General features: G+C 42.4%; 1 protein-coding gene and 1 pseudogene across 2 annotated transcripts; both read right to left on the bottom strand.

The window, feature by feature from the left end:
- Positions 1-4680: 4680 nt before the first annotated feature.
- Positions 4681-45982, bottom strand: ALG6 (ALG6 alpha-1,3-glucosyltransferase). Its single transcript, XM_084784529.1, has 15 exons — positions 45887-45982; positions 41538-41742; positions 31858-31942; positions 28154-28243; positions 27069-27157; positions 25293-25375; positions 24498-24562; positions 22255-22446; positions 21598-21733; positions 19675-19760; positions 18382-18466; positions 16519-16589; positions 14051-14119; positions 13737-13935; positions 4681-4891 (listed from the first exon to the last, which is right to left on the bottom strand). Exons 2-15 carry the CDS (start codon positions 41617-41619, stop codon positions 4694-4696), a joined length of 1530 nt encoding a protein of 509 aa, XP_084640655.1. The 5' UTR covers positions 41620-41742; positions 45887-45982; the 3' UTR covers positions 4681-4693.
- An 8164-nt stretch (positions 45983-54146) lies between these two features.
- Positions 54147-89967, bottom strand: LOC311599671 (small ribosomal subunit protein eS6-like; annotated as a pseudogene). The gene is made up of 2 exons: positions 89883-89967; positions 54147-54944 (listed from the first exon to the last, which is right to left on the bottom strand). The product of its transcript is annotated as a small ribosomal subunit protein eS6-like (transcript).
- Between the last annotated feature and the right edge of the window lie 11343 nt (positions 89968-101310).

Below are 101310 nucleotides of genomic sequence, written 5' to 3'. Positions count from 1 at the left end.
AGCATGTAGACAAAGGCATCTAAATTGTGTTGTAGTGGGTCATGCTGGAGTATCAAAATTCTCTGAAAAGTATTTCTCATATTTCTTCATGCAAAGTAAAGAATGCTGTCAGAATAGCCAAACTAATTTGTGAGGGTGAATCTTGCTCAAAAGATTCAAAAATAAGCAAATGAGAGCGTATGAGTGTCTAAAGTAGGCACCAAATTACATGGTAAATGGTTTTAAATCATTTAAGTGATGTATGAAATGTATGTTAATTTGGAACCTAATTGGTGATGATGTAATAACCACCTTCTATATCCCAGAGGCACTTAGAAGAAACACTCTCACTGTGAAGTGTCCGCATCTGCCTGGTCATATTTAAAGGCACAGAAGAAACGTGTGTAATTAATCTGCCCAGTAAATACCAACTTGTAGCACTAGGCAGGTGCAAGTCTAGATAAAATTTCTTGCAGCTAATTTAAACTTTGTACACACACCAGAAGATAATCCCAATGTAAATAATACATTTCTTCTTGACCCTTTAATGTAAGTCCAGGAGAGCCTTGAAGTGCACAGTGGACCGTGTATGCTTCTACGGATAGCCTATGGCTAGAATTATGGCTCTGCCTTTGTAAGGTAGCATACTTTACTGGAACTCACAACATAGCAGGTGAGACAGGAACCAGCTTTCCCATGTACAGCCCCAGACAGTACCAATTTACAGGTTATGTTTATTGAAAATTTAGAACTGTTGAGGAACTGATATCTTGGATGTATATTGCTCCACATTACGGACCATTGTCTATGCTTACAGAGAAAACTACTGTGAATGTTTTAAGATTTCATACATTTAGAAAACACTGGAATGAATTTTCAGTATAGAAACATTTAAATATTAAGTTGGTTTTGAAGTAAACTCAAAGTCCAGTGAATATAAAGAAAAGACCTTGACTATAGGACAGTTAGTATACCATCACTTCTGGATTACTTGAAGCATTAGCTTAGATGTGTGATTCTGTGATGTTTGTGCTACAATCTGTTTGTGCTGTCAGGATAAGAGCTGACGGGGAATCATCTCTGTAACATGGTTTCTAAAACTCACATGCTTGGCCTGTGCTGCAAAGATATGCTATGCTTTTGGTACTTACCCTAAGTTCTGACAAAATTAGTCTAAGATGTTACTTGATTTAATATGTTTTGAAAATATAAGTCCTGTATGGAAATGTGAAACAAAAATCAAGGTTAAAAAGAACTAATTTTCCACTTAGAAACATTTCAGATTGGTATCTTTTTGGTTTTTTGAGACAGGGTTTCTCTGTGTAGCCCTGGCTATCCTGGACTCACTTTGTAGACCAGGCTGGCCTCGAACTCACAGCAATCTGCCTGTCTTTGCCTCCCTAGTGCTAGGATTACAGGCGTGTGCCACCATGCCCAGCCAGATTGATACCTTAAAGTGTTCTTTAAAAAAAAAAAAAATTAAAATTGCTATAAATGACATAGGTACTAAGTAGTATTCAATCAACTGTTCTAGGTTTCCTGGAACTATTTAAGCAAATTTTTTTGTAGACCTGTCTGCTAAATATCGAAACTTTTTAATATAATCCTTCAAATATGTTAACAAAAATATACTAATATAGATTGTTCTAATGTTGTAAACTAGGGTACAAGCCAGAACATCTTATACAATACCCTGAATTAGCTAGAAAGCAGAGGGTTAAGGAGTAGATTGGTTTCCCTGTAATGAGTTATGTAGGTATGTGCTTAAGGCAGTGACTGTGTGTTTGACCTCTTGATATACTGAGCATTTGCCTTTCAGAACAGCTGGGTCTGCTGAGAATCATTTCCCAGTTCTCTTCATCGTAGATCAGATGACTCTCGCTTTATCACCCTTAGAGGCCACATGAAGGACAAAGCAGAAAGATCCACACACAAAACTAATGTTTATATGGAGGGAGGGACAGGGATGTACCTGGCCATGACCCTCCAATGAACAGAAACCCAGCTAAGAACCACTGTGCCTCCAGCTGCTGTTAGCTGTGATCTGCCGTCTGCTCCTTCCTGTAAACAGCAGGCTGTTTAGCTGCCTTACCTCTTAGGTGTTTTGCTCACTCACTGTGGTCTATGATTTGGACAGACTTTCAACCCTCTCTAGGCCTCGAAGGATCATGATTCTGGTAAGCTTCATATAGTACGTGAACCCACGCCGTCTTCTCATATTGCTTTAAGAAGTAAACCCAAGTATGTTAGCAGTGGACAAACCTGCACGTCCCAAAAATGCCTCTTCACTCTAAAATATATCTGAAAAGAACACAGAACTCTTCAGTTTTCGGCAGGTAAGAAAAGGAGGCTTCCTATCTTTACTTAGTAATTTCTTATATACCTCATGCCCTGAGGCCAGCTGAGAAACTGAGGAACTCTCGCGGGAGGGTCTGGTGGGTCTGCTGCAAGCATAAGGCACTTTGTCTAACTTTGTATTTTAAAACAGGATTTCATGTAGCTCAGGCTAGTCTCAAACTCATCATCCTCCTGCTTGTAGCTCGCAAGATTACCATTGTGCTCCAGCAGGCCCACATCTAAGTGGATTCTAACTGGTTTCTAACGGACATGAGAGTGACAGACATATATTGTTCATCATAACTCTCTTTTAAAGCTAATGGGAACGCAGCATGTTTAGACTAAATCATCTGAAAAATGTGTTTGTACTGACACATGTGTTTATATCGTACATAGTGACTTAAGGCGGTTGCTGTGTGTTTGAATTCTTAATATACTAAGCTAATAATGTTGTTCTAACTGCATTTCTGAAAAGTTGTAACTCCATTAATGGAAGTCAGCATTTCTGAGTTAAACTCAAATACATTATTATTAAGGAAAAAGAAAATGTTAAAGCAGTGAAGCTGGGCCTGTCAGCTGGGCCCAGTGATTATAAGTGGTGCCCAGGGCAGCGATGCACCTGGCTCCTTCTCTGTGCTGACCTTGGCCCTGGAGTCGGCACTCACATTTGCCTTGTGTAGACCCACTTCTATGGCCAGACTGAGAAGAATATTTTCTTGCATCACACTAGCCATGTCCAGAACCAATTCTTTATACCACTTTAGAATATACCATTTAATGACTTAATGCTTTCATGGTTATATTATGAAAGAAATACACTCAAAACAGGCTAGTTAGTGGTAAAAATGACTTTTAATTTTTATCAGAGACTTTTAAAAAACTATTTTTTCCTATTTTTTCCTGAGAAAGTAAAACATAATACAAGATTTTTACCAGTTGATACCAGAGCAAGCATAGGCGAATAAGGGTAACATAGGTGGACACAGCCGACATGAGCACAGTTTGAATACACACGTCAATGGAAACCTTAAGCAAGGTAAGAGAAAGGGAGACAGGAGCCATGATAAGGTAGTTTGCCTTAGAATGAGACTAGAAATTTTGAACTAATGACCATGAGTAACTAAAATATTTCAAACTCTTAGTTTTATATTCAGTAAAAGTTCATTTGTTTGTTTGTTTTGTTTTGTTTTGTTTTTTGAGACATGGTTTCTCTGTGTAGCCTTGGCTGTCCTGGACTCACTTTGTAGACCAGGCTGGCCTCGAACTCACAGAGATCCGCCTGCCTCTGCCTCCCAAGTGCTGGGATTAAAGGCGTGTGCCACCACGCCCAGCCTTAAAAGTTCTTTTTGAAAAAATGGAATGAAATGATTCTACATTCTTGGAAACAAGAATACCACTTAATCTATTAGCATCCAATTTTGCATACGCAATAATGAATATTGAAACATCATAATGTACCCTCTCAGTAATTTTTTAAGTTAATTCCCTGAGATAAAACTTCCAAATGAGATGTGTATTACTTGTATGCTAAAGCTCAAACACGACAGGAGCTTAATTCTTCCAATAAACTCACTATACTTGCAGTTTTTAAAAATTATAAATTTTAAAGTACATTCCATTGTTAAATATTGTCATTAAGGACATTTTTTTCTCTTCCCTTTTTGTTGGACAAGGGTCTCACATAGCCCAGGCTAGCCTCAAACTTGCTATGTAACGCAGGATGACCTTGATCTCTAGGTCCTTCTGTCTCACATAGCCCAGGCTAGCCTCAAACTTGCTATGTAACGCAGGATGGCCTTGATCTCTAGGTCCTCCTGTCTCACATAGCCCAGGCTAGCCTCAAACTTGCTATGTAACGCAGGATGGCCTTGATCTCTAGGTCCTCCTGTCTCACATAGCCCAGGCTAGCCTCAAACCTGCTATGTAACGCAGGATGGCCTTGATCTCTAGGTCCTCCTGTCTCACATAGCCCAGGCTAGCCTCAAACTTGCTATGTAACGCAGGATGACCTTGATCTCTAGGTCCTCCTGTCTCACATAGCCCAGGCTAGCCTCAAACTTGCTATGTAACGCAGGGTGACCTTGATCTCTAGGTCCTCCTGTCTCACCTCCTGATACTGAGATTGCAGGTGTGAACTACTACAACCAGTTAGGACATTTTTTTTTCCTCTGATTTTACCATTTAAAATCTGTGATTACCAAAATTATAATATGCTGTACCAAAAAATACTTAGAAAACAAATGCTTTGGTCCCCATATACATTTTGTGTAAATAACAATGCCTTTTCACTATTTCTTTTCCTATAATTCTATGATTCCAAAGGGGATATGTTCACTTATACATAACAAAAAGATTGTGTGTATGTTTAGGAATATAGCTAGTTTATTTTCTTCCGATCTCTTCCATTTTTGGAATCCCACATGATTACAATGTTAAAGTATACCAAGAAGAATACGAAGTTTATACAGGACACAAAACACACAAGTACTGGAAACAAGTCTGGTAATTTCTGAGGAGGGTTCAATGTGACGCTCAAAATCGTCAGAAGGACCATGGTGATGACTGAAGAAAGAAACTGTAAGGCAAGAGAAATAATATTATTACTGAATAGTATAGAAGGCCATGCTGGTGTGCTGGCTGCTTTTCTGGTAAACTGGGAGAAAGGGAACCTCAACTGAGAAAAATGCCTCCATCAGCCTGGCCTGTGGGCAAGTCTGTGATGCATTTTCTTGATTAATGACTGATGTGGGAGGTTGTGGCACACTAGCGGGTGGTGTCACTCCAGGCAGGTGATCCCGGGTGTGTAAGAAAGCAGGATGCCAAGTCATGAGGAGCAAGCCAGTAAACAGCACTTCTCCATGGCCTCCGCCTCGGTACCTTCCCCCAGGTTCCTGCCCTGAGTTCGTTCCCTCAGTGTACTGTAACGCAGACACATGTAAGCCAAGCCCTTTCCTCCCTGAGTTGTTTTTATCTGGTCTTTATCACTGCAATAGAAAGCAGACAGCTGGTAACGCCAGTGTGTAGCTGTTACAGTAGCGGAACTGCAGGTGAAAGCTGAAGAGTTGTACAATCCATCCTGTAAGTGGAGCTCAGCTTCAGCTTTCAGCTTTGACAGACTGTTAAAAACCTCCATACGTACGCCACATGCCAAGCAAATTAAAACTTTAAGGATAAGCCTTACCTATAAATACCTGTTGTTAAAGCTCTCCAGAGGCTTCTCATATGAAACTAAGCTTTCAGCCTTTGTCTTTTTGTTTTATAGTGTTTGCAGGAAATGGGAGGGGAATACACTAACGCCGTGTGTGTGTGTGTGTGTGTGTGTGTGTGTGTGTGTGTGTGTGTGTGTGTGTGTGATGTGTATGCGTAAGTCAGAGGGTAATTTGCTACAGTTAGTGTTCTCATTCCACCATACAGGTTCTTGGAGGTTAAACTCAAATTGTCAGGTTTTATGACAAGTGTCTTTATCTGCTGAGCCATCTTACTGGTCCCAGAACCTGTCTTTTTAAATATGTAGTAGATAATGTTTATGCACATACATGTGTACCTGTACGGGCACATACAGGTTGCCAAGTAACTAATTGCATGGATTTATAAGCATAATTTTAGAAGTTACTTAATTAGTCTTACTTAAAATTGATTTTAGGGGAGGCATATTTATTTACACTATTAGACATGCACATGAGGGCCCAAGGTTGGCATCAGCTGTCATCTGTCACTCTCGTATCTCTTGCAGAACTTCAAACTCAACCAGTTCACACTAGTCTGGTGAGCCAACTTCCTCCAGGGATTCCCTATTTCCACCCCTCACCAGGCTCACCCAGCATTCACAAGTTCTGAGGATCTGGTCTTCAACCTTCTCCTCAGCCCAATACCCAAGTCATCAAGTCACCATCCTATAGGACATGTGTATCTCACAAGGTATTAGGAAGAAGCTGGTAGCAGCAATAAATACAGGATATATCCTTCATGCTCTTGTCCATCATGGCCTCACGCTAAATGAATCTGACTCCAGCCTGCTTGGATTTAGTTTAGAATAGAAAGTTCAGTACTAGTATAATAGGAGCATTGAGGCTACGGACTGTTACTGTCCCAAGTGCCACACAACACTAAAACTTCATCTTCCAACAAGTATGGCTTTGTCCTTGTTTTACCTATGCAGCGTGCTGCCTAATTCTTTACTCCCAAATATTTGAGTTGCCAAGTAACTAATTGCATGTATTTATAAGCATAATTTTAGAAGTTACTTAATTAGTCTTACTTAAAATTGATTTTAGGGGAGGCATATTTATTTACACTATTAGACAACATTCCAAAAGCCGATTTCCCTTCAACAACCATCGAATAGATAATGAAATTTTGGCACACAAACACTACGAAATACTATTTATCTGTTGAAAGAAGGAAAGAAAGAAAAGAAAGAAGGAAAAGAAAGAAAGAAAATAAGTTTGCAGGTAAATGGAAAGAAGTTTAAAAAAAAATACCATAAACTCAGACCCTAAAAAACTAAATGTCACAAGTTCTCTCTCATATGAGACTCCTGGCTCCAAACTTCAGATGTGACTTATAGTCTAGAGGAACTGCAAAAGCCAGGAAAATAAAGGGGGATAAGGCCAGGTTGGGGCTGTGGGGGGCAACAGAGGATGGCAGAGGAAGGTGGGAAAATGCAGGGGGTGGGGCTCTATTTAGAGAAGAGGAAGGGAGATAAGTACACAAGGAAAGAGGAAGGTGAAATAACAGGGTACATGAAAGTCTTAAGGAATCACACTGTTAACAACCAAAGACAAAAACAACTTATTATACATAGTATAAGTGAAAATTTCCTATCTGGGCTGGTAAGGCTACCCCCAAGAGCCAAAGACCATCTAACAAAAACCGCAACATTAGGTTTGAGAAGCCCTCTTTTGAATCAGTGAGGGGTTGTGCAAGAGACCTCCCCCTCAAAAAAATTACATGTTACAGCTGTTAACCCGTGATTGCCCCTCAGAGGCGGAAGGCAAGTCCTCATTGCTGAAGACACCATGTTCTTCAGGCACAGTGCCCAAAGGCCCCTGAGCCTTTGAAAGTCTCCTCTGTGAAGACTATTTTCACCATTCAGAAGGTGCCATGCAAGCCTCCAAAGGGGGGAGGAAACCAACATTCCTACCCAGCTATGACACTTACAAACTGAACAAAAACCAGCATGGCACTATGCCTTAAGGGTGCAGTCGTGGCACACATACCCTGGTGGTAAACAATCGCTCTAGTTGGACTGTCTCAACAGGAGAGCTACTATGCCTGGTACTGGAAACCCAGCCAGCTACTCAGGGCTAGTGAAGTCATGGGTCTTGGACAAGAACCTACAACTACTACTCTACTAAACCAGCATGGTCCCTAACTACGTTCCAAATATTTATCCTTAAACCCACAGGTAAAGGAAGTCCTCATCCCTCATCAAGAAAACGTGTCTTTGAAGCAAAAAGAAGTTGTTACAGAAAACCACAACTAATCATAAGCTTAGTTGTAGAGCCCAGTCCTAATGGATAAATCTATAAAAACAACTCCCATACTTAAGGCTCAAGGATCATTGCAAAAGCGGATGCAAAGAGCCAAAGGATCAGAAGTTTGCTGGTGAGACTATGTTTCCTAGGAATGTCAGAAGCTACACCCATAGTCTCACCAACATCACAACCTAAACATGAGCTATACAAGGGCCACTATGGTTGGAAAAGTCCAAAAGGTCAACCCTACAGGCAGAAAGAACGACAGACAACTGAGGAACACTGAGAATGGGAGAAGCATTCTTGCCCAGGGAAGATCACACCTGGTTGTCCAATACCAAACGGCCTTGAAAACAGGCGAGTAGGTTGTGTTTGCGTGTTTAGTAATATCCACGTATACATGTATGTGAATGTAACAACTCATGAAAAAATGAGGCCATGAATTTGAAAAACAACAAGGAGGGCATACAGCAGGGTTTGGAGAAAGAAGAGGTAAAGAGGAAATTATAAAATTATTTTTAAAAATAAAAGTTTTAAAGGTAGCTTTAAAAAACTAGTCAAAGTGACTCAGTTGGTTGTATAGTTATCAAAAATTCAAAGAAGTCGTGAGTGGTGGTGCATGCCGTTAATCCCAGCACTCAGGAGGCAGAGGCAAGTAGATCTCTGTGAGTTTGAGGCCAGCCTGGTCTACAAAGTGAGTCTAGGACAGCCAAGGCTACACAGAGAAACCCTGTCTCAAAAAAAAAAAAAAAGAAGAAGAAGAAGAAGAAAGAAAAAAAAAGGAAAAGAAAAAATATTCAGTAGATGTCTAACAGTTACTACACAGAGCACTGAAATATAGAAGCAACTCCTCGAAGTGTACATTTTGAGGAGAATACTGTTTTGAGGACCACTTTCTTGTATATTTCCAAATTATTACTTTGGCAAAAAAAAAAATCCATCATTAGAGTCACACAACTCAGTTTCAATGTAAAGAATTTCAAAACAACAAGGACATTAAAGCAGTTGCTGTCTCTTGTCCTCTCTCCTCCTACAATACCCCTGAAGATGGTTTGTCTGGAGAAAAAAGTTACTGAACAGAAAATAGAACCAATGCTTAGATATGACATAAATATGCCTTCATTCATGAACCTATGCAACTATTATATAATATTCTTTTATTTTTAAATTATTTCTCGTAAACTTTAGTCTGCAGAATTCTCTGCGTCAGACTATGTATGGGCACACTTTACCACTGCTCACTGGATGTAATGAAGATGATACATTCTGACTGGAAACTAGAATTTGAGTATTTACAACTAAAGCTAAAGAGCTTTGGCAAAAACTGAACAAAGAATAGCAAATATTGAAGTCAAAACCTACTTAGGAAAATTCTGAGTGGGTGTGAGATAGGTCTCTGGCCGCCATTGGTGCCAATCACTGGCTCTGATACAGCTCTGCTGTGGGAGCCCGCACAGCTGTTCCAGCGCCATCACCTACACAGCAGCACCCTGACTGGGAACAGCTAGCCCTGTTTGCAGCCCGAGAAGACTCTGGCTTGGTGTGAGATGCCGCAGTACAGAGGGCTCAGCAGACGGCTGCCACGAGCGGTCATGGATCACCTTCCTGTCCTGCTCTGAGTTTCCTCCAGGACATCAGTACTCAGCTGAAAAAAGTCAGGATCTAGCAAAGTCATCTGATGGCTTTCTGGCAAGCACGATTTACTCTAAGGCTGAAAAAAAACATCATAGGAGGACATGTCTCTTAAACCTATGCAACTGCAAGGGCATCTCCTTTGTGGACACCAACCAAGGCAAGACCAGTGCTGTCTGGGGAGGCGCTGCCTCCAAAAGATTCAAAAAAGTCTTTGGGAAGGAGCTGGCTGCCGGAGCCCTGGGTTCCCCTTTCCTGAAGCCATGGTTTTGGCCGAAGCTCAGAACCTCTATCCACCACACTCCATGCCACAGAGGCACTGAAGAACAATGCCCTGACTAGGAGCAGCTGTATCACTAGAGTAATAATTGCATCCCTTCACCTAGTCCCAGTGGAATATAAACTCTAAGCTAATCAGGCAAAAGCACCTGAAAACTTTTTCCATGATCAATAGAATCATTCACTGAACACCTTCGATGAGCTAATGCTATGGTAAAGCACAGTGACAGAAGATGTGGTTCTCTGGCCTTGAAGAGTTAGAGGCACATTAAAATCACAAGGTCTTATTTAATTAAATGTCAAAATCGGTAGTAAAAGTATACACTTCTGGTAACCGTTCCACTTCTGCGCTCTCTAGTCCAGGAGCTACTAGCACATGAACTGCCATGCATCAGAAATGTGCCTCGTGTGGCTGAGGAACCACAATTTAATTTCATTAAGTTTCTGTCTCCACGTGTGACTAGTAGACGCTATACTGACTAGTTTAGCTCACGTGAGCTCCCTTAAGACGTAGATTAACCAGGCCATACTCACTGTGTCCCTAGCACAACAGATACGCATAGCTGGGTAAGGAAATGGAAAAAGCAAGCAAAGCAGCAGTGACTTTCTCCCGAAGGAGGCAGAACACACATGCAGAGTGGAAAGTAGTGTTTCGTGCATACCAGATGGACAGTGGGCAGAGTAGGTAGGACCCAGGCTCAGAAGAGTTAGGTTAAGGATTCTCTCAAGGAGGGTAGAAGGGTGTGAAGTTTTCTGAAATGAGGTCACAATTTTTTTTTATTTTAAAACATAATTTTAAATATTTGAAAATATTTTGGGGCTGGAGAGATGGCTCAAAGGTTAAGAGCACTGACTGCTCTTCCAGAGGTCCTGAGTTCAATTCCCAGCAGCCACATGGTGGCTCACAACCATCTATAATGAGATCTGGCGCCCTCTGCTGGCCTTTAGGTGTACATTCATAAAAAGAAAATATTCAAAGTAGTTGAAATACCATGACTTTGAACTAGTTAACCAAGAATGTTTTGGGGCTGGAGAGATAGTTCAGTGGTTAAGAGCACATCCTGCTTTTGCAGGGGATGAGAGTTTGACTGCCAACACCAATGCCAGGCAGCTCACAAGCTCCTCTACCTCCCGCTCCAGGGGAGCCAGTGTCCTCCTCTGCCCTCTGCAGGCACAGCACTCACATGTACAAAGCCACACACACACACACACACACACACACACACACACACGTACATATCATTTTTAATCCTGTTTAAAAAAAAAAGCAAGCATGCTGAGATTTCTCCAACTTTAGGAAAAAATGCTTCTTGCAGCGCTTGCTCTATTTTTGTACTAATAATTACAGCACCGCTTCAGAAAGTGCCTGTAGCATAAGACTGTGTCAGTTCTTCCAGCACTAGTGAATCCGTATCACCTGGCTAACAGCTATGGTCATCTGTCCACAGCCTCCACTAGGCCTTATCCGAGGCTCTAAAGATAGTCTCGTTCCCTTGCGCATCCTCACAGCCATGGCATTTACAGGAGAGGAAAACTAAACCTGACTGGCAGATATTTTCTCTCCCATGTCCACATCCCTGAACGTGTCCTCTGCAATGGCAATATGTATTCTTAACTGTTGAGACATGTCTCCCACCCAGTCAAAAATACACATTTTAAATAATGTGCAAAGGACTTGTGCAACTCAAAAATAAAACACACAACTGAACTTAAAATGGGCAAAAGTAGCTGACGCTTATTGTCATCATTGAGAGGTTGCCCTGGAATGTGCAAATTTGAGTACCAGCTGATGGGACAAAGAAGAAGAACAACGATTTAAGTAATTTCCCCCCAAAAGAGATATACAGATGATCAGTAAGGAAATGAAAATATAGCCAACATCTTTCATTAGAAAACTGCCGAATGCCTCTAGGTGAGAGAAGTATCGGAGAATGGGGAAACAGAAGGATCCAGAGAGTTCTAGAAACCTACAAGAAGAATATCATGACGGGAGGATCTGGACCCACGGGGGTCTACTGCACCAACCAAGGACAGACAATACGTGCAGTAAACATTGAACTCCTATTCAAATCTAGCCAATGGACAGGACATTCTCCACAGTTGTGTGGAGAGTGGGGACTGACTCTGACATGAACTCTGGTGCCCCATATTTGACCACTTCCCCTTGGTGGGGAGGCCTGGTGGCACTCAGGTATCAGGATGAGACTTGGTAAGCTGTGACCATATGGTGGGGGAGGAGATCCTCTTCTGTCATAGACCTAGGGGCGGGGAATAGGGTGAAAGAGGGAGGAATGGGAGGATACAAGTGAGGGGATAACAATTGAGAAGTAATCTGAATAAATTAATTAAATTAAAAAAAATTTTTTTAACTGCAAAATGCTACCAGGACGTGGTGACGCACGCCTTTAATCCCAGCACTTGGGAAGCAAAGATAGGCAGATTGCTGTGAGTTCGAGGCCAGCCTGGTCTACAAAGCAAGTCCAGGACAGCCAAGGCTATACAGAGAAACCCTGTCTCAAAAAAAAAAAGGAAAACTGCAAAATGAAATTTAATGACACTGCATAGCTAGTAGGATAAAAAGAGAGCAACAGTGCTGTCAAGGACATAGAAACCAGACCCTTTCTCAGACATTCATGGCAATGCAGAAAACAGGCAATTTCTGAAATACCAGGCACTGAACTACCATGAAGTCCAGCAAGCTACTCCAAGCCATACTTTCCAGGAAATGAAAGCAGGAGATTCAGTGTTTTGTACACAGATATTCCTAACAGTATTATTCACAATGCCAAAACCAACCTAATGCCCAATAAGTGATGGGGAAAACTGTAAAATATTAATGCTATATGATTTGGCAAGAAAAAGAAATCTAAGTAGTGATATATATAGTACAGCATGAATGACTGCCAAAGAAACCAGTCAGGAAGACCAGATTTTATGGCACCATGTCATGGACTCAACTGTGTCCCACCAGCTAGATAAGTCACCAGGTACAGGTGCTCTGTCTAACCTGACAACGCCACTTCTACCCTGAATCCCACATGGTGAAAGGACTGAACTGACTCCTACAAGTGGCTGTCTGAACTCAACACATGTGCCATGGTACAAGCACACATATATACACACAAGCACACATGCATGCACACATGCACGCACTCACACCAATACGTTCAAAACAAAGAATTCACACACTGAAGCCTGAACATGTCAATGTGACTTTATTTGGACACTGGCCTTTAGAAAGGCAATTATGACTATAAACCAAGTAATATATCTCTTCATACTAAAGGGAGATATCAGACAAGGTAGAGGCTGTGCGAGGACAAGCAAAACAGAGCTATGGCAGAAACAGCAGACTCACAAGAAACCAACTGTGATGATGGTTGGTGCCTCCAGCCCCAGAACTGGGAGCAAGGATTCCAGTGTTGCTTAAGCATCCAGTCAGTCTCTGTTAAAGCAGCCTGAGTAGACTATGACATTCCCAAAATACACAACATCCAGAATAGGCAAGTTTGGAGACAGAAAGCAGACCAGTGGCTGTCCAAGGCTGGGGTTAGCAATGATGGTGTAGTGGGAAATAATTGCTCCTGGGTGGGGAAATTCTTTAAGGAGGGCGATAGTTATACACATCTGTGTACTTAACCCACTAAAATGCATGCCTTACATGGGTGGATTATAGAACGCTGTCTCAAAAGCTGTAAAAGGCATTTCAGGCTAGATGTCTGCAATCCTAACACTTGACAGGCTAAGATGGGAAGAGCAAAGTTCAAATCCGGCATGTGCTATACACAGTGGGTTCCAGGCTAGCCTGGCCTACATGATGAGTGTGACCCAGTCTCAACAACAAAAAGTCAGTAATTTGAAAAGAATAGTGATACACTTCTTAAAAATTGAACAGGTCAGTAAGATGGCTCAGGAGGCAGATAAATCGTAGAACCACATGGTGGATGGAAACAACCAACCCCCAAAGCTACCCACTGGCCTGAGGGCACACATACACAAAGTGAATGTTAAAAGCGAAGCTGCCTGACTTACCAAATACTGTATAATTCTGGGAAGAAATGTAAATCCTGGAAGGCGCCTCCTCACAGCAACAGCAAAGGACTTCAGCTGCAGCTGTTCTTCAGAGGTGTGTTCAAATATTGGGAAGAAAGTGGCACAAGCTACTAAGAATGCCATCGTTGTCACAACTGAGGGCATTAGGAGTCCATCCTTTAATAAAAGAGGCAGCATGCTGTAAAGAAAAAAATTTTAAAGCAAAAACCATCAATAAATGCTTTGTGATTTTTTTTTCAACGACTCCGCAAGAACCGTACTGGAAATACTGTATGGAAATTTGTTTGACTCACCTAAATGTTGACACTAGTAAAAACCAAGTTGACATGAAAGGAACTTCATGTAAAACTAAGCAAACTGGCCTAAAATGACAAGAAAAGGCATTTTAATGATACAAAATATATAGTTTTACCTCTAGCCTGTAAAAATATAGATATACTCTACATGTCTGATTTTTCAATGATAGTTTAAAAGACTGAGCAGCTCTCCAAGTGACTTCTCAGAAAGTGTCAGCCTCTCAACACTGCCGCCTAGGTCGTCAGCGAGCACTCCTTTGTGTGCCACACGAGGGGAAGACCAGAGCAAGAACCGCTGGCCCCTCCTCCTGCTTTCAAACACAAAGTGCATCTCACGGCAGTTGCTTTCAAACTTCTTCCATGTGACAACTTAGGTTATGGCAAACAGGACTGCCCCATCAGTGAAGAAAGAACGACAGAGTGAATTACATGACAACAGGCTAAAAATGTAAAACGCAAAGACAGATGAAACTGTTAGAGGCAACATGGGAAGGGCAAGAACACAGGAACTAGAAACGTGGTGCTGAAAACGGGGCCGCCGCCTAGCTGGTGTCTACGGTCATCTACCACAGCCTGCCTGATGCTTTCTGCATTTGACTGTATCCATGCTGTGGGCAACAGGCTAGTTAGGAGCCCCAAGTCCTCCTGGTCAGTCCTAGTCCCACCGCTGACACTTACTGTGTGACTCAGGCTGTGACTAACTCCACTGGTCTCTCCAAGTGTCGCCTAGTATTTGCTTTTAGCAATACCAAATAAGCTTGCTAAGAATGACAGCTGTTGAATTACTGTTGCCATTACTATCAGTCTCTCTCCCCTTATGTTTAAAAAGATTCCAAAAGGCTTGAGCATTGCCCCCTCAGTGAATGAGAAATGTCCTCCATAAGCTCAGATGTTTGAATACTTGCCCCTACTTGGTTGTGCATTTTGAGTAGTTTAGGAGGTGTGTGTAGCCTTGCTGGTGGAAGTAAGTCATTGAGATGAGCACTGAAGTTGAAATGTGTCATTCAAGTTTGCTCTCTCTGCTTCAGAATTATTAAGCTGTGAGCTTCCGGCTTGTTGCTCTAGCACCGTGCCTGCCTTCTGCCATGCTTCCCCACCATGATGGTGAGAGATGCTCATGCCCCTGGGACCATAAGCCCAATAACCCCTCCCTTCCATAGGTTGCCTTGTTCACAGTGTTTTATTACAGCAGCAGAAAGGGAGCTAATGCATGCCCCTTTGTAAAGGAATGTTTTGCCTCCATATCAACCGGCATATACGATTTAAGGTTGGCATTGAAAACCACCGTTTCCTATTAAGAAATCACACCAGAGGGTGCCAGGACAAAGAAAGAAAGTACTTAATAAATAAGGTTTTCTGAATCTTCTTTCCCATTTACTCTTTCATTACCAAATCAAGCACCAATAAAACTGTACTATACATAGGCACAGCCCTAACAATAATAAAGACTGACACCACTGAACCATTAACCTAAGATATATCTAAGTAACACGGCCCCAATGTCCTCAGGGCCTCGCTCTCTCTCCCCCACTTCATGTGTAGAAACCATGTCTGGCTTCCATTCCCTCAGAATAAAAGCAAAAGTTTCTAGTAGCCCTTAAAAGGTCTTACATGACCTGGACTACTGTTCCATTTTAAGTGGTAAGTCCTAATCCACGCGTGGGCGTCAGGAGCTAACATGAACACCCATCGGCAAGGAGGACCGTGTGCAGCAGCTGCGTGCCAAGGTGCCTTCCCCAAAGCCAGCATGGCGCTGTCAGCCCAGAGCTCCACCTAAGAAAAGCAGCACCACTTCCCTCATCTCGCTGGTCATTCTGCATCAGTTTCCTCCAGGAGAGCACTGAGAGCACCAGCTGGAGCATGGCAGAAGGCAGCAGGCAGTGGGACTGACCTGGAGGATTCAAGTGTCCATGAATTCCAGGCTTATACTATTTTTATATTAGGATAACAGAGCCCCAGTAGTCACCCAGTTTTTTCTCTGAAGAATGGAAAACTTTAATGTTCTTAGATAAAGCAGTCTCTTTAAGGACTGCCAAGAGGGACTGAAGCCTTCATCTACAGGTTGTGATGTAGGGAGCAGGGGACAAAAACAAAGCCCAGCATATAAAAGACATTAATGGAGGTACCTGGAGAGAGAGTCTGGCTATCACTAGATGTGGGAATGAATGGAATAAAAAGGCAAAGGGAAGAAACAGCAAAGCCACGTTGGGAGATTTATTTAACTAGTACAGACAAAATATAAAAAATGGGAAGACATGAGAATATGTCAATAATAATTGTATCAACTTTTGAGTTAAAATGTATTTTATAAAGTAAAATAAAGTATTATCTTTCTGAGAATGACTAAAATAATTATATGTAAAATATTTTTGTGACCTTATATTGCATGTAAATTAACATTTTTATAAACTTTCTTATATAATAAACATTATTAGTAAGTGTATACTTCAAAGATTTCTACTTACAATGATACCAAGAGAATGGACTTCTCATGTACTTGGAAAGAAAACAGAAAGAATGATAGCGCACAGCTAACCTTTAAGAAAAAAGAAGAGCGTGAAACATGACTTAATAAACCTGAAAAATGCATCAAATTACAAATTACAATTTGTAATTACAAATCTGAATAAAAACATCCATTTGAATATTATAGTTATTACCTTGAGGTAAAAATCAAACACAGAATATGCATACTATTTAACCAGTTTTATGTATGTAAAATTTTAAAACTAGTAGTAATTATTGGGCTGGTGAGATGTTGCAGTGAGGATACAGTGCTTGTCGCAAAGCCTGACGACCAGAGTTCAATCCCCAGGACCCACATGCTGGAAGGAGAGAACTGGGTCCCACAACTTGTCCTCTGAAGTGCTGTGGCACAAGACTCCCACCCAAATAATAATAATTAACTAAATAACTGGTTTTTTAAAACTATATAAAAGTCTATATACAACCATCTAAAATGATTCTGAAACTCAGCTACTAAGAAGCAAAACTACCACGTATGGAAATAATACAGCAATCAACCCCCCATCATGCCTTGGAACCTGGCAAGATATTTAAAAATTACAGGGCCAGCAAGATGGCTCAGCCTGTGAAAGTCCTTGCTGCCCAGGCTGATGACAAGGAACCATCTCCAGGACCCACCTGGTAGAAAAGGAGAACCAATTCCCGTAAGCTGTCCTCTGCTTTATACGTGCATGCCATGGTGCACACGTACATGTGCATGCGGACACGCAGGTGCACACGGACGGACACACACACACATACACACGCACACATACACACAAGTAAAACCACTAAATGTAAAGTACTAACTATGAAAGGCAAAAAGGTCAATATGTAAAACTGAAAACAAAACAGATATATTGCAGTGTTGTTTTTAAAGTGTATGTGTCCAATGAGACCAATAACTTTCATGAAGTTGTGTGTGTGTGTGTGTGTGTGTGTGTGTGTGTGTGTGTGTGTGTGTGTATCCAGCTGCTCAAGCACAACTGCTGACTGACTGCGCCCCACACATCCACTCTGTAACTGCGCTGACACCTCCTACATACAGCAGCCACCCGCTTTGCTCCCTTGTGCTCTCACTGTTGCAGAGCAACCTACATGCCACCTGGCCCAGCACAGTGACCCAACTGGCAGCAGGCCTGCCTCTCACCGTAACCTGCACACAGGTGTGTCAGGTCACATAATGCCTGCTCCAAACACCCACTGGCTTCACCCTGTGAAATCTGCCTTTCCTAGTCCACCAGTCATTGTCTCCTTCGCTCAGTTGCAACTCAACTATGTTTCTCTTCTCTCCTCTTCCCAAATCCGTACACATTTTGCTTACCATCCATTCCCACCCTGCTCTCTGTCCCTCCCTTGCTCAAGCTTCTGCCTTGAGTTTCTTTTCTGCTGTCCAGGAGCTCCAAACCTTGTCCAGCCTGCCAAGCCTGGCTGAAATCCCACTTGTTCAGCAACAGTGTAGAATCCTCCAACACCTCTCTCTTCCCCACCACCACAGACTTGATCTGTATCTGACACTGCATAATGCCACCTGCTCAACAGCATCAGCTAAGCATTCTTCCTCGGCACCTTTGTTTCCCCTCATTAATCAATCAATGCAAAGCAGAAACACAACAGTTCTGAGGTAAACTAAAGATTCTGATTGCTCAGCCTAATGCTTAATCCAGCACCTGCCCAAGGATGGTGTTTAGTGTCTATCAAAGAACCGAGTGTTTTATTTTGCAGCCCAGTCAATCTTACCCCAAACAAGAATATAATTAGTGATTTTTTAAAATGTCAGTCACAGCATGAACTAAATACCTTAAGAAAAGTGAGAAACTTACCAAAGTAAATCTGAATGCTTTAGAGGAGGGCTCAAGTGTCAATTTTATACATGCAGGCAGCAAGCTCAAAAATGTACAGCAAAAGCTAAAAAGCAATAGAATGTGTTTTCTGTGTTAGAGATCTAACTAAAACAATTACTTTTAAAATAGAAGGATTATAAGTTGATCTCAAATTAAACTTTATTTACTAAATTTTAAACTATTAAATAAAACATACACATTGAAGTACGTATACACTTTCGTACATTTTTCTGATATAACAGAAGATCAAACAACACTAAGTACTGCCTATGTCATTCAGCATTTTATACCATGTATAAAGATATAGGCACACAGCTGCAGGCCAATTACCAGAAAGAGCCAGTGATAAGGGTGTGAGCTGTATAGCTTCTCTTAGTGATGCTCCCAGAGCCTCAGGACAGGGATAAGTCTACACAGAGCCTCACTCCCTCAGTTTGGGTGGCTCGGTAACTGATGAGCGGAGGAGACTGAACTCAAGTCCCCAACCTCCCTTCTGTACATCTCCTGGGGTGTGTGGGGGGGGGGGCTACAAGGTCTACTCTGAGAGTTGGAGCCCATGAGAAAGACAACAGCCATCTGCTAATTTAAGTCGAGCAAAGGGGAGCCTGTCCGGGAGGCATGGCAATCAGTGGGAAGCCCTCCTAAAACAACTTAGGCCCACGAATAGCCACTGCAGTCAGTTGCATTTCCTTCCCAAGACATTGCTGATGCCTGCCCTGTGGACTTCAGGTTTGCTTAGCCAGACCCCACAAACTGCCCACAACTGCATTGGCCAATTCCTATGAGAAGCTCGAACACACAGTAATCTCCAACTTGCTCTATTTTTCTAGCTGAAGCTGGCTGCACACCTGTGAAAACCATGACTCTTCAAGATAATGTTATATCATATTTACTGTGTGTTCTACTTAAAGGGGAAAAATTAGGACAAATGTCCACATAAAATAATTCAAACTGGGGACGGGAAAAGGGAGAGAGGAGAAGGAGAAGCTGGGCATGGTGGTGCACACCTTTAATCTGAGCTGAGGCAGGCTGAGGCAGGAAGGTGGGTGGAGCTCTGAGGCCAGCATGGTCTTCAGAGAAATTTCCCAGAATGCCAGGGCTACACAGAAAAACCCTGTTTCAGGGGGCGGGGGCAGGGGTGGTGACGACAGCAGAATTTTACTGAATTAAGTGGGACGTCACTAATGAGCAGCTCAGATAAACAGCATACTACTGTAATAATAGCTGTGAAGAGTGGCTTATAAAGCACTGTATATAAACTTCATTAGTTACCTGATTGCTATCTGGATGTGACGAGGCAAAATGTCCTTAATCTTCAGAAAAACATTAATGCTGCACCAAATATTGGCTACTTTATCCTTAAAAAAGATTTGTTAGTTTTACATTTTGGTATAATTGAAAGAAATATTAAACCCCATGAAGTAAGCCTATAATATCCAGGTAATAAATGTTTGAAACATGAAACTTTCATTCACATTTATAACAAAGTAGATTAAACTCTTCAAGCAATAAAAGTATATACACTCATAGCCTCAAGCAAAATTTTTCTTTTTTAAAATACAGATTATGTAAAACATTAGTCAACTATAATCTACATTCTAGTAAACACTTAGTATTTTTTAAAAAGCAGTATACTAAGCAAAACTCTTCCAAAATTTGTAAAATAAATATTAATTACATTTGCTCCTTTTATTACAAATTTAACTTTATGTCACATAATCTAATCGGTACTAGAAATGACAAGACTAATTGCTAATAAATCTAGATATTTTAAAGCATTAGCAATTGTGCTAGCTCACTCAAGATGAAATTTGCTACTTCAGCTCCCCAGCTAATACAATATCTCCCCTACACAGCTGCAAGTCTCACAGCTGTACAGGCACGACACCAATAGAGTGATGGCCTCTAACAACTGTCCCAGCCACTTCCTGTTCTGGGCTTCTATGGTTGACAAGCAGTGGGGGACTAGTGACAGACTAGGGATATGCCTGACACTGTGCCACACTTACCATCATAGACACTTTCTGAAATGGAAGATACAACAAATAGCAGGCAGCTTTTATATATTTAAAGAAAGAAGAAGAAATCAAGCTTTTCTTTGCCGTTAAGGTTGTCACAACTTGACATCACAGCTCCGCCACATAGCAGGTGTATGAGGGAGACCTCAGTTTCCTACACAGACAACAGGGACAACAGCCATCTTAGGGCTGTATGGAGCATGAGGCATTCTGTGAAGGGACCAGCACCTACGGGATGGTGGGAGCCACCATGGGGATGTTCACCAATATCTGTCACCAGACACTGTCACGTGCCCATTACCTTCATGACAAAGAATGCACTGCCTAGTCTCTTTCAAGTTCTTAATCCCATCCTCCTGTAAATCCACTGAAAAATATTTTATAGAAACTATCTATTCAAGACTTAGCAATGCTTTCTAATCCTTTTCAAAAGAAATGTTATTCAAAAGCAATTTATCTATAAATATGTTGTCTCTAAGTTTATTAAAAGACCTTTTGTTCCAGAAATAAATGGTTTGTTTAACTTAATTACTAAATCTAAATGATCAAATTATTCATGCAATAAAAGTTTAACAAGAGTGATTAAACTAGAATTAAATGAAAGATTCTCATTAAAAATTACTATGGATGAAGGTTATATATTTCATAAGGAATTATGAGCTCTTTCTAAAGCAAACAGGATGATCATCTTAACAAATAATTGTGGCAAACTAAGAAGAGAACGTGACACGCAATGGCAGGCTTGTGACCTCAGTGGCTTCAGCATCCAATGCTCTTTTATTATAGACCAATCTAACTAGAAAAATGCATAATTGAATTATGGATCTAATTACGGCAAAAATATTACTTATTCATATAAGGCACTAAAAAACGAGAATTAAGCAACGGGTGCTGCACTGGACTAGACAGCTGACAAGGGTGACTAGAGGAGGAAGCAGAGGTTAGTGTTTCTGGCTCTCTGCTCCATGAGCTCCCTGAGGTTACAGGGGAGGTGCAGCAGTAGCATAGGAAGGGTCTTATTTTTTTGAGACTGTGTAGCCTTGGCTGTGCTGGACTCACTTTGTAGACCAGGCTGGCCTCAAACTCACAGCGTTCCCCCTTCCTCTGCCTCCCTGAGTGCTGAGATTACAGGTGTGCAGCACCATGCCTCGCTGGATGGGTCTATTTTTAATCTTACCTCAAACAATCCACGATCGACAGGGAAGAGTCTCCTTAGAACCTGCAGAGCATGTTCCCTTTCCGTGAAGAATGGCAACCAACACAGAAGGAAGGAAGCCACGACAGTACAGCCTATCCTAATAAACAACTCAACCCTAGGACAAAGAGCAAAGAGAGGAACAGTAAGACAGACAAAGGTGAAGGCTTCTTGAAAAGTGATGTCAACATCTAATACAGTAATCGCAAATGTGACATTTAAAATGGGATTCCACTCGCAACACAGCTGAAAATTTCACAGCTGTTAAAAGACTCATTTCTCCAGCCAAGGGCCCACCAGCAACCTAATTAGCATTTATCTGGGATGCCACTGCTACAGGCATGAAGGGATGCAGCCATGTCAGGCGGGAGGGAGTACTTCTAGGGGGTGGACAGCATGCTAAGCCCCGATGGTGGCACTCTACAGGCACACCGGCCCACACTGCCCCGGAGTGTACACTGATCAAGAGTCCTGTAGCTGTGAAGGCTTACAAGAGCACAGCTCAACAGCTTCCTTCCCATCCACCCATGGCTAACGCATTTCTGAGAAACCACCAAAGCCAAAGACCACTTTCCTCAAGATAAGTATGCAAATAAATTCTCTGAACATACTGAATTCTGTACTTTAAAAGTCACTTACCCCTTTCCTTTGAGGCCTTTTTTAAAACACTTGCCAAGTAAGAAGCAAAAAAATGGTAGGGAGTGGTACAGTTCCATCTGTTTATAATTTAGAGCTAAGCAAAATGCCAATGACCCTAGCAGGTCCCAGTCACAAGATACTCCAAGAACACCCCACAAAGCAAAGCCAAGACTCACAGAATTATATATGTTCCTGTGTCAAGGAAATTAGCGCAATAATTAAGAGGTAGAGCTTGCATTTTATAGAACATATTTCTTGTGTGATTTGAAAATAATGTGTACAATGAAACCTTCTGAATATTAACTGAAAGCATTAAAGTGATAAGAAATGTATGCAAAGAAGCCTCAAATATACTAAGCCTGTTGCTAAACAGCAACTGATATATTAAGGTTTAAGAGTTATAAATACAGACAGCATAGCTTGGTTTCTGTTAAACTACTTCACAACAGTCCTATAGTAATATGCCAAATCTAGAGAATAAAGCTGTTCTGGCAAGAAGCTTAGTTACACCAACAACAAAACTGCTGTTGCCACTCTAGGCTTCTTTTATAGCAGATGTCAAACAGATAAGGAATCAAAAGAAAAAGAGGAAGAAGAGAAAGAAAGTTTTAATTAGAAATTCAAAATATGCCTAAGAAGACAAATGAAATTTAACAAGAGCTGTTAATGGTAAAGGCAGGGTAATTTTCTATAAAAAATAAAACAAAGATGTAGAAGAAGGAAAATCAAAACAATCTAATGACTAGCTTGTAAGCTCAGAAAGAAGATAAACAAAAAAGTTATTAAGAAATTAAAGAATATGAGGCTTAAAAAAAAAAAAGAATGGATCACACAGCATCCAAAACAACTGGGAAGAACACCTAACCATGCCTAAGTGAATCACTGCACAGTTTTAGAGCCTACAAGGTAAATAACAAAACAGTAATTAGGGCCAGTGAGATGGCTTGGTGGGTAAAGGTGCCTGCACCAGGCCTGATGATCTGAGTTTGATGCCTGGAATCCCCATGGTGGAAGGAGAAAACCAACTCCCACAAACTGCCCCCTGATCGTCACATGCACGTACTCACACATATACATAAAATAAATGAAAAAAAAAAAGACAATAATTATACTAGTAGCGATAAATACCTATACAATGTTCAGCATCTCCAAAGAATTATTATAAGTATGTTACTTATTGTAATTCATTTAATTCTCAATGCAAGCTCACCAAGTAAGGGTTACTGTTATTCACATTTAAAAATGAGGGAACGGAGGCTGGCCATGGTGGCATGCACCTTTAATCCCAAACTCGAGATGCAGAGGCAGGCAGATCTCTGTGAGTTTGAGGCTAGCCTGGTCTACAGAGTGATTACCAGGGCAGCCAGAGCTACACAGAGAAACCTGTCTCAGAGAAGAAAATTTAAAAAACAAAACAAAAGCAAAAAACTTTTTGGACTGGAGAGATGGCTTAGCAGCTAAGAGTACTGATTGCTCTTTCAGAGGACCTGGATTCAATACCCAGCTACCTGTGGTAGCTCACACCTGTCTGAAACTCCAGTTCCAGGGGATCTGACACCCTCACACAGACATACTTGGAGACAAAACACCAATGTATATAAAATAAAAACAAATAAGTTATAAAAAACAAGTAAGGGAAAAATTCTGGGTGTGGTGACACACATCTTTAACACTAGGACTGGGAGAGTCAGAGGCAGGTGGATCTCTGTGAGTTGAAGCTAGTCTGGTCGATACAGCAAGTTCCAGCATAGCCAGGACTACACAGAGAGACTCTGTCTCAAAAAACAAACAATCAAACAAACAAAAATTAGTGAATAAAATTAAGATTAAACATAAGGAAAAAATATATAATCATTTTAAAAATTGTCCCCACTTGGGGGCTGAAGAGATGGCTCAGAGGCTAAGAGTTCTTCCAAAGGTCCTGAGTTCAATTCCCAGCAACCACATGGTGGCTCACAACCATCTATAATGAGATCTGGTGCCCTCTTTCTGGTGTTCAGGTGTACGTGCAGGCAAAACACTGTATACTTAATAAGTAAATAAATAAATAAATCTTTTTTTAAAAATGTCCCCACAAAAATTATAGAAATCAAAAGCTTAAAATTGTAATTCACCACACCTGGCTTTTTTCAACCATTTATATCAAGTGAAGAGTGCATGTAAGTGTACTAGTGTATATAACAAGAGTTGACAGCAATACTGTATGCAGTTAGCCTAGGTCATAATACATAAATAAAGGATACTGAAAATGTCCATAGTCGATAAGAATAAGGCCAGGATACAGCAATATGCATAAGGCGCTAGCAATCTGTAAAGAAAAGTATGGTGGATAAAGAGATCATTACTACAGCAGAGTGATGTCACTGCATACCTAGCAAGGTAGATACATCCCATCTTCCTGAGATGCTGTCTTTCCTTAATCAAAATACTCCATTTTCACAAGACACCAACGTTTTCATGAAGCAACAGAAAATACTTTAAGAAAATGTAAAATTACGGAAAGGAATTTTTTTGTCCGTTTCTCGAGTCACATTAGGTAGCTCTGGCTTGGAACTCACTATGTAGGCCAGGCTGGCCTCAAACTCACAGAAATGCACCTGCTTCTGCCTCCCACAAAGCTGGAATTAAAGATGCCCTCACCACCACACCCAGAAAGATATTTTAAATCCAATGACTGGCTATCTAATCACACAATGTAAAACTCTCAAGAAAGGGTACTTGATAGTGATGTGAACTCACAAACTTTGCAAAACGCCTCCTAGTTGAGCCCTTATCATAAGCCAACTCAAAATTCTGATTTATGAGCTTAGCAGTAGGTCTAGCACAGCATGGGTCAACAGTGTGGTACATCTAAGTTCAGTATGTTTTGTTATTACTGGAGAGCATTTAAAGTAATTATTGTAAGTTAAACTGTTGTTTTCCAAATGAAAATTAATCAACAGAAGATAAAATATTCATTATCCTATTTACTCCCAAGGAGCAGGCTAGTGATAACATAACATTGCAGAAATGAAATGTCGGGAAGCCTTGAAACTTACCTTTCGCTTAGGTGAGGCTTCTTCTGAGGAGTAACAGTACAGAAGCACCGCTGGTATGTAAATGAGCAGATCAGCAACCAAAACTACAACACAAGGAAATAAGATGAGTCCCCAGGCTCTCCAAGGACCCGCACCGCCTTCCTCCCACAGCCCTGACTGAGATCGGTACTGACACTGCCTAGCCCTTTCCACTCGCTCTGCTTATGCTTGATTATAATGAACGCTGCATCACTAGACGCTTCTCTTACTTTTTTCTCTAACAAAGTCATATGTTTAATCAATGAGACAATGACGAAGTCACTGTCTTGCTGCTCTGACCTGAGCTTCAAATGAATGCTCAAAGCACAGCAAATAGCATATTCTCTCACGTCTGTACACTCAAAATGTTCTACTCAGAAACAACAACTCGAAGAAAAATCTGTAGTGCTACTATTTATAAAACTAGATAAACTTTTACTAGTTAATGCATAGAAAGAAATCGGAGAGAGCCTAGCATGGTGTCCCGTGAACATTATTTTACCAATCAGCAGGATGAAGCCTGGAGCTTCATAATGCGTTCCATACCAGCCATGAGACAATAAGACAAGACAAGACCCTGTCACCTTGTCTCACAAACAAACAAAATAAAATAAACAGCTTGAGAAGCCTGGGCAAGGAAGAAACTGGGAATATACACGAAGGGACGGGATCCTGGGGGACAAAAGAACAGGGACAGGGACAAATCAAAAAGAGAAAGAAACAGCAGTTTATAATTGCTTATTGTGCAGTCGCTTTAGAACAAAGAACAGCACTGCTATCCAAGAAGTCTACTATCCTGAAAGGAAGAAGTTTTTAATGCCTAGTGCTCTCTGAAATTAGAACGGGGTGCCTTAAAAGCTGTGACTCTGAAAATGCAGGAATCAGGGTACATTCTGAGAATGAGGTCAGGAAAGGTTCAGTGGAGGGGCAGAGATGTGGAAGAGGGCAGACAGACTACACAGGCTACCTCCTGGGCCCGAGATTCTGTAACAAGGAAAGGTGCAGGCTAGAGTAAATGCTTGGTTGTGTCATGCTTTTAGAGAAATCAAAACTTACTACTTTCAGCCTCCTAGAGAAGTGCACCACGATGCTCAGTACACATTGTTGGCAGGCTGGGATGTAGCTCAGTGGTAGGGGCTTGACTAACACTTTAAGGTCCTTTGCTTAATCCCCAGCACCACTCAGGGAGGAGCGGGTGTTTGAGTGGACTGTTTAACGTGCAAACAGTACAATGTATGAAGCACCCTGAAAGGACTGCCTAAGAAAGAGTGAAGGAACCTGGGATCAGGAACGGAAGCAACAGCATGAACGGGCGCAGCTTCAGCTTCTTACTATCTCACCTAAGGCAAGTTTTTGGCCTCATGCAACTGCCAGTTTAAAATAAGAGAGGGTGAGATACTCATTTCACTTGGGTGCTCACAGGATCAAGTGATAAATGAAAATGAAATGCACAGAAACATTCCTTTACTCTTGGTTTAAAGCCTACATATGTATATACACATGCATAACTGAAAAATTTCAAAGCCGCTAGAACAGCAGCTGGGCGTGGTCGTGCACGCCTTTAATCTCAGCATTTAGGAGGCAGAGGCTGGTGGACCTCTGTGGGCTCAAGGCCAGCCTGGTCTACATAGTGAGTTCTAGGACAGCCTGAGCTAAGTGGTGAGACACTGTCTCAAAAACAAACAACTTTTATCAATTTGCTCAAGTTGTTTTTTTTTTAAAACTTGATTTTTGACCCAATGCCACGTACTAGTTTACCTGTGGTACGCATGAAGAGCTTGTGTGCCTGACTCTCATAGCCACGTGACGTGTGGAGAGCAACCCAGTCCGGATTTATAAACTCTGCCCTGCCAATCAAAACAGACACACACACACGTTATTCCTCTGAGCTTTAGTAACTAGGACATCTGAGAACACACAGCACTTTAAGAACTGTCTGCTGCCTTTTAAGAATTAAATATTGAAGCTTTGCTCCTTGTATTTATTCGTGTAACATTCACTGAGGATATGGGACAGCATCTCATTTGCCTTGCTCATCTTCCAATAAAACCATGTAGTATGCAGATGTCTGACCCTCACCATCCTAGAGTAAACGAGAATCTGATGTCACATTTCCAAAACATACTTTGTTTACAAACTCTTCAGTTACTATAACGGCTTTAATAAACATATCAATCATAAATTTTACATAAAATTAAACCATTACTAGTGATAAATGAAGATGTCAATCGTATAATACCCTTAGATTATCTGGCCATTGTGATGTTTAGGTGCTTACTTTCAACTCACGAAGAGTTACTTTATAAAACATGAAACAGTTAAACTATGAAATAATAAATCATGACAAAGTGAAGAAGTTCCCCAAATTTTTGCTGACACACTTCAAGTCTAAGAGAAATTGTGCTACAGAGGTAAACGGGGTCCTCACCAAACAGAAGTCCTCACCTATAAACTACGTCATTAATTTAAAAAAAAAATTTTTTTTAAAGGAGCAGCACCAATTCTCAATCAGTAAATCACAAGTTCTACCTCAGCAGGCCAGTTAAGAAGCCATTTGGCGCTAGTTCTCACTCACTCGGCTACTCCAGGGAAAGGAAAGCTGTCTTGTATAAACATTGCCCAGCAGTCCATGTGCAGTCACTGGTAATATCTCTACTCCACAGCAAATCTGTCTTGCAATCTTTCCTGCCTGTCCACCACAAGCAGTACAGAGATGTTCAAATCCTGTTAGTGGTTCTTAAACTTGTAATATGATCGAAGCTACAAGCAATCACTCTTAAATAAATCACATCATGCTGTGTCTTAGGGTATAAGTATTAAGTTATATTAAGAAAAGAACTCACACATATGCACATAGGAGACTGTGATAGGCCGTAAGAGGTGGGTAATCCAATCCCCAGTACTGTAAATTGTTATCACTACTGTTAAAATACCTGGAAAAATAAAAAGCACGATTCCATTATCAATATTCAAGATATAACATCTCATGGCATTTAATTAAAATTAAGCTTAATGGTTTAACTAATTAAGATATCAATAATCCCTTTATGGCATCGAATACAAACAGGGCTGCCCCAGGTGCCTGCAACTTATTGTTACTTTATTCTTAGTAGACTTAGTAAATTAATTATACTCATGCAACAAAATACATGCAGCAAAGACAATTTGTATCTGACACTGTAACAAATTAGAATAGCACTTTTAATGCATAATTTTAAAAATACAAAGAGAGTTTCAAAGAAGAGGTAAAGATATGGCTCACAGAAAGAGGAAGACTTCATGGAACGAGCAGGTTGACAAAAACGTTGAAAATAACTCAGCTAGCATGTACAACTCAGTGCTACTATAGGAAAGGGTCTGTGAGCCAGCGGGGAAAACCTGGTCTACAGTCCATAAAGGTGCTTGGTTCCTCCAGTTAGAGAGGTGAAGGAATTAAAACAAACAAACAAACCACTGCGTCTCTAAAAGGGAAATTCAGCCTACATAAATGCATTTCTTAGTTGTGTTCTCTGTAGCTAAGCAACTTCTTCCATCCACTTTACTCTCAGGCACGGGAGCGATTTACGGTAATGCAGGCCAAACTATATATTGCCCGCAAATAATCACTTATAATCTTGCTTCAAATGGGTCGCAAGCCTTCAGTTCTCCAACTTAAACACTTGAGTTAGCACTCAACAAGATTCTCGTCAAGGGGAAGGCTCTATCCCGCTTGCCTGCGTTGAGGAGCCATCGGCAGTTAGTCGATGGCTGCAAGGGCAGGGAGGGAAAGTTGTCTGGATACCTACGCTCAGTGGGACCCCGCCCCAAACACATGCTGGCAGCATAAGTGGACTTGGTTACAAAACATATGAAGATGGGGGAGACTGAGGAAGGGGAGCATCAGGAGAGGCTAGGGTAGGGGGAAGCAAATACAACAAACTAAAATGCATCTTTTAAAGAGATCTCCATCAAGCAATCTATTTTTTTATACCCAGATTTGCCCTTCTTTAAATGTAGGTATGTACAGAGCTGAGGACTAGTAAAATGCTCAAAGCATACTGGGGAGCCAAGCGATCCGGGTACGGGCAATGTGGTGTGGTATAGCTGGACGCAGCTATATGCTCCAGCAGAAACATCCACATCTCCTTCCTGAGTCCTGTGTGTGGCCTGCACTAGAAACTAAAAAGCAATGTCTTTTCTGAGTGAGCTGCAGGCTGGTATAGAGCAAGTATCAGGTAAAGAAAAGCTTAGACCCAGGTGTGACAGTACATGCCTTTAATCCCAAACAAAGGTAAAGTTAGTTTGTAGATGGAAGCAATCAAGTTTGAAAGTGATGTCTAATTAAGTGGCAGAGATTACAATCAGAGAAGACTTGACAGAACAGGATACACCTAACTCACAAGAAGAGAGTGAAAAGAAAGCTACTTAAGAGGCAGTTTTTCAGAGAGAAGAGACTGTTTTACCAGGACAGTAATAGAGAGATGGGTTGCAGAGAGAGAACTCAGATGAAGACAGAAGATTAGAGCAGATTGTTGAGTTAATTTGAGACCAAGCTGAGCAATTCTGGGTGGAGAGAGAAGCCAGATTGAATACGTCAGCTAGGAGAGGAGTTTGAGCCAGAACAGCAGAGTTGAAGCAGCCAGCCCAGAGCTCAGAAAGAACACATAAGAGTGAGCTTATTAAGTCTCAGAGGCTAAACATTTTAGGCTTAGATTGTGCGTTGGCTAGACGCCTCCAGGACTGGGCCTAAGTTAGCAGAAGGAGGCAGTAAGCCTCCTAGACAACAACTGACCCAGGAGAATGAGAGTTGCTTTTACACTATCTAAAAGGGAGTAAAGAAAAAGAAAGCCTGAAAGAAGACAGCTATGTAGCTTGGTGGTAGAGTCCTTGCTAGTATGTACAGTGCAGTGGTTCGAGTAAGAATGGCTCCCCCAGGCTCATATAGTTCAATGCTTAGTCATCAGGAAATGGACTCTGGTAAGATTAGAAGGACTGAGTATGGCGCTGTTGGAGGACATGTGTTGCTAGGGATAGGGCTTTTAGGTTTCAAAAGCCCAAGCTAAGCCTAGTTCTTTTTCTCTGCCTGCAGATCAGGTTGTGGCTCTCAGCTGCTGCTCCATCTTCTCCCATACGTGGGTTCTAAATTTATATATATTTATATATATATAAAGGTGTAGGTCACAGAACTAGAAAGGGGACACAAAAGGAGGAAAGCTCTTAAAGGGAGAGAAGAGAGAAAGGAGGGATCATGGAGGTGGGGCTGGAGGCGGGGCTCATTGGCTAAGAAACATGAAAGGCATGAAAGCAGAAAGGGACTCTTGGTTGTCTTTTGGAGTAAAGAGAGGGAAGTGGTGAGGACTCTTAAGAAGGAAAAACGTGTAAAAATGCCTTATAAATCCTTGCTGACCCAATGAAATATGCAGGCGGTTACTTCCATTCTGCAAGTGATCAAACTGGAAGAGAAAGTTAAATAATCTTCCAAGGTCACAGCAACAAAGAACAGAGCTAGGATCTGACCTCTGGTCACACTCTTGACATTACATCTCTAGGATTTCTAAGAGACCCTCGGTGAAACTTCCAGAGAGATGTGTAGATGAAACTAAGGTTAGTTACCATTGTCTCAGTGGTTGAGAATAATAACAATTTCTACAGTGTTCTAAGTTCTACAAAACAGAAGACCATATAAACCATACCATGAAACCACTGACAGGTAGGGTGACTTTTCCTTACACTACGGAGAGGACAAATGAATACTCCCCCTGCAAGAGATGTTCAAGAGGGGTCTGCAGCGTGCCAGGACCCACACTAGATGCAGCGTACTCAGAGGTGGCCAAAGGAACAGAAGTAAATTTTTCAGTTGAAAACAAATTCCAATCTCCTTTTTTCCTTTTCAGCTCCACACAAATAGCCAGCTACTATCGCCAAGACCTTTCTGTTTCAACCTAGAGCTGATGTCACAATAAGCTGATGTCACAGTAAGCTGATGATGCCACAGTAAGCTGATGATGTCACAGTAAGCTGATGATATCACAGTATGCTGATGATGTTACAGTAAGTTGATGTCACAGTAATCTTTAGTGAAGAAAGTATAGATAAAGGAAAAGGGTAAAAACACTGTCCACTCATGATGCTACTCATGGGTATCCATCCAGAGAGGTTTCCAGAATATATAGTGTTCTTACATCAGACTTCTAGTTTAGGGCTGACAAGATGGCTCCGAGGGTAAAGGTGCCTTATACAAAGCCTGACAACCTAAGTTAGATTTCTGGGAACTGTGTAAATGTGGAAAGAGAAAACCAACTCCACAGAGCTGTCCTCCAACCACCACAGAAACACTGTAGCATGAGTCCAACCCCCTGTTCTAGATTAGTAGCATACCCCAGCTAACTGGGTGTGTGTATGGATAATTTTCAGGGCTATAAAACTTCAAAGATGAGATCTGATATACAAGACTATATATAAAGTATCATAGCAAGAGGTGAAAAAAATGGTGTTTTTCTTTTAAATACCATCGTATAATCTATATTAGCTATGATAAACAATAAAACCAAGACAAAACTATCTGTACCATTGTTTGATTGGTAAATTAAGAGTAATTTCTTGCCAGTGTCTCTGAGCTTCATAATCACCAAACATAGGTGGTTTTCCAGCACCTAGAATGAAAAACAAAAAGAAGTTAATAATGAACTTTTGGCATACTAGTATGGATTTCTCCCCCTATAAAAATGTCCTATATTACATGGGCAATGCAAGCTAAGGAAAGAATGCAGGAGTTACCAAAACCAGAGATGAGGTCTAAACCCCTACTGCGAGTCACCATGTGACCACATGATGGATAAATTCCTTACCCTCCCTAAGCTCAGGAGCCACAGTCTACTCAGAGACCTGCTACAGCAAGTATCCGATAGATGTATACACCCAATACAGCACCTAGCACATCAGACACTCAGTAAGAAGGGCCACTGCAGCACCACTCGGTTTGTTGTTAGTACAGGGCATGTATGATTGATGCTTTGCTTTGTTTTTTCAGTTTTCATTTGCTAGCTGTGGTTGCGCACGCCTTTAATCCCAGCACTGGGGAGGAAGAGGCAAGATGATCTCTTTGAATTCATGGCCATCCAGGTCTACAGAGCAAGTTCCAGGACAGCCAAGAATACATAGTGAGACTGTTTCAAACAAACAAATAAATACACAAAACCAAAACCAACAACATTTGGAGTGTGTGTGTGTGTGTGTGTGTGTGTGTGTGTGTGTGTGTGTGTGTGTGTATGTAAAACATGTAGAAATCAGAGGAGAACTCTCAAGAGGGGGTCTCTCCTGCCACCTTGCAGGATCCGGAGACGAAACCCGAGTTGTCTAGCAGGTATGCAAGCACCTCTACTCAGAGATTCATCTTGCCAGCCACCATGTTTACTTTTTCTTGACGAGAAAAGCTGCCCCCAACACTGTGGTCTGAATATGAGATGTCCCCTATAGGCTCATGGTTGAGCACCTGGTCCACAGCTGGAGGAGCTGTTCTGCAAGGCTGTGGGAGCTTTCAGAGCTGGAGCCGTGAAGGAGTGGGTCAGGGCCCTGACTTGCTATCCAGAGCCCCCTCCAGTCCTCTCCTCTCCCCACTGAGATTCAGCATGAGCAGCCTTTACCCACTCTTTGACACTGTGCCTTCCCCACAGCGTCTGGCCAGGCCCTCAAACTGGGGGGCAGATAAATTCTCGGTGTAGTTTCTTGTCAGGCATTTGGTCCCAGCAATAAGAACAGTAACAATGCAAATACTTGGCAAAAGTACCATAAATTAACTACCATCATCTGCATGTATAAACTGAAAATAAAAAACTTAAGGTCGAACACAGAATTAAACAAAGGCTATGTACTGATAAGGGTCAGGCTACTATTAAATGATTTATATAAAACCTCAAAGCCCAGTGAGATGTCTCAGCAGCTAAGTGAATTTGTCGCCACACCTGAGGTCAACCCCTAGAACCCACACAGTGGAAGTAAGAACCAATTACGAAGCCGTCCTGACGTAACACGCCAAGTAATGCACACACGATAAAGAAGTAAATAGATGTTTATTTAAACAAAAAAAAAGCTTGTATTTTTTTCTTCAAAGCTCTAATTAAGGGCTACTAAACCTTTAATAACTAAAGATTATTAGAGGATGTATGCCTAGTGTATGTCTAGTGCTACATAAAATAATCCTATAAACAAAGTATTATTATTTCCCTACTTTAAGGCTGGGAAAAGAGAAAATAATCATTCAAGAAGTAAAAGCAGACTCTAGATCTAAACCCAGCAAGTTGGCTCTAGACGCTTTTTTTTAAATCTTTTTTTAAAAAGAGTAAGTTTTTCTTAATGGTTTATTTTTATTTTATGTACACTGATGTTCTGCCTGAACGTATGTCTGTGTGAGGGTGTCGGATCGCCTGAAACCAGACTCACAGGCAGTTGTGAGCTGCCATGTGGGTCCTGGGAATTGAACCCAGGTCCTCTGGAAGAGCAAGCCAGTGTTCTTAACCACTGAGCCATCTCTCCAGCCTCTAAAACCCATTCTTAACTCCTTCCCTGTCATGCCCACATTGATGACAAATCTCCATCTATCAAATAGTAAGCACCTATTTAACAAGCAGTTGTCTACTAAACTGTGAGAAAGCCCAGCAGAGTACAACAGTCACAGGATTTTAAGTCAACAAATTAGGGAGAAATCTAAATAGTCATACAGAGTTCTAACCTAGCCAAAAGGTGCACCACACTGCAGACCCTGCTCACTGAAATCTAATCCAGATTTTCTCCAAATTTAATAAAGCTGTTTTCATCTGTTAGCTCTGTTCTACTAGTGTTCTTTGAATGCTAGAATTTCTAAGAAGACAATCTGTAATAACAAGAAATATATATACATACAGCTCTATACACTGTATATACATGTACGCTGAGTAACGGGCACAAGAAATGACCCACAGTACAAACACACTTGCACATGTGCAACTCCCCTGCCTCTCAGAATGAGCCATGCTGACTCATCTTTCTCTCCTCGGGATGTGTTCACCTAGTGCCTCCCAACAGCAGCTGACAGAGTCCCAGTGAAAAGACGCTGAGGTAGCTAATGTGACACCACAAGGCTTTTAATTCAAAGAATGTGTGTCCTTCATTTCCGACTTAATGCATGCTCACCATCCATTTGCAATGACAGGCTAATTAGGCCAAGGCTGTCTGAATACTGCTTCTGCTTCTTGTCTGCCCCCCAAACATCTTTACTGTATGTGGCACTTCAAACTTCTGTTTTTTCTGTTTACTGACTATTCTATACATATCTTATACCAAGTCATGTATGCTGTCTTTAAGAATCACCTCAGGGGACCACAGAGGGCTCTGCAGGTAAAGTGCTTGCCACTAAACCACGCTGGTCCAAATTCCATCCCTAGAACCCATATGAAAAGCTGACTGTGGTAGCACACACACATCTGTAATCCCAGGGTCTCTAAAGCAAGAGAGGAGGCAGAGACAGAATCATCCAGAAGCTTGTAAGCCAGCTATCCTGAAACAATAAGAGCAATTCTCCCTCAAAAAGGCAGTAAGAGAAAACACACCCTTGGAAGTGGTCCTCACACCTCCACTTACACATACTAAAAAAAAAAAAAAAAAATTAATCACCTCAGAGTTACAGATATCTTAGTGACAGAATGTGCCTAGCATGTGCAAGGCTAACACCAAAACAAAGAAACAAAATGTTGAGTTGAGTGTAGTATAAGACCCACTTCAAAGGTTAGGAATGGTAGCACACTCGGGAGGAACATCTCTGTGAGTTCAAAGCCAGCCTGGTCTACTTCAGACCAGCCAGGGCTACATAGAGAGACCCTGACACAAAACAAATTAGGCACAGTGGTGCATGCCTGCAATCCCAACACTCAGGAGTAGAGAGGCAGGAAGATCACAAATTCAAAGCCATTCTTGGCAGCCTAGACTATACAAACCCTGCCTTGAAAGTGCAATCAAAATCATTTCAAATCCCAAATCCCCCATGAGCCTCTCCTTACCAACTAAAATATAAATGGTTAATTACTGACTTCTCATACATGTATACTTTTACTACCATGTTTGTCGTATGGCAATACTACTTCCTAATAGAAACAGAAAAAAATTGTTTTCCATAAATTAAAGTAAGCATCATGTTAGGCATGTAGTCATTTTAAAATGTACTCAATCAAACTCAACAGGAGGAGAGAAATAGTTTCTTCTAATAATTTCTTAAAGGAAAAAAATTCTTCAATGTGTTATTTACATTTTTACATGTGTGAATCTAGCTCAATGAATACAAGCACTGAATATATAAAGGTTCTTTGGGAAGACAAAAGGAGTTAATTTTTTTTCTTTTTTCAGTACCATTGGGATAATAAAGTCAGACAGGATTTCAGGAAATGTCCTATACCTAAAAAAAAGAAATGAGCAAACCATCTAGATTTCCTGAAACTGCCCCGGAAGCCGGGTGGTGGACGCGGAGGGATTTATGCCGCTCTCTAACAAACAGAAGAATGGGTAACGACTCTCTTCAGGGATGGGAAACAAGTTCTTACCCAGCGTCTGCCTACTTCAATAAATCCAGCTGACACTGGCTATGAAATTAGTACTTAAGTTTTTAAAACTGCTAAAGTGCCCTCAAAGCAACCCAGAAGGACAGCCCAACTGTGCCTGTGGGAGCTTCACTCACAAGGGCAAAAGGATACCTTCCACAGTGAGTAATTCTGCAAGCTTACCCACAGGAGATTCAGAACTGTGCAAAGAAAACACACCAGCGTACATTTACAGAGCCTCAACTGTGTCGCATTACCAGGAAAATGGGATTGCGCAGCACTGAAAATGTTCACTAATTGCTAAATTGTTCAACATGGCATTTAAATGGAAATAATAAGCAGTCTGTCGACAGGGCAACTTTATAGTCAGGCCTCAAACACCCTAAGAGAAGAGCTGACTTCCCCCCCCCACACACACACCCCTCTCTCCTCTTGTTTTTGATGAATAGTAACGGTTAAGCCAAATAAAACCAACCAATTAAATCTCATGTTGTCATGCTTCCTAATCAGTATTTTGCAAAAGCTGATCTTTTAAATGACTTGGGGTGGGGGAGATAACAAATACAAAGTAGCCTTCCTCAATTCCAGGGTTCTTCTAATACTTTTGTTAAAATGTAAGAGGCTTTGTAAATCTTTGTAAGAATGACAAACTTGCATTAAATAACAACCTGCCTATTCCGCATAGATTGTTCAATGCAACAGTCTCTTAGTCCTGTGAAAAAGCAACACTAGAAACACAATGGGAATACAGTTCAGAAAAAGATAAATTATAATAATGTATTTAAGTAAATTAAAATATAATAATGTATATAAATACTTAAGTATTTAATGCCTAACTGGTATACACATTTCAAAGGAAGAATAACTCAATAAAACTAAAGCAAGCTAACCTGAATTCCTGTACATCAGTGTGACGGGAATATGAACATGCTACCCAAAGTTCAGCCCCGTGACACAACGCAGAGGTGAAGCTGATGGAATCTGAGAAATGGCAGGCTCAGACAGGGCTCTCTGACCTCTCCCTGAAGTAGGTCACAAGACCATCAAGCAAGAAGTACTCTGGAAGCCAGGCGGTGGTGGCCCATGCCTTTAATCCCAGCACTCGGGAGGCAGAGAGAGGCGGATCACCTGGTCTACAAAGCGAGTCCAAGATAGCCTAGGCTACACAGAGAAACCCTGTCTCGAAAAACCAAAAATAAAAAAAATAAAAAATAAAAAAATAAAAAACCAGAAGTGCTCTGGAGTATCCTTACCCAAACTGGAAGGCCAGGCCCAAAGAACCTCCCTTCTGACTTTTCGTGTGGTGGTGGTGAGGTTGAGACAGCATCTTGGGTAGTTCATGTTTTAAACTCTCTGTGTAACCAAGGATGACCTTGAACTCCCGATGCCCCTGCTTCCTCCTCCCCAGAGCCAAGACAATTGTTATGTATCAACACACCTAGGTTAGGTGGCACCAAGGATTGAACCTGCCCAGTCTTATCAGACCCAGAGCAAAGCTGTCAGGTTTACCTGTTTCTTTGATTTTGCACTTCCTTATGAAGGCTCCCATTTCACAGAATGCTTATACCAAACAAATCTGTTAACTTGTCTTTTGTTACGGGTGCTCTAACAGGAAACATAGAAGGAAGGAAAACTTATTTTACCTCTCCAACAGCTCCTTCCCAATTACACTCTTAAAAGAAAATAAACTAAAAGGAAACTAAAATACATCTATTTAAAATTTTAAAACCATTTTTTTGTTGTTTGTTTTTTTCAAGACAGGGTTTCTCTGTGTAACAGAGCCCTGGCTGTCCTAGACTCACTTTGTAAACCAGGCTGGCCTCTAACTCACAGCAAATAGCCTGCCTCTGCCTCCCGCTGGGATTAAAGGCCTGCACAGCCACCACCATGCCCAGCAACAAAAACTGTTTTAAAGATTAATTTATTATTATATGTGTGTGTGCACACCTTGAGTGTGTGTGTATATATATGAATGTGTGTATGTGCCATGTGCATGTAGGTGCCTTTGGAGGCCAGAAGAGGGCGTGAGATCTCCTGGAACTGGACTTACAGGCAGTTGTGAGCTGCCCAAAATGGGTGCTGGAAACTAAGCCCAAGTTCTCTGCAAGAGCAGCAAGTGCTCCTGATTCCTGAGACATCCCCATGGGTTAATTCTCTTAGCTTCCTTCCTGTCACAGCTCTTCAATGCGGGCCTGGAGATGGATGGTGACACTGTACAGGTCTAGCATGTGTGAGACCCTGGGTTCCATCTCCAGCATTGAAAAAAAAAAAAGGTTCTGGGCTGAGGAGAAGGCTTGGTTGGCCAAGTGCTTACTGCACAAGCAAGAGGACCTGAGTTCGGATCCCCAGCGCATACGCAGAAAGCACAGCAGTTAGCACAAGCCTTCCATTCACTAACTTACAGAAGCTGCTAAGTTCTGTTGCTATGAATGGGCACCTAGGAGTCTTACGTGGCTCCTATGAAGGCCTCCTTCGTTCTCCTATGCTTGCCTGGTGGTTGGCCTGAACCACATAACCAGCTGCATGAAGCAATATAAATTTGGTAAGCGTGCAGTAGCCACCGCACATACAGAATCCCACTTGCCCCTCCTCACCCTATTCCAAATTCCAGGATGCTTCTAGAACTAGCTCTTAAAACCAAGTATGATCTTAGGCTAGCTGTCAGCCTGAATCATTTGTCTATGCACACGCTCTGTAGTCTTCCACCCCTCAAAAAAAAGCCTCAGCTTTGCGTCATGTTTTCTTGTACCAGAATGTTCTTCTCAACCATTCTTTGCCTAGTAAAATCTTTTAGAATCTACTTAAATATTACACACCAAGATTTTTCTCATATGAATTAGAAAATATCAAGTGTTCCAAGTGTAGTCATTTTATTTTCATTTAAATATGATATATATTTGTTTACCTATCTTGCCCACCAAGCTGTTATTTTCTCTAGGGAAGATAGCATTTATCATTCTTTATTATTATTAAAGCCTTAATAATTACCAAGGCTGGGGGGAGGGGGCACAACTTTAATCCCAGAACTCAGGAGGCAGAGGCAGGCAAATCTCTGTGAGTTCAAAACCAGCCTGGCCTACAGAGTGAGTTCCAGGATAGCCAGGGCTACATAGAGAAACCTTGTCTCAAAAGAACAAAACCAAATCAGACAACAAAAATTTTACTAAGACATCCCTTTGGCTACACAGCAAACAATGACATTTTGGGGGGTTTAATTTTTGTTGTTGTTGTTGTTGTTTGTTTTGTTTTAGACAAGCTCTCATATAAACCTGAATTCCTGACCCTCCTGCTTTTACCTCCTGAGTGCTGGGATTGGAGCTAAATAATCTAATGTGATAATCAACGGAGGTGAGGCATGGCCATGTGCCGGTTCTACTCCTACATTAAAAAAGCACAGTTCATATGTTATTATTTGAACTAACAACCCCTTAAGCAATCTGCTGACGCATGTATTGGCATTCCTACCTTACATAAAAGCTCAGGGAAATAACTTCCCCAAGATTAGGCAACTAATAGATAAGATACCTAAGATTTGAGCCCACATCTTACTGCAGGACAGTCAAGTGACTTTTAACTTCCCCACCAGTACAAACTCATCTGAGGGACAGTGGCAGAAGAAAAGTTGTGCATGTACGGAACCATGACAATGGCTCATTAGTTGTACCATCATAATACAAATCCACCTGTTAGCTGTCTTGGTCAGGTCCTCTTCTTTCTCAGAAGCCTCAGAACAGTCACAAAAGCACTGACTGGAATCAAGACAGCACACGTGAACCCGGCCATCATTTACTAGTTGTCTCGTTTTTTTTTTAAATTTTTGTTATGTGTACAAGTGTTTCGCCTGCTTGTGCTTATCTGTTTACTGCATGTACACGGTGACCATGGAAACCAGGAGAGGACGCTGGACCCTTTGGAAATGGAGCTCCAGCCTGGCACCAAGTGGCTGCCAGGAACTAAACCCAGACTGCTTGAGCCATCTCATCAGCCTACTTTGTTTCTTATTCCAAATGATGTTTAGATTTATTAGGACAGGCAAATGATAATTCTAGGCTAAGAAGAAATGGTCCAGTATCAAACTACTCACTCTTCAGGACTGTCTCCTTCTGAGTTTGCAGAGACAGCACCCTATCTTCAGTGGTTACTGTAAACACTAGAGAAAGCAGCACCAAGCATCAGTAAACGCTTGGAATACACTCTCACTGCTACTAGGGCTATTCTGTCTCTTTACCGCCGATCTGTTTCCTACAGTCTTTTTTATTACCAGGTAAGTCTTATATAACCCAATTTGCCTAGATATGTATAACCAAAACTTAAGTCATTTCCAAAAAATGGCTATGCTGAGCTACATCGTGGTTGTTTGTTTGGGTTTTTGTTTGTTTGTTTGTTTTGTTTGGTTTGGTTTGGGACTTTTTTTTTTTTCTCCCTAGGCTATTTCTCCACAGACACGATCAATTTTCATTGGTTATTTTTCCCCTCCCAATTTTATTCCTTTTGATGCCATTTTTAATCATAATCATGTTTTAGTTTTTTAGGTCACTGTAGCACTACATACTGATGACTGTATTTTCTTATGTTTCTGTGCATGCCTGCACTCTCTAGAACACTGTACCTGTTCCATTTGCCTAGCAAATTCTGGTTGATCCCTCGAACCCTTAAATCAGACATACTACCTGAAGTCCGTTCTGGTGCACTTTCATCAGTCATTCAGTTACTCCTGCACCTCAAACATAAGTAAATCTTAATTGTGAGACCTTACAAAGGCTTCTTGTCTATCTGAAACTGTGCTGTGACATCAATATTCACTTCGTACTTCTCGCTCCTAGCATGTGTGGTAGCTGCAACAATGCACTGAACACACGCCGCCTGCAGAGTTAAATCTGATCCCATCACTGGGTTCAGCCTTAGTCTTCTCCACCGCTCTTTTCTCTCTTGATCTAGCACTGTGTGTGCCTCTCTACCATAAACATCAACAAGCGAAAACCTCTGGCTCCAAGGCCATCTGCAAGGACTAGCTCAAGACATAATCACATCTCATCCAAATTAGAGTACATTTTTTTGTTTTATCATATCACAAAGTATATATACTTTTAAAGATTTATTTATTCTGCCTGTATGTGTGCCCGCAGGCCAGAAGAGGGCACCAGATCTCAGTATAGATGGTTGTGAGCTGTGATGTGGTTGCTGGGAACAGAACTCAGGATCTTTGGAAGAACTAACAGCGCTCTTAACCTCTGAGCCATCTCTCTAGCCCTACAAAGTATATTTACTTCTTACACTTTTTATTATAATTAGATACATGTATTTTCTTGATGGCTGTTTTTCTTTTTTCTTTTCTTTTGGGTTTTTGTTTTTTGTTCTTTTTTTTTTCTTTCTTTTTTTTTTTTGTTTGTTTGTTTGTTTGTTTTTTGAGACAGGGTTTCTCTGTGTGGCCTTGGCTGTCCTGGACTCACTTTGTAGACCAGGATGGTCTCACATTCACAGAGATCCACCTGCCTCTGCATCTTGGAGTGAGGGGATTACAGGCATGCACCACCTCGCCTGGCTACATGTATTTTCTTAATCATAACAATAAAAACTCAAATTCTTCTACTTCAGTCAAAACCTATGAACCGTCATCAAAACAAGCAAAAGCGAGCTGCTCAGAGGAACATTCACCAGTCTTCACACAGGAGAAGTGCACTACCTGAGTACGGATGAAGAGAAACCGACCACCGCACTGTGAGTCCCATGAGGACCACAACTGTCATCCAGGACCAGCTCTCCATAGTTCTTCTAATTTGGGGGCTGGGGACAAAGGCCAGGGCCGGAATGCTCCCTCCTCTGAAGTCAGTCACTTGTCTCCTCCTTCAGAGCAACGTCACCATCTCTGGGTGGAAAACTGATTGTGTCTGTGGCGAGTAGAAAGAAAAGAGAAGCAACACTTAAAACAGCACTGGAGCAATGAACTCATGAAGCCACTCAGAAAAGTGGGAGGTTTGCGGGGTGGGGGACTAGGAGAGCTACAGAGGGCTCCTTACCCGCAGGATTGAAAATAAACTGCAAAAGGCGGTTCTCTGTGAAACCAGATGCTATGTGTCTAAAGATAAGATAGGCTAAGGCCTGTCCGAACAGCGCGGATACCACGATCCATCGTCAGCATGTCCACCTACAAGCACACACCTACAATTCAACTCCAGCACTTGGGAGGCTAAGACATGAGTTCAAGGCTAGCCTGGATAGCATACTGAGACTGTACCTCAAGAGCAAAGAGACCACAAAGCAGGGGGAAGGGGTAAATTGTCTCTGGTAAAAAGAAAAAAAGAAATTCTGTCTTTGCATTTAGTTTTATTTTTACTTCCTTCTCTCAAGCCATCTGTACACTAACCATACACAGCAACTCTTTATGGGAGGGAAACAAATTTTTAAAGGCAAATTAATAAGAACAACCCAAATCTTAGAAAAGAAACATCGTCATCATCATAATAATAATAATGATGATAAGTGATAATAAATATTTACCACCTAGAAAGTTCTTTCTTCATCCTTTCTATTTTTTTCTTCAGGTTGAATAGTGTGTTGTATTTTATTGTCCCTGTGTCCTAGGGATAGAACCCAGAGTCTCTCAGACAGTAGAAGAGGTAAGTGCTCACAGAGCCATATCCCAAGCCAGACTGGAAACCGGAAAAAAAAAAAAAAAGACAAAAATGAACTTTCCTCTGGAAAATTATGGACCATTTTCAGAAAAAAATATCAGTATTCAAAACAAATATAAATAAGTCAGCTGAGAGCTTCTGAAGAAGATTGGGCCGATCTGTCTCTTAGGCTTAAGTTACTCTCTCTGCAGTTCGGTGTGCGGGATGCTCCTGGAGAGGGGCACAGTTCATTCCCTCTGTGGATCTGACACCCTCTTCTGGCTTCTGTGTGCACTGGCCTACTTGGCATACACTTGCACAGCCACAGACACACACATATAAATAAAATGAAACTATTAAAATCTATATTGGAAAACATTTCAATGATTTTTTTTAAATATCAAAAGCAATGCCAGAACTAATGGAGCCCAGGTAGAATGACTCTAAGCACTGAGTGGGGCTACAGACTTCACCTTTATGGCTTGAATGACACAATCAATCTCTCCCTCTGTCTCTCCCCCCACTCCCCCCCCACCCTCTCTTTCTCTCTCTCTGGTTTTTCGAGACACAGTTTCTCTATGTAGCCTTGGCTGTTCTGGACTCACTTTGTAGACCCGTCTGGCCTTGAACTAACAAGAGATCCACCTGCCTCTCTGTCCTAAATGCTGGGATTAAAGATGTGCCTAGCTCCTTTCTCTCTCTCTCTTCACTGCATTGCTCCTCTGGTCCTTTGACTGCTCCTCAACCTGCCATCTCAGAGGCAAGATAAAGAGAAAATTAAAGTTAAATCACTTCCCAATGCTGACTCTGCATGTGGCACAAGTTAGAGACCACTATAAACCACTCAGATACTTTTTTAGTCTGTACTAAAGTCTCTTCTATCAGCATGCTGCATTATAGTCAGACTTGCAACGTTATAATCTATTTCTACTAGGACATTTAAAATTTACAATTCAGCCAAGCATGGTGGCGCATGCCTTTAGTCCCAGCACTCAGGAGGCAGAGACGGGTGGATCTCTGTGAGTTGGAGGGCAGCCTGATCTACATACAAAGTGAGTCCAGGACAACCAGGGCTACACAGAGAAACCCTGTCTCGAAAAACCAATTTAAAAAGGAAAAAACCTTTCTAATTGAAATGTTAATTCCTGGGTAGCTTAAATACATTGTGTGTGGTGTGTGTGTGTGTGTGTGTGTGTGTGTGTGTGTGTGTGTGTGTGTGTTGTGTTGTATATGCATATGTCCACAAGAGTACAGGTGTCCTCAGAGGCCAGAGGTGCTGGATCTCCTGGAGCCAGAATTACAGGCAGTTGTGAGCAGCCTGACACAGGTGCTGGAGATCAAACTCAGGTCCTCTACAACAGAAGTAAGCACTCAACGGTTGAGCCATCTCCCCAGCCCCACAGATACTTTTAAGAGTTAGAATAAATGACTAGTTTCTATAGTGTCTTCCAAATCTTACTCAGGGTCTCCCAAGCACTAAGACGTATCGGCACTTTTGCAGAGCCTCTCTGATGAATGAAATGGATGGGCCTTCAGGCCATAAACATGGAAAAAAAAACATCAAAATCATCTTTCTTACAGCTACACACTTAAAATCAATACACCCTAGACATAGGCCTTCTATGATCAAACCGCTGGCTGCACCTCCTGCCACTCCTTCTGCCACACCATCTTTCTTCTGGGATAACCTGTGAAGGTCATTCAAGCTCAGTTTCTTTTCAGTCCTTCAAACTCAGCTCCTTGCTAACTTTCCACCATGAAGCTATCCCTCGGAAAGACCACCCCTCCCAAACTAAAATTCCCTCCCAGTTTGCGCCATCGCCGTCTCTCATTTTCTTCCTAGTGTCTTTTGCCATCAGAACTGTATTTTCACAACATAGAACATTCTCACACATAATTTTGAGTTAAAGATTATGAGGCTCCAGGGTTTCTACACTGTGATAAACACCATGACCATGTGAGGAAAGGGCTCCTTTCATTCCCATTTCCAGGTTCAGTCCAACATGAAGGGAAGGTAGGCAGGAACTCCAACAAAGCAGGAAGCTGGAGGCAGGAACTGGAGCGGAGGCCATGAAGGTGTTGCTACTTACTGGCTTGCTCCTCATGGCTTGCTCAGCCTGCTTTCTTACACTAGTAAGGGCTACTTGCCCAGGGGTGGCACTGCCCACAGTAACGTAGGCCCTCTTTCATCAATCAAAAAATGCAGCCAAGTACAGTGGCGCAAGCCTTTGATTCCAGCACATTAGAGGCAGAGGCAGGCGAATCTCTGAATTCTAAGCCAGCCTGGTCTACAGAGCGAGCTCCAAGACAGCCAGGGCTACACAGAAAAATCCTATCTTTAAAAAAAAAAAAAAATGTTGTTTTGTTTTAAGAGAAAGAAAGAAAATGTGCCACAGGCTTGCTTGCTCACAAGCCAGTCCGGAAAGGGCATTTTCTTAACTGAAACTACCTCTTCCCAAATGAGTAGATTTTTGTCGCGTAGACAATAAACTGGCCCACACACTTGTATGGTGTTACAAATGAAGAAAAAAAATTATTACGGGGATTCAGGGAAGGGCTGATGAGGAGGGGCCCTCTCTGGAGAGGTATTGTAAGATGCTATGAATGTTGTTGTTATTTGAACTGAGTAACACTAAAAAGATGTGTTCAGTAGGTGACAAACAGGCAAGCAACAATTTCCAGTACAGTTATGGTCATTACGATTCTGCAAGCAAGTTATTCCAACAAAATAGTTTAGGAGAAAGTGACATTCACTTGTCACTGCCAGCAAACATGCCAAACAAGCAAAGATTATCCCCAGTCATTTCAATGTCCTGCCACACTTAGACTTGGGTTGGCAGAAAAGCAGGAACCCACCGGACCTGGAAGAGCAGGGATGGAGGGAGGGGGGTAGGAAAAGGGAGGCTAGAGAAAGGGAGAGTAACTTTCCTGAGTCCTATGTGGTTATCCACTGAAACACAAGGTCTTACTTTGCTCTAACTAGCCTAGAGCTCGCTTCTGTAGACCAGGCTGGTCTGGAACTCCCAGAGATCCGCCTGGTCTGCCGCCCAGTGCCACGACACCCGGCTATTTCCCCCTTTAACTGTGACTGCTGTGCCACCTGCAAGTGCAGCTCAGCAACTTTCTCAGGAGGCCACGCGCAGGTAGCAGGCACATCCCGACGAGTCCCAGGCTGCTACCTTTTCGCTGCCCAGGGCCCCGAGAGACTCCCGCCTCCTGGATGGACAGACTCGAGGGCGGTGAGGACAGGGTCTCCGGGACCGCTCCCGCCAGGCCGCGTCACCACTGCAGGGCGGCCGCACGCTGAGGGTCCCGCGGCTGGGCGAGGCCTCACGGCGAGTCCCCACGTCGCCTGCTCGTGCCGGCTGCCGGGACCTCCCCAAGCCTGCCGGTCCTGACCTCAGCAACCCCAAGCTCTTACCAGCCGCCGGACCCCGGAATCGGCGCCCGCGCACACACACCGCCCGCGGAGCACGCGCGCCTCCCGCGTCCCTCACGGGAGCGAGCCCGTAAGGCGAAGGGGCGGGGATATGGGCGTGGTCAGATGGAGGGGCGGGGCGTGGAAGGCGGGGCTGCCGCCTTCAGAGAGGCGGGGAGCAAGCCCTGGAACCCGAGAAGCCTGGCCGGGGTTAGGTCAGGGGCAGGTGGAAAGCCCCTTGCTCCTCTTTCCTGGGATCGCGGCCAAGGCCCGAGCGGCTGCTTAGCTCTCGGATTCCTGTGAGGGGCGGCTCCTCCCCGCTTCGCAGTGGCGAGCCCTTAGCTAGCCCGCACCCCGGGGCGGCCGGTCTTCCCCTGGGCCAGTGCCCTTCAGCAAGCCACCAAGCCCGCCAACTTTCTTGGAGCTAAGCAAAGTAAAGCTGGGAAGTCGCTTCTATTGAGAAAACATTTCTAGAGCCTCAGGATTGAGCCTATGCCTCAAGTGATGACTATCTCAGCCCTACAGAAGGAAGCTGAGGCGATGGGGAGTTAGAGGTCAGTCTGAGCTACATAGCAAGACCCTGTCCCTGACCCGCCAAAAAACAGCTCAGTCCCAGAATAGACACTGCATGCCCCATCAGGCAACTTGAATCGCCTGTTCCCACGTTTGCCAAAAATAATATTCCTCTCCTTCCCGCACACCCTTCTTCTGAAGTGTGTCATTCTGTAGACCCCAAAGCCGATGTAAGAAAAGACAAATATTTGACTATTGTTAGGACTGCTTTGTGTGTGTGTGTGTGTGCAATTGTTACCTATGTGTTACCTGTGTGTACCTGAAGAGGCCAAAAGCCAATGCTAGTGTCTTCCTCTATCCATCCCCACCTTATTTTTTGAGACAAAGTCTCTCACACAACCTGGAGCTCACTTGTTTGACTACACTGTCTTGCCAGTGAACTCCCAGTATGTCTATCTGTCTTTGCAACATAAGTTGACTTGCCTACATAAGATCCTATCTCAAAGGGGGAAAAAGTCCCTGGAGGGCTGGAGAGATGGCTCAGTGGTTAAGAGCACTGGTTGTTCTTGCAGAGGTCCTGAGTTCAATTCCCAGCAACCACATGATGGTTCATGACCATCTAGAATGGGATCTGATGGCCTTTTCTGTCATTTGGGCCTAAATGCAAATACAGCACGCATATACATACATTAATAAGCCTTTTTTAAAAATGACCATGGAAAGCTGGGCATGGTGGGGCACGTCTTTAATCCCAGCACTCAAGGCAGAGGCAGGTGGATCACTGTGAGTTTGAGGCCAACCTGGTCTACAAAGCAAGTCTAGGACAGTCAAGGCTACACAGAGAAACCCTGTCTCGGAAAAACAACAACAACAAATGACCATGGAAATATGACAAGCTATAACCTAGTCTCTGCTCTCACAAAATTTAACTCTCTTGAAAGAGCATTTGTCATGAAAAATACAAAATAGAAAAGAGTAAAAGGAATTGAGTACACACTACTGCCCACCAGAGTTGAGACAAGACTTGGGCCCCATGTAAACTATCAACTACCAGGAAATGCTTCTTCCTGGATGAGGCATCTTAGCTTTGAAAGGAAAATTGGACACAGGCAGATAAAACCAAGAGCATGGGGGATCTGAACCTAGACAATAGAAATGGTTGACATGCAAACTGTGGCAGCTGAAAAAGTGCAGAACAGTTCCCACAGCTTACATGACGGCTAATGAAAGAGGAAAGGTAGCATTGTGAGGGACTCTGAGCTCCAGGCTGTGGTGTTAGAGTCATTCCGTGATCAGTGAGGGCTCACTAAGTGACATTTAGCAGGGAGTCAAGTGTATACAGTGCTGGGCTAGAGAAAACTTACATTGGTGACAAAGGGCTACCTGAGTCAGAGGGAAAGGTGGAGATCGCACGGTTAGACAACAGTGAGAACTAGGAAAGGCCAATGCAAGAGGGGATGTGTACAGGTCTTTGTAAGGTAAGTTTGCAGGAAAAGTGAAGCGAAAAGGAAAAAAAAAAGTCATGCAATGGTTCCCAAGGTTTTGAGTTGGGAAGCTTGGAGTTGACTTGAAAGATGTTCCTACACTGTCATGAACGGTGCAACATCAATACAACGGAATAGTAATACTTGAATGCCACTTGTGGGTCAGAACCTAGGAAGACACTGGAGCTAAAGCTAGGTGAAATGTCTGTATTTGCTGAAGAAGGAGAGAGCGAATGGAGAAGGAAAATAGAAAGCTGAAGTTGAGTGAATACGTGTTTAACCCACGAGGAGAAAGATGAGCTGAGGAAGTCTGTAGCATGCTTACACGTATTGTGCATAGTCCAGCACATTGCAGGTTCATATGAAACATCTTGGGAATACGAGCCATGCATGATGCACCAAAAGTCATGTTTTGCTGAATTTCACCTTCTTCCAAAAGAAAAATGAAGCACCACTGTGTTATATCCCACTGAGACCAGAAGAAGAAAAAAACAAGCTGCCATTTAAACAAGTAACGATTATAAAATATATAATTCAGAAATGTGAGTATGAAATGTATGATTTCAAAGTGATAAAAAGTTATTAATGCCCTCTTACTAACTCTCAAGCCAAATAGTTTCTAACCTAGTATTTAATATGATGTTGGTAAACTGTTTATTGAAGTAATAGTGTAAGGAATGTCAAATCCTTTAATTTGTAGCTGCATTGCCCCACCACTGCCACCTACATACTTGCCTCTGCTCTTATCGAGTAGGTACTATCTTTCCACTCTGAATGTTCCATGCCTATAAATAACAGAGACCAAATAAATCTATTTTGAATGATAATTTTACCATCAGCAAAAAAAAAAAAAAAAAAGATAAGATATGGCAAACTTGTTGAGCAAATCCAGTTTATAGACATGTAAGTCTTGTAACCTTGCCTAAGAAATGATTCCTGATTGGCTGATTAAAAGGCCTAAACCTCAGCATGGCAGAATGGGGTGGGTGTGGCCAAAGTTTGTGGGCTTTGAGAGAGAAGGATCTTGGAAAGGAGAAGCAGACAGCTACCAGAGGAGGAAAACAGAGGAAGAGAATCACCAGGGGATAAGAAAGAGCCACATGGGCCAGAGGAGAAACTCTGAAGTTCCACATGGAAAGAAATGGCCTGGATGAACAACTTAGCAAGTATTTTGAGATTGTGGATGGGAGGTAGTCCAAATAGAAATTATTAGAAGAAAATGGCTTGGGATGGAGGCTGGGATATGATGGAAGGTAGCTTAGGAGTCAATATCTGTCATGTCCCAAGTGATAAGGCTATTCTAAAATATATCAGGTGCCTGTGTCTTTATTGACTATGAAAGCAGGTTAAATAATAACACTGTAATAACTATAAGCCTAATAATAAACATTTATTAGGCCATACTTTTAAATTAACAGCAAAATAAGACAGTAGTTAGGAACTGCTATCTAGGGGCTGGATAGATGGCTCAGTAGTTAAGAAGAGCACATGTTCCTGCAGAGGACCTGGGTTCAGTTCCTAGCTCTCACATGGTGGCTTAGAACACAAACATGAAGACATGGGTTCAGCTCCTCCACGCCCACATAAAAAGCCAGGGCTGGCCCTACAGCTTGGGAGGGGGTATATAGAGCCAGGGAATTCCTGGGACTTGCTAGCATGGCCCTCAGGCTAGCTAAAATACAGTCCGAGATTCAGTGAGAGAGCTTGCCTCACGGGAGTAAGATGGAAGGAATAGAGGAGGACACTCAAGGCTTAGATCAAGGCTGACTGTCTTATTATCTGCCCCTTGACAAAGAAGATGGGGCCACCCACCCCTTTCCCTCCTAAGTCGCACACGTCCTGAGCTCTCAGCATGTCAGCATGTCCAACTCTCCCTCAAGCAATGCCTGCTTCTTGCAGCCACCATCTCTCCACTCTGGAGGTGTAGCAGTTGACTACAGGCTCCCTACCTTGTTTGTTCCATGTTATCAGGCCCTTGGGATAGCTCAGTCTTAATCAATAGGTTCCCTTTCAAATTGGTTCCCTTGCACAGGCCTCGAAGACAGAAGTGACTAAATAGACCTCCTCTACTGACAGCAGCCAAAAGAGTCGCCGTGTCACAAGAACCACAAAGGCATTTGACACTTGCAAGAACTGTGGACTTGACCTGTGGATAGGCCTGCCAGACTCTCACCACGGCCATCTGGTTTACCTTTGGGATGAGGTTTCTACTTCCTTGCCTCAGCTGCAAGCCCAGCTCTGTGCTGCTTTCTGATTATTGCACGGTTGACTTTATATTTCCTTTCACTATTCAACTGTCTTATCACACACTTAATGGGCTATGTGTGAGTATGTGTGAATGTCGGGGGGTGAGTGGGCGGGTGATGTGTGTGTACATGGGAAGGGGTGAGTGGAGTGAGTGTTATTATATGTGTGGAGTGTGGGTGTGAGCATGTGCGTATGTGTTGGGTGTACTTGACTGTGTATATGTACGTGTGAAGTATGTGTGTATGAGTGGGAGTGTGTGAATGTGTGTATATGTGTACATGTGTGGGGTATGAGTATGGGGGTGAGTGTGTGTACATGTGTGGAGTGTGGGAGGGAGGAGTGTGTGTGTGAAGGAAGAAAGAAGTTGCTCTAATACGTTGCTTAGTGATTGTTACTGGATAGTTGGTTGGTTTGCGGGATTTTGTTTGTCTTTTTTGCTCCTGTGTTTGTATGTTTTCCTTGTTACTATATTCTTCCTATTATTTTTTAAACAAGTTTCACTTTTAATAACTGGAAACAATAAAAAAAAAAAGATCAACATGTGAGTGAATAAATTAGGTTGTACTCAGAGTTCTACTTAGCAAAATAAGTCAGTAACACACAATCCAGGTTAGGGTCACAATGATAATTTCTGGTGAAAAAAAATCCACACACACACACACAAAGTATTGTAGAAATTCATTTACATTTGTAGAAGTGACACCACACTTAATGGCAAGATCAGTGCTTCCGTGGGCTTTGGAGAGGCCATGGGAAGGGTGAAAAGAGACCAAGTTAGTGAGCACAAGCAAACAGTTGTGAGTGGCCCATGTGTACACTTTCTGATAAGAGGGTGTTAGCAATCTGCTTACAGAAATTATTATCAAATTGTGCGTTTGAAGTATTATGCAGTTCACTGCATGTCAATTATATTTTAATGAAACCACTGAAAAATTCAGGCCCAGGAACTGTGATCCTAAATTGAGAAGTCTAGACCAGCATAGTGTCTACTAAAACATTATATTCTCTGAGTCAGAAGCAAGTCTGGGTTAGCAGATAGCCGTCAAGATACTATTACTGCTTACATGATTGAGCAGGAGGAGTGAAGAAGAAACATAAACTAAGACAGATTTTAAAAATAACCAGGTTTTTTATACATACCTGTTTGAGAGGGGAGTGTTGAGGCAATAGTGAGGGTAGAAGGGAGGGGGGAGCATCTACCTAGAGCAGGGGTAGCCTGCCAGGTACAGTGATGAAGATGGTGGCCTTGTTGGAACGATGGCAGTATCCGTATCCTTGAGTTCAGCAGCAGGACAGGATGATACAATGCAAAGGTGATGCTTGCTATCAAAGCTGGGAGTAGAGGATGCAGACCACAAGGACTCAAGCTAAGGAACTCTCAAAGGAGTGGTTTCTGCTTTCCATCAAAACCTCAGCTATGGGTGGGGATGGAGAGATGGTTGAACAGAGAAGGCTCTGTCATCAAGCCTGACTGCCTGACTTCAATCCCTGGTACCCATGAGGTGGAAGGAAAGACCTGACTTCTAAAAGCCATCCTCTGCACAAACATACACACACACACACACACACACACACACACACACACACACACACACACACGGTAGATGGCTAAGTAGCAGATAGGTAGATAGATAGATAGATAGATAGATAGATAGATAGATATAGATAAAATAAATAGGTAGATAGAATAAATACATTTTAAAAAGCCCCAGATATCCACCTAGAAATGGTGTCTAATGAAAAAGAATGAACAAATTGAGACTGGGATGAGGCTAAGTGTTCTGAATGTAAGTGAGCTAATGAGGAGTATTAGCATTTAGAGTGTGCCTCTGCTGCATGATGTTGAGGCCTGCTCCTTTTGGCCTAACTATAGTCATTTTGTTTCAAGCCTACCAGCCACATCATCTCAGCTTGTTTCTGATGTAAAAAAAAAAATCTCTGTGCAAGGTCAAGTTGAACTATGTTTATGTTCAATGAGAAACTCGATGGTCTTGTTGTTCCTGGAAATTCTCCAACCATGAGCACAGCTGGCCCCAGCTGCCAGGCACGGTTTTGAGGTTAGCTAGAGCTGCTTGTCTAGTTAACAAAAATAACTTGAGTCAGAGCCGACCACCACGTTCCACTGTCTGTCCCCCCCACCCCCACCCCCACCCCCGTATGAGCTAATTGTGGGGTTTGCCTTTATAAGCTAACTCTGAGAAGCACTCGGTGTTGTAGGTCCAGCTCCCGAGTCTGGACTATGCCCCGGATCACAACTGGGGCATGTGTTCAATAAACCGTCTGTATCTGACTGAGATTGTTGTCTGAGTGGTCTATGTGGCTTTTTCTGAACCCCAACACATGGGAGAATGGGAAAGAGCTCCTGCTGCAGCCTGGAAGAGATCTTAAAACAGCAACCTCAGGAGAGACACCAGGTCTGCAGACAGTACCATGGCTGCCACCACATGTATTTTAGGCCTGAGATTCCTTCTTTATAATCCTAGATCTTACTATTATGACTGGGTGCTGCTCAAGGTGACCAAGTCAGTGCAGGGAAGCTTTGGTGGCAGCTACAGCTCACCAAGACCTCCAGTGTAGTTGCAGTAACAGCAGTGGAGGTGGCTAGCATAGCACTTGTCTGGCCTCCACACATGTACAGACACACACCTGCACACAGATGTGTTCATATACACATATGGGACATACATACACACACACACACACTTGTCTGTCTATCTGTAATCTGTTCTTTCAAGTGGATTTTTCAAAGCTCTTATCCAATTTACATTTTTTTAAGTACTCATTATAATAGCACATTCTGCTCTTACAGAGGACTCGAGGTTGGCTCCCAGCACCCAAGTTGGGTGCCTCACAACCAACTGTAACTTTACGTCCAGAAGATTTGATACCTCTGACCTCTGAAGATACCTACACACACACACACACACACACACACACACACACACACACACACACACGAAAAACTTAACTACATCTTTAAAAAAATAATAAAGCTAGGCTGGAGAGATGGCTCAGGGTGTTCTTCCAAAGGTCCTGAGTTCAATTCCCCACAACCACATGGCAGCTCACAACCATCTGTAGTGAGAGCTGGTGCCCTCTTCTGGTGTGCAGGTTCACATGCAGGCAGAACACTGTATAAATAATAAATAAATCTTTAAAATAAATAAATAAAGCCAAGTTGTTGCTGCCTACTCAGTCTGCTTGGCCAATAATCATGTTCAGCTCTGTGCTTTAAAAACCTAGTTATTTTTACTCTGGACATAACTTGCCTGGGTAGCACGGTCGAGCTAGCCCAGATTTTTCAGGGTTCACTAGGGAGCCAGCTCTGAGGGCCTGAGAGCAGGAGAGCCAGAGAGCTGGCCAGTTCAGATACTGCTCAGGCCCAGACCCAGGCCCACACCAACATCTACCCCATCAATGGACTGCTGGAGTACATGAACGGGCCAGTCATACATATCCAAAACCACAGGCTCCCCATGACACAGGGTAACAACAAGATATCCGAGAGGAATCCCAGAGAGGTTCCAGTGTTAATAGAGTAGCAGATGACAGAGGCCTCGTGGAAGACCAATAGATGATTGCAATGAACACTTGCAAGCTAAGAAGTATGGACAAAAAGCTATACTGCGGGACACACTGTGACACACTATCGTTTCCGTAGTGATATTTGTTGTTGTTGTTGTTGTTGCAGGGAAGGTTGTAAGGGTGGAAGGCAGGAATGAGGGGAGGAGAGATGAGTGGGATTGGGGTGCATGATATGAAATCCACAAAGAACCAATAAAAAGTTGTAGGGTTTTTTTTTTAAATCGAGTTAGCTGGGTATGGTGACACACACCTTTAATCTCAGCACTCGGAGAGGCAGAGGCAGGTGGATTCTTTGAGTTTGAGGTCAGCCTGGTCTATGAGTACAGGACAGCCAAGGATACTCAGAGAAACCCTGTCTGGAAAAAAAATCACAAACAAGTTATATCTTTAAAGTTTAGCTTTTAGATTAAGGATCTCTCTCTTTCTCTTTGAGATTCAAGGCATGATCATTTATTTGTTACTCTTAAAGACTTAGTTTTGACCTGACTCAGACTTAGAAGTAGAAGCTCTCAGCAAGGGTAGCCTATGTCTCTTGGCAATGTGTTCCTGCCACTTTTCTTTGGCCTCTTTCCTTCTCCTGGCCAAAAGTTTAGTGAATTCTGCAGCCCTCTCCGTATTTTTTTCTTAGCACATTGTTTCTTTGGACCTATATGTCAGCATTTGTGCTATAGGACACATGGAGTGACAAGATGCTGAGTCTTGGGTGCTTTGGTCCTGGGCTTCTTAAGTTCTTTGTTTAAGGATTTTTTGACAACATGTTTGCGGGTATTGACGTCATCTTTAGAGAGACTAAAGAACTTTCCGATTCTACTAGTTCTTTTAGGTCCCAGCCTATAACGTGCAATAGTATCTGTCAGTCAGGAACATCCTTCTCTCCTTTTTTTACAATAACCAAGTTGAGAACGCTCAGATTGGCATCTATAATGCATCCACAGACAGACTTGCACTTCCTCTCTCCAGTTCTCCTTGGTCTATAACAAGAATGCCCCTTACTGAACAGCAGGTACAGTCTGCCATGGGTCAAAATTAATTGCTTCATGGGAAAACCCTGTTTGTCATTCCCACCACTGGTCCGGACCACATAACCTTCCACTCTTCACCCTGAATATCAGCAGCTACTTCTGTGGCCATGTGCTTCTCACGGAACGTTCAAAGCTTGCTTTCATCGTCCACTTCGGTGACTTGCTGACAGAGAAGGAGATGATTCAGCTTTGCCTGACACCATGGACCACCTAGGAGGCACCACGAAAAAGAGCAGATTAAAGATTTCTTCATGCTTTAAACTATCAGATAAACAGTCTACTTGTAAGACTGAAAAATGACAGTAAATGTTATAAGATTCTTGGTATATTTTTAAATTCTATTCATAAACCTCTGAGCATTAAAAAGGCTGTTGCCCTCAGGGACTCACAGCACATATGGTTGCTGGCACAAGACCTAAACAAGATCAAGCAATCAACACTCCAGCATGAAGAGCAAGGGGTTCGTGAGGTCCCACTCATAGCTGCGGAGCTATTGTCAGTTGGTGGCTGCTAAGGGGAGTGAAAGTCCATATTCTTCAGTGGTGTGGCCCATGGTAAGTTGTCCATGTTCCAACATCTATACACAAAAGCACAGCTCTAACTGGACTCAATGGGTTATAGAAGACTGAAGAAAGGGGAAATTGAGAGGGAGATGTTGAGCAGTGTACAAGAGGACTTATGGTAAGGACCCGGGGGATGGATATGATCTAAATTCATTGTATTAGTATATGAGATTACCAAAGAATAATTTCTTAAAAATCAATGTGAAAACAAAAACATCTATACTTATGTATGCCTATGTATATTTATGCTGTCTACATGTGCCTGTGGTTTAATAATATCTGCTTATTACCAAACTGCTTATAAGCAAATGGTCAAATAAATTATAAATTGAAATGTTAAGTCAGCCAAAAAAATTTTTAGTTCGTAGTTTATAAAACAAAGAGTTGGAGAAATGGTTCGGTGGTTAAGAGCACTGTCTGCTCTTCCAGAGGTCCTGAGTTCAATTCCCAGCAACCACATGGTGGCTCACAGCCATCTATACTGAAGTCTAATGCCCTCTTCTAGCATGCAGATGTACATGCAGACAGGGTACTCATATACATAAAATAAATAAATAAAACTTTAAAGAATAAATAGGTAAATAAACTTGAAAAAAATTGATTATCTCAGATCATATCCTACTCCCCCACATTGCATTTGGTCAGTGTTTTGTCACACTAACAGAAAAATCAAGTTAGAGCATTTATTAATTTTCCTTTTCTCCTTATTCTTTCCTTTTACTTTTCACCATCCTAAAATCATAACTTTGCTTGGTTTGCTCAGACTTCTGAGAGATGAGCTAGTCTGGTTATCTGATGCCTTTACCTTTCTCTTCTTAGTCCACTTTCCACCAAAACTGTTTGTGTTTCTGCCCCTCTAGTTTTACTGTCTTCTAAAATATCTGTGTCACATCTATATTGTGTGTTTGTGTATGCATGCACGTGCAGGCACACATATGTCAGGGGACAACTTGTGAAAGTCAGTTCTCTCCTTCTATCTTAGGAGTCCCAGGGACTAAGCTCAGGTCAGCAGCCTTGGCAGTATTAGTAACTACCTTTACCACTGAGCAATCTTGCCAGCCACAAGCTGCCTTCTAAATACACACAGTTGTATCTATAGATTAATGTCACTCTCAGTCTCTGTCAGAGACACTTTTATTGCAGCTGCTGGTGGTTAATACAGAGAGAGACCTATGACTGGTCAAAATGCCTGCAATAAATGATGGTGGAGTGCTTGACTCTCCGTGGGGTATCTATATCAGTCCCTCCAAGTTTCATGAAACATGAAAGAGAGGGCACACAAAAAAATCTAAGAGCTGGAGGATGTGGAAGTGTGCCACAGAAAGATGTCTTCTGGACATGACACAGCTGTGGCAATAGGAAGTCGCTACAGCTGTGGTCACCTAAACAAGACTGAGCACATCAGACATTTCATCATAAAAAGATAGGGGGATTCATGAGGCTTCACGCTTCCCTAAGTGACAATTGCTGGATCATGGTTGCTAGGGGAGGTGATATCATCTTCTATGGTGATGTATCCACTGGTTGGTTGCCTAGAATATAACACCTATACTCACGCAAGCATCCTTCATGACACTCAGTGGGCCACTCACACAAGATGCAAGGAAGTGGGAAGAGGCTTGCTTAGAAGAAGGAGAGTTCCAGCAGGAGAGTGAGAGGCATGAGAAGAGCAATGGAGAGTGAAAATGACTAATCTCCATTATACACATGTATGGAACTGTCAAGGAATTTTTAAAAGTTTTGTGTTTGCGTTCTAGGGTACATGGCAATTTTATGCAGAACATGAATTCATTCACCCAACGCTTACTACAGAAAATCCAAAGCTTTCTCTCTAACCAATAGATAAAGAAGGAAAAGTCTTTGAACCCCTCATATCCAGGGACCACACTGTCAGCATGGACATCACTACATAAGACTGATTGGCCAAGGTCCTTTTCCTTCCCCCAGAATGCTCTGGGAACCACAGCTCTCAGAGGAGAGCTATGACTTGAGAACTGGGGCTGGAACCTGAAGAGTCAAGATTAACCTTGAAGATGTCAGTTGGCGACAGGAAACTTTCACCTCCAGGGTATGCCTGCAAACAGCACACTGGAGAAAGCCGTGATATACAAGCCTAAGAGAGGCAGGTCCCATGTATGTGACCCATAAAAAGGTCCTGAATCTTGTGCCCTGATGCCCTTTGAGCTCATCCTTTTTTCCCAGCGCACCAATTCGCAGTAAATAAACTGTCTCTTAGGGCCAATGTTTTTTAAGGCATTTGCCACCAAGCCTGCAGACCTGATTTTCATCTCCAGAACCCACATGATGGGAGAAGATTGACTCCTGAAAGTTGTCCTCTGGCCTCTACATGCATGTGTGAACACACGCACACACACACACACACACACACACACACACACACACATACACACTGGGCATATATATATATACTAGGTAAATAAATAATAAATGTTTTGGTTTTTTAAGATAAACTTTCTATTTCTAACCACATGTTCCTCATCCAGTTCTTGGCCTAGTGACACAAGAGCCTGGGAAACTCCAGAGGTGGCCTACAGACTCAGACTTACACCTCTAACAAGAGAAGACTGATGACCTCATGGCAAATGGGAAATAAGAGAGAAAGAGGAGGCCAGGTCTCAATAACCTCCTAAAGCGCATCCCCATAACTTTCTTCCACTAGGCCCTATCTCCTAAATGCTTTACCACCTCCAAGTATGAGAGACATTTCAAATTCAAAATACAGACGCAATGTACTTACAGGAATAGGAAAGTCAGGGGCTGGCAAGGAGGGGTAACCAGTAAGATCGCTTGGCCAACAAACCTGTTGGATTTAGTTTAATCCCACATAAAGATGGAAAGAGGGAACTGACTCCACAAAGCTGTACTCTGACCTCTGTAGGCAAGTCTCACACACACCACACACACACACACACACACACACACACACACACACACACACACCACACAAACACCACACACGCACACTCACACACCATGGTTACTCTTCTGTTACTGTGATAATAAACCATGAGCAAAAGAAACTTATGGAAGAATTTTGACTTACAGCTCCAAGCATAGCGAAAAGAGTAAGAAGCTTGTTTACCGCAACACAAACAGAGAGAATGAACTGGAGATACCACAAGGCGGTAAACTTTTTTTTTTCTCAGACAGGGTTTCACTACACAGCTGTGGGTGTCCTGGACTTGCTCTGTAGACCAGACTGGCCTTGAACTCACAGAGACCTGCCTTGTCTCCCAGGCAGAGTCCAGGACAGCCAGAGTTACACAAAGAAACCCTGCCTCAAAAACAAAACAAAACAAACAAAAGAGTTCAAGGTCAACCTGGTTTTTCGAATTTGAGGCAGTTATTCAAATTCGAGGCTAGCTTGGGCTACTTGAGACTCTGTCTAAAAGTTGAAAGAAAGGAGGAAGATGGGAATGTATGAATGAATGGATGGATGGATGGATGGATGAATTATAAACCCTGCAGACACTTTAAAGTGGAATCTCAGTTTTCCAGAGCTCTTCTGATACTTTTGAAGCACAGTTCCAAGGTCCAGGGTATACCACAAGTCTAGTTCCATGTTCTAGAATCTTGAGGAAATACAATTCTGGTATTTACACCCCATAGCAGGTGATATTTTGTCACCTAACACCATAGCTAATACATATCTTATTGAAATTAATGATTTATTTATTTTTTATTTTGTGTGTGTTGGTGTTTTGCTGGCATGTATGTCTGTGTGAGTGTGTTGGATCCCCAGGAGCTGGAGTTATAGACAGTTGTGAGCTACCATGTGGGTGCTGAGAATTGAACCTGGGTCCTCTGAAAGAACAGCCAGTGATGCTCCCCACCACTGAGCTGTCTTTCCAGACCTCAATGATTAAAACAAACTTCGTCACACAAATCTTCTTCTTCTTCTTCTTCTTCTTCTTCTTCTTCTTCTTCTTCTTCTTCTTCTTCTTCTTCTTCTTCTTCTTCTTCTTCTCCTTCTTCTTCTTCTTTGAGTCAGGGCCTCACAGGGCACAGGCTGGCCTAAGTCTTCATTAAGTCTTCATATGGAATCCAGGGTAATTTGAACTTCAGCTCTCCTCCTCCTCCTCCCTCTCCTAAGTTCTGGGAATTTTGGTGTACTACCATGTCTAAATACAAATCATACTTTCAAAGTAGTGTTTAGTCTCTCCTAGACACTTCTATTCACTAAGAAAACAAGCCCTTTACTGTCCAGATCCCAGACATCCTGATGTTAGTGAAAACCATTTATCTGCTCACAGTTGCCCCTTGAAATAGATTCTCTTTTCCTGTCAGTAGCACTTCCTCAGTTGACCTTTGCTTGCCATTGTCCATTCTTCTGAAATGGTCATGTCTCAGCACACCCTTGCCCCCTCAGGGCATAAGTCACCTAAATGGTGTGGAGTAAGAATTAATCACATCCTCAAGTACCAGACAGGCATTGACAAAAGTCTTTTGTGCACCATTCACTTGACCTTCAAAGTGGCTTTCAAAGAATGGTAAATAGGAACTATTAACCCCTTCCTACTTGAAAACTTGAAGCCAATTTTTACTAAAGTATGGTCCATAAAAACTCTCACTTTGTGTAGCTGAGCCCACTAGAAACACAAATCTTCCTTATCTTTGGTCCTGGGGAATGTACCTAAGACCCCTGCCTTCTAGAGAAGCACTCTGCCACTGAGCTATGTTCCAGCCCATCAAACCAATGCTCTTTATTCTCATTTTGTTTTTTGAACTTGGGTTCTTAAGTCTAGTTTTATTTTTTAATTAAATCAATTTGTATGTTTCATATCCTTAATACTTTTGTATAGATCTGAAAGTCAATAAGGCTCATTGAAATCCCTGGGGTTGTTCTTGTTGTTGTTGTGGAGACTGAGTTAAGGGCCTCCCGCATGATAGAAAAGTGTTTTTTATAATTGTTATATTCCCAAGCCCTTTTTCATTTTAATTAATTTTAAGACAAGGTCTCACTATCTCTGGCTGACTTGGAACTCACTCTGTAGACCATGATGACCTTGACCAGTGGTCCACCTGCCTCTGCTTCCTGAGTGCTGGGATTAGCCACCACATGTACCACACTGTCTAGCTTTTCTTTTCTCTCTCTCTCTCTCTCTCTCTCTCTCTCTCTCTCTCTCTCTCTCTCTTTCTCATCTTGGTGTGTACTTCAGGCAGACTTGAATTTGCTATGTAACTCGACAGGCTTTGAACTCATAACTCTCTTGGCTTAGAGTTCCAAGTCGCTTTGATTACAGATATATGCTAATATGCGGACATCACTGGCATATCCATGTTTCTTCCTGTCCCTCAGCCCAGGCTGGGAATCCAACTGATATTAAACATACTATTCAGGCATGCTATCATTGAGCCATACCCTCAACTTCTAGGCATTTGTGTTTTGTAAGTTTGAAAATATTTTATTTTTATTTATATATGTGCCTTGCACATCTGTATTGCAAGTACAGGTGCTCAATGAGGCCAGAAGAAGGCATTGCATCACGTGGTACTGGTTTCACCAGTTGGGTTTAGCCAACGATACCCTCAACAATGACTAATTGCAATAAAGAGTACCTCAGTCTCTACTCATTTCCTGTCCCAGTCTCATACATGGCTACTAAGCAGGGCAACATGACAATGATATAAACATGTTAGGTCTGGAGGGGAGATGGCCACTGCATCAGTCTTCCCTCCTCTTCAACCTTCACTGTCATATTAAGAGGTACATCTCCTAGGTCATGCTCAATCCAGTAAAGCTGGCAATGAAGATTAGCCACCCCAGCTCCACCACTTGTCAACTGACACACAATCAAATTTTGGGTTTTTGTTTTTGTTTTTGTTTTTTTTGAGATAAGGTTTCTCTGTGTTGCCCTGGCTGACCTGTAATCACTTTGTAGACCAGGCTAGCCATGCAACTGCCTCCCTGAGTGCTGGGATCACAGGTGTGTACCACCTTGCCCAGTCAATCAAATCATTTTAAAACAAAACTTCCTTCCTAGCCTTTGAAGTACTGTGTTCATCTCATTATGCAAATTTCCATTTAGTCCATTTCTAAAAGGTCCCAAAGTCTTATCAGTTCTAGTGCTGCTCAAAAGCCCACAATCCAATCTTTTCTAAAATTCTACATAATTTATTAACTGTGAGCCCCTATAAAATAAAAAAAAGCAAGATACATACTTCCAATATAAAACAGCATAAGGGAAACATGCCCGCTACAAGTGGGTAAGAATGGGAACAGAGCAAGGAAAGATCAGATCAAAATAAGATTAAAACTCAGCAGGGAAAACACATCATGCAGTTCCATGTTCAGCATCTGGGACTCTTGGCGGCAGCATCTGGTTTTTGACAGCCTTGAGTAGACCTTTCCTTCCAGTTCTTTCTGCAGTGCACGTAGCTTCTGTCTTCAGCCAGCACTATTTCATGTCCATAGCTTTCCAAAGTGCGTGGCCCACAGCTCCAGCATCTGGAATATCCTAGAGTCTCTATTGTGACATAAGCTTTACCTTCCAAGCCTCACTCAGTGAACTCTCACAATATCCCTTCACAGTCTCTGACCTTGCCAAATGTAGCCTTGCCTGAGCAGTTTTCTGGAATGCCCATGGTCCTATAACTCTTGTATTTGGCAAGCCTGCAAAATTAACACCATGTAGATGATCTGTCCAGTTCTGCTGGCAGCTAAAGATGTATTCTATCCCTTTCACTACAGCCTCAGCACCCTCATGTGCCTTGCTGGATAGACCTTGGAAAACACCTCCCTAGGTGACTGTTTTTCCAGGAGGAACTCCTTTGGGGGACTGCTCAGTTCAGTCTCTCTCCTTTCAGGGGAATTTACATGTTTACAATCTTCAATAAGTGAAGTATCACCCTCGTGGCAAAATTCAATGTTCCTCTTTAATTATATTATTATATTTAACAATGACAGAAGTTGAATTTTGCCTCACTCAACTTGTCAGGGCATGAGCAAATGCAGCCAAGTTCATTGCCAACGTATAACAGGATCCCAAATCCATTTTCCACAAGTCCTTGCTCCCTTCTGAAACCTCATGAAACTAGCCTCCACTACTTGGTTTTTCTTGGAATCTTCATCTTCTGAGCTCAAGTCATAATGGTACATTCCATGTATAACATTCTAGGACTTCTCTAGCCTGAAATTTCAACCTTTTCCCCATTGCTCCCACAAATGAAGAACCTGGTGATCAAATTCATCACAGTAACGATGCCACCCCATGGTACTGATTTCCTGTATTAGTTACTTTATAATTACTGTGACAAGAGAAAATTAAGGAAGGATTTGTTTTGGCTCATGGTTTGAGCCATGGTAACAGGGAAATCATAGCAGCCAAAGAACTTGCAGATGTGGCATGGGAGGCTGCTCACATCTGCAGATCAGGAAGCAGAGGAAGGGCAATGTCTGTGCTCTGCTGGCTTTCTGTTTTCTCGAATACCCAGCCCTTGGGATGATGCTGCATACATTCTGAGGGGGTCTTCCCTCCACAAACTGGAGGTAAGACTCCTATGTAGTTCTTAATTAAGTCTACTGTCTAATCAGGTAGACAATGACTATCTAAAGTCACAATGTCTCAATGGAAAAAAATGATCTATTAAAATATATAAAATAACGTTTGTTGGTATCTGTGTGGTTGATTGGAATTGCTATTCTGAAGTTAATGTATGTGTAAAGCACGAAAAAAAAATTATACTATTTCTATGGTATGTAAATTCTATTACTGATGATTTTAGATTATACCCCATCCCCACCCCCACCCTCTTTGAGTTTTTGGGACAAGGTATTTTATAGCCTAAGTTAACTTAAAACTCTCCATACAGCCAAGGCTTGTCTTGAGCTCCTGATTCTCATGCCTCCACCTCTCAAGTGTGGGCATTGCAGACCTTCACTACTATGCCTGGCTGAAGACAATGATTCTTAGCTGAAAAAAAATGAGGTAAGAGGTAAAGATGTTCATGAAGTTTAATATCAATATGAGTACAGTATATTCTTTATTGAATCTGAAAGAAAGAAAAGAAGAAAGGCAGAAGGGGAAGGAGAAAGGAAGGGAGAGAGGAAAGGAGAAAATAAAAAAGAAAACATACTTTTTGTTTGTTTGTTTTATTGGTTAGTTTTTTGAGACAAGGTTTCTCTGTGTAGCCTTGGCTGTCCTGGACTCAGTTTGTAGACCAGGCTGGTGTCAGGCTGCCTCTGCCTCCCAACTGCTGGAATTAAAGGGGTGCACCACCACAGCCGGCCTGAAAATATACTTCTTGATGTATGGTTTGAATCTGGTTTCGGTGCATTCCCAATGGAATTTTAGATTGTAATTTAGTCATCATTGTGCATACTAAAGGGATGGAAACTTAATCCCATTATGATGTTGAGAAGTGAAGCTGCTGGGGTGAAGAGTAGATGGCTCAGCAATTAAGAGCAGCTGCAGCTCTTGGAGAGGACTTGAGTTCAGTTCCCAGCACCCACATCAGGCAGCTCACAACCACCTGTAACTTTAGTTCCAGGGAATCTGACCTTCTTCTGGCCTTCTCGGATATCCACACACAATTGCGCGCGCGCACACACACACACACACACACACACACACACACACACACACTCGCTTAAATAAATAAAATGAATATTTAAAAATATGGAAGTGACTAGGGTTAAATAAGTTCATCAGAATAAAGCCTGAATGGTAAATGTCTAAAGAGAAAGAAGACCAGTAAAGAACACACACACACACACACACACACACACACACACACACACACACACAACTATCTCTTGTCATTCAGTGTCCTGCATTTCCTCAGGACTCTGCTGGCCCTGCTATACATATCATCAGACAAAATCTTAGACCTCTAGAATCATGAGCTATAATAAATCTTTTTTTTCCTATAACTTTTCTTTGTACTAGCCTATGATATCATGTAATTAGAAACAGAAAATTTCAACATACCAGCAGACAACTACGTCACATCCTCTATGTGCTTAAAGTGATACTGATGCTTTTTTTTTTTTTAAATTAGCACCTGAGCTGGAAAGAGAGATAGGTTGATCATTAGGAGTTCTCTGCTCTTTTAGAAGACTTGAGTTTGGTTCCTAGCTCCTCTGGCAGGTGGCTCACAACTACATGTAACTGCAGCTCCAGGGGACTCAGTGCCCTCTTATGGCCTCTGTGGGCACCTGCACTCACATGCATATACACACAAACATACACATAATTTAAAAGAAAAGTTGTTGGGTTTTTTTTTTTTTAGGAAAATAAAAGGTGAACACATATGGAAGAAAAACAAACTCATTATTTTGAAACCTGGTAAATAATGAAATGAAGCAGTTATTCTATCTTGTCTAAATGACTGCACTGGATTAGAAATAATACGTCATTCACAGAAAACTGTGGGAATATTCAAAGAGGTGGCAGTGAGGGAAATACGTTAAAGATCAAAATGAGGATGTGCACAGATGGAGAGATGGCTCAGCAGGTAAGATTGGCTCTGACTCACCGAGAGCTGGGGTTCAGTTTCCAGCATCCACATGAAACCTCACACCTATCTTTAACTCCAGATTCAGGGGATCTGAGTATGTGGGCCCCACAAGCACTAGGCATGCACATGTGTGCGTATGTGAGTGCGCACACGTGTGTGTGTGTGCGCGCGCGCGCGCACACACACACACGCACACATGCAAAACACATACAATAAATTTTTTTTAACTAGGATTGTTGGCTGGAGAGGTGGCTCAGTGGTTAAGAGCCTGCTTTACTCTTTTCAAGGAGCCTAGTTCATTTCTCAGCACCCACTTCATGGCTTACAACCATCTGTAACTTCTTCTAAACTCCAAGGCACCAGGCATCCATGTGGTACACATACATACATGTAAGAAAAACACATGTACACATAAAATAAGATAAATTTTTTTAAACCCTAAGGACCATTGTTTCAGATATTTTGAAACAATAATCTTGGCCACGATGACTGGCAACAAGGGTGATGTCATCTGACACTGCAGAGTTTCGGGCCAAGGGTCTTTGTAGAAGTGCACAGAGAGTGGGCCTGTGGAATGGCTCAGCCAAGCAATGCATATGCCACCCAAACCTGACAACCTGACTTTGATCTGCAAAACTCATTTGGTGGAAGGAAAGACTGGTTCCTGGTAGTCATCTCCACATGTGCTCTGTAGTATGTCCACTCCCACACACAAAAAAGTAAGTAAATAAGTAAGTAAGTAAATGTTTAAAACAGATTTCTGAGAGAGGAAAAGAAAAGAATTTTTGTTTTGTTTTGTTTTTGTTTTTCAAGACAGGATTTCTCTGTGTAGCCTTGGTTGTCCTGGACTTGTTTTGTAGACCAGGCTGGCCTCGAATTCACAGCAATACACCTGCCTCTGCCTCCCGAGTGTTGGGATTAAAGGTGTGTGCCACCACCACCCAGCCAGAGGAAAATTTTAAATAAGTTGTGGTGACCTCTGGTGTGCTCATGGTCTGGAAGACTTCTGGTCCTATGAGGGTTTTGTTAGTTTGGTTGGTTGGCTTGAGATGGGTTTTCATTGAGACAACAGTTTCTCTGTTTAGCGCTGGCTGGCCTGGAACTGTCTCTGTAGACCAGGCTGGCCTTGAACGCACAGAGATTTGCCTGTCTCTGCCTCCCGAGTGCTGGGATTAAAGGCATTGTATCTGATATTTAGAAACAATAATATAGGCCACAATGACTGGCGATGAAATTGATAGCAGTCTGATCACAATGGCCCAGACTGTTCCTTTGGTTTTGATCAAGCAATCACATATCGATACCTTTTCCATAGCCTCACTGTTCTGTTTCCCCTCCTTGGTAAAAGGTAACTCAAATAATTTCCATGTTAATATGACAGTTTTCACATTTCTTTCGCTTTTCAAATCTTTCCTCTTTCACTTTCCTTCTCTCCCTCTCCATTCTCCCTCTTTCTTTTTTTCACCCACAAACATACAACACACATGCATACACAGAGTCACCCTTTTTCCAAGCCAGTGGAAAGACTTTCTTTAGGAAGTTCAGAAAGTAATTTTATATCTGCATAAACAGAGTGTCAACCTGAAAGTGAATTTGTGTCTAGCATGAGTAGAGTGAGTTTGGTTTCCTTGTTGCTGAACAAAGATATAAAGTTAACTTACAGTTGTTTGTGGATGTACAGATTTTCAACAAGTATTTATTGAATTAATGTCCTGCCTTAGTATACAGACCAAAATATAAACACTCCAGAAGGACATAATCACTATTTATTTCCTTGTCAACTTCTGATAGAATTGGGATTATTCTTTTATATAACTAGACACTTCAAATGCATCTATGTATATAATTTTGCATGTAAGAATACTTTTGCATGAGAATGAAGAGATGGTTTGTTGATTAAAAGCAAGAACTACGCTTGCAGAGGGCTCAGGTTCCATCCAAGCGCCCATATTAGGTGGCTCACAACCACTTGGGAACTCAAGCTCCAAGAGATCTGACACCCTCTTCTGGTCTCCAAGGGCACTTAACTCATGTGTGCATACCTATATACAAATAACTTAAAAGTAAGGCAAATATTAAGAAAAAGGCATAAAAATATGAACTATAAAAGGAACAATGTGTATATATAATATAGGAATGATGCTGAGGACATTTGTTTATATTTGTTCATTGATATTTCAAAATATATAAATAAGATAGAAAACTATAAAACTATAAAGAACAATTATATAGAAATCTAAGTTTAATAGAATCCTAAAACTTCACTATTTTTGTTCAGTTTTGGAGGCATTCTCATTATGTAGCCTGTAGGGGTAGAACTTACTATGTAGACTAGGCTGGCCTTGAACTCGCAGATCTCTTCCTTCCTCTGCCTCTTGAGTGCTGAGATTAAAGGTGTGCATCACCATGCCCAGCCTACACATCTGGCATATTACTCTGCTTTCTTAAGTTCTTTAAAAAGATAGGATGGTGCTTATATCTTTACAAAAAGACAGAGTTCTTTAATGTGGAAATATAATGTATTCACTGGTTCATGGGCCCCAAGCCTCCAAGAGTGTCACAAATCTGTACCTCTCTCTGCCCAGGATTTTGGATTTAAATATATGATATATAACTCAGCCCAAGCTAGTTTTGGAGAACTATAAACATCTATAATTTCTTATATAAGTTTCAGGGTCTGGTCAGTGTTCAGATGGGCGTGTAAAGACAATGTGATAACACAGATGCTGTTTTATGACTTCAGCTCCAATGTCTTTCACAACTGACTGAATTGTCACACTCTATTATGTGACACACAGATCCAGATTCACTGGCTTACACTTGTCATGGTGCTTGTCTAAAATTGTCTTTGAAAATGAAAATTTGGACTAAATTTAAAGGAGGCAACCTGTCAGTAAGAACTATTCAACCCAAAATTTCCCTGAAGGGGATAAGTAAGCACTCCATTTTAAAATTATTTAAATCAAAAGGGTAGGAGGTCCCAATTTGTAAAATTTATAGTAAATACAACAAGATTTAAAGATAGGAGTTTTTTTAGTTTACATTTATTTATTAGTTGTGTATTTGTTCATATGTGTGTTTGTAGACAGATCACAGCATTTGCATGGATGTCAGAGGGTAACTGGCACCCATTATCTGTGGAATCAGTTCTCTCCTTCCAACATGAGGATTCTGGAGATCACTCAAGTTATCAATGTTGGCAGAAAATTCTCTTACCCACTAATCTATTCCACTAGTTCATATAGTCAGATTTTGATGTGAAATTCCCACAAAAAAGGTGGAAAGAGAGAACTGATGAATCACCCTGCCTCCATCTTGAGCTTGAAAGCCATCTTCTACTAAAGACAATGTAGGTTCATTTCTGTTTATCAATAAGCCTCAGTTTCTCAAGGACTGGGCTATGACCCATTTGTAGCCTTAACTGCAAATGGTTCTGTGGTCCCTGCTCCAGGACACAGCAATCACATTTGTGTCTCAAAGAATTGTTATGACCATCTTGCAACCCTACCTTTGTTTCATAACGTTACTATAACCACCTGTTGTTATGACTACCTTGTTATGACCACCCTGTTACATTGCTCATATAACCCTGACCTCTTGTCTGCTAAATCTTCCATTTAGAAACTCCCTACCCCTGAACTATATAAAAACAAACAAACATTATCTTGCCCATGTCCAGGCATGATCTCTTGAACCCTGCCTTCAGCTCATGTACACAAGTGAAAAATCTTGCTTTAATGAATTGCTTGCTTTAATTTGGCCATGATGATTTGGGTCTGTGGTCTTTCTTCTCGTATCTTTGGGATTTATAGAACCACTGTACTGCCTTGCATACTTTGAGCAGAATGCCAGGGTAGGGCCACAGAATACTAAATCCCACTCAAAAAAAAAAAAAAAAGACAAAGTTTAATAAAGAGAAGTGGATCAGTTAGTTGTTCTCCAAAACAGAACCCTGTGAAATGCAATTCTGATTCATGACATATTCTGCTTTTCTTCTCCGGTGAACTCTGCAGAACACTATGCTTTCCATGAAACACACTATGGCAGCTGGTTGCATTAGGCAATTTGAGCCTTCATACTAAACATACACCTGTAATCCCATCATTTGGGAGGCCAAGGCACAGAGGATCATCTCCACCTCAAGGTCAACCTCAGTTCCTGGCCTGTCTGGATAACAGAGGCCCTGGCTCAAACAAGTGAGCAAACAAACAAGCAAATCCAGGGCTCAGTAAAGTCCTTGGTATCTTCACTGTGAGTACACTTCTCAAAAGGTGTTTCCTAGAAGCATCGGGGTGTGGAAAACCTTTCTGGAATGTCACACACACACACACACACACACACACACACACACACACACACACACACACACACACCATCCTTCTTTCTCTTCTTCCTTTCCTTTTTTTCTTCCCTCCTTCCTTTTTTTGGGAGGAGGGGGCTCTTTTGAGACAAAATCTGGCACTCTGAGCCTATTGCTTCTGCTCCTAAGTGCAGAGGGGGCAGGCATGGGCCAGCACACAGGAGTACCTTCTCTCTTTTTTGCTTCCTAACTTTTGTGAAATCCTCAGGTCTTTTCAGCTATTTCCCTATTGAGGTTTAATTACATTCTAGATTGCTTTTCCTCTGGTCCTTCTTTTGTTTGAATTCATCACACACACACACACACACACACACACACACAGACACACACATGCACACACACAGACACACACACACACACACACACACACACACACACACACACACACACACCAGATACGCACACACAGACACACGCACACACACACACACACACACACATACACACACACACACACAGACATTTTCTTTGAACCTGGAGATCTAAGATATTCAAACTACATTTTGGGAGATCTCGTGTTTCTAATAAAGTTCTCCACCTTTTCCCAGCACGTTTGTCTTACTTTGAACTAATAAAGTTTTGGTAGTTGTTTAAATAGACTAAATGTCACACTTTAACTAGAAAGAGAAGGCTCTACCTGACTGACCTATTTTTCATCTGTGGTTTGGAAAAAGGCAAGATTAGCATGGATATTGCATTTTCAAGGACCTCACCACTATTAAATAGACTGTTAAGTGCATTTTATGGCTGGAGAGTCTGTTCCCAGTTCAGTCTCCAAGACATGTTAAGTTCATCTCTACCTGCTACATTGAACACTCACTGACTAAAACCCTGGCTGCAGTGGAATATCCATGCTCTGTATCTTTTAAGTACATAACTCTTAAATATTTTAGGGTGAGTAAATGCTACTCAATAAAAGTCCCAAGAATGTGTTGTCCCTCCAGAAAGACACACTGTGCTGGCGTTCCTCAGAGCTGCGCATCCTTTGCTCCATTAGCTCCTGTGTCTTAAGTTCCAGATGCTGGAAAAACAACACAGTCACTCATAAAGTGAGATTACAAATCCTACTTAAACCAAAGAAAGCAACACTGGCTGGTACAAGCTCCATCCCCCATATCAATTCAGTTTGTTCTCAGGTGCGGGAACCGTGACAGCAGTTAATGGGCCAGCGCTCCAAACAGAGTTGATGTTCTACTGTGCATTCTCACAAAAAAATTCAGGTTGACTGGTTTAAAAGAAAAAACAAGAAACATACTCTGAGCCCGATTTGGTGGTACAGGCAATCTCAACTCCTGGGAAGTAGAGGCAAAGCCCCATGCAAATTTGAGGCCAACCAGAACTGCATAGTGAGACTCTTTCTTTAAAATAGAGAAATAAAGCAAAGCAATAAATAAATAAATAAATTAATTAATTAATTTTAAAAATCCCTCAAAACTAAAAAGCAAGCAACCACCCAGAGGACCATTCACCTAACCATTTGTAGCTTTGTTTATTTGTTTGAAATAGGGTCTCACTTTGTAATTCAGCTTGAATTTAAACTTCCTTTAAAGTCCAAGCTTATCTCAAACTTACAGTGATCCTCCTGTCTCAGCCTCATGGCCTCATTTTGCCTTTAAAAAAATTATTTAGGTAGCTTTGAATACAAAAGAGCCATCAATAGACGAGTCCAAAAGTAAAAAGTAAAGCTGCTTGTTAACATTTTTCTGTCTCCTCCCACCACAGAAGTAACTCTTGTTAGAGAGCTTTCTTGGGGGACTACTTCCTTGTCTACTTTTAATTCATTTGGCATGCCAGAACTTTGATGTGCTGGCATCTCCATCTATCTCAGTGTAACAATAGGGGACCAACAGGGGAAAGGGGAGGGCCCAGGGTCCCTTCACCCAAGCCAGCATTCATTTAGAGGACTTTCAGCCTTGACTTCTCCCATCCCAAACATATGAAACTGTTCCTTTCTCTTTCTCCATGGTTTGGTTTTCTGTCTTTCCTGGTCATCAATTCTTTGTTAATTGTGCCAGGGAATGACACACTGGACAATCCCTTGGACAACCACTGCCATGCTACCTTGTTTTATTTCTTGAGATCTCTCATCAGGGATTTGAGAAGACCTCTATTCAAAGGCACATGACTGACTGAAAAGAGAAGAGAAAGTCAGAAGTGACTGTGACCCATCCTGTACTCCAAGGGCCCCTTCTAATTGATGGGGGCATCCTTACCATGGCTAGCATGGTGGGAACCTAATCAATCCCCACATCCAGTCCCCAGGCTTCTTTACCTGGACTGTGGGGTGGATGACACTTCTGACTTGCAAATGTCCTATCTACGCATGCCCCTTCCCCTAGCCCAGGCTCTCCAGCCACCATGTTGTGTTGTAGACTCCCCTGTTGGCCTTGCAGGGGACAATGGGTTCTAGAGATGCCTAGAATGAGAAAGCTAAAAAGGAAATGGCCAGAGCACTGGCTGTAGGGTTATCAGTGGGGCTGTGGATGGGGCACAGAGATAGAAAGTTTTCTTAAAGACAGAAAAGGCCCTGGATTTCATTCCCCATACAGAATTTGCAGCCATCCAGAGCCAGGCGCTAGATAAACTGCTGCCAGTAAAATCTCGAGGCAAAGGTCAGCTTGCTTAGGTGCTGCAGACTAGGGCCCCACTGGGTCTCAATGCCTGTTCTTTTTGCTCAGCACCTCCCAGGCTGTTTTTCTCTATTCTCTCCTCCTTGATATCTACTTTTGTTTCTACCCCATCATACTTTTGTTTTCACTTTCAAGTTGCTATGACTCAAAGGCTAAGGAAAAACAGCATTTCATATTCTGTAGATTATGGGTAAATGATTCACTCTGGTTGTTTATCGTTCTTGCTTATAGATTGTAAGTTTGATGTATAAAAGGTCAAAGGTAGCGTCTACTTTCTTTTTTGAATAATGGATCTTATAAGAGTAGGAATTCATTAAGGTCACAGGATGTTATAGAGTCACATCTTATATCAATAAGATGATGTGATCTTAGTGATCTGAACAGGATCTACCTTCTTTTATGGTCACTAATGAGAAATAAATTTGTAGGTACCCATGCCCTTCGCAGTAACCTCTCCAGAGGATGCTCTGGGGAGAGAGACAAAGAAGATCTGGAAGGTGTTTCCATACAGCTCTGTTTGACTTACAATGGATAGTCATCAAAAGCTCCCAATACTGTTCCCTTACCCAGGGGGATCTCTTTAGCTCATAAGCCATAAGAAAGGGCCACATATTTTTCTACTCACTTGCCTGGCCTAAGTAAGTCTCCACAGATGTGAACAGATTCTGGCACAGATTGAGAAACTGTTGACGCAGGTTCTTATGTTGCCTAAGAGCTTCACAGTTTCTTATGAGTGTTGTCAATAAAGGAAGCACTCTCCGGGGAGCCCTAAAAGCAGCAGAACTGTGCAAAAGGTGTAGCAGGCACCTCTCACTGCTGTAGAGTCAGAACAAGAAGGGTCATGAAGTCAGACTGACCTGCTCTGAGCACCTGGGTGATTCTCCTTCTAGGTTCTGGCTTCCCATAGTTAAAGGGGGAGGGTGGAGGTGGTTTCTAGTTTGGTTGCTTCTGGTGCTGCCTGTCTACTTCAGGCCCTACCCCTCTGGGCCTGGTCATGATGGCCAGCCAAGTCATATCTGGAGGATGGAGGATGCTGTTATCCTAGTGGCCAAGAGCGTTCTTACAGGTGTCCACTGGACATACCACAAACCCTTCAGTCCTAATGATCTCGAGGACTATAATCACTTTTCCTTTCACTTACATACCCTTTGCCCTACCAGGAATGGCTTTAAACCTCTCCCTATTAAGGATCCTTCCACTCTGTGCCTGAGCAATATCTTGAAAATGCTGCAAACTTGAATCTTTGGCCTCACGGTTGTGTAGTGAGATATAATAGGGAAAGTGGATATGAAAAGCCAGTTTCTTTTGAAAAATGGGTGTGAATGCAGTCCCAGCAAACATATGAAATCTTGTTGGCTGAGTCTAAAAAGATCCCCATGAGTTGTATGTAACTTGTTTCTATTTGGTGACACTAAACTCTGGACCAAGTCACAGATATGAAGCCTGGATAGGAATAAGTCATCTTCCACAAAGGCCTCCAGCCTGATCTCTGGGTACTGCATAGGAATTTGATGGGCACTAGAGGCAAACTTTTGAGGGAAGACTAATCCTGTCTATCAGATGTGACTAATAATGGGCTAGTAGGCCTGGGTTTGTGAAAGTTCAGAAGGAAGTGTAAGAGTCCATTAAAGAATTTATCAGAATGGTTCTTATGGTCTGTGGTTATCTGGGGCTAAAGAGTCATCTGTGGTTAACAAAAGATAAGAACCACTGCTGTGAAACCCTTGCTTTACTGGAACAATTAACACTGGTTAGCTAGGTATGCTCGGTAGTTTTGTTTTGTTTTGTTTTTGTTAATTTGACACAAACTAGAGATATCTGGCAAGTGGAGTCTCAAATAAGAAAATGACACCACCACCACCACACTCCCTACACACACCAGACTAGCCCATGGGCACATCTATGGGCATTTTCTTGACTGATGATTGATGTGGGAGGGTCCAGATCACTGTAGGCAGTGCCACTCCTGGGCTGGTGGTCCTGAGCACTATAAGAAAGTAGGCCGAGCAAGCCAAAAGGAACAAGCCAGTAAGCAGCATTCCACCACGACTTCTGTATCAGTTCCTGCCTCCAGGTTCCTGTCTTGAATTCCTTCAGTGACAGTGACCTGAGAAGTGTAAGATGAAATAAACCTGTTCCTCCCTGTGTTTCTTCCCTATGTCTTATGACAGCAATAAAAACTCTAAGGCATTGGGGCTGAGAGATAGTCTCTGATTAAGAAGGGGCCAGCATCACTGAGGTGGCTCTTCTGGCACATATTTCCTCAAGGTCAGCCCACAGACACTGTAGTCCAGTGAGGGCAAAAATTGCATCTCATGCTGGCAGCTGAACTTGGTAACGCATAAGGGTCTCACTTGATGGCATAAAAGCTGCAGGAAATGCCAGAACAGGGAGATAACCACCAAGGACAGTAGCAGCTGTAGAGTGGACCCAAGCAGAGTCTATAAGATAAGCTAACTATTTGTGCTCTGGAGGGCAAAAGCAGGGAAGTGGCGCTGTCCAGACCCTTTGGACTCCAGAAGATCATAAGTGAGTCCCATATGTTGGACACAGAGTTCTGATTATAACTGTGCCCACTTCTTCACTCTTAGAAGCATTCTAATTGTTTCCCTAAGATTTTTTGCAAAGAACTAACACTTGGAGGACTTCTAGATAGGTGATTGATAGGTCCTAGAATGAAGAAGATAAATCCTGGCTCCTTGGCTTCCCCTAGCATAGCCCCTGGCAATTTGTACAATAAGCTAAGGATCTGGAGCCTGCTTGCCTCTGTCTCCAGCTCTGTGTCTGATCACTAGGTCATGTGAGACTGAAGCAGAGCAGTGCTCATGACATAGCATGTGCTCAATGAACTTGATAAATGCCACTTCTGGTGTCTCTCAGAGCTTGTGTGTTATCAAATACTAGAGGAGGAAACTGGGAGATGTCAGGAGACTGTGCCACGAATAGGTTCAGAAAGCACAACTTAGTCTGACCTCTTCCTGAGCTAGCTGCTCCCTGATGACAGAGTAGAAATATCCATCTAGGTAGACTGGGGAATAATGGTAGAGAAAGGGCAACCTTGTCCCAGGACTCCTCCATCTTCCTCCATCTCACTTCAGATGGGATGAAGTACTTCCAAGATTCCTCAAGAATCATCACTCAGCTGTCTGAGAACACTAGGTAGAACTATGTCCTCAGACTCTTGAAAAGACAAAAACTAGAAACATGATTTGTCAGAAAGGCATAGCTCCAACATCCAATGGAATGTTTTCTTTTAGGAATTCAAACCCACTTTCATTCGCAGAATCAACTTCTTAACAGAGCCTAATGAAAAAGAGAGGACATTAGGTTTCTCCATTTGCAGGTGCACACACAAGCTAATTGGAGACACAAGTGTCCGAGCTCTTGGTCAACCCAAGTATAGACAGGGTTTTGTGCTGGACATTGGTAAAGGCAGATTCTTCTGCCTGTTTGATCATAGTTGCTCATTGCCACTCACTGACTAACATAAAGTTTAAAGTCTAAAAGAAAAGATTGTTAGTGCCTGTTCCTAATGAATAAGACTCACCTGGACAGTTATAAGGAGTGTAGGTACTTCGAGTTTTGTAAGTCATCGCTGGACTCAACAGTGAGTCTCCCATTTAGCATAGCCCACTAGCATCGGCTTTATAGAGGAATAACGTCATTTGTGGATATATTACATTCTCATGCTGTTTGAGATCCCTGAGAAGTTGACTCTGAAGGCATGGTTAATATGAAAGTAAATTCCAACTATTCAATTTTACCAATGATGACTCAAGAGCCAGATGCTGGGATGAAAACCTACAAGCTCAGAGAGGCAGAGAAAGCACCCTGCTTAGCTGACACCCCAAGGGGAAAAGGCAAAAAGCCAAAAGCCCAAGGCCAAAGGCTTGCTAGCTCATCTGACAGCCCAGGAGGGAAAAGCCAAAAGCTAAACGCCAAAGAGCTAAAGAGCTCCTTCTTCTCCACGCTGTCTTAAATACTTTCTCATCCCTCCTATCTACTTAATCTCAGTCAGCTGATTTCTTGCTCCACCTCTTGACCTATAGTTAATTTTATTAAATCCTGTTACAGAAAACTCTTGGATTAAAGGTCTGTGCTAGGGCTGAGCCACACCATAATCACCTGCTTGCAAAAACAGAAAATTCTTGGATTAAAGTGGGTGTTAGGGCTGAAACAAAGCAAACAAGCAACAAGTTCTTACAGTTCCCAGTCTCAGAGTTCACAATGGGATCAAATATCCTGCAACAATTTGGCCTTCCTACTTCAGACCTAAGCATGTTTTGTCTTGAAATGTTCTCCAAAGTCCTCTTTCCTGAATCAGGCTGGGCCCCTGGCTCTGTGACTTGGAGAAAGGAGAACAACTGAATGGCCAGTCGGTTAAGGCCTATGACTACTACTTTTCTGTAGGGGACGGGCTATATGGCCAATGTTCTTCCATCTTGTCAGAGCCTAGGTTCCTATTTCTCCAGCAGTCTGCCATTTATCAGAAGCCAGCGGACCCTGTCGTGGTTCGGCAGTTAGACTAAAGACAAGATTTAGACAGAGCCACCCTGTTGTAGTTTAACAGTTAGATTAGATAAAGATGGCAAAATATTTGGTGTGGCAGAAGGTTGTGACCTGCTTGGAATTCCTCGCATCTTGAGATAGCCTACAGCTGGGTTGCCATAGCAATATGCTTCTCTGTCCCCTGCCTTATAAAAGCTCTGAAATTTCTCAATAAAAGGGGTTTGATCAGAATCCAGACTTGCCCCCTTCTTTGTGTCTTGTGTTCTGTCCCTATACAGGAAAATTCTCTTCCCGAGTGTTAGTCGAACCCCGGTGGGCCGGGGCAGTTTGGCGCCCAACGTGGGACTCGGGAACAGAGAATTCACCTGTCCGTTGCCTTTCTGGACCGGCCGGTCACCCTGGATGGCCACAGACTTCACGCCCTTGAGACAGATCGGCACAGATCGCCGCAGACTTCATGTTCGTGAGTCAGATCAACTTGGATCGCCGCGATTTTCCCAATCGTGAGACAAATCGATTAAGGTAAGACACGGCGACACACACACACACATATGGGACAGGCATTAAGTAAACATTAGCTTTTCTTACAGGAATTCAAACAGTCCCTCAAGACACAGGGAACTCGGGTATTGCTTTATAATCATCATGCCAAATTTTATGTTTATGTGTATGTCTGTAAATTTGTTTAATTTTTAAAATATTGTTTCATTTTTTTCTATGTCTTGAGAGAGGGTCAAGCTTTACTCCCTGGCCAATTTTCTAAAACAGTGCAGCCCAACATGGCACACACAGCTCATGAGGCAGTAAGAGTATTGCCTCCACGGCAGGAGCAGGCCTTCCCAGGGCCTGGACCCAGGCACAGTGGCTGCCTGTGAGACTTGACTCTTACAGAACAGGCATGGCTATGAATACGTGGCCCGTTGGAAAAGTGCGGTCTAAGGAATAGAGTTTATTGCCTAAAACTTAGAGTTTTCTTGCTTAATTTTTTGCTTGTAAGAGACTAACAGTTTTCCAAACTGGTCTAAGAAATGGAGTTAATTCCAAACTCCTTAGCTACAAGGTATTTATAATTCTCTCGTTTCTTTCCTTAATGTTTACTTGAGATATTTCTAAAATTTTAGATTCTCAAAAAAGAGATAAACTAGTTTTGTCCTTGGAAACAGACATTTACAGCTGGGAGTTTCCAGCTTAGATCCAACTAGCTGAACAAGTCCAGGGCTAGAATTTCCTTGGGCCAGATAATTTTACGGACACTGCTCCTAGTTATCTGTGGGCTTGACTCCTACAGAGCAGAGATGGCTACAGACACGTGGCCAGTTGGAGAGGGAGAACTAGGAGGCTTATAGATTTCTAAACTAGGCTAGGGAATGTAGTTAACTACCTAGATCTTAAAATTTTCTTGTTTCCCTGATTAATTTTCGTTTGAGATATTTAAAGATGTTTTTACTAGAATTGGAATGAAACAAACAAGTCACAAGTCACGGTGGCACATGTCTTTAATCCCAACACTGGGAGGGGGGGCAGAGACAGGTAGATCTCTGCAACAGGGCATGGTGAGTCCCGACACTTGAGGATTAACGCAGGCGGAACTCTTGAGTTCCAACCTGATCTCCACAGGACGTAATCTACTTATAAGCTAAGTTACTTATAGAGATGTAAGTTTTTTTTAACTTACTTGAGACTTGGAACTTATGGGAACATTACAGCCAAGACTTCCCTCTTCTGTGACTGTTCCCAAAAATACTTTCAAAATTGTCATAGACCTTAAAAATTGTTTTTTCATTGTTCCCTTACATCCAAAAGATTGCCATAGCTTTGCTTTCAGTAGGCATTCTGTGAATGCCAGAGAACCAATGAAAAGATATTATTGACAGGTTTTGCCTCAGGGAATGGCTAACAGTCCCACCCTATGTCAAAAACTTGTAGCTACAGCTTTACAAAAGGTTAGAAAAAAATATACCAATTTATATATCATTCATTACATGGATGATATACTTATTGCTGAAAAGAATAGACAACAAGTGCTTTTGTGTTATGCTTTTATGGAAACCCAATTATCTCCGTCTGGTTTACAAATAGCTCCTAAAATATGAGTCCAAAAAGTTGATCCCTATTTGTATTTGGGATTCCAGCTTTTCCTTCTCAGGTAAAACACCAAAAAATAACATTGAGAGTAAATCATTTAAAGACTTTAAATGATTTTCAATAGTTGCTTGGTGATATAAATTGACTTAGACCTCATTTAAAATTAACAACTAGAGATTTATTGCCCTTATTCAAACTCTCACAAGGAGATTCCTCTCTAAACTCACCCCAGGAGCTTACAGCTGAAGTTAAGAAAGCCTTGACATTAGTGGAAGAGGCTATCTCCAATCAATTCATAATCTATATAGATTATGATAAGCCTCTAGGGTATGTCAACAAAACTTTTCAAAAACTTTTGTGACTCTTTTTCCATAAAGCATGTTACAGGTATTCCTTATAATCCTCAAGGACAAGGTATGGTGGAACGAGCTCATTCTATTATAAAAACATATTTACAAAAAGTAAAGAGGGGAAACTTTACCCCCAATCACCTAAAAATGCTTTGAGTCATGTTCTCTTTATTTTAAATTTTTTACTGCTTGATTCCAAAAGAAATTCCGAAGCCGATCGATTCTGGCACACTAAAAGTCATCCTTCCCTAGAGTGACATGGAAAGATCCTTTAACTGGACAGTGGAATGGACCCGGCCCTGTATTAATAGGGGGTAGAGGCTCTGATTGTGTTTTCTCGCAGGAACTTGATGCTGCACGCTGGCTGCCTGAGAGACTTGTGTGTCAAGTGGATGCTGGCATGGATAAGCTTGCTGATGATCTTGAGGTTGGAGGAGAAGTGCTATTTCTATGCTAACAACTCTGGGATCATTCAAGATAAGATTAAAAGGCTACTACTACAAAAAAAAAAAAAAAAAAAACCTGGAAAAGCACCAAAAAGAGCTCCTCCACAATCCCTTTGGAATGGGCTCCATGGGTTCCTCCCATATCTTTTCCCTTTTAGGTAGGTCCTTTGCTTGGCTTATTAATATTACTATCACTAGGACCCTTTCTCTTTAACAAACTCATAGCCTTTGTCAAACAGCAAGTGGATGCCATATGGGCAAAACCTATACAGGTCCATGTTCACAGGCTGGAGCTTACGGACTAAGGCTATTCAGATGAATAGCAGGCCACACCTTAGGCTTTTAGATGCCTTACCAGCTTTATAAAACAGCAGCTAGATGCTCAAGATCCTTGGGCAATACAGGTGCATTATCATAGACTTGACTTGGCGGACCAAGGCCATGATGAGCTTGAACACTAATGTGCTTCCTTTCCTCCTTTCTTGACATGGTGAGAATGGCATATACTCAGATATTGCCTGCCATGAGGCATGGGCACCTGCAAGGGGTATAGGACAAGGTACCAAAGGGGAAGGACCCCATCGTCAGACTCTGAGTCCCCTGAGAAGTAAAACCTGACTGCATAGAGGTTAATGTCAAAAACTGTCTTGTTGGGACTGCCCACAGAGAGCAGACCAGGACCTCCCTCTCCTCCTCAAAAAGACATCTTGACAGGCCAATCTGGCCCTAGGAGGATCAGGTCAATGCTTCCCCTCTCTGGTTAATGCCCGCTCCCTCCGGGGACCAAAGCTCACCCATATATGATGGATCCATCTACCTCCCCTTTCAATAAAGAGAAGGAGGACTTGTATCCTGATCTAAAGCTCTATCTGTATCTGCCTATTGTAGTCCTTCAAAACCAAAGCCTAGTTATATCAAGCCACTCTGTGCTGTGCAAAGACTGTCTTGTGTTCTCTATGACGTTTTCCAGGGAATCTACCAAGTCTGGTAGTTTGACAGGGAGTATTAACTTCTTATGCATCCAGTTTTATTAAGCTGTTGTTACTCAGCACTATCTTCCAAGCCAGACCACTGTACTAGCCTGGAGAAGATCATCGTTGGCCAGGCTTGTTGATTCTTGTTTGCCGATGCTATTATATATCTCATAATGAATGCTTGTCGAGGATGGAAAGGGAAACTGGAAAGCTTAAGGAAGTTATAAGGGCCTGAGCAAGTATGGAGAACATCAAAGTCCAATATATTGATGTCAAACCTCTGCCTAAATCAATGATTATTGATTTTTTTATCTGTTCTCCGTGACAAGGACTGACCTAAAGAACAGAAATGTACATCTAATAAAAATGTGTTTTGGGTTTGCTCACATTTTACCTAAATATTTGCACAGTAGTGAAAGTAATTGGCCAGTGTAACTGACCTTCTGGGTGTTCTGTAACTATACTTAAAGGCTACACTAATGTGGCTAGAGGGATTAAAAAGAAAAATACTTCTCTTCCTTGTCCTCCAAGGTCAAGTAGGGCTCAAGAGACTGTGGGACATCTCTCAGATGTGCTGTAACTGTGGAGAGCCACCTGTTCTCTTGTGGGGGAGGTCATGGAGAATCTGTCTGGTGAGCTTTAGCCAGTGTCCAGTTCATAAAGAGGAGGGTCTGTGCAGAGGAAAAATTTCCTCCAGGCTTCCAAGTGAAGCCATGGCCAAGCAAGGCATTTGTCTTATCCTCACGTAGGTGGAGCAACTAAAACAGGAAGACTATAAGGGCCTGACATCCTTCTCAAGCCCAAGTGACCCTCGAGGGCCAGATCCACAGCTGGCCTTGAAACTAAAAAATAAAAGTGATTAATTTTGGCTACCTCCTTGGGCTTAAACACATACCAGAAATATACAATTGAAGAATAAAACAACCGCCTGTTACTTTAACAGCTTAAGGGATCATACTATTCTGGCATTAGACTTAAAATGATATGAGATATTGTTTAGACAACTATTTCACTAATTGTTTCCTTCTTGATAAGAACAATGCTGTTCAGATATATTGGCTAGTCCCTCCTGTCACCACAAAACGCAGGCCCACTATTGTCTCTAAATGATGGTTAGGTTTTTTTTTTTCTCTTCCCCTCTCAGGGTGTTAGAGTGGATGAAGCTATGGTTCTCAACCTTCCGAACACGGTAATCCTTTAATATAGTTCCTCATGCTGTGGTAAACCCAATCATAAAATTATTTTCATTGCTACTTTATAACTGCAATTTTGCTACTGTTATGAATTGTAATGTAAATGTCTGTGTTTTCCAATGGTCTTGGGTGACCCCTGTAAAAGAATTGTTTGACCCCCAAAAGGGGTTGTATTACAGATGGTTGTGAGCCACCACTTGGGTGCTGGGAATCAAAACTGATTCCTTTGGAAGAGCACCAAAGCGCTTTTAACCTCTGAGTCATCTCCCAAGCCCTGTGCTTTTTATTTAGAGATGTCTCACTAAACGAGTTGCCCAGGCTGTCCTGGAATTTACTCTGTAGTCCAGGCAGGTCCAATTCTGCCACTTTTTATAAACGTTGGAATCAAGCCCAGGGCCTCCCGATGCTAACCGTTCTGTCTCCAACTCAAGCAGATTTTAAGCTCCTTTTCAGTGTTGTTGTTGTTGTTGTTGTTGTTGTTTGAGACAGGGTTTTTTGGTGTAGCTGGACTCAAACTCATAGAGACTCACCTGCCTTTGCCTCCCTGAGTTCTGGGATCACCAGGGAGGCACCCTCACTCCCAGCTTTCGTTTCAATATTTTAATAAAAACAGAATTTTAAAAAATTTTCAGCACTGTGTTCCAAACCAAAGGTTCACGATAAATAATAGTTGAACTAAATTAAAACTTTATTGATGTGGGACCTTTGGAAGACCAGCAAATGCTTTTATCCACACAGAGCCATATCTTTAGCCTTCTTGCCTCATTTTCAAAGCTAGTTGCATATTATCCCCATTCCTTTGCTCCAGCGGCTGTTACTACAGCTCCTCTGGCTCGAGGCACATTGCCATGATTCTAAGGATTCTTGTCCTTATGTTGGACCCATCTAACAAGCCAGGATTATCTCCTTTTCTCAGGGTCCTTCATTAAACCCTTCCTAGAAAGTCCTTTCGCTAAGGCAGGGGATGTGGCTCATTTGGTATACGGCTTAGGATGCAGGAGGCCCTGGGTATGACCCCTGCAGCACCACATAAATGGGATCTACTGGAAGATCTGAGCACTCCAAAGGTGGAAACAGGAAGATCAGGGGTTCAAGGGCACCTTTGACTACACAGCTAGTTCAAGGTTGGGGTACGGACTACGTGAGGCGATGTCTAATAAAAACAAAGAAGAGCAAAGCGCTTTTTGTCGTGTAGCATGTTTGTAAGTTCTGATAATTAGGCCATGAACACCTGTAAGAGCCTGTTACCCTAGCTTCCACTTTTAAAAAAATATGCATAATGGGGCTGGTGTAGTGTAGTGTAGTGCATTAAAGTGATTGTGTAGTGATTAAAAGACCCGAGCTCAATTCCCAAAGCTGACATCAGGTGGCTCACAAACACTTGTAACTCCAGCTTCAGAGGATCCATCGCCTCCTCAGGCATCTGCACACACACACACACACACACACACACACACACACACACACACACTTTAAAGACTATAAAAGTGTATCTTTAGAAGATGTGTATAATAAGAAAATCTGTGCCAGCAAGATGGCTGAGTGAGTCAAAGTATTTCCTGGAACCCACAAAGTGACAGGTGAAAGTCTTCTTCCTGAGATTGTACTCTGACCTCCACATGTAAACCATGGTATGCTTTTGCATGCATACATGCACAGATAAAAACACCAGAGAGGCACTGCGTACATAATTAAATACACACAGACAAACACACACAGGCACACTGAATGCACTCACCCTGAATGCACACATATACACTCACACATACACACAAACACATTGACACATATGCACACACACATACACTCATATACACATACTGAATACACACACTCTCGTAAAAACTTTTTTTGTTTGTTTTTTGTTTTTCAAACAAAGTTTCTTTGTGTAGCCTTGCCTGTCCTGGACTCGCTTGGTAGACCAGGCTGGCCTCGAACTCATGGAGATCCACCAGCCTCTGCCTCCCAAGTGTTGGGATTAAAGGCGTGTGCCACCACTGCCCGGCATAAGGTAAAAACTTTTAAAGGATTTCTATAATACAGGGGCTGGAAGATGGCTCAGCAATTAAAGGTGCTTGTGGCCACACCTGACGACGTGGGTTCCATCTCCAGAATCTACACAATGGAAAGAAAAGACTGACACCTAAAAGTTGACTTCTGACCTCCACATGTGCATGTACACACACACACACAAAGTGCACATACATACACACATACACAAAGTATGCATGCACAACTACACATACACACAAACAAACAAACAAATAAAAACAACTTAAAAATTAAAATGGAAAAGGAATGGAAGCCTGAAGGTGGTGAGATAGAAAGATGGGAAGAGATCAGAATCTAACAGCTCTGGCCCCTGCTCTGCAAGGTCTACTCCCACACAACTAAAAGTTGTCATTGCTGGAGGAACAATGAACTAGACTGCCATTACCCACAGCTAAACAATTCTGGAATATTCCTTTTGTTGTCGGTGGTGGTTGTTTTTTGTTTTCTCAAAACAGGGTTTCTCTGTGTAGCCCTGGCTGTCTGGAGCTCACTCTGTAGATCAGGATGGCCTCAAACTCAGAGATCCGCTTGCCTCTGTGCTGGGATTAAAGGAGTGTGCCACTACTGCCTAGCTTCTGGCATATTTCATTGTCTGAGATGTTAACGTTGTGTGTCACCTTCGATCTCCTGGCTAGCTCCTGCACATCACTTCCAAGTATGTTCATGCGCCTCTCCTTGCCTTCCTGAGTCCTCCTCTGCTTACATGTCCTGTTAGCCCTCTGCCTGCCTATAGTCTCAGTGATGACAGATGCCACACCTGCCTTTCTCTTCGCTGAAACCCATGCTGCATACAGGACGCTGGCAGAAAACGGCCTCCCCGTGCTCAGGTCACCTTTCTTTCTCTTGGCTTTTTTATCCCGGGCAGATTCTTCCCTCATGGGAAGCAGATGGCTACCAGTAGCTTCAGGCTCACCTTTAACCAACTTGGCAACATTGATGGAAAGAGTGTCCCTCTTACATTTGGTCCATAAAAAGACCTGGCCTGATCTCATTGGCCTAAGCTGAGCTAGGCATGGGCTCCACAGCAACTTCTTCTTCTTCTTCTTCTTCTTCTTCTTCTTCTTCTTCTTCTTCTTCTTCTTCTTCTTCTTCTTCTTCTTCTTCTTCTTCTTTGAGACAGGGTCTTGTTAAGTAACCCAGGCTGACTAGTGCTCGATCACTATTAAGCTTCCAACTCCTGACAGTCCATCTACATCCTGAGTACAGGACTGTGCCAGTTCAACATTTTATTTTCCTTTCTAGTACTGGGAATTGAATCCAAGGCCTCATGAATGTGCTCTACAACTGAGCTAGAGCCGCAGCCTTACCTCCAGTAGTGACTTCTAGAACACAGATGGAGGGTCAGCCTTGCAAGTAGCACTTGGGATGCAGAAGGGAAGTGTTTGCAAGAAAACTGAAGCTTTGAAAGTAGAAAGTGGAAAACAGATTCTAGACAGTAAAGTAATGCTGATCTTGACATCAGAGATCGAGGGACACACAGAATCTTCTGTTTTCAGGCAGTGTCTTACATGGTCAGCAGTTACTTTTCTGTCCTACCTGGACAACAGAAAAAGTCCAAGGCCTGCTGTGTCTCAAAATAAGAGCTATAAAATGCACCAGGATACAACAGCAACTGCCCATCATGCACCAGTCCTTATTGCAGCAAACTGAAACAGGTTCCTGGAAGGCACTGGAAGGGGAAAGGCTGATCTGTGGGTATTAAATTACAATTGGGTAGGACTAAGAAGTTTGATGCAGTCAGTAGGGCGACAACAGATGATGATCACATGCTATAACCTCAGCAAGGTAAGGAAAGGCATTTGAATGCTTTCACCACATAGAAATGTGTTTGAGGAGATAGCTATGTTTAACCTGACCAACACTACATGCATCAAAACATCACATGGCACTCCTCTCAATATGTATGATTTTATGTTTCCACGTACCAATTAAAAATGAATCTAATTTTAAAGACTACTATATGCTAGGCTTAAGAACAAGAAAGATGCCCTGCCCTGAGGACACAGGAGTGTGAGATCGGGCCCTGCCCTGAGGACAAGGGAACAGGTCCTGATCCAGGGCTCTGAGTGGACCTTACCCCAACATCTATGTATGACCTGCTGGAACACATGAAGGGGCTGGACCTGCAGGTTCAAGGATTAAGAATCTCCTTGACATATAGCAACAACAGGATATCCAACTGCAGTCCTAGTGAGGATAGTGTAGGCCTCAAACCAGATCCATGACTTGTAGCAATGAGCATTTGAAAGTAAGCATATGTGGACAAAAGTCTATACTGCGTGATATACTACAGCTTCTGTGACAAGACTTTTTTGTTTGTGTGTTTGTTTTATTTTACTGTGGGGAGGAGAGGGATTTTGGTGTATGACGTGTAAATCATAGACATTCAATAAAAGTAAAAAAAAAAACAAAAACAAAAAACAAAAAGAACAAGAAAGATATGGTAAGAGGAGATAGGATTGATCCTAGAGGCCTGATGAGCCAGGGCTATTCCCAAAGGATGCTGAAGACCCAGGCTGGGTATTTTAAATCAAGTTAAAATGGATATCAAGGATAGATAAAGATATATGTTTGAGAAAGAAGAAAAGATACCTCTGTATTTTTCATAAGTAGAGGGGAAATTTGGGCCAAGGCTTGATGCAAACATGTAACCCATCACTTTGAAGGCCAAGGCAAGCACATTTTTTTAATTATGTGAGGGGGGCAGATAGAGTATGAGTACATGAATAAGAACATGGCAAGATACCAGTGCATGTGTAGAGGTCAGGGAACAACCCTGCGGAGTTGGTTTTTCCCTTCCACAATGGATTTCCGAGATCAAACTCAGGTTAACAGGCATGGCGGCAAGCACCAAGCTTTATTTGTCGAGTCATTATTGCCAGCCCCAGGTAAGAGAATCTTAATTTTAAGGCCAACCTGGGATGCTGTGCTAGTTAACTTTTATCATCAACTTGACACATCATAGCGTCAGCTTGAAAGAGGAAATCTCAATTTAGAAATTACCTGGATCAGACTGCCTTCAGAAAGTCTGTGAGGCATCCTCTCCACTGCTAATTGAGGTAGGAGGGACAGCCCATTGAGGTACCATTCCTTAGGCCCTTAGGCGGGTGGGCCTGGAGTGTATGAGAGATTGCATAAAAGCTGAGCGAACACCCAAGGAAAACCAGTAGGCAGTGCTCCTCCATGATTTCTGCTTCCAGCTTCCTGTCTCGAGTTCCTGCCCTGACTTCCTTTAATGAAGGATGGTTACCTGGAAGTGTGAGCCAAATGAACCCTTTCCTCCCAAGCTGCCTGTTGTCAGAGAGTTTTATCATAGAGACAGAAAGAAACTAGAGGGCCTGCATAACAAGTTTGAGACTGAAGTAAACATCATTTCACTTTGGACGGAAATGAGCCTCATCTTCCTCCCCTCTGTGCTCCTCTCTCCACTCCATAGTCATTATGTCATAGAACACAAACAGAAATGATGCCTAGCCAAAACTTCTCCCTAACCCAGATGGCAGCCAAGCCTCCTCTTTCACTTCACTGATGGTGAGTTTCAGTGCTCTGACCAGCATCTCTGCAGATCCAGAAAACTAATCTCATGACAGTTGCTTCTGACTCCAGCTGCCTTCTCTTCCACACTCTGGTTTTTCATTCATCTTGGCTTCATGGTCAATCCAAACATGGCCTGATGAAGCAAAGGTATGTTAAGTGACACCTTGTTTGTGCAGAGGAGAAAATGAAGTATGATTTAGATTTTTCCCAAGGGGACGCAGCTGGTGAGGGACAGGATTGGCCAAGAAGTCAGATTTGTTTTCTCCTTCACGTAGCTATGGCTGTCCTGGAAGTCGCTCTGTAGACCAGGCTGGCCTCAAATGCAAAGGTCTGCCTGCCTCTGTCTCCTGAGTACTGGGATTAAAGGTGTGGGCCCTCACAGCAGGCCATCACTCAGCCTCTTCCTCAGGTGCTGTTATGTAGGACATAAAGGAGGGAGACTTGGGTGGCAGTGACCAGTCAGTGACACATAGCATAACTCGGAGAGTTTTAAATCCTTTACTACCTATTACTCAGTAGTCTGACTTGGCCCTCGAAGGTCACAAATTATAGAATGGATTGTGAAGCTGTTGTGGAATGCTGACCTCCAGGCGTGGAATGACCTGTGATTTCTTAATGTCATAGCAGCTGTGATCATTCAAATGAGGCACACACAAGATTGGGCCCATTATCTTGTGGCATGGAGGAATAGATCATGAGGCTCCCACAGGATCTATAGACAATGAACGGTCATGGGTGGGAGCGGAAGTGCTTCTAAGGCCCTGTCTTCTCCGGCACTATATAGGCAGTTAATGGCTTCTGAGAGAGACATTTTCTTGAGAGACATACCCTCTGATAAGATGCCCACACTCCTGTAAGTAACTCAGTTAAACTCATTGGTTCAGCAAACTATACTTGGGTGGAATTGTTTCTGTGGTCTGTTGATGTCCCATCTAGGATGAGCAGACATTTGTTCATCTCCCCAGGGAAAATTCACCCAACACTTAGCACCCTCCATGGATATGATGGAACTGAAGCTGAATTTGGGAGGAGCATGTATGTGGTCCATGCTGTGGGTGATGAGACTTGTACCTGCAGGGGAAGTCCCTGGACAACCATCCCCACCCACTGGATGAAATGGTGCGCTGGTTAGTTTATGTCAACTTGACTCCTATTAAAGTTGTCTGAAAGGAGGGAACCTCAGTTGAGAAAAGGCCTCCATAAGATCCAATTGTAGGGCATTTTCTATTTTTCTTTTGCTTTCTTTTTCTTTCTTTTTTTTAATACAGGGTTTCTCTGTGTAGCCTTGGCTATCCTAGACTCGCTTTGTAGACTAGGCTGGCCTTGAACTCACAGTGATCCACCTGCCTCTGCCTTCCAAGTGCCGATCTTTTTTTTTTTTTAAGGGCATTTTCTTAATTCAAGACTGATGGGGGGAGGGCCAAACACATGGTGGGTGATGCCATGCCTGGATTGGTGGTCCTGAGTTCTGTAAGAAAGCAGGCTGAGCATTCCTTCTTGGCCTCTGTATCATAAGCGCCTGCCTCAGGGTTCCTGCCCTGTTTGAGTCCCTGTCTTGGCTTCCTTCAGTGATGGACAACAATGTGAAAGTGTAAGCCAAATGTACACACCCACCCCAAGTTGCCTTGGCTGTGGTGTTTTGTCATAGCAATAGTATCACTAACTAATACAAATGCCCTGCCTTCTCACTGCAATAGCAGTTGCATTGGCTCTGTTAGGGGTGCACAGATATGTGAGTAAGGCTGCACCATCTGAAGGTGGAGAATCCCTGGGGAGAATTCCAGATTGCCACTCTCTTCTACGTGTTATGGGCTGACATGCCTGCTGGATCAAGGTCTGCGGACACTTCCAAAACAGCCGACAGACCAAGTTGACATCCTAGAATGTAGCAAAATTGGGGCAGGACTGTAAGCAGGTTGAACTGTCAGTTGGGTGACTTTTGCTCTAAGCAATAACACATGCAGTTGACATTCAGCTGTTTGCAAAGAAATTATCTAAGAGGAAGTTATAAGGAGAAAAAAAGGATGCTGATGCTATCCCCAATACTAGCATTTGAGTTGCCAGAAAGTGGGGAAAAGATAGATGTGAGGGAGGTGGTGGCTTGATATTTCTCATAGCTGAGAAGTCAGAGGTGAAAGAAAGCACAAGTTAGATCTGCACTAAAGAGTTCTTCCTGGGGGAAGGAGCTAGTGAAAGGACTCAGAAGGTAAAGGAATTTGCCACCAAGCCTGATAACCTGATTTTAATAACCAGAACCCACGTGGTGGAAGGAACCAACTCCAGCAAGTTGTTCTCTGATTCCATGTGAATGCTGTGCACTTGTGTACACTTCTTCCATAATTCATTTTTAAAGACTTATTTACTTATTATTATGTCTACAGTGCTGTCTGCTTGTACCCCTGCATGCCAGAAGAGGGCATTGGATCACATTATAGATGGTTGTGAGCCATCATGTGGTTGCTGGGAATGGAACTCAGGACCTCTGGAAAAGCAGTCAGTGCTCTTAACCACTGAGCCATCTCTCCAGCCCTCTCCATAATTAATTAACCAGTTAGTTAATGAATTAGTATACCTCTCAGATCTGACCTGTAATACAGAGGAAAGAAAAATCCTGAATTCGCCCGCCAAGCAAGACCACTGTGCGTCCTTTTCAGAGCTTTCAGCAGCTGGGGACTGTACCTACCGCCGACTGGGTGCCCGAATGGCACCTAGGCTTTCTGTGGGCTTGGATTGGGTGAATGGCGGGGGGTGGGGTCTGAGGTCCCAATCCCCCTGTTTCCTATAGATTTCCCTAGTCCAGGAGGTTTGAAGTACCTCTGGCGCAATTTCAGTCCCAAGTACTGAGTTTGGACCGCTAGGCAAGGCCGCTGCTCAAAGTTCCTCACTTAACAGTCTGGGTCCTGTCCTGGCGCTGGGGGACTAGTCTGTTGTCCTCCCAGGGGTACTAGATGACCGGAGGTCTGACTCACCCGTGGTCCATACTGTGTTAGTGTCTGTAGTCTCTCCCCTGCAGATCAGGCAGCGTGAGTCCTCGTCGCTGCCATCTTGAACCATGTTCATAGCAGCACTAACCAAGGACAATACAAGCAGTAAACAGCAAACCCCTACTCTGATCTAGCCAATGGACAGGACATTCTCCACAGTTATGTGGAAAGCAGGGACTGACTTTGACATGAACTCTGGTGTCCCATATTTGACGACCTCTCCCTGGTGGGGAGGCCTGGTAGCACTCAAAGAAAGAATAAGCAGGCTACCAAGATGAGACTTGATAGCCTATGACCATAAAGTGGGGGAGGAGATTCCTCTCGGTCATAGACCTAGGGGAGGGGAATAGGGTGAAAGTGGGAGAGAGGGAGGAATGGGAGGATACAAGTGATGGGATAACAATTTAGTTGTAATCTGAATAAATTAATTAAATAAAAATTTAAAAAGAAAAAAGAAAAATCCATGAGACACTATAGTAACCTTAATAGTGGCCAGGTATATGAAACTCTGAAAGTCAGAATGCTCTGCCTTTGTACTGTTTGAACTGAAGAAGACTTTAAAACAAGGAACGAAAGTCTCTCACAGCTTGGCTCATGAATCTATGAAATACAGACACAGGCAGATCAGGCTGATTTTTCTGGAAGAAGGACTGAAAGAGAAAATTGACCATCTCTTCTTGAGACAAAGGCTGCAGAGTCTAGGTAAGACGAGGGAAGTCAAACCCTAGTGGACTGGTTCATATATACCATAGGGATTTTGGTTATTGCTGGCTGAGGTACCCATGAATACCATGGACTTAAGGACATCAGAGGGAGGACAGACATTGCTGAGGGAAGTGGGCATGAGAAGGCAGCATTTGATGTTCAGTTCACTGGGCTGCATAGAACTTTGTCCACAGGTGAATTAAGAAAAAAGCTAATTCACCAGGTATTTGGGTATTGTGTGGATCTTTAATTTAAAAAAATTAAAACACTGTCTTCTAACTTACAAAAACCATCACCCAGGTAGCTTAAGGAAGCCACTCAAATGCTTAAGCAGTCTGGTTATAAGCAATGAGATCAGAACTATAACCAAGTCTCCTCCACAAAGAAAAGCCCAGGACCAGAAGGATTCACAACTGAATTTTATCAAACTTCCCAGGAAATTTTAATAGCAATTCTTCTTAATTTGTTCTGCAAAACAAAGTGAAGAAGCACTACCCAATTCATTCTACAATGCCAGTAAAGATACAACAGCATTATCAACCTAAAAGAAAACTACAGACCAATTTCTGTAATGAACATATGTGCAAAAATTATCAATAAAATTCTTGTAAATCAAACACAGAAGCACACTTAGAAGATGAAAAATTATGATCAAGCAGGCTTCCTCCCAGAGATGCAAGATTTATTTAATATATTTAAATTAACAAATGTAATTATACCATATAAATAAAATTTTAGAAAGAAAGCATATGATTCCATCTATTGATGTCCAAAAGGCATTGGACAATGTTCAACATTCCTTATGATAAAAGTCCTGGAGACATTAGAAACAAATGGGGGCATACCTCAAAATAACAAAAACTATCTACAACAAACCTAGAATCAATGTTACAATAAATGGAGACAAACTAAGACCATTTCCTCTAAAATCAGGAATGAGACAAGGATGCCGTATTAGCCAAGGTCATCTAGAGGAACAGAGCTGATGGGATGAACATATATATTAAAAGGATATTTATTAGATTGCTTTACATGATACAGTCCAGGAAATCCAATAATAACTATATCACATAGAAGAAGCCAAGAGTCCAATAGCTACTCAGTCCACAAGGCTGCTTATCTCAGCAGTCCTAAATGGCTCTGAGAGCCTGGGGGATGCCTGTGTCCTGATGCTAGTGGTGTTCAGTCTACATTCTAAGCCTGAAGTTACTGGTTCCAATATTGCTGAAAAAATACTGCAACAAGATGTATGAACTCGCTGGTAAGAGCGCAGGCAAAGGGCTGGAGAAATAGCTCTCTCTCTCTCTCTCTCCCTCCCTCCCTCTCTCTCTCTCTCTCTCTCTCTCTCTCTCTCCTCTCTGCTCTTGCAGAGGACCAGAGTTCAGTTCTTTCTGCTCACATGCAGCTCACAACCATTTGTAGCTCCAGTTCTGGGTGATCCAGCACTCTCTTCTGGCCCCTGTGGGCACTGTGCACTAACGTGGTACATATACATACATGTAGACAAACACTCATGTACAAAATATAAAAATAAATCCATATCTTAAGTGAGTCCCCCTAGTTACTCTCCACTACCTGTTTTCGCCTTTTCTTCTAGGCCATCCCTATTCTGCTGTGAGTCCTTCTGGCCTGCAGAGCCACTCTCTGCCAGGGACTCACACTGCCACACTTGGCTAAGTCCCAGGGTGGACAAAAGGAATGAAACACCCTTACAACAAGGATGAGACCAGCTATCGGCACCACAAAGCACTTGAAATATCAAAGCTCTACATGCCTAGGTCCCATCACAAAAACACAAACATGAGCAACTAAGACAATATACCTCCTGCAGGAGCCAGCAAGCTTATCATAATAGGCCCTGAGAAAGCCAAGGTGGCCGAAGCACAAGAGAAGAATTTCAGAAAAGAAATTATGAATATGGTAAATGATCTTAAAGAGGATATAAGTAAGTATCTTATGAAAACTAAAAATATAAACAGTTGAATGAAATAATGAAACCATTTCAAAACATTAAAGTAGAATTTTGTTTTTTGTTTGTTTGTTTGTTTGTTTTTGTTTGTTTGTTTGTTTTGAGACAGGGTGTAGCCCTGGCTGTCCTGGAACTTGCTGTGTAGCCCAGGCTGGTCTCTAACCCAGAGATCCACCTGCCTCTGCCTCCCAAGTGTTGGATTAAAGGCTTGCACCACTATGCCCTCCCTCACAAATATGTTCTTAACAAAATAAGACAGAAACACTCATCTTAATTAAAACCTTCATTTTTGCAATGGTTACATGGCTTTAGCTGGTATTTATCACTATATCCTCCACTGTCCACCTTTTATGTCCTTCACACTCACCAAGCTCCTCAGCAGGTCTTGGTTCTTGGTGTGGTGACCCTTATTTTCATCCCTTAAGGGTCTGGGTTCTTCAGCATCCTGCCTGTGTTAGGTCTTTGTAGTTTCCCACTGATTTTAGTCACAAGACACCATAACACCACGAGATGCCCTAAAGGATCTCCTGCACTGCAGACATAATCCTTTTTTTTTTTTAACCTCCATTGTGGAGAAGCAGTTCAGGTTCCCCCTGCTAGTCTGAATCAATGGCTCCTCTTAACACTATTATTCTTTGTCTAGTTTGTTGAGTTATCTGTTGTGTTATCAGAAGCCCAAAGTGACCAGCAGGGAGTCACATTCAATAGAATGTTTATTGTGTTTCCTGCAAGAAGGGATCCCCACCCTGGAACCACGAAGTCTAGGGTATAATGTCACAGGAACTGGAAAGAAACCTTCCTAGTGGGCCACTAGGGTGACAATGAGTGTAACCATTACACGTCCACATCTGATTCCTGAGCTCATGAATCCTGGCTATGGGAGAAACCATGCCATGTATTGGATGCCGATTCAAAGCATATGCCACCCTCTGAAGAATCCTGCCCCAGCCCTCTTGGCTACAGCTACCTAACTGGTATCACTACAACTGCTTCTTAAAGATGCTATTCATTCTACCAGGAAAATACAGGGTTTCCCACCCCCATAAAATAAAATACTGGGCTGGAGAGATGATTCAGAGGTTAAGAGCACTGGGGGCTCTTTCCAGAGGTCATGAGTTTAATTCCCAGAACCCACATGGTGGCTCATAACCATCTATAGTGAAAATCTGGCCTACTCTTCCAGTGGGAAGGCATAAATGCAGGCAGATCATTGTATACATAATAAATAAATAAATATTTTTTTAAAAAGTAAATACCAAAATAACTACATTTAAATAAATAACGTTATAATGATGACATTAGGGAGGAAAAAAACACAATGAGGCTAACACCCTCTGCCTTCTGCTTAGCTCCAAGTCCAGAATGCTCTGGAAAGGTGAGTGGTGCTCCTGAGTGTGGGCCAGGCTGCTGGCCTCCCACCTCTCCTCACCCTTCCCTCTTATTTTACTTACTGTATGACAAAAGTCAGGGTCCCTGAGGGACTTTATTCTGAAAAGCCAGAGAAATCTCTTATGAATCAGAAAATGGCCTGAATGCTTGATACTTGGCCACAAAGCCTTCCTTTCAAGACCCTCAAGTTAAGTGCAACATCTCTTGCCATGAATATACCATGCAGATCACCAGTCAGAAACCAGAGCTGACTCCTAAGACTCACCAGGTTCTGGAAGAGATCTATGACCTTGGTCTGAAACTATGTGACAAAAGCCTGGATCTGTTTCCCACAGAGAAGGAGGAAGAGATCTGTTGCTTTAAGCATGCCCAATATGTAGGAGACTTGCTCAGAATGATTTATTTAGGCAATTTAAAACATTATTTAATAAAGGCCCAATATGATAAGTCTGTTCTAAGTGTTGGTCCACCCACAGTATGGAACTGTCACAGTGTTACTACAGATGATGCATGTTGACATTATGGCGTCAGTGCATGCAAGCTGGATTTATATAACTCAGCCACTTAAACAATAAAGGTGAGAAATCCTGTCGGGGGGGAAAGAGGCTACTCAACTGTTCTGCCAACCCAGATGCTTCAGGATGGTGGGGTAACATGACAAGGCCAGTAGATCCCATGAGCATGAGCCGACTGTTGCAATTCTTTGGCTGTGAAGTAAAGTCTTTGTTTGAAATCGATGCTGTGTTATCCTAAGTGTGAGGCATTTGGTAAGTCCATCGGTGGTGGTTTCATCAGAAGCACTGTGTACAGGAAAGGAAAACCCATCACCAGCATGACAAAACTCTTCCCTTTTCACAATGGGAGTGGTTCAGTGTAGCCAACCTGCTACCAGGTCACTGGCCGTCCGTCCTGGGGAATGGTGCTATACCAGGAGCTCCATGTTAGTCTCTGATGCTGGCAGATCTGGCACTCAGAAGCAGCTATAGCCAGGTCGGCTTTGAGGAGTGGCAGTCCATGTGGTTGAGCCCATGCGTAACCCCCATCTCTGCCACCATGGCACATTGTCAATGATAAGGATGACTGGGAGAAGAGGCTGACTGCCCACACAACACAGTATCTTATCTACTTGATTACTGAACTCCTCTTCTGCTGAAGTCACCTTTTGATGAGCATTTACATGGGACACAGTATCTTCACATCCTTCCACCATTTGGATTGAGCTATAAGCATACTTCTTTCTTGGGTGTCTTTCTCACCAATCATGCTCCTAGTCCCTGACCATCCAGCCAAATCATTGTCTATAGGGCAGATAAAAGTATACAATTGCACATCTGGCCAATTCCTCTTCCAAGAAAAATGTATGAGTGTGGGATGGAGGCAGTTCTGCCCACTGTGAAAAAGGAAAAATCAGCATCTTTCCTTCAAAGTTGTCCCAGAAAGAGGCTGAATGCTATAGCTGTATGCTTCTAGGTGGTACCCACACTCTCCTCTGCATAAAATGAATACAAATAAGGAAGGAAGAAAAACTGTCCTAATTTGCTGATGTGATTCTACTTAGAAGACCCTATGGATGCTGAGTGAGGTAAGAAACTCCTTTATCCCAGCACTCAGGAGGCAGAGACAGGCAGATCTCTGTGAGGTTGAGGACAGCCTGGTATACATAGAGAGACACTGTCTCAAATGCAAAACAGAACAACAAAGAGAAAACACTTTATAGTATCTACTAGAAAACTCCTAGACCTAACCAAGGTCAATATATCTGCTTATTAAAAGAAGGAGAAGGAGGAGAAAGAGAAGACAAAGGAGACGGAGGAGAAAAAGGAGGAGGAGGAGGAGGAGGAGAGAAAGAGGAAGAAAGTGGTGGTGGCAACAGCTGAAGCTGTTATACTAACAATATACTCTTATCAAAAGAAACAAGAGAAAGAAAAAAAAAGCTGGAATAAACCTAACCAAAGGAATGAGTGCTGAACACAATGAAAACTTCAAGACACTGAAAAAAGAAATCAGAGTGGAAAGATGGTTTGTCAGTTAAGAGTATTTGCTGCTTTTATGGGTACCCAAATTCAGTTTCCAGCACCCACATCAGTGACACAATCACCTGTAATTCCAGCTCCAAGGGATCCAATACCCGATTCTGTCTTCCATGGGCACTTGAATACACATGGCGCACACGAGCGCGCGCGCGCACACACACACACACACAAGCAAAAATAGTCTTGAAAACAAAATCAAAGAAGACCCAGACCATTGAAAGACCTTCCATTCTACAAGACTGGCAGAATTAATATCATGAAAATGGCTGTACTATCAAAACTAATATACATACTTAATGTAATACCCATTAATATTTAAAACTTTGACATTCGATTGTTGGGTGTGCACATGTGCACGTGCATAAGTGCCATGTCATGTGTGGCAGTCAGAGAACAATCTGTAGAAGTCATTTCCCTCCCTCTCCGATGTGGGATCTAGGAATCAAACTCAAGTCAGCAACCTGTGTTAAGTGGCCACACCTACTGAGCTATCATGCTAGCGTTAGTAGCTTTGTTGAGCTCCAAGGTGGGACATAATCTTCATGAGGTGAGAAAGGCCCTGGCAGATCTGAATGATTTAGATTGACTTGGACATCAGGTCCCTAACGTTGCAAATCATTCAAGAAGTGATGAGAAAAACAAAACAAAATAGACAACGAAGTCCCTCTGGGTCACTGGAAAACAAACAACAAGATGTGGGCCTAGCCAAATTTCCTGAAGAAACCGTTAGTAGAGGGCCAAATCCAGTGCTTGTGAGAAAGACCCTGGGAAGATTTTAAGCCTGAGGAAAAGTTTGTTGAAGGTATAAATGACAGCAGTGAGGGTGGAAAAGATGATGCTTGTTCCAGGAGTAGGCACTTATCCTCTTCAGAACAAACCTGTATGTATTACTCTCCTGAATGAAGGTATGTTGGAGTTAGAGATGGGGTTAGCCAGGGCCCCTTCAGCCTCATGTCATTGGAAGCATCCAGATGGGCCAGCACTGGCCCAGAGGTGTAGATTTGGGCAGTCTGTGCAGGCTTATCAGGTGAGAGCTTTCCCTTCGCCCTGGTCTTGTCAGAGCAGGAAGATCAGAGCAGGAAGAATGAGTCCCATCTTGCCTCTTGGAGATGGAGAGATGCTTGTTGCCCTGGGGACAGCACCTTAGGGTGAAGTAGTTAGACAACTCATAGAGAATGACTGTGGCTCGTAGAGAGCTAACCAACGAGGTGACTCCCACCCACACCTCTGTACCCAACACTGATCTTTTGAGACAACCATAGATACAAGCAATGGGCTCTTTTAATACTGTATAAGACTAACATTTTTCTTTAGCATCTCTTCAGCTGATGACTCCTGAGACCAGCAAGCATTTGCTTAGAGTGATGGATGGTAGCCCTTCAGTGAACCTGCTCACCCTTTGCAGGAAGGGTGATGATATGATGCTAACCTCTGAATATTTTACAAACTTAGAAAAGCTGCTGAAAGGCATGCAAGCACACTTAAAGGAGAGAGGGTGGGAGATCAGTTTACACAGGCTGCAAGGGCCAAGTACAGCTGTTATGAGTGCTTTATGGTTGGGTGTTTTCTTTATGGTTGGGTGATTTTTCTGGGAAGATATGAGCAAAAGTCTACTCACCCTAGATAAGGAGCTAACAAAAGTTCAAATAAATAATTCCCTTGAAGTCCAATTTGGTGAACCAGTGAGTTAATTAGGATTGTTTATCTGAGTGTGAGTGAGGTTTACTTACAGGAGCTTAAGACAGCTATGTCACTAAAAGCCCATCCCAGCCTGAGTGATGGCTCATGAAAACTGTATCCCTGTATGACTTATAGGTAGCTTGACTAATGGGACAGTCTCTTCTAGGCAGCTCCTCGATTTGCAGAGTCTCTTGTCTCTAGCAGCTATTACTGATTATTCAACCTGAGAGAGAAGCCTTGTGAATCTTGTAAGTTTCAGATAGATCCTGAGACTTGTGAGTTGTTTACTTTATGGGTCTTTTAAGTTTGGTTTTCCCTAAAGTCTTAATGAGCCTTCCTCCAGGCTGAATATTTCCATTCAAATGAGAGCACTGCATACTATTCAGTAAAACATAGCTGGCAGAATGAGACAAATCCTACAACAGGTTTGTACCTTTATAAACTTTAAAAGAACCATTTAAAAGGCCAATTAAAGATACCATGAGTATGTGGGAAAAGACACTCTGAGAAAACACAGAATCTCAGTATTGGAAATGAGCTACCATCAGTTGCTGGCAGAGAGGCCCTTGTAAGATCCCAAAATGAGACAGTGAGACAGACTATTGCCACTGCAGTTGGTTGCTTTTGGGAGCAAATTGTAAAACCCTATTACTGAATGGAATATGTGTTTTGGTCACAGGACATGGAAAAATCAAGCGGAAAGCTTTCTCTTTGTGAATGAGCTTTTATAGTACCTGCTATGCAGGTTAAGGGGAAAATTGTCACCCATGATCCAACTTGGTCTTGGACTTCCAATGCTACAGTGCCAACATTCCTGAGAAGATGCTGGTACAATAGTACCAATGCGTGTACTACTACCTGTACAATAGTACAATGAGTGTAACCTATTAATTTTTTTTTCTGAGACAGGGTTTCTCTGTGTATCCTTGGCTGTCCTAGACTTGCTTTGTAGACCATACTAGCCTTGAACTCACAGCGATCCATGGGCCTCTGCCTCCCAAGTGCTGGTAACCTATTGGTTTTGAGATTTGCTTCACAGGTGGAAGTTCATGTCTAGTAGAGTTTATCAAAAGCCCATGTCTTGGGACATGGGACCCTAGTGGGGAAACTACTACTTTTTTTTTCCCTAAGTGGACACAATGTGCTTGTGACATTGCCATTTAAATACGTATGTTTGTGCCCACAGATTATCGCTGTTGTCAACTTTGGTCAAGGAGTTTTCATTTGTACTGGGTAGCAGTTACTGAAGAAAGTCAAAACTGGTCAAAGGGATGATTATAAGTGACTGTTGAATGCTTAGCCCTAAATGAGACATCTGTATCACTCTCACCAAGTCTCAAGGAGTAAAGTTCCAGAAAGAGTAAAATGCTATTGAGCACTGTCCTATGAGTATGCCATGGTCATTGGCCTCTTGAACTCTCAGCATCTGTGAGAATAAGCAGCAGATCCACACACAATTGGGCCCATGAGCATTCTGCTTTTGTTTTGTTTTTGTTTTTCTAGACAGGGTTTCTCTGTGTAGCCCTGGCTGTCCTGGACTCACTTTGCAGACCAGGCTGGCCTCAAACTCACAGTGATCTGCCTGCCTCAGACTCCCAAGGGCTGGGATTATAGGCGTGCCCCACAACGTCTAGCTAGCATCCTGCTTTTTAAAACAGGGTCTCACTATGTAGTTTTTGGCCTGAAGTTTGCTATGTAGAGCAGGCTGGCCTTCATCTTACAAAATCTGCCTGCCTCTACCTTCCAAGTTCTGAGCTTAAAAGATTATACCGCCACACCATATATTACTTTTTATTTTTATAAATATCAGGGATAATTGCAAATAGAACCTGAAGGAGAACAAGTATAACTTCATGAAGCAGGTGTTCCCTCCTCCTATTACTGAGGACATTAATTCCAGGAGGCATCATAGGGATTACATGACTAATATGTGGGAGGTCTTGGCCTCTAGCCTAGCCAGGTCCAGTCACCATGTGCTTCTTCTTCTCAGAGACCCAGGGGGATCACGGGAAATCCCTCTGAGAATGAAAAGCTAGCTGCAAATGTAGTTCAGTGGCAATGGCGTTCTTCACATTCCAAGAATTAAAAAGGAAGGGAGAGGGAAAAAGAGGAAGGAAGGGAAGAGGAAAAAGAACAAAGTAAGCATTTTAAAATATTGCAGCAGGAGGCTGGGGGTGGTGGGGCACACCTTTATCCCAGCATTCATGAGGCAGAGGCAGGCGGAGCTCTGTGAGTTTGAGGCCAGCCTGGTTTACAGAGCAAGTTCCTAGGCAGCTATCTCAGAAAGAAAGTAAGAGAGAGGAGGGTTGGGAGGGAGGGAGGGAGAGAGAGAAAGAGAGAGAGAGAGAGAGAGAGAGAGAGAGAGAGAGAGAGAGAGAGAGAAGAAGAAGAAGAAGAAGAAGAAGAGAAGAGAAGAGAAGATGAGATTAATGATGCCCTGAATTTGATCCCCAGGACCTACTCACACTAGTTGTCCTCCGACTTCTATACGTATGTCCTGACAAGCTCCCCTTGGGTGTGTGCATGCACACACAACAATAAATGGATGTAATAAAAATGTTGAGGGGCCTTCTCTGTGCTAACAATAGGTTGGACCTTTCCTCTCCTTGTCTCTACTTGCCACAGTCTGCACAAATGGAATTCACAATAACATTTTGTGGGGACACATTAGGTCAGTCACTACTGCAGTGGCCCATGGCACACTGGCTCACCTTTGCCATTTGGTCACTAAATGCTCACTAAATGTCGTATGGAGGAGCAGAGTGGAGGAAGGCAGAGTCACCTGAGTGGTCTTTAGGCTGTGACAATTACTTAGCTGTGCAAAATTTTACACACAGGAAAGTTGAAAAATTTTGTATCAAGAAAAATTTTAATTTATTATGTATACAGTGCTCTCCCTGCATATACACCTGCAGGCCAGAAGAGGGCATCCAATCATGTTGTAGATGGTTGTGAGCCACCATATGGTTGCTGGGAATTGAACTCAGGACCTCTGGAAGAACAGTGTTCTTAACCTCTGAGCCATGTCATAAGCCCTTGTACCAAGATTTTTTTCTTTTTGGTTTTTCAAGACAGGATTTCTCTGTCTAGCCTTGACTGTCCTGGACTGCTTTGTAGGCCAGGCTGGACTTGAACCCACAAAGATCCACTTACCTCTGCCTCTCAAGTGCTGAGATTAAATGTGTATGCCACCATTGCCCGGCATGTATCAAGAATTTTATATCCTCATCAAGTCATCATTAATATCTGGATATGTTTGCCTTATCGTGTGTTTGATTCATCTGCCCATCCTGGTTTTTTGTTCTGTCTTTCAAACCACTTCACTTTTACAAATTACAATTACAAAGCAAGACTCTGTGCAATATTTTGTTTTGTTTATTTCTTGAAGCAGTCTCATCATGTAGGTAGGCTGGAAGCCTGACCCTGGGATGATCTATGTGAGAGAATGGCTCCCTTGAACATGGCCATGTTCTCACAGCCATCTCAGACTATAGAAAAGGGAAGAAATTCCTCTGAGATCTCTTCTTCTTCTTCTCCTCCTCCTCCTCCTCCTTCCTCCTCCTCCTCCTCATCATCACTATTTTGGTTTGGTTTGGTTTTTTGAGACAGGGTTTCTCCATTTAGCCCTAGCTGTCCC

Source organism: Acomys minous (assembly GCF_964271855.1).
Source record: "Acomys minous genome assembly, chromosome: 6".
In the NCBI taxonomy this organism is placed as follows: domain Eukaryota; kingdom Metazoa; phylum Chordata; class Mammalia; order Rodentia; family Muridae; genus Acomys; species Acomys minous.
The sequence above is the reverse complement of the archived record's forward strand: the minus strand, read 5'-3'. Positions and strand labels throughout refer to the sequence as shown.

Coding starts and splice junctions, on each gene's coding strand:
- ALG6 (XM_084784529.1), bottom strand. CDS start 41,619: ATGGAGAGCTGGTCCTGGATGACAGTTGTGGTCCTCATGGGACTCACA. Junction 31,943..41,537: donor TTCTCTTCATCCGTACTCAG/GTAGTGCACTTC, acceptor TTTTCATTCTAG/GTGCTGGAAAACCACCTATG. Junction 16,590..18,381: donor AAGCATTCAGATTTACTTTG/GTAAGTTTCTCA, acceptor TTTTTCTTAAAG/GTTAGCTGTGCGCTATCATT.